Genomic DNA, 144,179 nt, shown 5'->3' with positions numbered 1-144,179 from the left:
TTAAATATATTTATTATACTGATTGTTATCCTCGTGACAGCCAGGGTTATTTTTTTTTTACCACTTTACCCTGTAAGGAAGTTAACATTTTTTAAATAAAGATATTTACTCAGAAGTCTAAAAATACTAACCTCTTGTGCTTCACTGTAGTAGCTACTCCAGTCCGGTGTTTCATGTCCTTCCATTTTTACTGTACCCAACATTATCGAGGAAGAGAAAATGGCACCATTCAAAATTTTAACCAAATCAAGGCGGAATCCTTTCCAGTTGACCGCTCTGAATAGAAGCAGTGCATGGACAGTCGGTTTGGTTTAAGAGTGAGGAAGTATTGAATCTGAAGTGAGGTAGAGTTGAGCTCGGTTACGTAGCAATGGAACAGCCCACCTTCTTTTTCATTTGTCCACAACCAGTGTCTTTATCTCCGTAAAAGAACACCTACAGCTGTGGTGGTACACCTGCAGTGACAGAGACATGTTGCGCATTACAACTCCCACGGGGGTGCCAGACTTCATAGCCATTGAAAATGAACTACTATTTGTAAACTAGATTAATTGCTTTTTATGGCGTAAAAAAAGGGGGGGGGGGGGGGGGGGGGGGGACGACGACGACCTGGTTGTCTGGACAAATCTGTTTATACCACGCTCAGTGGAAAGATATATTATGCATCGACAAAGAAATAGGGGTAAATTAAAGACCTGGTGAATGAAGACATTTAAATAGAATGCCTATAATGCAAGATTTACTCCTAAGTATGTGATGCTCTTAAGATATACAGTATGGCTGCTTTACTTTAAGATTTTCGAGACATTTATTTTTGTAAATTATGTTATGTTATTATTATGTTATTTATTGGCAGCTGGTTATTTGGCTTTTAAAACTAATAATTTATGTCCTGCACTAGCTGTTTTTGGAGAGCTCATGCAGTGAGAGTGCCAATACTAAACATTCTTAGATAATAAAACATGTGGGATAAGGCAGAAGATCTGCCATCACATTTTAACAAAAACAAAACAAAACTGAATTTGAATGTATTTTGGTTATAGATTTCCCTGCTTATTTCCTGATACGAAAACTTCCAGGTGTGTTTTTATAGCACCAGTAATACAACGTTGAAGATTGTAAAACTAAATCTACATGTTAATTGGCTGTTTCCTATTTTATAAATATATTTGTTTCTTTTTTTTCTTGTTTCCTTGTAAATCGCCTTTTATGTTTCTTGAAAATGTTTGTGTGGGCTTATAGGCCAAATTGTATATGCACAATTGCATACATAAAAATGCATTTAAACAATCGTATATACACATACACTTATGTTTGCAAGAACTGAATTTATTGTAGGTTAATTAATTTACATCCTTTAATCTTCTTAATCTTTCTAAATGGTCGGTTGACAACAGCGCCACCTGTTGAATATTATTACATGAATCTATCTATCTATCTATCTATCTATCTATCTATCTATTCTATTTTGTTGAAACTGTAAACATGCCTACCGAAGAAAATCGCACATTGTACTGTACAATTACAGTATGTTGATCTAGTGGGACATTTCAAAGTCTTGTTAGCAACCCACACTGCCACTAAACAAACTCAGTTTGCCTTGCGGACACTGATTTACATATGAAATGGCTTTTCTTCCTACTGTAAATTAGTTTATAAGGGTATAACAAGGGCGATAATCACCCCGATTGAATTAGTCCAGAATTACGTATTGTTGATTGTAAGCGGATATAACAATCGGTAATAATAATGAAAAAAAAAACACAAAAAGTTATTCCAACGAAGCTCCAAAAATAATGTTTTTGTATTTGTATATATCCTTATTCGAATATATATATGGTACAAACTGCTGCACATGTATTTATTGCTTTTATATAGCGCTTTTTATACAAAAATATTACAAAGCACTGTACAGTATACATAGCAGAAAAAAGAACAAACCACAATACATTTGTATAGAATGTCACACATACAACTGCCGCAGTCAGAACATGTAAATAACAGTATACACATAATACAAAAGCAGCAATTTTAAAGTTACATTAAAACCCACTAAGATCAGAACGCCATTTTATAAAGGTGCGTTTTTAGTCTTGACTATAACGGTCCCAACTACCCTGACAAACGAAGGCAGAGCATTCCATAATTTAGGCGATCCTACAAGAAAACAATAATAAACGAAATCTAAAGTGGGTACCAGGCTGAACCCAACACAGCTATAGACTATGCTACACATTCTGTATTCTACACCAATGTTCCCTAATTGAGTGACTGAGACTAACATAGTTTGTAGTTTGTAGGCTTTTATGGAAATATTTCATAACACATTTAATATTAATGTTTATTGTTTTCAATATGCTATTTGGACGTTGCACTCTCGGGGTGTATTTTCATCATGAGCCATTGCTTGAGTGAAGTGAGGCTTTTTTTTTTTTCTTTTTTCCGAGCACAACATAGATTACAAACATCAAAATAAACTGTGTTTAAGTTCCACTTTAAATGCATTTAAGACATTCACACATTCCAGGGTCAGCACCACAAAGTAGTCAATCTTACAACAGAATTAATTAAGAAAAGGAAAAAACATTAGCATACAACCTGCAGTAATTTTAGCATAATGTTTTCGCCCCCTCCTCCAAAGTAGACGGGTGTTTGTTATTCATCGTTTTGATGAATGATTATTCTAGCCTATGATTATTCTACAATGTTAAAGCAATCTAGCCTTTACAACAACAGTAAATGCGCTAGTACTTCTATAAATACATATATTCGCAAGATGCTTCAATGAATACATTATACATTTAGAATTAGGTGTCTGTCTGATTCCAGCCACTTATTCTAATTTGTGGAAAGTCGCCCTGGGTAACGGCGTCTGCTAAGATAATAATAATAATAATAATAATAATAATAATAATAATAATAATAATAATAATAATAATAATAACAACAACATATGACATCGAACTGGAGATCTGTGCAGTTGTTTAATTTTCGCATAAAGCCTCAGAAAGTTTTCGATTTAATCTACCGGAGGGGTAAAATTGACGCAGTTTTATTGGGATAGAGGCTTTCTTAAAGGCACCTTTTAACATTTTATTAACAGAGTCCCAAATACTTATATTTACTGCTGGCATTATTACATATTTATTTATTTTAATAAAATGACATAGCCTAATTAAAATGAGAATGCATAGACTATGCAACGGCTTAAATAGGTCAGACCTCGTCAATTAATACTCACTTTGTGTATATATCCTTATATCATCATGTGAACATTTCAATTTTTTTTTTGGCTTAAAGAAGAAACTGGTCTGGATAACGTTAACATAATAATAATAATAATAATAATAATATTATTATTATTATTATTATTATTATTATTATTATTATTATTATTATTATTATTATTAAGCACTATAACTTGATTTTAAAAGGGCAATAAGCGAATGTCATCTTAAATATCTGTTATATTCGGAGTGCCTTTCTGTGCCACACATTTTAATAAAGTGTTTAATTTTTTTCAGTTGCTGTGTTACACGGGCTGTTGATAGTGGAAGGAAACGTTTTATTATACATCCCAGACAAAGGCTATAAATACAGAGCCATTACTAGCCAGACCATTTAACAAGGACTTTGAGTTCTCTTCATTAGTCCTTTCATGCAGAACCTACAACTAGATTCATTCTAAAAGACAAAGTATCGAGGTCCGGCTGGACTAGTATTTTTACTGTGTTAAAAACGTCTGAGCTAATCACTTAGAACCAAATAAACAATTATTTGCAGCCTGGTATAACATTTCAATATCCATTCTAAAGGTTTGTTCACATATAAAGTTGAAAAATACAGTTGTCCAACTTGGAAACCAGGACTATGTTCTCCATGCAGAGCAGGAGGCATTAGTTAGTATCTTTACTGGAGATAAATACTCATTTTATTTCATATCACTAGCCATAGTATACTATAGGCTAAACATGTTATGTCCTGTTCTAAACTTTACAGCAAATATCCCAAATGCCATTTACAAGCCAATCGTTTCCAGTTCACACTGAGGACTTTACCAATTCAGACTGTTACTACAACAATTTAAATCAACATACAATTAATATTGTTATTATTTATTTTGTGCTGAAATTAATGTTCAGATGATTTTATAGCTCTCCTAGGTCACACGTAGCCTACTGTGTCGCAGAAGACAATTTGACCAACAATCCCCGTCGCCATTCATTGCTTCTTTCAGTTCCTGTCCACGTGTTTCCACATTGGTTTGATTTGTTGCTAGGAGACAAGTTGAAGCCTCTGTTTACTGTGCACAAATCCCAGGCCCTCAGAAGGCCAATATCTCCAGAGATTTGAATTTACAAAGAAGAAAAAAATAATAATAATTTTGTGACAGAAAACATGCAGACAGATGTCGGATATATATGCGTGACTACAGGTAGGTTTACATTTTATAAATGTGAAAAACAAATTAGGAATGTGAATCGTAACGCTCAAGAAACTACACAATAAGCAGAACAAACACTTTAAACTTGTTCTCGGATCATGTTGCAGCCAATGTTTGTGTTTAACATGAATAGAACGATAAATAATAAAAATAAGCTGCTACTATATTATGTAAACATTGTAACTCCTAATGTAATCCTCAGTATACTCTTGTCAACAATCAAATAGTACCAATTATGCTACAGTGTGTTCCATTATTTGCACCTAACCTAATTGCCTGAGAACGTTAACTTATTTGTCTGTAGGTATCGTTTTATGTTTTATTAATTTAATTAACGGTTAGAGCAAACTGGTTGAACCTCTCTCTCTCTTAAAGAGTAGTGAGTAGATTTTTTGATGGGACACATTAAGAGTCTTGCATAACCATTTTTATTTATTGCAAAGTTCTAGTAATTAACATTCAGTTGTTAGGAAAACTAATTTGATTTCATTTACCAATCTGTTATATATATATATATATATATATATATATATATATATATATATATATATATATATATATATATATATATATATATATACATACGCGAAAGTATCGTGTCGCTCAATGAAAAATCGAATCGCGTCTAGTGTGTGGCGGCCTTTACAGTACAGCAAATCATTTATATGGGTAAATAATGAAGTAAAACACATTAGTGAATTCAGAAAAATCCATATTTCCGTAAAATACTTAACTACAATGGCTAATTAAGGACATGTCAAGATCCTGAAATAATATTGTGATCTCGACATAAAATGTATTTCCCCCCATGTCCTCAATTAGACACCATACTTAACTGTCGGGAGTCACCATTGTTTAATATTTAAAAATTAATTGTTATTGACTCATTCAAGTTGACAAGTGTCCACATCAATAAACTACCTTAACTATTCCAAGGATGTAAAAACGGAACTACCTATTCACAACTTGGGTGTTCCATCTAAGTCAGCGTTTGAAGCACATTTTTACTCTCAAGGGCTTCCTGCGTTATAGCCAGTCCGACAGATTCAGAGAGATGCCAAGTCTTTATATGAGCACTGAATTAATGTTTTTTTTTCTTTTCTCCAGGATTAAAGATTTTTAATGGTAAATGTATTAATTGCAGTACATGTAGTCTTTTGTCAAGGTGTCTTTTTATTGTTCAATCAGTTTTGCTGAATCCCAAATCTTTATTATTGTGCCCCATCCAGTTTTACTTGCTGACTCTCTTTGCTGCCACAGGGTGGTAGCATTCATTGCAGATTTACTAAAACCTGAAGAGCTCATTATTATTATTCCCCACCATAGAAAATAGCTGTACAGGACATTATACTTTTAATACTGTACTCAGTGGAGCCACATATTTAAAAATGCATTGTTAACCATCATTCTTCCAAAAAAAAACTAATCAATACCTGTTTTCATATAACAAACTTTTTGTTATTTTGTCTTGAAGAGCTTCAAATTAAAGAATAATTACAGATGGATAGAAATCTTAAGTTACTAAGTCAACGTGAAGAATTGCAGCTAAAAAAGGAGGTTGAGTGCTTACGCAAGCAGTCTCAGAAGGATTTTCTTCATTACACGCAGCAGATCAGCAGTTCTTCCAGAAAAAGGACTTCTCCAACAGTGATGGTAGAATCTGTTCCAGTTCAGTCACCTCAGACAGACTCTCTCAAGAGAACCCGTAACCACACCAAAGCCAGTAAAAATAAGAACACATTGGTTTCTAAAAACTTTGTTGACTCTCCTGAGGTGCAAAAAGATATTTTAAATTCATCACCAACCTTTCTGCTGGGAGATCCAAAGCCAGAAAGATTTCCGAACCAAGTTAAGGACCTTAAGGCGATGATTAAAGGGGTAGCTGCATGTTATCAAGAAGATAAGGGTCATGAAAACTATAAAAAACAAAAGAAACTTTGTGAAGACGAGGGATTGTTAAATAGTGGAACATCAGAACATGCAGATAAAGCAGCCCGTAAACCTGTAATAGCACTAATAGATGGAACCACTAAAGCAGTTACAATTTCCAAACGGCCTCAACCACCTCAGAGACCAAAATATAAGCCTGTCGTTCGGACCAGAGCACGTATATTGAAATCAGCTTTCATAGAGGAAGTGGAGAAACCCATATCAATAAACAAGCCGAAAACCAGTAAAGTTAGAATACAGTCCACAAATAGCCAGAAATTACTGAAGACAGAAAGCAGCAGCAATGACAGTGAACATAGTGATGATTCTCTTTCGGAAGACTCTGAGGATAGTGCGAGTCCAGATGACTCTGGGAAAGACGAAAATAAAAGGAGGAAAAAGCAAAAAAAGTTCAAGACTGAAAGGCCGATTTCTGTAGTGCCTGATGAAGTAACAATTGTGGAACCCGGGATTCCTGGAATTAGAAAAAGCAGTGTGGGGTCCAGTCACAGTCAAAGTGTGAGGTCCACTTCACAACTGCTGGAAGAGGCTAAGAACATAGCAAGAACAGGAGCATCAATAATAAACAAGCAAAATATCCAGCACAGAAAGCCAAAAGAAGACACTGCAAAGTTACCAGTTAGGGAGAGTGGAAGGACGATTGATGAAGTTATTGCATCTCTGCAGTCTGGGAGCCACAGAGACTCACTGTCAACTTCAGACCAGATGGTCAAAGAGCTCACGGAGAGAGTGCTTGACCACAGTAGTAAATGTGAGGTAGGTGAACTAGATCAAAAGAGATATTTTCTATTAGGTCAATGTCAGCTTCTATTGCAGCTTGTATTTTCCATGTTTTAGCATAATTATTACAGGAAAGTTAGACAAAAACAAACGTAGAAGAAGTCTAATGCATCATGTGGCATTTATTACATCAGTCAACTGTCCAACACCATGACACTGACACAGTATATAAAGATTTGTGCATATGGTCCTTTACTGTATTTGTTAAAATGTCTTGTCTTTGCTTTTTATAAAGGGGAGTGAAAGTGAAGCATGGTCATTGGAAGCTCCGGGAACCCAGCACATTCCCACAGAGGGAACAGCAATATCAGCTGAACCCCAACCTTTGTCTCCAGATCAGGTAGAATCCTCTCTGAATTACAATCTGTAACAGATGACCTATAGTTTATTCTGACATCACTTTTTAAAATTAAGTTGTGCTGATCTGAAAATGCTGAAAGTTATCAAAAGGCAGAAAGGGAATATTTTGTACGCATAGATGATCATTTTTGATATTCTGTATGATGAACTGCTATTAAAAACGTGCTTGTTAATAATTGTATTATAATTATAACATTATCTCATTTATATCAGACTTCCAGGATGTTTACAGGAATACAGTCTGAACAGCAAGTCTCTGTAAAAGATGTTGAAGAAACAGAGAATGGTTCAGTTGACCTTACATCGATGATCAGGAGCAAAGATACACCATTTTCCTTAGATCTTTCCTTTCCCTGTGAACAGGATTCCTCAGAGATTGATGATTTAATCAAGATTTCACAACTTCCTAAACAGGTACAGATAACAGGGTATTGCAACAATTAAAAAAAAAAAATCTGTTTAAAACTGTCAAGAAAACTATGCTGTGTCATACTTCAGTAAGGTGACTTTGTTATTCCCAACTTAACAATAAATGTGATCACTGTCAAATAAGGTTATATTTCACCTTAATCTATTCAGCGTATATGGAACACGACTGTACTGAACGAAACATAACATAGGGTATACAAACTTTAATGACCATCACAGATAAAAGTCATATCTTTGTCTTGCAAATCATGAGCACCTGCTTTATTTATGGTTGTGATACACAGGTGACATATTCTGATATAATTCAAGTCAAAGGAGTCCCAATCACAATGAACAAAAAGCAAATTCTATCAGAGAGAAAGAAATCAGAGCAGCAAGTTTCTTTCCTGGCAACGTGGACCCCAACAAACAAGTAATTATCTTTTTTTTTTAATGTTTTTTAATGAAATGTGCAAATTACAAATATCAGTAACATTATTATTTTGTTATTGTGTGTTTAACTTTATCATTATACGGTAATATGACAAAGGGTTGCTAAGAATAATTATTTTAGTTGTAAAATGAAGGTAGCTTTAATAAAAATGTTAGTAATCCTGTAATGCAACAATTGTAGGACCTGCTTTGCATATATAAAGTCTGAAAGGGTTTGACTATGGGGGGGGGGGAAAAGGGCAGTGTTTTAAAAGTAATTTTCCTTAGGTATTGCATGTCATCACAATACTTTAACTCATGAGTGGTTTATGAATAAAATACATTGATATTCATTAACTGTTTCATGAATATCAAACTTAATTTATTCCTAAAATAATGTATAAACACCTGAAGTACCTGTGTTTGTCCATGTTAAAAGCTGGAAGCAAAAACTGTGAGTGCTTTATATTAAAGGCAATAGCATGAACACGTAGGCCTGTGGATTCTAGCAGCACTAATTACATATTTTTGTTAATGGCTCTGTAAAACTGTATTCAAATAATATAGGCTTGTAAAGAGTTGTTTGAATCTTGCTTTGTAACATGAATGGTTTTATTAGGTGCAAACTGTATTTGGATGTGAATATAAATATGTCCTGTTGTATTCACTCCATTTTATACCTTGACTATGCAATTCATTTATCATTATCTTGAGAAGCATTCTTTTGAAAAAAAGTAATATGTTTAGTTTTTACTATCTGAAATCGGGTACAATGAAATGAACTGACAAGCTTATCAACATAGAATCTATTTTCTTTACTCTGTGCTCCCCTATTGTCTGACAGTCAAGAGTCTCCAAAGCTTTTAGTCCAGGGAACTTTGTGTAGAGATCTACAAAGTTTCAATATTACTGCTAATGACTGTGCTGTCATTTATAACTTCCAACCCCTTTACTAGAATTCCATGGCTACATATGCTCCGCAACAGGTAATTACTGAGATGAACAAACTTCAGGCTCCAATTGGTCTGTCTGGTGCCAGAGATTTACCTGTTTTGACTCTTTCTCATGAATGGCTCTTTTACAGCCAGAACTGAGCTGCTTTGACACACCTCACTATTCTCTCCACCCTTTATTGAGGTTAAAAAAGCTTTTAATTATTAGCTTTTGTAGTTTTGAGGTCAGTGAAAGGTTTGCAGGATATGGAAGAGAGCCTTTATAAGGGATAGCTCACAGATTGTAAATGGATAGTACTCTCAACTGAATAGACGAGTACAGGCTCATGGTAAAAGAATGCTGCAGTTTATGAAACAAGCAAATTGGCATTTAGGTGACCCTGTGCATGCAGTTACTTATCTGCCAGAGCACTTGGTTCATTTGTGAGTTAGACGATAATAAATCATTGAGTGACACCAGAAAGTGAACATGTTAACCTCAATAAATTGTTACTGTCAGTTTATCAATAGAGCAAAAACAAATACCTCATTTTTGTTATTGTAGTCTGTGTGCAAGTGAATAGGCCACACACATAGTATTGCCTTTTTTTTTATTGAGTGATGAAATGTTAGAGCAAGAATAATGTGTGCAAATGAACCATTTTCCTTTACCTGTAACATGCCATTTTTTTAGGCAAACATTTACAATAGAACACTACATGTTACATTTAAATGCTTGACAAGAGTAATTAACAGATGCCTAAGAGCTGTGAATTAACTGCTGCATTTTAATTTCATTGACAAGGTATTAGGAGAAGTAGTCACACGAAAAAATGGTATGCATATTCCTCAAATTTGTCCCAGTGCTAGTTAAAGCGTATCTACTTATGTATCTATGTATCTTAAAAGCATGTAATATGTATTATCTTATTAATGTGGTAGATGTTGTATTTCTTATTATAAATCATATATTTTTACCTTCTCACACTACCAAAAGTACCCAATTTCTTCAAAACTTATTTTACAAAAGTATTTTTTTTATTTTTGGTTGTTAGCAAATAATAATTATTAAAAGTACAGCTGCATTTAGATGCAATGAGTATTTGAAGCTGTTGTTCTTACACAGGGTCTTTCCCACCCGTAGAAGACTGTTATACCAAAAGGGTTAACTGCAAATATTACTTTTATAATTTGGTCTATAGTTTATTTTCTGGTCAGCAAAATCTAGTGATACTACTGTTGTTGCTGTTAACAATAACTCAATAAAGTGATCAAGAATTGAACAAAACAAACAAAATAAAATGTTATAATGCCAAACAGTATATTTTGGGCATAGATAAGAGACTGTGTTTCTGATCTATGGCATAGCCTTTTAGTTACGGCTAAGGCTGTTGTATCTGATTAAGTTTTTTGAGGACCGAAGTTTGTCAGATTGCCCCTCTTTATTAACAACTTTTTTTCTCAAAAGTTTCTGTTATCAGAATTTGAAAAAAAAGTTGCACTCTTTCTGGTAGTAAGTCTATCTTGCATTAACAGATTCCTATTAAAAAAGCTGTCTTTTGAAGATGTTGTTTCTTAAAACACTTTGAGAATCTTCTCTTGAAACTAGAGCCATGGCACTAAACTGTTTCTGTAATTTCTTTAGCAAATCTCAAAAGTATAAAACAATCCATCACCTGTGTACTATTTCATCTACTCACATCCTGACCCAGGATTTACAGCGAGCATCAGGCTTATATCTCATGCCTAACATAACACCTGCTGCAGATCAGGTGATCCACCAAGTGGCAGCATTGAGTCACTATGAGGCTACTGAAAAAAACAGGTAATGCAAAGTTCTGATATTTCCAAGTGTCAGATATCAAAGTTTACATATAATAATATATTGCTCAGAAGAGCCAGTGCAATAGAAAAATTCTCAGTCATTAAAATAAATGAGAGAGAGAGAGAGAGAGAGAGAGAGAGAGCTGCATAGTTGTTGATGGCTCACCAGCATTCTGGTATCTGACCAACAGAGGTCACTAGACTTCTATGTTAGAGCAGGGTTTTCTAACAATAACAATAGAGTATACACTTGTTGATAATGGTTTTGTTTATATATCTATTTTAGAAATGTATTAGGGGGTTAGTGCTTCAATCTGCGTATATTTTGTAAAAAGTGGTTGTAAGTTATACACGTGCCATAGCCTGTGATATGAATACTGTTATTTAACTTGTTGCAGAATTCTACAAGGAGCCCCCTTTTTAGATATATATCAAAGAGAAAAAGAAGATGGTGTTAGGATTCTGCAAGCACATTCCAAAGACAGTTTGACTGAATGGCAACAGATAGCAGAGTATTATGTGGAGAGACCTAGAATGCAACTTTTGGGGAAACAGGTAAAAATAAAAAGAAATCAAACAAACAAAGCTGAAGTTGCTTCTATATTACAAACTAGGTTATATTTTTTTCATATGTTGCTTTTTAATGTAATTTGTTGTCTATGCTTATTTTGTATTATATCGGTTTCAGCTAAATTGGATGATGATTATTTTTTAAAACTTCAAAATAAAAAAAGACCTTCACTATTTTTATATCTTATAAGACATCACATTAAAATAATGTGATGTCTTATAACAATTGTAAGTCGCCCTGGATAAGGGCGTCTGCTAAGAAATAAATAAATAATAATAATAATAATAATATCTTGGTTAATAATGCATATTTTTTTTAATAGGCTGCCAAGTACATGAATGCTTCAAAAATGTTTTGGAAACCAGCGCCTCCGAAATTTACATTTGCGCCATCATTTGTGCAAGACAAAATATTTCCCAAGTACCAGGTAATATATTTGTCTAAAAGTCAGTTTTGTTTTCTTAGCAAAATCATTTGTGAATGCACATGAAAATTATCACATTTAAGAGTAACTAGCTAAAGATGCCTTTTTTAACATTATGAAGTTTGCAGTCATTCTGAGTGGTTCTAAATGGAAAGCAGCATGAAATTAAATGAAAGGTCACAGTTTTGTCTGGCATGACAAGTGGATGCAATCTGTAAGTAACTAGGACCCTCCAAGCAAGCAAAGCAGAGTGCAAAAAATGGCAAAGAAAAATTTGAGATCAACATTTTAGATCAGCAGAACTTTTTAAAGAATTGTTGGGAGCATTTGTTTTTGGATTGCAATTGAGTTATAGTTTCAAACAGTAATGTACTATTCAATTATTGCTAGATCCTTCAAGCTCAAATAAATAATGAAGTGTATTATTAAGGAAGCACATTGCTGCCAGTTGAAAAAAAAGAATGCATGTTTTTGCATGTTACTAACTCGTAAAATCATTAAACCTATCACTTATAACTTATTGAACTTATCTTGGATTTAACTTGTAAAAATGTTGTATTTTTTACTTGGCAGCAATGCATGCTTTAGAGGTAATGAAAAGCTAAGCGTTTAATAAGACATATGAAAGGAGGTACATTTGGGTATGGGAGACAAAAGACTTGGAAGATTTCTGTGGCATGGCATGTGTATGATCAGGTGATAGTTCTGCTTTATTAAAAGGGTAGTATATAATTTTACATACCATTAAAATTCTAGTTAAGATGAATCATTGCTTTAAAATTCTTTTCAGGAAACTAAGCACAGTGTGGAAGGCGAAGAACTGTACTGTGGCCTGCAAGACCTGAATGAGTCAGAATACGTTGATTTGGATGCAGAACTTAGAGATATAATGGTCTGTGTAGAACTGTGATGTTGTGCAACTGTTGTTATCTTAAACAATGCATTGAAGAAAATCGCTTGGATTTCACCATTGTTATAAATAATAAGCAGAAATAAGACATGTCTGTCTCTAGTATATATAGCGTAATTATGAAGTAATTTGACCATTTTGCACTGCTGCTGTGGAAAAAAAACAATCCTAACCAAAACAATCATCTTCAATAGGGAATTAATGCTAATACAAGTGTAGTCCTAAAATCTTGTTGCTATTGTTTGGGGCCTCCTTCTGCCAACTATCATTACTATGAACAGTAGCAGAAAGTGGCCATATGACGTTTTCACCATGTTATAGACCAAAAACAGCATTAACTGTAAAGTTACTGAAACACCACAAACTCATTACTACTGTTGCAGTCTTCTGTATATTGGTTTTTATTAACATTACGTTCCCTTAATTTGATGAGCCTTTAATCTTTTGATCTTTAGCTAAAAGTTTTATCAAGAAAACACAAATCTATGTTCGAACTAAGGTCGACAGAAGATCTTTCTCTGCAGATGTTTACAGAGGCCAATGTAAAGGTTAGTTTGATTTATTGTACATACAGTATTGTGCTTTTTCCTTAAAAAATGTGTTCTTTGTAAACATGTGTTATGGGTAGTTAACTATTGCTTTTTAATCTTGACAAACTATGGTGTATATTAGATTTAATTTATTCTTAGACCTCATATATACTTAAATGTCTGATGTCTACTTACTATAAATGGCAGTTATACTGTTACCTTTAAGTGTGTCTCATCCTGGCATGTTGCATACATTTTAATACCAAATACAATAACCATAGTTGCATGCACTGGTAGTGGGGGTTAGTAATACAATATTGGTACACAAAGGGCTTTATTTTAATTCTCTATTGTAAGTGCTGTTATATTTTGTCTGCCATTGTTTAAATACATTGAATTCATCACAATGTTTTCACCTCTTGAGAAATCTACAGTATTCTTGGTACTAAAATGTCAATTATATCTTTATGATGCAGAGCAGGAAAAAATGTTAGATATATATTGCATCAGGACTTAACTTATAATTTCATTTTTTATACTCTCTTTTGATACAGTCTTGTTTAATTAGGAAATCAATATCAGCTCCAAACCTGTCCACGGAGACCAAAACAGAATTAAAGGTTCCTGCTGATTTCAAAACCTTATCAAATGAGTTGGAACTTGCAAAGCTGCAACAGCTATCTCGATCAAAGCCTCAGGCAAAGATAGAAGTCTCCTCTTCTTCAACTAATCCCTTAATGGAAACTCCTACCGCACAATTTGCCAAACTTGAGGCTCCAGATCAAATCAATAAACACAGCCCTGTCCTGCAACCACAGATCAAGGGCAAAATGTCCAATGTTGAGGCTGCACGGAACGCTGGTATGAAATACATTATACATCCAAGAAAGAAGAAAACCACACAGGAAAAAAAAAAGCTTAGCCCCCAAAAGCTAGCTTTTGTAAACGATAAATTAAATCAACCTGCGAGGACACTTACAAGGTTCAATTTTCTCTATTCCCATATACAACAACATAAATTAGAAATGTTCTGTTTTTGTGATTTAGATGATAAAGGAAGAAATAGTATTACAAACATAGATTGCATAAAAAAGATATTGCCTGACATGTGTTGTACTGTAAACACTCAATGTCTAACCATTCCACCAGATTCTGTATTATAATAGAATATAAATTATTTTGGGGAACGTGACAGATTAAAACCAGAAAGTAAGTCATGTTAATGTATGAACTGACCCATTTTTGCAGTAGCCATCAGCAAGCCTATAAGGTCTTTTAAGGTTGTTGACAAGTTTGGTGCTTCGTTCTGTAATGTGTATTTTTCTATGTTCTGTTAAACAGATGCAAGTCTTTGCTTCGGCTGCATAGAACAATTGAACCCTCTCTAAGAGTACCTGAAAAGAGCCACCATTATCGAAGCTCAAGCCTCCCTTTGATGCTGAACTTCGAAAGGTTTACTGAAGATCATGGTGGCATCCCTGAGAATGTCCGTGTCAGAGAGTGGGTGAGAGATATTTGGAACAGTTGGTTTGATGAAGTCTTTCCCCCACCCAAAAATGTAAAAGTTTCTGCTGCTAAAACAACAAAGCTACCTTATACTGAGACAAAGAAAATAGTGGAAAAACCACAGCCAGATGAGGAAACGCCAGTGCCAGATCAAATAGATCTCTCCCTTGCTTTTGGACCATCAATTAATACTGCTGATTTGCAAAATGAAATTGACAAGATTACACAATATCTAGCTGAAGAGGGAAGTTCCAATGCCTTTAATTTCTGCAGACGAGGAGCTCTTTATAAAAAGATGGGTAATCTTAAACTGGCTTTAGAAGATCTGAACAAAGTAAGTGTTTTCAGTCAGTATATTTCTTGCTTTTGAGAAAGGCACGATATAACTCTTTTATAAAAATAAAAAAAATCATCACATTACCATTGCACCTGGTAATGTCCTACCATTTTAAAAGTATTTATGGAGTATTACAAACTTATTTGTTTCCATTTGTTTACTTTAATAAAAAGTTGTAATAGTGTGCTTTTATTACTGTTGTAACAGAGCATAAGCATTGAGCCAGGTCTACTGGATGCATATTGGCACAGGCATTGTATCTCTTTGCTGAAAGGAAATCAAAAACATGCCTTAGATGACCTGCATTTCATAATTAAACACAATAAAAACCACGCAGGTAAGCTAATCTTCTAAACAAATTGACGCACTTGATTTTGAACTCTGACGTGGAAAATAATTATTTGAAAATTGTAAGGACTGATTCTCCCCAGTCAACATTTATCTGACAATAATGTCAGAAATTGGTGGTTTTTCATTTGTTTTTTTTTTCTTTTTTTTTAACAATAATTGAGCTTGAATAAATACATTAGGTATGTATAAAGTGTGCCAAGTGATGAGCAGTACATGCATCAGAACAAAAGTAAATTGACTACTTTTCTGAAGAGATGGCTGGGTCTTTGTAGTGGCTAAATATATATAACCGAGACAAAGCTTCTATTTTCAATATACTTTTATTTTGCATACAAGTTAGATTTGCAATTGCTGTATGGAAAAACAAAATACATTTGCTATCAATTTGTTTGCCTGAAAAACCTGCATGTCTCGGTTATTTGAGAAGCATTTGTCAAGTTCTAGTTAAATGTTGCAATTCTCCTTTTTTAGATGCCTACATGTCAAAAGCAGAAATTTACAGAAGCAAAGGAGATATTACCATGTCAATAGTAAATTACACTCGGGCAATTAAGGCTAGACCTGAAGATGATGAGGCCTATTTCAGGAGGGCACAAATGTTTGAAAAGAGCAATGACACGTCATTGGCAATTGATGATTATGCTAAGGTAAGTATGTTAAAGATAATTTTGCAGACCCACATGCGGTTCCTTAATCTTGCTGTTTCATAGGGTGTAGCCTTTTATTTTTATTTTACTCTTCATGTGTACAGAAGTATTTTAATTATGCTGTTGAATTTGCAGTAAGTAATTTGTTAGAAACATTTTCATATTCTGCAACTTTTGAGGAATATTTCAATGTTGCAAAAAACTACAACCCTAGTTTTCTTTCCTTTAATGTGTATGTTACGAATCTATTTCGTAAATAACTGATTTGTATAAATACAGTACTTAATTGTTTTGTTTTAAAATCTGTATAGAAATAAAAGCCATTTTGCTCATGGCGCATGTGACCAATCGTGTGGCTTTTATTTTGTTTTTTTTAACTAAAATGTCGGTCTTGACACTAATATGTGCTTCTTCAAAGAATTAATGGCATTAAATCATTTTTTTATAGGCCAGTACTATTAATCCAAAAAGAACAGATGCTTTGATGATTCATGGCCTGCACTTCTTTAAGAATTTAAATTGGAGTGTAGCTATTCAGGACTTCACAGCAGTAATGAAACACGAACCTCTAAATGCCAAAGCTAGGTAAGATTTGTTACTCCAAAGATGCCAACAAGTCAAAAGCAGAAACAAGCATCACTGAGACTTGGTTTGCATCCTTTGTAAGACACATCCTCATATATATATATTTTAATCCTGCATTAACACAAGTTTACTCATATCTAATACACAGCCTTCCTGCAGGAATCATCCTAAAAATTGTAATGCATGTTATACTCCAGCAATGAAGCTATGCAATCTGTTAGTCCATACTATTGCATATTCATATTTATATTTAGAAATCCTTTTTCTAATCATGTATAGCTCAGTTAAGGTTGTGTCAAAATGAATGTTTTTTCCCTACAACAAGCCTCATTTTCTTAGGTTTCTCAGTATGTCCTTTAAACTGCATGACCTGTGATGAAATATATTTAAAAAAATCTAAATGAAGCAATACATAAATTATACTTTTTCAAAGTTAAAATGATTGCCCCTGAGGGAGGGCAACACTGACTGACAGGGATTATATTGTCCCCGGAGGTTAGTATTGCCTTCCCGAGGGGCAATCATTTTCTGATATATGGCGAAAGTGGCAGTCGATATTTGTTTTATGAAACCTTTCACAATTTGTGACTAAAAAAGAAACAAAACAAAAGTTAAATGAGGCAGGAGCTTTGCTGGCAACCAAGACTGGCAGGAAGCAAAGATGACAGCCAGGATGTGATTGGGAGGGAAATAAAGATTGATAATGCCGGTAGGAGCAGAAACATTTTAAATTAAAAATAGAACAAAAAAAAATTACACTTACAGAGAAGGTGTGCTTTTTTCCTTTTAATTGATGAAGGTCTGTTGTATATTTTCTTAATGAACCAGTAAAAGTAGCTGTCTCTGCACATATGAAGCAATAGAGTGCATCGGGTGTTTTCTCTGTGTGAGGGAGCCTGCCGAGAACGTTCTGGAGATTGGTTCAGTGTGATGATGTAATCACGTTCAATATTGCCAGATACATGCAATATAGACCGCTTTTTCAGGCAATATTGATTTTTATAGATGGCCATGTGACCTTCTTTTGCCAATGAAACACTTGAATAAAAATAAATTAATTAATAAAAAATATATATATTTATGTACAGGGTGATTAGAAAGTAAGTTTACCACATCAGTGATATGGTGCGCTGTGTATATTTTTACATCTTTAGGACTTACAGGGGAAGAGCATATGCTAAGCAAGGACATTACCAGCAAGCAGTAGAAGATTTATCAGCAGCAGTCCATTTGGATCCCAACAACTGGATAGCTTTTTACCACAGAGGTTGTTTACTGAGGAAAAGTCACTGTGAAATCGCTTTGCGGGACCTAAGTGTTTCAGGTATATATTTATATATATCAGAAGAATAAATGCTCTATTTCAACCTAATGTCCACAATTTTTAAAGCCTAAACATAAATGTTCAGTGTGTTGCCTAGATCATTAGCTAAATATATAGATGGTTTATTGCAGGTTTGGTTGGCAGATAACTTGTTTATAAGGTCACTTACTTTCTTAAGGTATTAGCACTTTTTTTAAAGTTTTCCAGAAAGAAACTAAATACATTTTTGATAATGTGATTCTATTGCAGTTCTCATCAATGACAGCGTTGATAACCTCAATGCCTTTTTACACCGTGGAATCCTCTATACAGAACTAAACCAGTGGATGCAAGCTATCTGTGACTTTGAGCATGTACTGAAACTTGACAGGTGCTTCAGCTTCTCCCTTATAATTTAATCTCAGTCTGAGGCTCGACTCAAGGCTTTCATTTGATAGTTAATTTGATTTTATACTTAAAAAAAAAAAGTATATTGCAGTCATTTTTAGCAATTTGTTTTTAATGGCAATGTACCCTCTCACATGATGGCTAAGGGAAAGCCATGCTAGTGTTCTAAAATACTAAGATGTATTTTTAGGACACCCTTAATATTACTTGTATCACTGTTCTCTCATTTATTTGCTTTTCATCATATTACCAGTAATACTTTTACAATACATGAGGGGAATTCATCACTTATTTATTCAAACCCTTATTCGTAGAACCTGTTGCTTACTATGAAGTGTCACTATTTGTTCTCAAGTTTTCCGAACTTTTAACCTTGTGCATTTTAATGTTATTGCAGGTGATTTTAATTGTCTCATCCTTTAAAAATTATAATGTTTTTGTTTTTAAATGCAGATATGTTGCTGTCGCTCACATGAACCTAGGGCTTATTTTTATGCTAAAAATGGAAAATCATTATGAAGCTATTCGCAGATTTACTAGCGCCATAAAGATTGACCCTACCTGCAACAGAGCATATGTTTGTCGCGCCGAAGCTTATAACAAGGTATACTATACAGTTTTTTGTGTGAAGCCTCATAAAATAGCAATTATGGCATAAATACCAGTGATTATCGACCAGTTTGTCATAATATCAAACAGGTGCATTATAACAGAAATGTCTAGAATGATGCAAGTAATATTGTTAAAATAATTGTGAAATTGATTATTAAATCTGTAGGTACATAGTGTGCAATATAAAAATAATGCAGGGACAATGTTTAGCAGTTTGTTAAATATTTCCTAACAGGTACACGATTTACAAAGGGCACTGAAAGATGTAACTCAAGCTATCCATCTACAACCTGATACTCAGCATTTATACATAATGAGGTATGACAAATTGTTCTTTTATCCCCTGCAGTGTGTATCCCATGTTGTCCATATCCCAGCATTTTTTTTCAACATATTCCCAATTGTTTTGATATTTTTTATACACACACAATAGGTAAATCAAGTAGGGAATTACATTTGTTCAACTTTTACTTGGGAGCATTCACTAGGAGAAAGATAATTTTTCTTCTAAATATTAGAGTATATCCAGTTCATGCTCCCTCCGGCAACAATGCTGGTGGTCTGATTGAAATTACTGGTGTATGGTGGGAACGCTGCTATACGGACAACACGGGACACCGAAAAGGTAATGAAATGTGTTTCTTGTAAACTTTGCAGGGTGTTCAGTAATACTTTTAAGTGCTCTCATAATCATTTATTTAAGCTGTTAAGAGATCAGGTCAGTGGTTTACTTGAGATTATTTTGTCATACTGCAGGTGAGTTAATTGCAGGTGTAAACATTGCTTTTCATATGATGCTACATGCAAATATTTCTAACCATCTATTGTTGTCTAATGTATAACAAGTGCAACCACTGTTGGAAATTAAATGAAAACCTGAAATCTAGCTTGGTGAAAGTACCTAAATGAATTATGAAGATTTTGTTTTTCATTTTCTCTCATGTTTCTAAGGCCAGAGAAACTGACAAATTTGCATGATAACTTATGGTTTATGTAATGCAGGAAGATCAAAGGTTATTTATAGTACAACTATTAGAACTTTTTCCTCTTGAGCCCTGCTCTACTGTCAAACAAACTCTAGGCAATTATGCAATAACAGATACAGAACAGATGTGAAAGTGGATCCGGGGCTTTTTTTTTCATTCCCCCTTCATATGAATGTGCAAAATTGCAATGAAATGCTATCCATAAAACCTTATAATTGATATTATGTTTTTTAAGTCTTCCCCCCAACTTAAAGGGGATGTCTCGTGTAGATGATATTTATCGGTGCTAAATTATGCTCCCATGGTTTACCATGCACATTTGCCTATCTTGCTTTGCCTCATATTTTCATTTTGTGCAAACATGTGTACAGCCCTTAATGAGTCCTTGACATTAGTAAGATCCGCTTGCTTAGCCTTCCCAGAATCCTACTTACATTTGTGAGTTCACCTCTAAAAATGTGCATAATCCAGTCTGTACCCCGAACAAATAACACAAGCCGAATTTGAGAGAGGTGTGTTAAACTAGGTGAAACAGGTCAGTCTGACTTCCATTTTACAACCCCTGCTCTTGTGAGATGTTAAAATAGCAGCTCGTCCCACAGGATATAATGGGCATTTGAAAAGCATTAGATCTCCACATAGTCGCAGCAAAAACATTTAAAAAATCCTATTTGGGGCCTGACACCTGCTGAATTCATGAAGTAACTCAATTAGAAAAACATGCTGGTTTGTTCCCAGTTTAAGCATCCACACATATTTTAAGTATGAAATAACATCTTGCATCGGAATTTGTATATGGAGACTTTGGAGTTTCCATGATACTAAGTTGTCCTTTTGTGTGAATCGTGCATCATAGCCATAATGAGTAAAGGCAAACTCACATTTTAATTAATTTTGTTCCTTTTTAACATAAAAATAATAAATACACAAATAATTTTGTTAGAATAATGTAATTATTGTATTCTTAATTGCAGAGGAGAGTACTTGTGTAAGATGAAGAAATTTGAACTTGCAAGCTTCTGTATCCATTATGCAGCTGAAATGAATAAAGGTAACATGCAGTGTCTATGCTAGAATCCTGAATTTCCAAAATAATGTCTTTACAGAAATGCAAATAATATACTATTGACGTGAAAATGTTTTCAATCATTTGTGATCCCAACAGCTCTAGGTTCTTCTCCGATCCAGCAAGCTGCTGTCCAGTCTTTTCTAGGGAACAACACAAAAGCCATCGATTGCCTTGTTTCAGCCATAAAAACCTGTTCCACACCACCTGTAATCATTCTTCTAGGAAAAACACAGATGAAAGCCAAGAAATACAAGGTATGAACCCTCAGTTCTTGCTTCTGTAGATTTACAGTCAAAGCGTTTCTGGCTTAGAGGTACAAGTATGTTCTACTACTGTTCTCCAGTAATGTTAAGTTTACTGATTTTTCATTTATAAGTCCATTTTCAGTCATTAAATGGCTAGTAAATTATTATATTGAGAATTACAGCAGAGGGCGCTCATACCTCTAACCAGCACTGTGCTTTTTATTAATGCCTTTGAATAAAACATTTGTAACAGATGAAGTGTAGGTATCCATTACTGCATAAACAAATAAAAAACGATAATAAACGTATGTGTTTAACATATATTAAATTATAGTTTTTTTATAGTAATTTGCTTATCTTTTATCAAGAACATTAATAAAATGTTGGTTTATTTAATTTGCTTCATCATTTTGGAAAAACAACAACAAATTACATTTGTTTAGAATTTAAGTACGTTTTTATTTTCAATAATACAGAACACAAAATGTAGCTTAATGTTTAACTTACAATACATTTTCAATACTGTATTATTATATTGTATTATATAGTTGTATATGAAAGCAATTAAGTCTGTTAACAAAAAATACATGTTCTAGGAAGCAGTGAAAAGCTTCAAAACAGCATTGGATCTGTTGAGTGCAAAGGAAGGCGTTATATCAACTGCACCCGAGGCTGCAGAAATCTTTCATTTAATAGGCCTTTGCTACATGAGACAAGTCAATTTATTACAGGTAGGCTTTTTGATTACTGTACATACAATATGTAACATTGTTATAGTGGTGCTTACCAAAAATGTATTTTATTACCTCTTATTAGCTTAATAATGAACTTACTGGTCTCACTGTTATTGTGCTCACAAACTTGGTTCTTGAGTTGTTGTTTTTTTAACTTTAATTCGGGATATGCAGATATTCCAAAAACAATGCCATAGGTAAACTGCTGCATCTTGGTATCTTTTGATGGAGGCCATATCGTCTGATTGCAGCTTAATCCACTGATGGATATTGAACTAAAGCATATGAAGTGATTACAGTGGTAGCCCTGGCCAGCTATAAAAATGAGGAATTATGACACGTTCTGCTCCACGATACAATTGAGGTCAATGCGATATGCAGTTTAGTTAACGTGTAACTGACTAGAAACTGTTTTGTCACCGATTACTACTGAAATACAATGTTTCACCAGTAGGTGTCACATGCTGAAGATCAGGTCACTACAGGTACCAAAGTAGGTACCAAGCTGCAACAATGTTTCATCTGTAGTGTTGGCTTTGAAATATAGGCATATTCCCAATTGAGTTTTAAAGTATAACCAAGGAACCAGAAGCACTTGTTTCTCCAACCTCTCAAGTTACATAGCCGAGTGTCAGACAAACAAGACTGGTGTTTCAACAAATCCTCCACAGGTGAAGCTAAAGGACCACAAAAGCTAATTCCAAACAGAAAACTCAATATAACAACGAAAATACACATGAGAATGCAACAGAAAATATCAAATAATAATAAAACTATTTCTTCTGTATACTTGTTTATCATTTTTATTATCAAATTCAATACAATTATTTGTTTTAAACAAATTTTAAAACTCAGTTCAAAGCAAACTGTAATCCCCACCTGAATGCTTTGAAATGGAACACATACAGCTGGTTTCACAGACCCCGATTAGCTGTAGTCTTTGACTGCCTCACCTAAATTAATATTGGGTAGCACTAATCTGGGTCAGTGAAACCGGCCATTAAAGTACTGAGCTCCAGCTTCACCTCTGGGTCAATTTCTGACTGAACCTTTTGGAGAATCCTAAAATGCTGGGGAATACATAAGAAAAATGTGTGCAAATGCACTCTACCAGCTTGGACTCTGTAGGATGTGTCTTCAACATACTGTAATTAACAACAGGTTAATTGAATTGCAGTTTATAGGTCTTTGCTACAAGGATTAACAAATATTAAACAGTTAAACAGTTGTGTATGGAAATGTTATTTTCAAGATACACCGCCATATCACTTTTTTATTAATCAGACACCATGTATGCTTCTCTTTACCAGTGCACACATGCACCCTTGTGATGACTCAAACAAGTACAAAAATGTAATTAAGATTAAAGGTTATTTTTAAGATTATTTTTTATTCCAACTGTGTAATCATGTGTAAAACCTGAAAAAAAAAAAAAAAATGATTTGCTTTTTCCTAGGCTGCAAAGCATCTCTGATCTCTGGGAATATATCCTGCATAAATGTCTTTAAATATTGCTACTTTAAAAGTGTATTGATAGATGATGATTACTTCTTTCAGGCTTTGGAAGCTTTCACAAGTGCTGTGAAGATAAATCCTGAGCATGCAGATGCATTCTACCAGCGTGGACTCTGTAAGATGCGTCTTCAACAGGCCACAAGTGTCCATGATTTCAATCGAGCACTTGCCGCCAACCCAAACCTCTTTCAAGTACTTAACATTATACTTTTGATAAGATACTGCCTTCATTTCCCTGTATGTGTGATTTTGCATGGGTTGTTTCAGTTTTTATTTAAAACTTAAATCTTTGGGCTCCCCAGTGACTCACTGCCGTGGGGAGTGCAAGCGAGATTCCGTGATCTAGCGGTGGCCTTTACTCTCCCATAGGCCAGAAAGTGAAAATCTGTTTTTATTTATTTATTTATTTATTTATGCCTCATCGCATCAAAGTGAGCCTTTCTGGGCTCGTGTTAGGCAAGACAAAGGTAAACCTCAGGCTGAACTTGGCAACATTCACGTCTTATGTTCTCCAGGAGAAAAGAGGCAGTTGGCTGTGTGACATATATTTTCATGGTACCGACATCTCTTTTGGCTAAGCTATTGAAAGCTATAGATTTCCATTGCATAGCAGGCTTTACTGTGGTCTTATAGTAGTTAGTCACACTTCAGCTTAATTAGACTTGTCAATATGGTTGTAGTAATAATTAAACTCATATTAATGCCATTTTAAATAACTTAAACTGATATGGAGTCTTATCTGTAACATGGCATACCCTTTTGAGTATTTTTTTTTTTTAAATGTATTAATGGGATAATTTTACTTGTGTCTTTCTTAAGGTATACCTAAGCCGTGCTGCTTTCTATGGTGAAAAATGTCGCTACTCAAAGGCTGTTCTTAACTGCAATGAAGCTATCAAGATTAACCCGAAGAGTGTGAGAGCATATCTTTACAGAGGTGCTTTAAAGTTCTACATGAAGGTAAGCTAAATACATAAATAACCTTATCTAGAGTAAATGTGTATTTGCCACTCACAGTATTGATATTTATGTTAATATTTGCTAAGATTATGCTGAAGATCAACTTTAACCACTGTTTTTCAACATTTTCTAATTTTCTAAATCTTATGTGGATACATATTTAACACTAATCTAATTGAAAAGGTACAATACATTCCAAAAAAGAACACCCCCTGTGTTTCATAGCTGTTTAGGTCTTTAAGGTGGTCTTTTTTAGCTGTGCAAAGTGTAGCTATATTTATATTATACAGCATAAAATAGAGTGGAAGGTAAAACACAAAAAGAGCATAGTGTATTATTCCCGGTAGGAGTGAAGTGATTTATGTTGAAAGGCTGATGTGACACAGGGAGTCAACTAGTGCCTGAGCAGAAACTGCACGATTCTTTTGACATTTGGTTATAGATGTATTGAGTCCTACTCTTTTTTTTATATATATATTGAAAAAGTGTGTGATGGTTAGTTCACATTGCCTTCCACTGTTATATAATTTATATATCGGGGTGAAAGAAAGAGATACTCCTTTTCTCCTTTTGAAAAGGAATGAGTTGAATTATTTACTTTTTTTTTTTTTTTTTTTTTTTTTAATAAATTTAGTCGTCGCCAACTTTTTACCCCGGGTTTCTCCCCAATTTAGTATGCCCAATTATTATTTGTATCCTCGGCTCACTGCTCGCAACCCCTCCGCCGACTCGGGTAACGGCGGCTGGAACACGCGTCCTCCGAAACGTGCTCCTGCCAAGCTGTCATTTTTCGCACTGCAGATCCACAGCAAAGCCACCAGACCTATAGTGCCGGAGGACAACACAGATCTGGCGGCTCCATTGCAGAACCACAGGCGCCCTATCGGCCACAGGGGTCGCTGATGCGCGGTGAGCCGTGGATTCCCCTGCCGACCTAAGCCCTCCCTACCCGGGCAGCGCTCAGCCAATTGTGCGCCGCCCCCTAGGAACTACCGGTCACGGTCGGCTGTGACATAGCCTGGATTCGAACCTGCGATCTCCAGGCTATAGGGCACATCCTGCACTCCGCGCAGAGCGCCTTTACTGGATGCGCCACTTGGGAGCCCCATGAATTATTTACTTTTGATGAAATGGTTGTTTGTTATACAGATTCCCAATTCCTGTTACCATGCCATGTGGAGAGAACCCTGAGGAAAACCTAATAGGGAGAGGTTGTCGTATGGAAATAAATAAAGAACTAGATTATGGTTAAGTTAGTTAAGAGAAAGAGTGCTTTTTAATTAACTTAAACGTTTTTATACATTTAGCATATATGCAAATCAATGTGAATGTTATTGTAAAACACAAATATTTCATTCAGCCACACTGAACTTTAAAAAGGCATATTAATTTAGTACTTATTACTGTGTACTTAACAAATGCACTTTTTAATTATGAATATTTTGTTTATGTAAATAAGTATCATTTGACGTAATCGTAATATCTTGTCACGTTTATCAACATAAAAGACGCAATCTTGACGATGCCCTGGACTTCCCTGCAGCCTGTTCGTGTTGGAATACTAATACTAATATTAGTATTTTTCTTTTATTCACAGATCAGTTACATAACTTAAGTAAATAATATATCTGCTAAAATAAACTTATAGTCTCTAACCACTGTTAGTAAGAACTGTTAGTAAGTCTCTACTGGTATCTGAGCAAGGTAGCTGCTGTGTACTTATAATTCTAAACTGACCTGTGCAGAGTGATTTAGCCTGTCTGTGAAAATGGACTTCAAATCACACAGTTAACTTATGCAGTTCACAGTGACTGCACTTTAATGGAATTATCAAACAGAAATGGACCTGCAGTTATTACTGAGAACTGTACAAACCCTGTTGTGATTATTGCTCCTGCCTGTCACTCAATACCACTCAGTTTCATTGCGATAACGGAAACAAGACATATTTCTTGCAATTTAAAATACAACCTCTTGAACTACAAAATACAGTCCAGTTTGACACAAATATCTATTTTTCAGTATAAATAGTTAAAACATTTATGTCTTGAGGGACCTGAAAATAAAATATAATTCACCTTAAAATGATTTGAGCTGCCTCTGTCGGCAGATGGAATCCTATTCAAATTTTTTTTTTTTTTTTTTTTGCAAATAATGAAGTTTTTACCTCTTTGGAAATCCATGAGCTTATTAAGTTGCAGATCATGATCCTTTTGCAAGCCACAGAGAGAAAAAGATTATTATCACATTTTGATTTGGTGCTCAAATTCTGCAATTCCTACATGTTTGTGTAATACAGGATTCAGTAAAGCCAAATAATATCTTAGCTTTACTTTTACAATTTGTTAATGTTTTTTGCCAGGTATATAAGAATGCGTTGGAAGACCTAACTACAGCTATCAACCTTGACAACATGTGCACTTTGGCGTATTACAATAGAGGAGTGTGCTATCAGCAAACAGAGCAGTATGAAAAAGCAAGTATACATTTTTTAATGCACTAAAGACATACAATCTGTTTAAGTATTCTGAAAGTTGTAAAGTTTGAAATCTTTTTTGTGCTTCATAGTTTGGACTTACGTGGTTGTTTTAAAGACCGTTTTACATTGTCAATATTCAAAAGTAGCCAATATCCTTAATTTTAGGTATTGCTGCACCCCCTAATAGACTTTATTCCATATGTTTTAAATTCATATCTAAGGTTTAACATTTGGTTGTAATGTGCTGTCTGTGGGTCTTGGCAGTTTCTCAGGAACCTTTCACATATAGTTAATTTTCACGTTAATGTGAATTAAAGCACAGTTCGGTTCATTTGCATGCATATGTGAAACATCAATAACAACTTGATTTGCACCAAAATTTGCATTAAACTAACCAAAATGAACAGTCCCATTGCAAACAATTTTGGTATGTTTGCACTGTTTTATTTACATTAATAAACCAAATGCACTTAAGTTTGATTTGCTCATGAATTGCACCAGTAAAATTAACCTGAAATGTACATATTGTACACTGCAACCAATTAAACTATAATCTCTAGAGAACTAATTTTTTCAGAACTTTTCAGAACTTATACTAACTTGGTTAGGACATTTTTCAACACAAGTTATTGCAAGTATCATAATCTGGGGATATAAGAAAATGCCCATCCACAGCCCTAATACACATGTATATTTATATCGAGAAAACCACATTATTATTATTTATTTCTTAGCAGATGCCCTTATCCAGGGCGACTTACAATTGTTACAAGATATCACATTATTTTTTTTTACACATCATTTTTACATACATTTACCCAGTTGGGTTTTTTACTGGAGCAATCTAGGTAAAGTACCTTTCTCAAGGGTACAGCAGCAGTGTCCCCCACCTGGGATTGAACCCACGACCCTCTGGTCAAGAGTCCAGAGCCCTAACCACTACTCCACACTGCTGCCCTTAAACAGAGTGAACTACCTGTCTGCTGTATGTCTTTATGGCTGTCACACTCATTTTTTAAATGCATGTATGGTGGATATAGTTCGTGATATACCTTTTCATGATACCAAAAGCTCTAATTTTGTATGTATAGAATGGAAGAGAATGTATGTTATTAACATACTTGCTAATACATGTTAGGCATGGTTTGTCAAACGATATTGACTAAATCTCAGACAGTACAAATTAAATGTATGCATATTTTTATGTACATTAAGAAAACACGAATTCACTGAGCAAAACAGAACATTACATTTACAAATATTCTATTACAGCAAAGCAGAGTTATTTATTTGAAATGGAGAAAAGTGAGTAAAATGTACTCAAAATTCACTTTGTTTTGGTTAATTAACAGTGGGGCAATATTTCATAAGCATGTATCAGTGAGTAAGAGAGAGTGTTTAAAAAATGGTCATATTTTGCTGCTTGAAAATATTTTGAAAACCTTTCATCCCTGTATTTAGGCTTTAAAAGACTATGGAATTGTACTTCTTCTTGGAAGCAGACAGGAAGTTGATCTTAAAGTGCTAATTAATCGAGGACTGCTGTATGCAAAGCTCAGTGACCATCATAATGCACTGCTGGTAAGTGAGGTCCAGTGTACAATACTCATAAAGATATTTGTAAGTTAATATAAACACATAACAATCCTTAAAGGAAATCAAACCGAAGCTGATGCCAAGTAGGAAAAGCAATTCTTTCTTTCTTTTAGAGCAACAGACCTTAAACACACAAGGTTTATATATGATTGTTTTTGGTCTTTCTAAAGTCACTTTATAGCATTTATTAGCAATTACCAGAGCACTTGTTAATTTCTCTTATTTTGTTGCCATTCATGTTTCAATTGCTAATAACCACTTAGCCAGCGAGTACTTTTCAAGCTAAAATCAAGCTAAATGGACTGTACAAAAATATTTTTTTAAATAGTCGCAAAGCCTAAAAATATTTTTGATCAACTAACACAACTGGACCTGCCTTTACCAAAATAAATATTTAGAAATACCATTGGCAGTGTACAACTAACTGCAGAAGAGTAATAATGTTATTAATGAAACAAGCTGAACAGTGTGTGCTTCAAATAGCAATAGTACATTATTTATCCAATTGCAGAAAAATTATATTTGAAACATTGGTTTCATGTTTTATCTGTGTCACTAATACAGATTTTAATACTGTAAATAAAATGAACATATTAGTAACATAAATTGTCAAAGAAAGAAATAGAATATTGTAGTCTATAAGGCAATTGCTGTAAAATGTTTACAGACGGTAAACATTTGACAAGAAACTTTTACATTTTCTTTATACAAAATTATCTTAAATGTCGCAGGATTTCAAGGCTGCCACCATGATAAACCCTAAAGACCCAGCAATCTTCAATGCCCTTGGGATCTGCCATCACAGGTATGTTGTAGCTCTAGCAATATAGGATATTTAAGGAATATATAGAAAAATGGTTTATCTGTTAATATCAAAACAGAATACATCTGGTTTTGTATTCAACTACTAGGGGCATAACCTGCTGGAAGTCAAATAGCTTTGCCCAATTGCCACATTTTATGTATTTTCTAAGAAATGTATTTCTCTAACAAAAATATATGTTCCTGTATGTTGTGTTGCCTGTTCCCTATATATAATGTAATATACAGTATATCTCAATTAAAGGCCTCCAAAATGTATTTATAATTCACCATGTGAACAAAAGCCAACGGTAGCCTCTTTTTCAAGACTTCTTCCCAGTTAGATTGTAAAATAAACATGACCTCATTAGAAATTAACAAGAAAAAACAGTGTTATTTTCAATGTTTCTGAAAGTCAGTGTTAACAGTACATACAATGAATTATGGGTCCCATCAGCTGTGATAAAGTATAAATAACAAGGTGAAAACGGAAAGGTTAAACAAGTCTTTATTACCTATTGTTGGAAAAAACAAGGAGGTGTGATTAATTAAGTTGTTTTTCACAGCCTTTGGGCATTTCGATGTACAATAATAATAAATAAATAAATAAATGAGTATCTTGTCCACTATCCTGTGCTGTGCGACTGAGACATATGCACTGTGAGCTGTCTGACAGTGAACAACAGAAGTTAGTATTAGGCTGTTTACCCTTGACAAATGTGAGTTATAGCCGGAATCCATCAAGTGTGTCTGTATTAATGAAATAAAATTGCAAAAATAAATGTTGACTTCAGGTAAAAAATAAAGTTCCGGAGCATGGCTCTGGCCCGCTCCAGCCGCCCCCACTATACACCTGGTAGCGTGTCATATACTGTAGAGCCATGTCCAAATAAGTCCCATCAGTTATTTACACTCATTTGGAGGAATCCGAGCATGCTGGCATATAAATGAGCTTGTAGTTGATCAAATGCTCAGAGATCAAAGGAAATTAATAAAGTTGCATAATTTGGTGCAGACCGACTACATGCATTGTTCTAAATTCAGTTATGTGCGAATCCATTGCATTTTAAAATACGTGGATGTTATTTATATACAATAGTTTTACAAAGTGCCAGTAACGTCTAACCCGGGTCCTTCCTTTTCCCAGCTGTAATTCATACAATGCAGTCTGTATGACAGATCGGGGGGACAATGAATGCCCAACTTTGTATACTGTATACATCATTATACATTCAGTTATTTTCTAATCCAGCACATCATTCTAAAGGTTGAAGTCTTTACACTTCAAATATATGGATATTATTTGTATACAAGAGCTTTGCAAAAGATCACTAACATCTCAGTTTGCCAAATTTGTTCACATGACTTCATAAAGAAAAGTCTAGTGCAGGTATAGTGCTATTTAAATGTTTTTTTGTTTGGTTGTGTGTATTTTTGTATCATTTTGTTGTTCTTGTGACCAATGATTGTTAATTATAAAGATGTTCTTGTTTGGCTTGTCTAAATGTTCACAGTATCACCAAAGTTATAGGTATAAGGCATAAATCACATCTCTCCAATGTTAAGACTTCTCCAAGCTGACACTGTACAGACAGTGGGAAATAATGTATTGCAGGTAATATTTTTTTTAAAAGAATCTTTTTTTCTGTCGAATTTGAAACATATACAAATTCCGAAAGACCCCACACAGAAAATGATTTGTGGTTAGTTTGAGACGCAGTAACCACCTTCGTCATCAAAATTGCTCAATGTGTAAATCAAAATCAAGCCCTAGGTATGACGTGCCTTTATACATAGCCATTATTCATGTAATAGCTGTTGGCACTAAAAGAGCTATCGGCAATTAAAGGGCATCTGTGGAGATGCTTGCAGATAGGAAGGGCACATTAATCAGTCTTTGCCCCTGTGTGACCTGCATTAAAGGTCTGTTTTCATTGACAAACAGATCTATAGAATGCAATTGTTTGGTAATAGCAACATCATAACATTTTCAAGTTAAGCTGTTTAGACATATAAATCTGTGTATTTTTTCCCTGTCAATGAAGATTTGTGAATTTGTGGAAGGGTATTTATAGAAATGCTAACCCCATCATAAAGACTCAACATTTTGTCTACAAATATAATGGTTGTGCTAAATATTTTGGTGGAGAACGGACATGATGTGTTGATTCTATCTGCTGTAAAGAACTAGGCTGGAGGTTATAGTGCTTATATGACTGATGCTTTGGATAATTAAAGTCTCAAAACACATTAACACACTCAGTTAAAAATGGCAAATGAACATCAGTCTTTTCAGTATTTGGGGTTAAACAGTTCATGAAAATTCACACTATGCATGATTGGTTTGTTAGTTGTTATTTCTGTCTCTTAATAATAAAAAATAAAAAAATGAGAACCATCTAGCAGGTGAAAGATTATAGAAAATTAAAAATGTAACTAAAATAACCATATACTTTATTTATTTATTTATTTATTTATTTATTTATTGTAACTGCAATGATTTAAATATACAGCTATGGTCAAAAGTTTTGCATCACCAAAAACCAAAATAAATAAATAAATAAATAAATATGTCGACAAATTTAGATATTTTATTTACATCATGTAATCAAATAAACTACAAAATGATATTGCAAAAGTCTACCTGAAGCCATAATAGTAGTACAGTATTTAATTTCGAAATGTCACATTTTTCAATTTGTCAGTTTTTCATTAAGTATATGGATATCTCAGCGCAACATTATTCAACAGGTTTCATTTGATTAGCAAAATTAGTTAATTCTATATGGTCATGCAACACTTTTGGCCATAGCTGTACATTGTTCATAAGTGGGGTACTATATGCTGTAAATTAATTAATTATGTTCTCTTCTAAAGACTAAGAGGTATGGTTGTATCATTACTGAGCAACTTGGCCCTCGCTGTGACTGGCAGATCGGTTTGCAGTTTCAAGCAGGGAGACAGCTTTCACAGAGAACCTGTCACTGTGAAACATAATCCTGCAGCTTTTTTTCTAGGCATTTTGTATACATAAGTCAGTGAATAAGTATTCAGCTAGTGTCCAAAATAATGTATTAGAATTAACTGATATTAAAAAATAAGTAGTTCATATGTGTACACAGTGTATTTGAGAAAATTACATTTTACACTAGAACTCTAGCTGCACTGAAACTGTAAATAGGAAGTTTTACTAAATCGTACATAGACATTTTGAAATAGTTTTTCAGGCAAATACATACCTATTACCTATACTGTTGAACCTGTAATGCAATATGTTTTCAGTCTATTAAATAGCAGTCTTTTGTATTTATTGGTTTATGCATATGCCTCTTTATGCACCTCATGACCACGGCTCATTCAAATTATAAAAGGAATCCTTTTTTTTATGTTCATATTTTTTTTATTTTTTTTTGCATTGTTGGTATTTAGACTTGGACAACTTGCCGTAGCAATTGATGCCTTTAACCAAGCAATTAAACTAAAGCCATTTTTCCTGGATGCGTATGTGGGACGTGGGAATGTATACATGGATTACGGCCACGAAGCAGCAAACAAACAAGCACAGAGAGATTTCCTTACAGCACTGCACTTAAACCCTGCATGTTCAAAAGCCAGAATCAACCTTGGTTACAACTTCCAGGTAACAGTGTGATTTTTAATGATTTGAACAGCTTCCGGTCTTTATGCTGCCACCCTTAAACTTATAATACTGGTTGTCTGCAGTCTTTCCACAGTGTTTCTTTTGTGTGTGTGTGTATTTAGTGATGTTTATTCCTGGGGGAAGAAAAAACAAAAAAACACCAGCAGGATTAATGTAAAGTCAAAGGGTAGTGATATTAAGATCTGCCGCTGTAGGGAATTAAAATCGACCCCAGAGGGGCCTTGAGGTATAGTGGGTCCCATTATTGGATTAACTACATATCCATCTTTAGGGCTGATGCTGATCTAAGCCCAGGCTTGATGAGGTCTGTTTATGTCTGAGTTTTTCAACAGGTTGAATTTAATTAGGTCTCTTCATTATTTTGAGAGCCTGATTTCCATGACCCCATAATCCAGGTGTGGACAGTCACAGTGCCAACAGTTTGATTTTTTTGTAGAACAAAAAGGATTTCATGTCATTTTCAAATCAGTCCAGATGGGAGATGAAAACGCAGTGTACCATTTCACCACATGTTGCTGCCATCCCTCAACTTAATGAGCTGTGCAGTTCAGGACCGTGATATTCTGCTGTGTCTGACCTTGCTGAGCACTAATGCAAAGCAAACTAAATATAGCAATTTAAAAATGAATCCGATTTATTGGTTGATCACTGTGCTGCATTCGCTCGGTAGCTCTGTACTGAAATTTGGCTTGATGGTTTGAAGGTGACATTTAAAAAAAACTTTTTTTTTTTTTTTTTTTTAATTGTAAAATTGCCTCTTTTTTTTGTATATATTTGAAATAATATGAAGTATAAATTAGAAAAATCACTGTATTATAGCCACTAAAAAAGTTTTGAAAAGATGTCTGCAGTATATGAAAATATGAATGTCACAAAAATGTCATTCTTTCAAGGTTTTTGGAAACTTCAAGAAAGCCTGGAATCAGTTTACAGTCGTAGCTGATATAGATCCGACATGCAGTACTGCTTATGAGGGACGATCTGTCATCAACCTTCAAATGGGCAACACATTTGCTGCATTTCAAGATGTAAATACAGCTTTGAAGGTATGTATTTAAACTTGGACTAAAATAAAATAAGAATCATGACTGACACTCTGGCCCTTATTTTTTTGTGTGATTCATAAGTAAGACTTACCTACACAATATTACAGTCATCCATACTACAGTTTAGTGACTGCAGTGTAGGATATTACAATTGCAGATCTCACATACAATGTCCACTCAAATGTAACTTTAACAGGCATGTATTTAACAACTTATCTCCACCATAAATGTAAAACGAGATCTATCAGTAACATGAAAAGTATTAATGTAGTTAGTGATTGCAAGAGAATATTTTGTTGTGTTCATGAATTGTGCTTAAACTTCCAATTCTTTGCATTTCTATATAAAGCTTAACAAAGCCTCTGATGAGCTGATTACAAACCGTGGTGTCATACATCAGTTCATGGGAGACCATTCCAATGCAATGAAGGACTACAAGAGGGCAATTACAATTAACCCTCATTATGCGTTGGCTTATTTCAATGCTGCCAACATCTACTTCTACAATAGACAGTTTGAACAGGTAAGAAATTGAATTCTTTTTTCGCACTGAATTAGCTCCCAAGCGGCAGCATTCTTCTTCATGAATGTTGTTTTTTGAGTAAATCAATCAAATACAAAACTCTCATCCACTCACTGCTCACAAAAAACTATGCAAATCCACAACTTGTTGTTTTTAAATAACTAATGCTATAAATCCTTTCCCTCAATTGTAGTAAGCTGTTTCTTTGAAAATGAAGTGAGTTTAAGTCAAGTTTAAATGTTTATTTATTAATGTATTTATTTTTTATCTTACAAACTGAAAACAACATTATTTTTAGGTCAAGTGAACTACTTTCATAGATTTATACGTGGTGAATGAAAGCGGTGAAAATATTAAATTAAATTGATCATTTGAATTCCTGTTGCAGGCCAGTGAGTACTATACTAAGGCGTTTGACCTTGATCCAAGTAACGAATCCTCTGTTCTGAATCGAGCAATTACCCGGACTTTGCTTCGAAATGTGCAAGGAGCTCTGGAGGATTTTAAAGAAGCTTTGAGTCTCAGCCCATTCTCTGCTCAAATATATTTTAATAGGGCAAACCTTTACATATCTCTAAAGCAGTACCAATTGGCTGAGAATGACCTCTCTCAAGGTAGGGATTTTTTTTTTGCTATATTGATAATTAAATGAAAAAAAAAATGTTTTAAATAGTTCACTTGATAGCCCATTTTCACAGCAAGTATGTGTGGTGGTATTTCATTTTATAACTAAGAAAATTACCATTGCTCATAAAATGTTAATATCTCAACAACATGTCAATGCCCATCCATTTGTAAACTTAAAAAAAAAAAAACTGTTAAAATTGTATATACATATAAAAAATATCTGATCCCGCAATCAAAACTTGCATGAAAACTTTAAATATAATTATTCTTCATAGTTGTACTGGATTGTTATAAAATGCCTTCAACAACCCACATGCTTTAAAAAATCCCAACATGATCATACTGATTAGATCTCATGATCTCACACATCTTTTTTGACCATGTCATTTGTGATTCAATAAGACAGGGTCACTATATAATTACATAATGACCATACTTCCTCGAGTGCAATTGATCTAAGTTGATATATGTACAGTATGACCATTTTTCAAAGTGTTTACTCCAGGGTTTTATTTGGTCCTATTTTTTTTAAGAGAAGATGTGGTATTAATTTTACTAAATTGGAAACTTTGAAATATGTTGTTGGTTCTTGTCAACTCACGAAATATGCCAGACATCGGTTTTACACAACAATGATGATCACCAGTTATTTTGTGTGGGATGAAAACATAATCAGTAAAACAATACAGTATCAGACCTACACATCAATACACAATTATAAACTAACTTCTATAACATATATACTGTCTGATTTATTTGCATCACAAAGAACTTGGAAATTCCTGTACAGGTGTTCAACATGTGATATATGATTCCCCATTACATATGAACTACCTGCAATGACATTGTTAATTTTAAATGAATCACTACAACCCCACACTTACAAACAAATGAATAAGGCAAATCTCAATTATGGTAAATTTACAAATATTGTTTATATCATTTAGGAAACAATTGAGTTTGTAAATTGGATTTTAATTCTAATGATCTGAATGAACATATTGGAAAACAATACAGATGTATGTGCATTTGATAAATACCATTACTAACATTCCAACAAATATACAAACATAAAAGTCGTTGTTTTATTGATTGTATTGCAACAGAAACGGTTTGTTTTAACTAGATTGTTATCATCTGTCTGTACTGTGATGCAAGCCCTTTGTAAAAGTGGTTATAGTCACCTTAGATATACTATTTTATAACATGCATAGATTCACCTATACAAACCAGCCAATGCATGGTGTAAATATAAGATAGTCAGGCAGTATACTTTGTTAGCCGTTACCAGTTTTCGAACAGTATTTTTCCTAAAAGCTTTTTTTTTTTTTGCTGGTTACCAGGGTTACCAGGGTTACGATGATTACACTTCTAAGAATCCTGTGAATTGGATTTCAGCAGCTCTTTGTAGCTATTGGTGAAAATGAGAATTATATTGTTGATCAAAGTGAAGGTGCACTTTGTATTTTTTCAGCCATCAGAAGATGATACAGTCCAGATATTGATTGGAACTTGTTTTTAGCAGATAATGTGTCAAGATTGTTTTTTTTTTTTAAATGTGTCATGTCTTTTATCTCGTGCACTTTGGATATGTCCACCCAGCATCCTAGATAACTTCATCTAATCATTCTCGGGTGGTTTGCTGAAACAGTTTCATGTTTATGCTTCCAGTTACACTTTGTAAGGATTGTATGGGTTACTCTTGTTTGTCTTGTTTGGTTTAATATGCACAAAAGCGGTACAAGTCAGTTGAGCTAAAAGATAGTTTTAAATAGAACTATAGAAATATAAATTAAAATAGAAGCAATTCATTAAAGAGGCAGTAAGCATTTTTGTATTAATTAAGCTGCATTCTTATTGACATTTATATTGGTATTTTCACGGCAATTAATTCTAAAGGCCTTCAATACATAACCAGGATAATATATTGTCAGATCACCTTTCCTTTTAATTTGTGAATCATGCACAGGAAAAAAAAAACTGCTTTTTTTCCTAGGCATCCTACTCTATTTGATGTTCTATACTCTATATGATTTGAAAAGTTCATACTTTTACTTTAATTACTCTCAGTGTTGAGAGCATTCACAAGACCCATTGCTATTCAAGCTTTACTTTACCTTTCACTAAGATTTTTTTTTTTTTTTTTTACTCTTTAACTGTATAATTCATATTGATGAGATTATATTGCAATTTTGGTCTAATTTTAAGTATGTTCTGAATTAATTTCTGGTAACATGCAGCAGTGTGGAGTAGTGGTTAGGGCTCTGGACTCTTGACTGGAGGGTTGTGGGTTCAATCTCAGGGGGGGGGGGGGACACTGCTGCTGTACCCTTGAGCAAGGTACTTTACCTAGATTGCTCCAGTAAAAACCCAACTGTATAAATGGGTAATTGTATGTAAAAATAATGTGTGTGATATCTTGTAAGTCGTCCTGGATAAGGGTGTCGGCTAAGAAATTGAGTATTTGTGATATATTAGGATTGGAATAATGGACTTTATTTAAATATATTGTGGTTTATAAAGAAAATATATTGCCCTAGAAAAATCTCAACCTACCTATATTCTCATACACACAAAACACCCTATAGTTAACACATAAATAGCACATTGCAAAGCCTTTCTGTGAAGTTAATTCTTTAGTTTTCTAGCACCTATTAACTCAAAGAAGCATAGCTTTAGACAAGTTAATGCATTTCAGCTAGAGGAGAGACAATAATCTCTAGTGGATGAACCATAAAGTGTATGTACAATGTATGTACAGTTTATAGGGCACAAAATCAATACAACTTTTTTTTCATCACAAATAGGTTTTTTATTTCTTAATCATTGTGTCTGACAGCATAAATATCTCCACGGACAAGGTAACTTTAATAAAATATGTTTTGCTCAAAAGGCAATGCGGACAGCTCGCTGAACCCAGGAAAAGTATAAAGAAATGCTTTTGAAGTGGGATCATGTTTTAATCACCTGAACATTGTCCGGTAAAATTTTAAAATGTTTGCAATACAGTGTCGTTGGCCTTTAGAAAATAGCTTTTAAAAAGTAGAAATGAATTGTTGTCAATGGGTAATAATGACACTTCTCTCTTCTGCACAGCACTCCTGCTTCAGCCCCATGATGCATTGGTGTATAAACTCAGAGCTGATGTACGAGGTCAGCTTGGTTTAACAGAACAAGCTATTTTGGATTACAAGCAAGCAGTAGAACTTCAGGAAGCTACTCAAATTCTATAAATCATCCCCACTGATGCACCTGTTTTCACTGTGTAGTGTAAGGATACTTAAAATATTATCGCAAAAAGTTCAGATGTTTAATAATTCAAGTATAAAACAGATTTGTAAAGAAGATGAAAAACTTAAATATGTCAATGTTTTACTGGATAACATTAAATACAAATATGACATTTTAAGGTTAGCAGTAAGTTTATAAACTCAAATTCTTGTCTGCTGTTAACAGTGTTGTTAGTAACCAAAGCTTTATCTTCCTGTTTTATAATTTTTGGGGAAATTCTTTAGGTTCTAGATGATCCTTTTAGAATGATGTTGTTTGTTCTTTAGTACTATATTTTCTATGTATAGTAACTGTTCTGAATAATTTTTATTGTTGTATTGTTGTTCGTGAGTATGGACTATTTAGATCTCTATTTGTATTAGTGCTCACACTATTAAAATGTACCTGTGCTTGTCCTGCGGGCACAAAGTGAATAAACTGAACTAAAAGAACTAGAAGGCTTTGGGTATTATTTCCCAGCTGAGGAACATTTTCAACCTGAGCATCTTAAGGTAATCATTTCTGGTTTGGTATTTTTGGATGCCATTTCTCTTATTTTAGTTCAGGGAAGAATTTTTCCTCAACATGATTACAAGTTGCAGAAGCCTTTTGTTTGCGACACCACACAACATGACATGGTGTTTTCATCTTATGAGGTTTGTCACTTGGTGATTAAGAGGCTTGGATTGGAACAATCAGAAGTGAAGCAAAAATACAATTTCGAGTAAAAGGTGTCAAATACTGTGCATTTGAAGTACATCCCTCTGATGTTATATGGGGATTTGTGCCTAGAACCTTCCTTGAGTGGAAAAACAAGGTACTTTATGTGATTCTGCCAGCTCTGAACATGGAAGTGGTGAGAGAAGACTATTGTGAGTTACTCTGTTTGTGCAACAGTGAACAGCTGTCATCTGACAGTTCATTTGTTGAAGTAAGTTTAAAGGGGTATAGGTAACAGATTGTATTTTCTTGACTGCAAAATATGCCAAAAGTGAGAACAGATATTTCTGACAAATGTAGTAATTCTCCTTTTTTTCTTTTTTTTGTTCATGTATTAGCCTAAACTATGGCAGCACTGGGTAAATGTGTCATTCAGTAGTCATTCAGTGTCTATCTAATAACACAGTCGCAGTTGATGATAATTACTTTGTATTAAACAGATAACTGTAGCCCTATCTCTCATCAGCTCAAGGGAAGACTGAGGGTAATTGAAAAACTGTCACTTATAGATATTACTGGTGACGTGAAGTCCTGGTTGGTTTTTTTTTTTCTGGAATGCAGGTTTGGGTAACAGGCAGATACATCCACAGTAGCCAACTGTATGCTTCTTACAAGCATTTCTACAATACATGCACAATAAAACTGTGATTTCCTAATATATAATTGCCTTTCCAATTGCTACTGCTGCTGTCAGTCCTTTTCCTAAACTAACTCACCCAGGGAGCTGTCAACCAGCTCCTCTTTTATACAATATGGCCAGGTAAAATTGGCAGAGTCACTTAGAACCTGGCCACATTCTGCACATGTAATTTAAGATCCTCTCCAATCAGGCCAGACTAACCAATCCAGCCACATTCTTACATCACATGGCTTGTCTGCCTGTTGGAGGAGAACCCAGACATCATGCAGTCATTTTAGTTTAAATCCCTGGTTACAATAATAATTACAAACACACACACACACACTATCTATCTATCTATATCTATACACACACACACACACACTATCTATCTATCTATCTATATATAATGTTTTTTTTATGCTGCATGTTTTAAACATTTTTTTTTATTTTTACCAAATCTCATTTGGAATCCATCTTGCATTTATTCAAATCCACGATGGAACTGCACTGATCTTGAAGGAAATTGGAATGTTTAATTTGGTGTTCAACTTTATTTTCCATACCTTGTACTTGTTATATATGGGCAGTTATTTAACCGTAGACAAGCCACATCACGGGGGCGCATGGGTTATTCAGAAGTGCATGGCGTGTCCTTTATATGTACAAAAATATCCATTGGTAAAGGGGACAATGTGTCAGTGAGCGTGCTGCTAAGGAAAATGCAGTCACATTATAATCTGATAGCTTACTGTCTACTTGTGCTGCTGGTGCACTTTACATTTTGCATTGACATCCTGTGCTTTCTTTACAAAAAACACCTTCAAAAGCAGTAATAAAGTTCTGCGTAATACTCCCTAATGACCTAACTTTGAAATCATTAAGGCTGCCTTGGGCAGGGTTTCCAGATTTTATATTAAAAAAAACTTCCCCTGAGATGAAAGAAAATAAATAAAACAAGGCAATATTTATTTTGTATATCTGCCTGTTCTAGTTCAAATGTCACATACTATGCAGTGCAATAATATACCATCTAAAAAATAAATCGAAGATAAACTACAGGTTAAAATAATACAAATCCAGAGGACTGCAATCCAATAAATTGAGACAGAAAAAATATTCAGATAAACCCTTTTCTTGATTATCAGTATATGTATTGTATATCTTTTTGAACAATTACTTAATCTTTTATTACAGTACAATTTGTAAAGCGTTGTGAGCAGTTGAAAAGATCTAAAACTATTTTATTGCATGCAAAGAATAAAGGAAATATACAATAGAACTATGCAGACATTTCTAATTAAAGTCAACTCTGTGTATACTAGCAAATCTTTATTGATCTAATTTACTATATAGTACTGAATAAACAAGTACATCGGTAAGTGTGACTTACAGGCAGATAGATGAACGGACAGATAGACATTTCCATATATCCCCAGAATCTGACACACTTAATAACATATGTATGCCTCCAAGTCAAACAAGTCAAACCAAGTCAAACAAGTTCCCTTGTGTATGCTGGTTTTAATATTGATTAAATACACCAATCTAGTACCTGGAAATGTTACTCATTTGGTATAATGGGGATACATGGAAATTATAGTGGAAATGGCAGTATACAGGTCAGACTGCATCATTAGTCCAGAATCACTGAAAACAAAAATATACAGCAGTGAAGAAATGTTACAAATTTCTAACTCTACAGAAACAGCAAGAAACTGGCAGATGAAATGATAATATTTTAATTTAAACATGTTAAATGTGCAAAAACCTTTTTCAATGAATGTTCCTACCTTAAATTAGATTCCGTACCCTTCACTGCCCCATTTATTCTTTCATTTATACAGTAGTCAAGCAATAGAACACTCATAATGGAACTTAAGTAAGATCAAAGGACACAACTGTGTACCAGATGTGTCGGCCAGAGAAATATCTGTCTGCAATAGAAAACATTTCTAATATAAATAGGCAATAGATAATATAATTCTATATGGTATTCTGCCACTATAATCTGTTATTGTGGCAGTGGTAGCTTTGCAAAAAAACTGTCAAGAAAGAGTATGTTTTTTCTTGTACGACACTCACAATCAAACTTGACCAATGGAATAACAGAATAAATACCTGTATGTGTTCTGTGCTCTTGTATGTTAGAACGGCAGAATATAAAACTGATGGAGTAGTTGTGCTGTTAGAAGAACAAAAATCCCAAAATGATGAATCTTTTCTATTTCAGTGCCTGTGTATCTGTCTATATGTCTGTACTGTACATGCTCACACTGCTTATCATTCTTCTTTGCACTGTCCTCTTTAAATGTGTTTGGTTCATCTCCAGTTCTTAATGCAATAAAGCTTGAATGACACATTATACACCATTAACTTTTATTACAGATGTTAGAGGATTGTACAGTATGTAAGTTTTCTTTAAGAAACATAATAATGATAATAGCGATAGTATAAATGTAGAGTAAATATTTTTATTTTTGTAACAAGTGAATGTTGTCAGTACAGTGTCTCAACAAGAATAATATATCTCGAGAATAGCTATAATTTCTTATGTATTTTCCACTTCATGGAGCAATAAGATTACAATTCACATGGTCACACACCTCCTGATGAACATCAGAAACATTCTGTTCTAAGAGTGTAGAAAAGAAGTTCCATTATGCATTTGAATTACAATTCAGTACCTTGGACAGCTACAGAAGCACTTGATAGCCAATGATTTATCAACCTACAGTACATTTCAAATACAAGTATATTACTTTTCAACCAGCAATTCAAATGAACAATTAAGAAAACTAAGAGGGTCCAATAAATAATATATCATATTTTAAATTCGCTTCTACAGCCATTTCAGCTCATATAATTTACACTGTTCTCACATCCAGTGTTCCTTTAAATCTGGATGGTATTGTCATGTTAGATCAAACACCTATACTTCTCTATTAATTATGGGCATGGCACATTAAAAAAACAAAGTCATTTTATAAAACAAAAGGTAAATTGAAATCTCTATAAAAAAAACTAAACATTATTCTTTACCAGCATAGTATAAAAAGTTATGGACTTCTTGAGGGTCTAATTAAAATGTCCATCTTTACCTGTCTTTACCTTTCTTAGCTTGAACTTACCAGGGGTGAGTGCTCTACATTTTGTGCAGACAACAGCAAACACTTTACCCAGGGGTTGTCCACTTGTCAGCTTTGCTTGGCGTAATCCCATGATGAGCACCTGTTTATGAGTGTGATGATGACAAGGTCAACTGCCAGGGAAACCTAAGAAAGCAAAAGTAAAACTATAACACCACTGACTCTCCATTTTTATTGCTTTTAAAGCAGTTGGAACTTCTAGGCAAATAGATTTAAGTGGCTTCATCATATATCTGTGTGATGGATACGTGATCTGAATGATAATAATGCTAAGGGGAATAATGGGGAAATTTAAAAACAAAAGTGTGTTTGTGGTAATGTTTGGCAAGTCTCCAAATCATTCTAGCAATCTAATCAAATCTGCTTGTCAAAATTAATCGTTCTTTTTGTATGAATCAATTTAACATGAAAAAACAAATTAAGCCCAGAGCATAACAATATCCACTGGCGTAATTAAGTAGAAAATATATTTACCCCAGAGATATTGGACAAATACGGCGCCCTCAACTCAACAATTTTATAATCATGACCAACCAAGCATAGTGCTGGTTATTAGGTTTAAAAATAAGTGGAGTAAAGTGGAGTGGAGTAAATATTAAAGCACTTTATTATTAAAGCACAAGGTTCATGTTTTGGTAATTCTACTATTTAAATTGTGCACAGACAATTCAAAGAAATAATCTTCAAAACATATAAAATAAAAAACTCTTTCCCCAAACATTACCATGGGTTTTATCAGTCCTGTTGCATCATTAGGGTAGATATATATACAGCACTGGTGTCATCATGCAAAATATAAACATGAATCTAAATCTTTCTTTCATGATTTAAAAAAGATTTGCTGCAGACTTGAATATTTTCTTAAAGTAGTCAAGCCTTTACACTCATTTATTTTAAATAAATCTGAGCACATACAATCAGCTGTCAAAAACAAGACTGTACAGCTATGCCCAAAAGTTTTGCATTGCCCTATAGAATTAAGTCATTTTGCTACATAAAGTCGAATAAAACCTGATGAATAATTTTAGATTAAGACATAGAATTTCATACCGCTTCATAGTTTTCCATTTATTTAATGAAAAACTGACAAAAATGTCAAAATGTGACATTTCAAAATCTAACATGAAATACTACTACTATTATGGCTTCTGGTAGACTTGTGCTATATCATTTTGTAGTTCCTTTGATTGCATGATGTTAAATAAAAGATCTCCATTATGTTCATATACGTTTTTTTTGTTGTTTTTTTTTATTATGTCTCAATCCTAAAATTCTAGGTGATGCAGGCCATATCTGTACAGTTCAATAGTATATTTACACTAAATTTACATTTGATGATTATCGGAGGTCAGGAACTCCACCAATTGGGCGCCCCTGTAAAGAACTGCTGGAAAGGTTCATCAGCATCCATAACACAATCGAGAGGAATCTAATAGTGGAACCCGTCTTTAGGTTCAGAGATCAACATAATGTTAATGCCACAGAGCCAGGATCTTTTTTGAAGCGTCTTTAAAAAATCCTTCTCTTTTTAACAAGACTGTTCCTTGATGTCAACTATCTGAGACATATGAATGCTCTGTAGAAATCATATACATATTATACTTGTTGTAACTGACCCTGGTGCCTTGTCAGCATTGGCAATACAAAGCTTGCCAACCACATTCTAACAATAAACACAATGAACTACTTCTGATCAGCATGAGGACCCCAATTTTCATTTGATTAAATGGGACCCCACGTAAAATAAGACCTTTACTGTATTAATGAAGTATGTAATATTGCCGGGGATGCTAAGAATCTGTTTTCTTAATTATTTTGAAAAAGCACCACATCATTTTCCGGTTTTAGTTAAGTTTCATCTCTATTTAAAAAAAAAAAAAAGCTTTAAATAAAGTTTAACAAGTCAAAGCGACAACACATAAAAATTTGTTAGACTACAAAACAAAATAAAAAAAATCTCATGTACAATCAATATTTATTAGAAGATTCTTTACAAAAAAATACATAGAAAGGAGACAAAAAGATAACACCTGGGATTTTCATTTAGATTCCCTCCAACCAGCAGACGTAATGAACAGTCCTCACAGTGATGAGATTCACTGGATGCCATCTGTTCTTCTACAAAGTTGAGCTGCTGCTTCAGTTAACTAAAATGTATTCTAAAAAGAAATCAAGGACTAAAGCAAGCACCTTGAAAGCTGAACATGCTTCTGTGCATAAACACCACTGATTTACATTCATTTTAAAACTAAACTGACAAGCAGAAAAAGTGCTTGCATTTCATTAAGTCCCGGCGAGTTTTAAAAGAAGAAAAGAAGAAATGACTCATATGGCAGTGGAGGGATGAGTTAAACTGTACTTTACAAAAAACATTGGCTAGCATTTGGATGATCGCCGTGTTTAATGAAGAAATGTTTAAAAAAACTTAATAAAGAGCAAAAATGTTATGCACACACACACACATATATATATATATGAAAAAACAACCTGCATACGGTAATTCGTTGATATCTTTCATTGCCAACTCCTTTCCTGGTGGATAACATTTCACCTCGATAATGATCTTAAGTTCTTACTGCATGTTTTCATGAGCACTGTGAAACATTAATGAAATGAATACTGTGAAGTAGGTATTCTGGGAACATTACAAATAATGAATATTTCTGCTAGTCTGAACTGTACTGTGGTGTCAAAGAAGTAGATTCATCTGGTGATAAATGATCCAGGAACACTGGGTGCTCCAGAATATCTTCCCTTCAACCAAAAATAAGTCAAACAGCTTCTGTTTAAATATTTCCTTAACCTAATCTGACAAATTTGAATAACTTTCAATTCCCTTTCACTTAACTTAAAACCAAACCCTAACTAAAATAAATATTCACCCTAGATACAAACCCCTTTCTAAACATTGGAATCCCAGGATGCTAATTCCTGCGCCATTCAAACTTGAGAAAGAATGAAACAGCAACCTAAAGTGTAAAAGTATGAGCCTGTAACATGTATGTGCAGATGCACCAGGAATCGTGGGTCTTCCCAAAGACTTTTTCACCTGATGAATTGACAGCCTGTGTTGTTTTTACAATGCAAAAATTGAAATAAATTATTGGGTTATGTTGGGGACTCAAATGTGCAGCTTAAATACAGTTAAGGATGTGCTAATCTAGGATCAAGGCTAAATACATTATTTGCATTCAAATAAAACCTTGAAAGCATACACAATGGAATAGCGTCCTGTAACCTTTCTGTAGATGTAGCGTAAGTGCAATGGTACAAGCATATCACTGAACACTGTGGATAAAATACAGCACATAAAGCCTCTTAGGCTGTGTGCAATTGATGTAAAATTGCATTGCTCCTTCAGCAACCAAAGAGCGAAATGGCAACTTATTCATAGACAAATGAAGGTGAAGAAAACACAACAGACTTTTCACTTAGCGATTTATAAGCATATAATGACATCAAAAGAAAATGAGCAAAAATCCAGTGAACAGCAGCTTTGTCTAATTGCATTTTATCAATGGCATGAACATATTTGCTTTAGTGACTCCAGTGCTTGCTTATTGACTGCTTTGGATTGCATTCATTGGATTTAATGGTTGTTTTAAATATTATTATTATTATTATTATTATTATTATTATTATTATTATTATTATTATTATTATTATTTATTTCTTAGCAGACGCCCTTATCCAGGGCGACTTACAATCGTAAGCAAATACATTTCAAGTATCACAGTACAAGTAATAATACAATTAAGAGCAAGATAAATACAGTCACCTATTAATAAACTAATAAAAAAAACCATCTCCCCTTGCTTTTGGGTTGTCATCTCAAATTGATTAAAGATTTACATTTGTTTAATAGCACTTGTGAAGATCTTACTGTAGTAAAATAACATTGGGTGATACATGTATTCTGCCTTTTATAGAGATATGATTATATTTGTTCATCCTTCTGTGGTTACAGAAACAGATGTAGCCTCTTTGACCCTCTTTGATAAAACACTTAGAATCAACATACAGATGTAACTCTTCTAAGAATGAATGACCTTTTTATTATTATTATTAGTTTATTTAGCAGACGCCTTTATCCAAGCGACTTACAGAGACTAGGGTGTGTGAACTATGCATCAGCTGCAGAGTCACTTACAACTACGTCTCACCCAAAAGACGGAGCACAAGGAGGTTAAGTAACTTGCTCAGGGTCACACAGTGAGTCAGTGGCTGAGGTGGGATTTGAACCCGGGAGCGCCTGGTTACAAGCCCTGTTCTTTAACCACTGGACCACACAGCCTCCTATTTGGAAGCTGTGTGGTCTAGTGGTTAAAGTCCAGGTCTTGTAACCAGAAGGTCATCATGTGACCCTGAGCAAGTCACTTGCGGATGAGATGTTAAATCAGTGTCCTATTGTAAGTGACTCTGCATATAATGCATAGTTCACAGCCTACCTCTGTAAAGTGCTTTGTGATGGTGGTCCACTTTGAAAGGTACTATATAAAAATAAAGATATTATTATTATTATTATTATTATTATTATTATTATTATTATTATTATTATTATTATTATTATTATGCAGCAGCAGCAGATCCCAAAGCAATCAAGGACACTACTACTTCTACAGCATAACATGCTTCCATGCACAACCATTCTTAGTGCTAATGATGAAGCAAGCTCTTACACCTGATGTATGTATCCCATTGAAATGCTTTTTCCAATAATTCCATTTTTTAATGATATATCCCGCAATATATTTGACATCGAAGGGCATAGTATTAAATTATACACTGTTACAACCAGTTGATTACTCTGTACATTTCTATAATAAAAATAATTTGGAACATGCTGACTTAATAATAAAACGAAACATTCTGAATAATTTCTTTTAGGCTGTTTACTCCAAACAACTTTTTAATGTAGGGGTTTATATGGGTTGTTGTTGTTTTAGAATGGTTAGTCTTCTTTCTTTTAGATTTTTTTTATGATAAAATAGCTTTGAGAATATTGACCATTGTGTTTTATGATGTAGCAGTTGTTCTTTATGCTGGCAATGGTAATTTATCACAGGGCTCTACAGAGATGATAAGATTACTGTGGAGAGCTCTGCTAGTAAAAGATACACTGAGCTCCATCACTGCACTCATTTTCCTTCACAAGCATCACAGCATACCAGATGAGGAATCAAATAGCAACATTTTGGCACTACAGTGTGTGGTATGCAAAATTCCACTTGCAATATGCTTTGTGGGCACATCCAAAAATGTATTTTAAATTCTTATTTATTAATAATGAATATTTATTGGAGAATATAGAAATGCACTAGTCTACATCTGCAATGCACTGTAGCTACAGTATGAGAGTCTGCAGGGATGGAACATATTTCTTATGAGCTTTGGACTGCTTGCAATAAATGACTATTGTCCATGGAAGAGCATCGAGCAATTTATTTGCAAATACTTTCTTTGTTAATGTTAATTATATTTCCACATTGATTTTGTTTTAATTTGCTACCCCAGGCGACAGACTCTGAAAGTAGTAAAACAAAATAGTTAAGTCATGCATACAATTATCTTTATGGTTCAACCATAAATAAAGCTCCCATTATTCCCCTGTTCAATTCACTTAACCTTTACAGAGGTGAAGCATACAGTATAGGGGTTTTACATTCAAGGCATACAGTAACGAATGTTAATAATGCCATACACTGTTTGTACCCATGCAGATTGAATTGTTGTTGATTGAATTGACATGTAGTGTGATAAAAAAAAGAGCAGCATTTTTGTATTGAATCTCCCACTCAGAGCGATTGAAAGGAGGGGATTGTAGATTACAAGAACATGATGTTCAGTTAAAAAATGTATCTGATTTTATCTTGCAGAGATATACTGTACTGCTTGATTGTGTTGGAAAACATATTGCTGTATACGTAGCAGCAATAATAAGCAATAAACTTGGCATTAGATGTTTACAGATTGCAAGTTATGCCTTTGTAAAATGTGATACGATATGATAATATATACCACTAAGGGATAACTGGCAGAATGTCCAATACAGTATTGCCTGAAATGAAGTATGATACATCATAGATCTAGATCAGTAGTTTTGGCTACATATTGTTATGTATTCACTTTCATTGCAAAGCCTTGTCTCCCTTGTGATATCTCCAAGCAATACCTTCTCTTCAATAATGCATAGTCTGTAGCTTTTAAAGATATTTTTGATAATATAGTCTTTTTTCTGTAGTCGGAGTCACTTTGTTCCTGGGGTTATTTTGTCTTGGTTGTATTTTTGACTGTTTCATTGTTCCATTGCCTGGTTTTGTTATTCTAATCCCTGTAAGTGTGTTGAATTGTTACAAGTTCTATAATAAGTAGTTTAATATGACAAAGAAGCACACTTCTAAATCTAAATCCTCCGGCACCACAAAGAAAGCTAAAGCAAGTGGTCTTGACATGATTACAGGTATTATAGAAGGCAAGCACATATACAGTAAACATATAATCAAGCACTAAACCGTGTAAAGGGTTTGTTGTCTGAAACTAAATAAGTACCCAGAAATGCAGAACCAAATAATACAATCTTTAAAATACCACCCACACTCACATTGAAAGTGTGATTGGGGGTGATTTCTAAAAGTGCAACAGCTTCTAATAGTAAACTCTGCAGCTGCTTCAAGCACAGTATATTTTTAAAATAGCATGCAGCACCAACATTGGCTAACAGCATGAATACACCAAGACCTTTTCTAAACATTTCTAAATTGCATTTGTCATTTAGAAAATAGCTAGCCAGTGTTGTTATTGTGTAGTCTGATACACAACCTTTACAGAAATCGATTAGTGATGTACTGTGTTGATGTGTAACACATATCAGTTAAGGATGGTACAAAGTATATAATTGCAGATCTAAATGGTTCTTTTGAATAGTGGTTAAGATAATCACTTAAAGGGTAAGTAATGGGGTTCTGAAAAATATAACGTTACACGTCCCCACGTGTTGCTACAACTATTTAAATAACGTACCTGTAATTTTTCTTTTCATTGTTAACATCCTGACGGTTTTTGACACATAACTTTAAAGTCTGTTTCAAAGCTATTTTCAAAATGGCTGCTCTAGTGCACTGATAGTGTAAGGGTTATTGCCCACATTGTTAAACAGGGAACATCGCAATACCGATCCATGATGTGGTACAGAACGGAAAGGCCATCGCACTTTTTTTTAATCGTTCAGTGATTTAGAGGATATGTCTCAAACCCCAGTGCACTAGAGCAGACATTTTGAAAAGCGCTTTGAAACAGACTTTAAAGTTTTAGTTCCCATTAAACTTCAAAAATTGCTATTGCTCAACAATTGAGTTGCCATCTTTTTCACTGTCAGCTTCTATCATCTATCATGACAAATTTGGCAAACCATTTAAATAATTTGGTTTAGAGTTATTATTAAATTTTTATTCACAACTTGATAACAGGAAGCCTTTATTGTCTTATTTAATAACGGTTCAGGATTCCAGAGTTTTTCTGTGTTACAATAAACTGTCAGATTATTCCCTAAAATGCAATGTGCTTCAAGCCACTGAGACAAGTATCGAAATAAAGCTGAGAGAAATTACATTTCACAAGCCAGTAAAGCATATTGTATGCAAATGTGAGTGTGGTCTGATCATTCAACTCAATCAGTATGTTTTTTTTATTTATTTTACTTTGCAGTCACAGTGCACTGCATGTATGTACTTTGTCTATTGATCTGATAATCTGTCACTGTTTAGATACTTTTGGCACCACATATAATAACACAGAACACACTTCTTCTGCTTGTATGCTAGCAATGGAAGCATCCAAATAGGAATACAACTCATCTAATGAATCTTTCTCATATAAAAACTGTGCCCTATTCCAAATCCTATTCCAAATTAGTCATCTATTGTTATTGGTATGTGAGTAATACAAACCTTAGACTCCTTGTTTCTGCGCTTCCTTCCACCAAGTGTTAGATATGTTTGCAAGGGCATGAGTCAGAATTCCTCAAAGCTCTGATATTAAAGTGTTAAACAGAAAATCTAACACCACAGCTGTAAAAGGATAGAGTGCAAAAAGAACCAATTTCCCATATACATATTTAACAGTACAATGATGAAGACTGACATTTTCAGCAGCTTTGGGGGTCGAAAGGGGGAGCTCTGCACACAATTTGGGAAGCAGAGCTGTGCTGATCCATTGAAATATCCAGTCAAAGAGAACACACAGAACACAGAACCCCAGAGAATACTAAGACTTCCGTTCTTCATCATTGAAGGCTGCAAAACTATTACCAGAACCCTTAGAGAAATCTCAGTAAAACTCATTTCTCCTCCATTGATGATCCACCAGATGTGCTCCTTTGATGTATTATCAAACTATGGATTTTTCCTCTTACGTCAGACTTAGTAGTTGGACTACAATTCCTTTAGTACAGAGAGAAAGGCATTGTTCTACATGTAGAAAAAAAATGTGTAAACCTATTCTTGTGGGGAATTTGTTAATTTCCTGTTTCTACTCCAAGAGTAAGTTACTTCCTTTGAAGTAAACATGTTTTATTGTTATTTCCAATTACATCATGACTTCAAACACAATAAGCCATTCAAGAGGCTGGACAGATAGACATGACTCAGTGTTTAATGTATAAATACGAGGCAGGTAATGTAGTCAAATTGTGCTTCAGCTATCTGGAGTTTATGAGTTCAGGTTCATGCTGCCTTTCATCTGTAAGCTAAAAGTTACAGATCATGCCTACGATATTCTGTTACCTCCAGTCTTGAAACACAGTAACCATGACATCCTGGACAGAATTATACTTTGGAACCTCACTGAATATTGAAATCCCCTCATGGCACAGATGTTTACAAGAAGAAATCACAAATTGTTCCTCCTTCTTCTAACTAGTGCACGCATACAGGAACAGTCTTCATAATAATGTAGAGAAAATCCAAATGTTACCAGATTATACTGGCATGCAATCCATCAGCTCTGTGATAAAGATGAATGGTGCAAATTCAAGGCAGTTCACGTGTTTACAATGTAGAGCATGGCAGACAACTGGGCAGACATGAAGACAAAAGCCGTGTGAAAGGGTAGCGTTGCGGCCAAGGCTGGTTACCCTCAGGAAGATTCAGAGACGGGAAAGCTGCAGTTTGAAGAGCAGTTGCGTGCGTTTATTTACAAAAACTGGAACCAAATAAACATGGGAACAAAATAAAGGTTTAAAGAAAATAAATAATTTAAACAAACACTCCTTAATATTCAGGCTGGGCAGTCACTTTCACAGAACGCTACCTCTCCTTGACCAGCTGGGCATCTGCCTTCACTGCCTACAGCTCTACAGTACAGGTACAGTCTTGGACCCTGTAGTGAGATCTTTTTCTGGTGAAATTGGGTCTGAGTTTGTTCTGATGCAAGATAACACCCATTATCATACTGGTGGGACTGTCATGAATTATCTTGAGCAGGATATAAGTTATGGACCGGCCAGCAAGAAGTCCAGATCTTAATTCCTTGGAATACATTTGGACTCTCTTGGACGTTGTGTTCAGTGCCATTGTAAATCTCCACTGGACATCAGAGAGCTTGATGTTGTACTGACTGAAGAACAGGACAGGGTCCCCCAAGACATCATCTGCCACCTAGTTAAAATCATGCCCCGTCGATGAAGAGATTGGACACCATCAGAGGAGCCCATGATCGATACATCAAACTGCATGGAAATTGATCACCAAAGACAAAGCCTGTATATGGGTCTCGTGTTCAAATGTCTGTCATTGATGTTATGCATCATAATACAATTAATTTATCTGTTACTTTTGGTATTTAATGAGCGATACCTTGAAATACTCAAATTTGATTATTGTTGTTAACTAGTATATTTGAGTAGTGTGTGTGTATATATATAGTGTGACATGTATGTTTGTGTAACCATCTCCACAAAATTATGAAATTATAAATTTCTTGTGAGTGTTGCTTTTTCATGCTTATATGTTGTTGTATTTCTCTAGAAACTAGTAATTGCTGCTTAAAATCAAAGGATATATTTCTAGTGGTTTTCTTTGAACTTTTATAAGTGGTCATGAATAACCTGTTTCCCTAGATGTCTATTTCTGCTTCAGACAGAACAGGCAACATTCTCAGCAAACCATGTTATTTTTTTCAAATTAGATTGTTTGTAACAAATAGATATTTTTATTTAACCTTTTAGGTAAAAAAAAACGTGTCCAGTTAAGTAAGCTATTTACATACCTAATGGAGGGAGTGTAAACTAATTACACTTTTCCAAAGGAATTGCCATATTTAAATAAGAACATAAGAAAGTTTACAAACGAGAGGAGGCCATTCAGCCCATCTTGCTTGTTTGGTTGTTAGTAGCTTATTGATCCCAGAATCTCATCAAGTAGCTTCTTGAAGGATCCCAGGGTGTCAGCTTCAACAACATTACTGGGGAGTTGGTTCCATGCAAATGCAAGGAGTGTCTGTGTTTGTCGATGTTCAACGATGGAAACTGTCAGGACTTGATATTAAAATAACATAAACTGATAGGCCTATGGATTCTAACAGCAAGAATTGCATACTTTTGATAATCGTAGTGTGAAAATGTATTAAAATAATATAGAAATGTTTTCACAGTAAATGATAGAACCATAAAACATACTTTTCCCAAACTTGTCTTATGTTCTCATGTTTTAGGTTGAGTATGTGTACCAAAATACATTCTAAAAGTAATAAAGGAAAACGTAATTTGTGAATATTAACTCTATCAGCATGGCTTGACTGCTTGACACTTTACATTGGAAATGAACTAATCTCCCAATATTAATAAATCTGAAAATGAATTCATATTTCAAATAAACTAAATAAGTCATATGGGAGATTCTAGAATTGCTACTTGAACTGCTACTCCCAAATAACCCATGCTTATGAAATTGCAAGACTGAAAACGGGGTTGGATATGAGTTAGCTAATGTAATATACATTATTACAGGCAATACTGATTGTGTATCCTTGACATTGAAGAAAATAACTCTTTTTGAGAGAAACTGTATGAGTTAGAATCAACCCTGTGTCCTCCTTGGTGACCTTAGAAGACCAAGTATCATATAGCCAATGTAAAGTACAATATCCGAAAGGGGTTAATCTGCAATATGAATAACCATAAAATCACAGCTTATACTGAAGTGACGGGTTCAAAAAGGTCAAACAGCAACACCACAGGAAATTATTTTGATTAAGGTTTGTCAGAACACAGATGAGCAGTGACAGTGGAGCTGGAGAGAATACATATTTTCAGCAAGTACAGACTGTGGGAATGTACATCTGGAAAGCTTCCAGATCAATCTCCCAATCTGTGCACTTAAAAACATCTACATCTAATCCATTAGTTTCCAAATGCTGTCATGCAAGCATTATAGCAAAACTCCTGTATTATTGCACCATGGCTTTAAGAAAAATAAAATAAAGGCCTATTCACATAGAAAAATATTGCCCTGTCTGCACCTGCACTGATGCAGTCTATTCTTTCTTCTTTTCCAGTGTGAATAGGTTATGCCTGCAAAAAGCATCCATACTTTGTGCCACCACTAAACCCCTTCAGGAGCAGAGGTACTGAAAAGCCTTTTTCACTGTGTGAGTTACTATGCCACCACAAATACAACATTATGGAGTGAAACAGATCCCTGCTGAGTGAAAGGTCTCTTCCTGTTTCCTATGCTTAGCTCGATGGCACAGTGCTTGATGAAAATGTGTACAACCGTATAGTGGAAATGCTACGGAAATCAGGGTAGAACATACTAAGAAACAAGTGATATCTAAGCTGAATAGTTGAAGAGCAAATATCATAATGGGCTTATTATGATATGTTGGGTTCATGTTTGCTAGCATCCATCACTCCAGCACTCCCAGCACATCACGTTCATCATCAGGTTAAGGTAATAACATTATTATTCATAACAATTAATTCTAAAAACTAGTCATGATCACTTGAGCATCTATATATCACAGAATTTAAAAACAGCAAAAACACAGTTGCATGCTGCTTTCTACAGAAGCGAATATATCTCTTAGCTCTATCCCTTTCAAATGCATGTTTCCATCTTCTAATTTGTGTCTGCATTGTCTCTGAATCACCTTTAATCTTGTGATTAAATATCTATTCTGTAAATCAGCAGAAATGCTGAACAATATTGTTGTCCTACATGACCGTCGGCTGTAGTAACATTTATTTCAATGCAGGTGCTGTAGACCATTGAAAATGCATGGTCTGGGAATAGAGATAAGCCTGCAAAATACACTGAAGCTTCAATATTGTTAAGTGTTAATGGGTAAATCAGAAGATAAAATGCTGCATCAGTGCTGGTACTGATCTTTTGTTTTTTATATGAATATGGTTTAAGATGATCGCTTTTTATCTGGACTCATGCAGAGCACGACAGAATATACTAAACTTGCACTTTCTGTGTCTTTGGCTTTTTTCACCTGAACTGCCTAACTGTTGCTATGACTTCACAAATCGTGATACAGCATTTTGATTTGCAACAGCAGTGTCTCATTCTGGCACCAGCCCATTTTGTTCTGTTGCTGATTTTGTCGTTGTTAACATTATGTGAGCACAGGGTGATTTGTTTTGTGGGTGTAGTTGTAACTGTAACTGAAAAAAAAAAATAATTCTTAATGTTTCTCGATCAATTATTTTCCCCTAACACTTAACCCAATGCCACCATCGTAACTTTCATCATTACATTAAAGGCACTTGAACTGAATAAAATGATTTACTTAAGATGTGAACTAAGAGTAAAACTGTATGGACCAGTAGTGTTCTAATTACAATTTTAAATTGGGATTTAATGGAAAACATACTTACAATATTGACAATTTTCTGTTCAGTGCGTTGCTGTAGTTAAGAAGAACTTAAAAGCATTCATCTAAGCATTCAGGACATCTATTAAAGTAATGTCTACAGGTAGGCCTAATGTGTGTGTCATTACTTATTTCAGGGCTGTGACAAGTTTAATATAAAGATTTTTTTAAAGTTTGAAAACAAAACATTTTTTAGAGAAAAGAAGATGACATTAAATGTACAGATTCATTTCTGCAAGTGTTTTTGCAGTTCCTGTTATATTGTTACAGTAAATTGTTTGATAAACTGTAATGAAAGGTGATAGCAACCCAAAAGTATTATGTAGGAATTTAAAAGTGAATTGATGATGCGTTATATGAGAGAAAAAAGGGCCACCACCAAGTCTGGCTGTGTTCCTGTTTGGCACCAAAGACAAACATGTGTCTGGTGCCAAATCGAAAAAAAGAAAAAAAAAAGGTTGGCACATATTTCTTTGCCTGTTCACACTGTACTCACAGACTATTACATTTGACCTTGATTTTCCAAGTACATGAACAGTCCACCATTTTCGATGTTCCTGTTGCTACAACTGCATTTATTTTTAAACAAACTGATCTTCCTACAAGGTCTGCTTTGAAGGTCCTGACCCACTCAAGTGAAATCAAGACCCCTAAAGTGAAAGAGAGAAAATGTAAAACTGATCAAAATAATATGAAAGAAGGGTTTTGTATGGATTGGCATGGTCAATCCTACAATACCCAACCTATAATAATAATAGAGAGAAAGAGGGAGCAAAGAGAACGAGAGATATATGGGAGCTTATAAAAGGCAGCTCAACATGCCAATCATCTAATGAACGGTCCTGTTGCCCCATCCTGATTGAATTTCACAAAGCTTCTATTAAAAGTGAGGGGAGGGTGTTCTTTGTCTGTTTTGTCTGTCAGGCCTGGAACTGTAATCAACGTAGGATATACCCCCACCAACACGGTTCAATATTTGTTAAAAACTGGACATTTAAAAAAGGGTAAACTCACTACACCAGAATCAACACTGCAAAACCTCAATATGTAATGCAAACCTTTTTTTCAATGTTTAATACAATAGTAGTCACAAAATAAAATGATGTGATGTAGAAACCAAACTGTAACTATTAGAGTAAATCTGTTTTTCTTTCTTTCTTTCTTTCTTTCTTTCTTTCTTTCTTTCTTTCTTTCTGTCTTTTATTAGTGCTTATAAGATCTGTTGCATTTCATCCTGTAGTATCTAACAATTCACTGTCCAAGTGTTCATGTCTTTTTCCCAGCTGGAATGTACCTACAGTAATAAATAAACACATTGTACAACTTGTACAAGACTGTTTAATTATTAATTACCTTAAATGTCACCAGACAGAGTTATATTAATCTGTAGAGATATGTTAACATTGGTAAAATGATGTTACTGATTACAATACGTTTTTCAATTATGAAAATCTTAGGTGTTTAGGGTGACTGGTAGGATAAACTCTTAAGAACATGGGGTCATCGTTTATGGTTTTACTGCTTTTCATACAAACACAAAGAAACACTGTTACCATTCTTTCTCTGCATCCAAGACAACAGCCAGACACTGCTGTTTGTACAATTGATTGAATTCACTTTCAATTTCAGTAAAGAGCGTTTTGAATTGTCACGTCTATCAACTTGTATCTTTTCTCCATGTTTCTATATCTTATCTATATGTAGCACGAAGACGCTGCAAATGCATAATACCCTGAGGTGAAAATGTCATAATGAGTTTTTCCATAAGTGTGCAGCCGCAGCAATGAATAGAACAGATTGAACAAGTACATTGTTGATATAACTTTCAGATAAAAGGCTATTCATAAAAAAATAAATAGAAATGGAAAAGTCAGTACAATGTGCTAATGTGCATGCAGGTGTGTCCTGCATAAAAGTACAATACATTAAAAAGATATAAACAGAATCTTGATAAAATGCGATATATCGATTACTTCATTAATCCCTTAAGGTACACAAGGAATTCACCGGTTGTTCAAAGGGTTTCTTCTTAAAATACATTCGACAGTGGCTGAGGTATCACGAGTAAACTGTCAATTTGGAAGACGAGATACAAACTCTCAGAAAATTTTAAACCCTGTTTCGTGAACCTCATTGCAAAAATTAAAAATGGTACCATTTCTATTTGCGCGACAGATATGCCCGTTGTATCTTAAGGGTTAAATTGCATAAAATGCATTTCTTATAGAGCAATTCAGATAATAATAATTATGGATTTATAAATATATCTTATTTTACAGAAATAAACATCTCACGTATGGAGTAGGAAAAAAGTCGACAGCCATATGAACGCCAGTGTATGTAATTACACAATGAACACAAAATCAGCATCTGTCTGTCGCACAATCAGAGCACGCACACATCTAAACATCTACAACCAAGCAGTCGCAGAAAAAGAAAAACCCGGACCTATTCTAACCAATCAGACGTCTCTAGTGAAAAATACCAATCTGAAAGACTAAGGGCAAAGAAAAAGTGGAAGTTCACCTTCTCTGGCGCACACTGAGGGATTTCTTGCATACCTCACGTTGCTGTACCAGGGAGTACAGCTACAGCGTCATTTTGCAGCTGTTGGCGTTCAGACTCTTATCATTCAACCAGCAAAGGAGAAACAAACCGCGAGGAGCTATCCTTGGTGCTGAACCACTCGAAACGGGGAATTCAAGGAAAGAATGCATGTTCAGGATAGCCACCACCCTTCAGTGCAAAGACGTTGAAGTGACTGGTCTGACTGACAAGAGAAAGCTCTGAGTACCTTTACTGCATTTTGCTCTTCAGATTTTTTTTTTGTGGTATTTTTTATTTTGTTTGTTTGTTTTGTTTACAAAATGCTGCCCAACAACTCCTCTAGACACCTGAATTTAGAGGACGGATTTTATTCGTTGAATACCTCTGGAAATGAGACTCACAATGACACTCACGGCAGTGCAGTACTAATCTCCTTTATCTACTCCGTCGTCTGCTTAGTAGGGCTCTGTGGTAACTCGATGGTTATTTATGTGATCCTGAGGTATGCTAAAATGAAGACGGCTACTAACATCTATATTTTAAACTTGGCTGTCGCAGACGAGCTACTTATGCTGAGTGTGCCGTTTCTGGTGACTTCTTCGTTGCTGCACCACTGGCCCTTTGGATCCTTTCTGTGCCGCCTTGTTCTTAGCGTAGATGCCATCAATATGTTTACTAGTATATACTGCCTTACCGTCCTAAGCATCGACCGTTACATTGCAGTGGTGCACCCTATCAAAGCTGCCCGATACAGGAGACCGACCATAGCAAAGATGGTGAACTTGGGGGTGTGGATGTTCTCCATAATGGTCATATTGCCCATAATAATTTTTTCTACTACAGCACCCAACTCTGACGGCTCTGTAGCATGCAACATGCAGATGCCAGACCCACAGCGTCAGTGGATGGCAGTGTTTGTGATTTATACATTTCTGATGGGGTTTCTGTTCCCTGTGATCGCAATATGCCTGTGTTATATTCTTATTATTGTTAAAATGAGAGTGGTTGCCCTCAAAGCAGGCTGGCAGCAGCGCAAGAAGTCTGAAAGAAAAATCACTCTCATGGTGATGATGGTGGTGACGGTATTTGTCATCTGCTGGATGCCGTTTTACATTGTCCAGCTGGTGAACGTCTTTGTGCAGCAGCATAATGCAACTATCAGCCAGCTTTCTGTCATTCTAGGCTATGCCAACAGCTGTGCCAATCCTATACTCTATGGATTTCTTTCGGACAATTTTAAAAGATCGTTCCAAAGAATATTGTGCCTGCGTTGGATGGACAATGCAACAGAAGAGCCAATTGATTACTATGCCACTGCTCTCAAAAGTAGAGCTTACAGTGTTGACGAATTTCAACCAGACAACCTGGAATCGGACAGCATGTATCGAAATGGTACTTGCGCATCCAGGACTACAACACTGTGATGAACGGGAAATCATTGACGAGTTTGACATTGTTTGGGAGGATTTAACATATGTTACATGAACAAATTTAACAAACTGACTGTTTTGTGTTTGTGTAGGCTATTGCTGCTTATTTTACTGTGTCTGATGTTGCTTCGATGTCATTAAATTTTGCACCAATAGAAATATTGTGGCTATTATCTTTATTCTTGCGAATTTATTAAACTCGTTCTAGTGTTTTAAAACGGGATGTTATCCCTTTTCTGGTCTGTGATATATATAATGAGAAAAAAGTATTGTAGGTGGACATTTAAGTATTTGAATGGTTAAATTGGTTAAAATGTTATAGAAGCATCAAGTGCCTGCATTATGCAAATTAACAACATTAATATATAAGTAGTAGTAATTCATGGCCGATGTGTGATTACTGCAAGCCCCGTGTGTACCTAGCAGGGTTTAGGACCCAGAGGAGTCCTGTGGCAGGCATGCATTCAGTGCCCATTCAGTATACAAAACTCAATGTTGACAGGTATGGTATTAGCAAATGTAATCAGTGCAAAACTACCTTTCAAATGTGCCGTCTAAACTTCATGTACAGCACAGTCAGCTTTCAAACAGTTTGTTCATTTAAAATGTCAACATGTGCACGCGGGTGCCTGGCAACATAGAGGATGCTACAATGTTCTTTGTACGGCGATTGCCTTTTCCCATCACCCTCCACTGTTAATATATTTGATTTATGTGGAAATGAAGGTAGCAACACACTTGGCTGCTGTTTGTTTATCACACTGCCACGTTAAATAAAACATTGTTGTGTGAATTGATGTTTAAAAAAGATTAGCTGCCGAGTGGCTCAGCAGATATTCTCTTACCATCGTGTTTACATACTTTATCAATGCACCCAAAAGGAGCTTTCCCTGGAGACGATATTTACTTAAGTCAACAGTGTAATTTCCTGCCTAGTTGAAAAAAATATATAAGAACATATTCGTCATTATAATTGAAATAAATAATTTGAAGCACACATATGAAAATCAAAATTGAATTACAAAGATAGATTGTGTGCTTCCTTGTCATCTGCTTGGACAATACATTGTATTGTTTTGGTTCTCTGGTAAATGGCAAAAGATATTAATAAGCTTTTATATTTCAGATTCCATCTTTTTTTTTTTTTTTTTGGTAGTTTGCAATAATATGCCCCAAAAAATTAACATTTCAAATCTTTGTGTTCTCAGGTTAACAGTTTCATGTGTAAAGATCCTGAGATAATTCGTCTTGTGCACGTGACATAACAACGTTTAATTGTAATGTTTTTGTAATGTCTAAAATTAAACTCAAGTTAATCAGGGTTTAGACCCCATCCTTCACAAACTATAAGGTCTGTCAACACAGTGTCTGTGTCAAAAGGTTTCTCAGGAAAGATAAGATGAAAGTCAAAGTTCACTGGTGTTGTCAGAAGTGTTGGATTTACTAATGAAGTTTTTGTTTTTAATGAGTGAAATAGTTTTAAACAAGTAAGGGAGGAAAGAGGCTAATAATGTGTTTTAGACTTATTTGCTTATTTGTTCAGAAACCTGTAACCCAGTAGCGCCCCCTATGAGCATTTCCTCTATGCATTATTGTTGTGCCAAAATCCAGCCATTTACATGGTGTAGATAAGCCACAGCATGTGTGGCTATACTCCAAGTGACTTTATGTCAGTCCTATCAATATACAGTGTGTTGGGAATGCTTTCAGTGTGAAAGTTACAACACCAAAGCATTTTCTTTTTCACTGTGGATGATTTAAAAAAATGTCCAAAGCCAAAGCTAATATCTCACATTTAGTTTCAGAATACCACAATTCAATTAGAATTAGTGTATGTTAACATTTATAACATTGCACAACATCCACACCACAAACTGTAGTATATACTACATTACCACTGTTATTTTGATTTAAGTAAATAATAGTTTTTATAATTTTTGGGAAAATGTATTGAGATCAAAAAACATATACAACAAATTACTCTTTATCATAAATCTTCAAACAGGGCATACAAACAGATGTTTTTTGCAATATAATACATTGCCATTTGTATACACATCTCCTGAAAGAAAACAAAAACTTAAAATGAAAATACACATGAATTTTCTAATACAAAAAAAAAACTTGCAGTTGTTATCATTAGACTTAAGTACACTCAACTTCTCAACTAGCAACGTAATTGTTCTCATTTTCAATAGCATTTTCATTCACATGCTGTGCTGAGTCAGTGTTTTTAGCTGATAGATCCATTGAACCATTTGATGGTTCTCTTTTCCTGGACTTCAATGTCTTAGAGCTTTTTCTGAAGCAGCACTTAAACACACCAACCACAATTACAATCAACAGAACCAAAACCACAATTCCAACCACAACGGGAATGAACACATTCGACCGGGTTTCCTTGCTTTTAAAGTCTTCATCGTGAACCAGAGTTGTGAAGCCTGAAGCTGAAGTTGGAGCTGGGTTCCTTTCATTCAAAGGCTGATGTGTGGAAGATAAGCGAGTAGAAGACTCAGTGAGGTGTTTTTCATCAGCATTTGGAGCCATGTCATTCGCTATACTGGTGATGTCAGCAAAAGGCATTCTTGTACTACCAGACCCTATTCGGATTCCTTTTTGACGGATGCATGACTTTTTGTCTTCTCCAAGAGCATACCCTTTGCTTTTATCACACTCACAAGCAAAGCTGCCAACAGTGTTGACACATTTAAACTCGCATGGGTTTTTTTTGCATTCATCAATGTCTACACATTTACCTGCATCGCTTTGAGTGTGACCTTCTTTGCACGAACACATGTATTCCAAATCTGTGTATCCGCTGGATGTCAGTTGCCACGTCTGATTCTGGCACTTCAAGAGAACAGTTTTTCCAGATTGACAAGTGACATTTGCTGAGGTCTTTGATGGTAAATACTGTAGCATCGTTAACTGATAATGTGCTGTGTAGTTCACTATTGACATACCTTTCATCTGGAGTGCCTTGCACATTTCTTTATCTTGATACTTACAAATAAAACCATCCAGCTTTTTACAGTTTTCTTCTTCCCAGCCCCATTCTTGTACCACTTTGTTTCTGTTGAGTGATACTTTAAGGGCTCCACAACGACTTCCTGTACATGTTAGTGCTGGTTCTTTAATCCATTTACTTACTTCAGTTTGATTACTGCCCCCATCTTTCCAACTAAATCCCCGAAGTTTTAACTCTTTCTGTGTACATTGTTGCTTTTCTCTCTTGAGGCCTATCCAGAATGAAACATTTCCACTGTTAGTGTTTTCTAAAAGCTGCAGGATGCTTTGGTTTTCTTGCTCAGTGGACATGGTGGTCAAAACTCCCTTATTCTCACAGAACGCTGAGTCATATGCCACACTGGTGTAATGCGCACTGTAGCAAGTAAACAGATCCGTGCATAACATGTGGTCCTTGAGAGGCTCGCAGAGAATAGCCTTCCAAAAGAAAACCAGATAAATCCAGAGATGCATTTTCAGTTGGTTATATAATATGGAGCTGTCTTTGTTTCACACAGCTTCTTCTTTACCAGGCTCTGGACAAATAATCTGTTCCTGTCCTACAGCACCCATGGCCTCTAAAGAAGACCCTCCCACGAAAACAACAGTAGGAAGTGTGTTTAGGGTTGATATGACTCAAACTTCCTTCTAGGAAGTTGGAAATGTTACAAAGGAATCACATTTCTCGCCCTGCCAAGTTAGCAAATTAAACAAGTACATATTAATCACAAACTGGAATTGCACTTACTTGCTATTTTAAATGGTAATGTATTTTAAAAGACAGTCTTTTGCAGTATTTTTAATTTATACTATACATGTTAGTTAACAGTAATACTGGTGGAACATATAGATGTGCCTACTTGCTTGCACACAGTTTTGGATGCATAGTGTAGAAGTCATGATATAATACAGTAGTGCTGGACACATAAAAATAAACAAACAATAAGAAACTGCAAGACATTTTTTATTATTATTATTATTGTTTGTTGAGCAGATTTGGTCAGTTTTTTTAATAGGAAAAACAATCAGTCTAGTTTCCTGAATACATTTCAGTTTAATCCAGTTGCAAAGTCAATTTATTTGTTACTTTTACTGGATTAAAATGTTTCCATGGTGATTCTTGTGCACTACCGTATGAAGCTGCCTACGTGGTAGTTCACACCCTGCTTTCTTAAGAGACTTATAACAATGAGACAGATGTTTCCTGAGGAAACAAGAAAATAGCAGGAAACTGTATTGAATGGAGTCTCATAGGATCCTGACCACCAGGGTAATTTGGGTGGTATGAAAGACCCCAGCGCCCAGGAAGTTGAATCATAAGAAAAGCAGCAGGTGCTTGCTTGTTAACACAGATCTTAGTAACAGATTGAAGAATGTTTGGGAGTTCTGGAATGCCGAGATAATCGTTCCTGACAAAGTGGCACAAAAAATCAGCAACAATTTGAGTGCCCAAAGGAAGAGTTCATGAAATGATTTATCAGATTAATATATCATTTCTGTCATTTCAAAATTTCTTTTTTCATGATACAGTTTTATGGCTTTAATTAAAACAATTAGCATTTGTTCGTAAACATACAGGAGAAAAACTACACTAGCAAAGAAATGTTGGTATTGTTATTATTTCTGAAAATATTGTAATTAGGAATGTGACCACCGGCTATTTTAATGAAAGTGATTTCCTTGAGTTAAGAAGAAGAAGACTTGCAGAAAACGCAGTGAGTAAAAAAAAGAAAGAAAGAAAGACAATCATTTTTAATGATTTAATTTATTATTATTATTATTATTATTATTATTATTATTATTATTATTATTATTATTATTATTATCATCCATAATAATAAACTCAATATAAAAGTAGCAATACGTATATAGCAAAATATGGTGTGTCAAACTAATTAGCCACAAATTATACACCTGGGAGTGTACTGAAATTAGATAGCTGCTTAAAAAAGAAAACGATAATACTAAGAGTGAGAGGATGAGCTATTTAAATGGTTTAATTAGTCTTATTAATTATTTAACAATGTGTCCTGGTTTTGAGCTTGGAAAATCTGGTCACCCAATTTAAAGGACTACAAACTAAGGTTTTAATATTCATTTTCATACCTCTTATTATCACTCACAATATAACCACTGATCCCTCCTTTTCTTCTGCTGAAGATACTTTCTGTTTTTTGGGGGGTTGTATTTTAAACAGGGATATGCAGATATTTCAAAGACAATAGGCTGTAGAAGTGAAAGATGCTGCTGTATCCTGGCACAGAATCACTTCATGTGCTGCAGCTCAATTTCATCGAATGGTGACATACCAAACAAGAAGTGAATGTATGTGTATATAAAACAAGCCAAGATATACAAATGCTTATAGGTGTTGTTATTTATGGTGGCCCTACAGGCAGTTGAAATGGTTATGTGTTTCTTTTTTTATTATTTCACCCTTTTTACTTTATTTTATTTAGCAGAAATACACTTTCTCCCAATTTTTTCCAATATGACATGATATACTTATTTATCAATAAATATAATGTAACCATTTCATAAATATCACATTTTGTTTAAGAAATACAGTATAACTACACTCATGATCTTGATAATATCTGGGGCCCTTCTTAAAAAATGATTTTGAATGGATGGTATTTTGATTGAAGGAGAAGTCAAGTTAAACATGAAACACATTTAATTGGTTTCTATGCTAAGCCTGGTTTCCTATTGATCTCTTGAGATTATAAACTTCAGTGTATCACTGCAACACCTTGGTAAGCTTGTGGTTCTGGGCTGCTTGTTATTGCTTGTTGCTTTGCAGTTAATAAGGCAGGTTCAAATCCTTGGCACCTCATGTCCTTAATTATAAAATCAGTCAGATGCAACAACTCAGCAGGCAGTGATAACAGACCAGAAAGGCTAAACAGGAGCATAAGTATGCCTTGCTCTGTAAAAGAAGGAAATCTAACCCACGCAAAACAGCTAGTAGTCAAGTATTATACTATACAGAACTATAGGCAGTACCAGGAGAATCATCATCAAACCACAGCATTTAATGTAGATAGAGCACGATTAATTGAGTGTATCAGAATCTTGGTTTATGTTCCTCTCTTATTCTGTATGTCACACATACATATTTACATATTTCGACTGCCTAACTAAGTTTTGATGGAACTTGCTAAGGACATTTTTTAACAAGTTGCCGAGACTATCAGAATTTGAGTGTATTGTGGAGATACCCTGTTGTTCTGTCTGTCAGGGGTGGCCAAACACCCTATGAGCTGCATACCAAAATGTCCATATGATCGAGAGCCGCTAGACACATACTGTAAAACATGAAATGTTTGCAAGAGCAAGATATTTTAAATACTAGCATAGTTTTCTTTTCTTTTTTTATTCTCTTGAACATGATAACGGAATCTTGCACTTACTCTGTGCAGCAGTTGTTATCTCTTGATAGAACATTGCAGAGCCTACACAGTTTCTGTGTCATTTTTATTGTACTGTAGATCAACAGTGTATTGAACTTTAAATGTACAATGGTGTTTTTAGTTCTGTTTATAGTGTATATATTACACACTTTAAATAAAATATATTCAGTTATTATGATGCAAAAAACTGACCTGATTTCACCAAAAACACCACATAAAAAGACACCTTTTTCTAAGGATTCTTTTTGACAAGCTCTTCCCTTGAAGATCTTAATGCTGGGTTATATATATATATATATATATATATATATATATATATATATATATATATATATATATTTGTATGACTGACTGCTGCCTTAAATACTTTTGAGAGCTTTGTGGATGACAAATGCACTGTATTTATTTTAAAAGGGATTACAGCACGTGCTCATTACGAGACATAAGATATGTAAATATAATATTAATTTTAGACCTGCAATATAACATTTAAACATACATTCTCTAGACTAGCACCAACATTAAAATTAAAAAGACGATTAATTAATGTGAATAAGGACGTTTGGCACAAGCGATATTCCATGCCATACAATATAAATCAGCTTCTTTACTGAACACCGAAAGAAGCATCTGTTGACTGCTGAGGCGTGTTTCTCCTTAAGTCTGATCAAGGAGTACATTCAGATGAATATGTGTTGTGATTTGTTTCATAATGACGTTTGTGCCTGCTCGCCTTGTACAGACAGTGTGTAAGCGATTTGTTGCAGATGAGACACAGGTTTACCACCGTTTTCAGTGAAAGCGAACTCTTCCTCCCATTCTGGTTTAAAGCCTCATACTTTTGTATATCAGTCGTGGAGGGTTTGCTCAATGCCATGGTCACGAAACGAACAAACACTTAATTCAAAATTATAAAATTGACTTTCAACTGCACATCCGGCTTTCACTCAGGTGATCGAAATACGCATGCGCCAGCGATCGAAAGCCATCAGTGACGAAATTTCTTTGCAGTGAGCATGCAGGCTCAAAGAAACAGAAGAGAGAGAACGGAAGAGAAGAAAGAATAATTAACACGAAAGAATACAGACAACACAAATAATAAACTCGTGTTTATTTTTACCTTGTCTCGCTTCGTTTTGGTTTATCTTCAGTTCATTCAAGCCTTTCGAGCCGTGGTTTGGCCACCGCTGGGTATTGTCAAACAACCTATAGTGGATGCAGGTGTTATTTTGTATTCACCGCCTTGGCAGGGGACGGCTGTTCTTCCTGTTATTATAATGCATATATAGATATTGTTAAGGGAACGGCAGGAACTGTTTCTGCGAAATGCAAAGATTTATGGACAACCAAATTATGGACAACCAGTATTTTTTGACAGCACAGTCTATGAAGAGCAAATTAATTGAAAGGCTTGAAGCTAGAGTAATTGGAAAAAATGACTACTGAAACTTTGCATATTTACAGACTGCATCATTGGTTTTAAGCAACGTGATGATGAGCTCAAACACAAAGACACACTTTATTTTCATTAATATTTGGATTATTATTTCAGAATCAATCAGCCAATTACCAAATTGCAGAAACACTGAAAAACACAAGACTGTCCTTATAGAATGGTTTGTAACAAAGGTTTGTTAAAAACAAACCACCAGGTTTGGTAAAAAAAAAAAAAAAAAAGTCCACTTTGTGAATTAGGGTACTGTAGATTCTATCTCCCTCAATCCTATCATGCTCCAAATTGTACACCTCACAAAAAAATCCCCTGTTGGAAATATCTTCCAAGTATAGTATGCTTATAATAATAAATATTTCAGAGTGAACGTCTTATTATACACTATAGACCTGAATCAAAATATTGTCCCTGGTGAATTTAATTGGAATGTTTTTGTGTAGCAATTTTTCTTTAGTTTGTCAGTGGGGAACAGCTAAATCTACCCACTGCAAACTCTTGGAGCTTATAATTGCTATTTGTGAACCACAACAAACTTAACTGTCTCAATGATGAACAAGAAATGCTTAGTTATATCAGTTTTTAAGGAACTGATATGGCATTGTAAATTACAAAGGCATTGTTTATGCTTGCTTCTTCGTCAAAATATTAATTAGGAAATGATTTTATTTCTCAAAACAATGGTAGAATAAAATTGACATTTCGGAAGGAAATAAACTCTCCAGGAAAGCAGTGTTACCCACTAGGCTTAGGAAGCTAACACTGCCCCCTGCAATAGGAGCTTATCTCTCGAGGGGTTGCCTAGCTCATAGACTTGCTTATGTCTACTCCATACCTAGGCTCTATATGGATACCTAGAGAGGCATTGGGTCAAGAATTTCCACTATTTTTATACATTGTAGAATAAACATAGCAATAATTGTATTAAATCCTCGTTTGCTGACTGAAATAAAATTGCCAGTATTATGCAGACAGGACTAAGTGGGTCTGAATTGATAAGAATTGCAATCCTAAAAACAAATACCTGTATAGAAAAAGGAGGGAACAACCACAACAATTTTCTACCTACTGTAGCTCAGTATGGCAAATCAGAAGATGATAGAAACTGACTTCAGTTGGCAGGATTGTGAACCTACACATTAGACAAAATGGACTGCATTATCAAAGCAATATTATCTTTGGACCAGCAGAATTCCAGTGTACAGCAAGCTTTAGTGCGTGTTACCTTATATTACAAAGCTCATTTGTGTCAATTGAATTCAGATGATTCATAGGAAATAATTTGTTTTCGATATTATGCAACTAAATAAATTAAACAGAACATGCTTGCCAGTTTAATGGCATTGTTTTTGTGATATTATTGAATAGAAGAGGAATACTGTTCTCTTATGACGCAGTGACCTTTCCTGCTGGCATTGGTACAGTAAATTGTATTCATCTAGATGACTGTGTAGATTATGTGGAGTATAAATTCAGGATGCAATCATAAAATAATAAGAATTTACTATAAAGGGTGACAGTGATGATAATGGTACTGCTTCTCCAATTCCTTGTGTGTCATGGTTCATATCTCAACCCCACCACTCAATCTGACCTATTTGACTCTTCTCAGAAGCCAATTATGAGAGTGCTTGTAATCTCCAACTGCAACTGTGCCTTGCCTTCTAAAAGATATGATGTGTGTTTTCATTACTTCCTGTATAATAAATTGTTGAAAAATGCGTACTTAAGTGTTGTGTTAAAGCGGTTCAAATTTAGCTGAAACTCATTCAAAATTATTTTTTTAATCCCTTTACTGAACACAATGTGACTATTGTTAAGTAAATACAATTGGTTTTCTATTAAACTGTAGAGATACATAGAACTGAAGATCGACAAATAACGTTATACTTAGTTATATGCAATTGCTATTGCAGATTTAGACAGACATATAAACATGCACTGTTCTCCAATGTATTTTGCAATAAAGAATGTCTATTTCACAAAGGCTGTTCTATAATTGTTTCATTGAAGTACTGAAACAATAGCTGTAGTATAAACAAATGCAAATAAGGTAATTATCTTCTCATTTAGTCAGAAAAAAACAACATATGAATCCACATTAACATGTATTTATACTAAAGTAATACAAAAATGACTACAAAAGATTTAGAAGTGAGTAGTTTTTCGAGCTTTACGATTATACTGTAAATCACTTTCACGAATCAGCCCCCAAATGTAGTCTCCCATCATGTTCTTGTTATACTGTCCTGTTTATATGTGCTTATTTCTGCAAAATTATTTTCCAATGCATGTTTGTATCTCATAAATCATTCAGGCGTCCCTTTGGCATTACATCTGCTTCCAAACTGTTGATTCCTAATTATACTTGCAGCACATGCTTTAGGCCTAACAAGTGCTAAGCAAATGACTTGCCATGTGACTAAAAAGGGCTCTGTTTCATATGAGAAGCACTTGTTGTGATACAGATACTCCAGAAACCTTAGCAATCATTCAACTCCACATTAAGGTTGCCCCATAGAAGCTAATCTTTATTCAAAAGCAGACTAGTGATAGAGCAGGGTGAAAACAATGCTTAATTAAGGTATGTCAAATAAATTTCAGAACTATTAAAACAAAGTAAAACTGATCAATAATAGTCTCTAATAAACGATGGGCATAATAGCATGTTTCTCACATTTCTATTCCCCCATGTTTGCTACCTAACAATTCCATGTATTTCACCTACCAGTAATACAGTATTGGTAAACAACAGCCTATTATAATTTCGCTTAGTGTGATTAGTTTAAAGTCTTTATACATGACTTTAAATGTTTAGATAGATATTTTTCCCAATCACATATTGTACACAGACTCTTGTGGTATTTCCTAAAAAAAGCTGTCTTTTGCATTGTTCCACAATTTATTATAACTTGAATGCAAATGGCATAAAACGGTACATTTTATGACAGTAGACCATCTGTTTTCTCATTCTGTTTTTACTTTTAAGAAAATCCACTTAATATAAAATCATTTTTTAAGTTTATTTCTGCCTGCAGCCTTTACAACAGCTTAATAGCAGCCAGAGAAAGAGCTGAAGCTGATGTCAATAAGGGTGGGTGTACATCAGCTATCTGCTCATTGAAAACAATAATGCTGCTACAAACCAATAATGCTGCTACAAACCTTGATGTTTTTCCATTAAATGTATTGTAAGCCATGCCTCTGGTGCATCATTATCAAAGCTATTTTTACACTTACTGGAGGTCACTCTCATTCATCCCTCCACACTTACAAGTCCGGAAACGTATTAATTTTATCTTTCTTTGTTCAGGGATAATCTAATGGAGAGCAATGGTACTTTTAAAATGGTACTTTTAAAATCGCCCAGATAAAAACAACATAATTGTATAACTTATTTACAATTAATAGCTATAAGAAAAAAAAAGTAGTTTAATGTATGATCATGCTAAATAATTACCTGTCTGATTTTTCCTGACTAATATCATGTTTTCACCAACAAAATCATATCTCATTATCCTTATTCCGCATTTTTCTCTTTTTTTGTTTTAAGAAAAGGATAGTAATGGTATATCAAATTAAAATATTTTCCTCAAAGATATGTATGAGAATAAAAATATTATTTTCATTCTTGTTACGCTGTAAAACTAAACATTATGTAAATATAAATCTTATGGAACGGATTAAAACTGTAGTTTAAGGTTTATTTAAATTGTTTAGACTTGATTTCTTGATTTTTAGACACACAAATAACACACTTCACATCAATTATTAGGTGATTGTTAAGTGTAGACAAACGATTGTTAAGTGTAAATATAAATACTAAAATGTGTTTATAATCTGTTGCATATAGTTTATGTTTACTCTTAAACACTTGATCCACACAAACTTTGCAAAGCTCTTATTTATACAGCTCATCGACAGACGAATGCACATCATCAGTGTTTCTGCCATTTAGCAAACTGGAGACTACAGTTTCCATTTCTGTGAAGCGTTTAAAATGCTCAGCACTTTCTGGTGTCAAGGTTCTTTTGAATGCTTCCACAATTCAGCCTTTTCTCTTATTTTTTTTTTTATCTTATGTAGTCATTGAGGGCCTGTTGCTGGCATTCCATTGTTTATTGGACTCTGGGAAAGGAATATATATATATATATATATATATATATATATATATATGATGTTTTGCAATTTTGTAGGTATTTGCTTTTGTTTGCCTGTCAGTAGCAAATGTATAATTGCAGTATAAAAAACATGCAAAGTGCTTTTTGCTGAACAGTTTAAAAGATGCAATATTCAGTGTCCTGAATATTATTTTTTACCAAGCTTGCAGAGCTAACATTTTATTAACTAAGCTACAGTATAGAACTTGGTACAGTATTTGAATAACAACCAACAAAAACTGAACCTGTTTCACTATGCTAGGCATTGGCAATTCTAAACCTCAGGACTGACAGGTACTGTCTGTGGCCAACCAGAAATGCAAGAATAGCTGTTTTTTTTTTTATCAAGATCAGGAAATTAATATAGCTTTTGAGTACTACTGTTAATTTAAATTCTACATTCTAAATTATAAATTCTATGCTACATGATCACATTGTCTCTCATTTGTTCAAATCGACCAGGCACTTGCCTCATTTGCCCATACACCTATGGACCAGGCTGATCATAAATTAATTGTTCATAGGTCTATGGGCACATGAAGCAAGTGAACATAAAAAGTTCATGTTCAGTTGAAGTTTCGCTCGTGTCACCCAACAAAATGTTTAGCTCACTTGTGCCAGGTGGAGACAACTATATATGTTGTCATTACCCCCAACTCAGCCCCAAATGATCACCCTCCAGAACATTATAACTATAGGGCTTGTAGTTTTCAGTTTTTATTTTCCATCTCTCTCCCTCCCTTTAAACCTTAATTAATAGTTGTTAAGCCTTAACTGAATACCAGATTGTTTAAATTAGCGACACACTACTAGAAACTAGTAAAAATTCGGCGATTTGAGCCAGAAGGAAATGCAGGTTCAAATGGAATCAGGTGAGATCAATGCGCGTCATTTGTTAACTCAATCAAGATATGAGGGTAAAAAGAAACAACTTCCTTTGGTAATTAGTGTTTGGTTAAGAAAGCGAATCGCCTCAAAATATGTTTAAAGGGACATCACGTGATCAAAAATAAAACCCGAAAACTAGAAGCCCTATAACCGTATACCAGAACTACAGAAAGTACATAATATGTGAATAATTGCAATCAAAATGCAGCAATTTTTTTTTTTTACAAAAAAGGGTAAGTATATGTTTACAATTTTCCATTAAAAGCATGCAGATTCACCAATAAAAAAGCGGGCTGCTGTCCTGTCACTAACAGAGAATTCTTAGTAATGCATAATGTTTTGCTGGTATCTCTATACCAACCCTACCATTAATAATTGGTCTAAAATTAAACTAGATTGCCAGTTAGCCTTTCTGAGCTGAAGAAGAAAGAAAGTGCTTGTCACCCCATTAAGTTTAAAGTAATTCTGCAGTAAACTCTCAACTGCTTAATGAGAAAACTTCCCACAAGAGGAACTTCTCAAAATGATCTTGAAAGTACAGACTGTTGCAGTAACATCAATCAGTGTATCTCTTTGTAGCTAGACATACATTATCTGTGTGCTGGGCTCTTGCCAGAGCTCCTCAATCTCAGCCACTGCTGTAAAATCACTCTTATCAAAAGCTAATGCTTATAATTATAATAAAAGCCTGTCTAGAATGTTTTTTGTGGAAATACACCTGGGTTATTAAGAAAAACATACAAAAGTCTGTTATGATTTGATTTAGACAAAAATACATTTGGATTATTAAGAAAAAGGCTTGCTGTAATGATTTGATGTTGATAAAATGTATACCCATCCAAAAAATAACCTTCACTAAAAAGTTCTGGGGGATTAATTTAGTTACAGGCGGTGATATCATATCTGTTGGCATTTAAGTAAATGCTGAGGATTCATTGTAATTCAAACAATGAATTGTGTATTCATTTAACAGCTGTAGAAACACAATAGGTTGAATAATTGCCTCTTTTTTGTAAACTGCTGTCAATATGCATCCTGGTTCATAGCAGTTCAGGAAAGGGTATGTAATTCAAACAACACTTCACAGAAAAAAAAACCAAAAAAAAACATAAACATCTTTTTTTAAAATACTGAAACACAATACATAATAACGACGGAAAAACTATTATTTTAGGTAACACTTTAATTTGTAAGGGTCTGTGGTTTGCAAAGTGGTTTGCAGTGTGCAGGCATAGGAGTGATGCGGTGATCAATAACAGACAGACGACGATATTCCAGGTGCAATGGTGTTTTATTTATAATCCAAAGACACTTGACAATGGTAAATAATAATGAATGGTAGTACACAAGGCTGTGTACTACACAGTTTAACCTAGGGATTCTGTCCTGAAACAATAAACACGGTATTAAATACACACACACTATACAAACATGGTCACCAGTCCAAAGTGAGTGCTGTAGTGCTCATGGTGCAAATACAATTTATCATGAAACCAGTGCAGTGTTGTCCAGGTTTTGTGCTGGCCTGTAGTGACAGCTCCGGATCGTGTTAGCCGTCTAATAACAACAAGAAGTATAATTAGACACGACAAAAACAAACAAAACACTCACAATACACAATACTGTTCTCCTTCCAGGTTAGCGTTAACCACAACAAAGGAACAGATCACCTTGCTACGTCCCCTTATATACCGTCAATCATGACCCCTTGGTTAACGATTGCAACCGCTCCTCCAATCCGTGGCTGCCACATCGTTTCCCTTCCGGGTCGATGATTTAGTGTAAAGTAGCTCCGTCCCCTTTCTAGATGGCCGACTTCCGTCTAACCCTGGGAATTAATTGTCTGGCCATCCAGTCCAGGGCACTTTGTTCCCTTTACACAGCACCCTCACAGGTCGGGAGGGAGATTTATCACCACGAATCATTGTCTCTGTCAAAGTCTGTTATAAATAATTAATAGGGCATCTACATATGTGCTATAAAATATATTATAAAGCAATTCCATGTTATGTGAACATTCTAAAAAACTGTTATGGCTTGTTTATAATCATTAACATCTGTAATAACACGATTATAAAATGTTTTATATATTAAACATGAAACTAAAATGATAATGCTCTGGATTTAGATAAACTACCTTTCCCGTTCTCTCGACTTCAGGCCAATAACATATAGGTGTTCTCTATCAGACAAATGGCATAAAAACGTACTACCATAATGACTTTGGAAGTTTGGCCCATTGGACAAACAACCACCCATTTTGAAGTTTGAAACCACCAGCTCTCCCAAAAACAATAATCTTTTTTTTTTTTGTTGTGGAAAATACGTATTTCTTTTTTTAAATCAATAATACGCATCTTGTAACCAGTAATGAATAATCTTGCGGCACTGCAATAATAATGTCAGATTGACTTAATGAAAATCAATTTCACCTAAGACAGAAACAATTTTGAGATTATACTACAACCATATACCTTTCTGGACTTGATGTTTTGATCTTACAATCAACTATGACCTTGCCCTCCTTTGAACAGAAGACGTGTGCAGAGAACAAGATTCAAGAATGTTTCTGTACTGGACTTGAAGCTTTATCACACTCAAATACAACTTGTTATTTTCCCTTTGGTGTTCAGATGCATAACAACTAGATACTGCACTTCCAGCACCGCATTGAACTGAATACGTTTATATGGACTTACACAGTTAGTTGTGTCTGCAAAGTTTTGCCATATTTTTAACAGATTTAGATCTACAGCTAGGAGATCTAGATCCAATTAATCCCACAGTTTCCCAATCCAATGTCTTTTGTTTGCCTCGTGAACATTAATTGCTTGTTGTCTGAGTCACAGAATGTATCATACTGCATATAAAGTGTATTTTAGCCCTGCCATAGATTCAGTGGTGGAAGATATTTTGTAACACACTGTTCTTGCAAATTTTATTTTAACTCTGTATAGCACAATAGAAGTATTAATAATTAACGCTGCGCTTCAGTGATGTGTGAAATGGACATCATGATTCTGAGATGTTGGCCAGAAGCTTTACAATGTAACATGCAGCAAATTAGAAATAAAGTAAAAGGCAATAATGCAGTACTTATCTCTCTGACAGGAAGACAGGCATCCAACTGGCAATAGTATTTATTTTGGCATGGAATTACATTTTCCAGCAGTCTTATCAACTGAGTCATATTGTTTTTAACTCTTAACATCTGGGTTATTAAGAAAAACATAAAAAAGACTTAGACTAAATGTATACCCAGTCAAAAAATGACCTTTCACTAAAAGTTCTGGGGAATTCATTTAGTTACAGGCTGTGACGAAAAAAAATCACAGTTGTTTAAATAAATAGAATAGCAACAGGAAAGACATTTTAATTTGAAAACCTCAAGTACAGGATTATGATATGTTTAAGCATTTGAAGTTTGAGAGTTAACTTACATATTAATATTGCATTAAACATAACGTTGTACCAACTGCCTTTGAAGTGTTTCAGAACACTGCTGAGATCATCAAAGGGAGGGCAATTTCTCTGTCACCTAGGCAAGGAAAACATATTGAAAGCACAGGCAGCCTGGAGTCACATGGGGCTTCTCTTTAAAGGAATCTCTACCAAAGAAAATCAAGATCGAGAGTGCCAAGCCATTTCTCAAATATTTTAACACGCTGCCCTACTTGCCAAGCTTTCTGTGATTGACCTGAAGTAGTGCAAGTGTAAATTAGTCTTTGGTAAAGTTGCTCAGGACTGCAAAACTATGGGATTTTTTTTCTGAATGAAGAAATACGACGAATTGTCTATTGATCATTCTTTAGGAATATTTGGAAACCTTACTTTCTTAATGCATACTGTGTATGTTCTCCTTATTCTACATAGGAATATATATGCATATATAAAACGGTATATATATATATATATAGTATACTAATTGTTCAATCTATACTTCATAACTTGATATTGTTATTTCTGACATTATCCTCTGTTTGAAACATAGATATTTAAAAACAGATTTATAAATAACAGCACTTCAGAAACAGAAGGGTTTTGAACAATTCCCCACAGTATATTGCAATGTTTCCAGTAGCACTGTTGATAACATTTGTTTGAAGTAATTGATCTCTGAGAACAAATTATGTCCGTATAACCCTGCTCCAGGGTCACAAACCCACCACGTGGGTTTGTCACTCTTCAGACAGCACCTGTAAAACTCCTCTGTTTTTCCCCTGGGACACTATCACCCTTCCTTAAATGCGCTTTATTTGCTCTTATCTGCCCCCTATTTTACTGCATTTAATAGACAGTTGCTTTGAAAATACTGTATGTATTATGTTATGTCAGTTAAACCTATTAGTATTAGGGATTTTGAAATGCAGAATTGTGAGCTAGAGAATTAAATAACTTTTAAATATACAGAATCAATGGAAATACTTACGATGCCATCATAAACCTGCATTCCACTAAATAAATCATACTGAATCAGTCCTCAGCTGTGCTTTATTTGTACCATATTAAGACAGCATACTGAAAAAAATCGGATTACGGTACATAAAAAGATGTATCAATTACATAATTTTTTTAAATCAGTTTTTAATGTACAATGTTATATCCTTTTTGTTTTACATTTTAAGATTTTCTTCACATACAATAAAAATCTTCAACAAACAAAATAAGGGTAATGTATTCTCTGCTACAACATGAAGAAAATAACAGTCTGTACCTATTTATCTGTGAAGAAATATGAACGAAGAAAGATTTCTCTTAGGAAGTCTGGAGCTTTGACTGATAGAATCTATAGCGGTCGTTGCTAATAACAACAATGTTAATATAAAACAAACGAGCACACTGACTAAATTTGCCTGTTTTTCTAGTTACATTTTATGGACACTCCAGTAATCATGAAATACTTCAATCCAGCGTGATTTTAAGATGCAGTGTTATTTGTGGTTCAGAGTCCACCAATATCATTGACACCCTTCATGGTGCTAGCCGCAGAATAGATTATGAATGTAATCACTGATACTTCCTTCTTGACCTGTTCCCAGCGTCTGGCTTGGTCTGGATCATTCTCAATATCAAATAAAGCATCCGTGAGACCAGGAAAACTTGATGAACCGTAAGCATCATGTAGACTTGGAGCAAAAATGACATGCCTGTGAAAGACAACAACAAAAAATGACATTGTGGACAGTTTAAATATAAATAAGTTAACTTATATAATAATTAACTAACTGATGAAGACACATTGTGTCGAAACGCGTTGTCGTTCTTTAATTATATATATATGTAAACAACATAATTTAAAAAAAGATGCCTTTTGTACGTCATGATAAAGACTGAGGGGTAGGTTTACTAAAGTGTTGCGCCTGTCGCAATAATCGCAGACGAGTCGCAAGTCTTGGGTGAAATGTACTACACAGGCGCAATGCTATTTGCGACTTTTTAGGGAATGCTTTGTGGCTGCAGTTTCTGCAATAGGAGGTGGGTGGGTGCAAATCAGGGTTCTCAAATATTATAATGAGATGTACGAAAGCTGCAGACAATTGTGACACTTACACATTTTTAAGATCTTTTGAAACCATGTTTTAAATAGTCGCGATTGTTGCCGGAATTCCCCAATCCGCCTTTTCTTGTGCATTGCCAGTTGTGCTCAATGCATTTTTGAGGTGCAGTCAAATGTCTATTTTTCCCTAAAATCAGGGTGTACTTACAAGCCTAGAAAACAAATTTCTATGACATATCTGGTTTCCCCAACGTGTTGGGAGCAATAGACTGGACACATATGCCGCTAACCCCTCCAGCTCATTGTGAACATCTGTATAGGATCTGTACGACTCTCGCAATGTATAATGCTAGAGATCTCGCTAAGAAGACGCAACAAATATTTAAATTAGTATATTGCGACTCTCTTCATTAACATATTTTCTCTTAGTATATATGACAAAATATTTACTTTAAGTGTAGCAACGAAAATGCAAATTGTGGTATGTTTGCGCTGCGACTGGCCCATCTTAGAAAACCTAACCCTGAGGTGTAGATGTACTAAAAACAACTTGCAAAGCATACATTTTTTGATTATTCAGACATTTGGGTGACAAGATGCATTTTTACCACTGTTTCTATTGTCTCCTGGTATGAACTGCCTGTTGGGAGGCGCTAATAGTCATTGTAGTTGACAGCTGACAGTCTATTACAAGTGAGTTAAATGCAGGGGCAAGAAGAATTAAGAGTCTCCATGGAAACAGAATAGTATGTCATCCAGGAAATTCTTTTCCACTTTTGCAATAAAAATACCTCTTTAGCACTTGAGGGAGAGCATACTTTACTGACAGAACTCACACTTGAGTGAGTGCATACTTTACTGACAGAAAAGTTGACACATAAATGTATAAAACTATAAGCCACATGTCACTATTGTTTGATAATGCTTCCACTAGCCAATGGAACATTCACAAGCATACAATCGCAGTACCTTTTCTAGACATTTGACCAATCTGTCCTAGAAAACAAATTGTTCACATAGTATTGGCACTGTCAGCTAATCCTCAGCTCAAAAGGCACCAAAGACGTTTGGGTAGCTAAAGAAATGTCAAAATCTGTTATGAAAACCATACATTTTAAATAAAAAATATATATATTTTTTATATTAGTTTATTATTTTGTTTTTGTTTTTTGTGTACCTGTCTATGAATGAAAGTCGATAATGCTTTTCTATTTACATGCTCAAGCTCTGTGTCGGAGGAACACGATATCCACAAAAGCTGCCTCTCAAGCAGCTTCTATTTACCATGTATTAAGATAGAATGTGCGTATGCATGCATGTTTACTCTTCTATGCACGCTAAGTGAAGAAAAAAGCTGAAGCTGTGACTGCTTTTGGTTCTGTTCGTTCTATCTGTGCGATACGTCATTTTAGGCAGAAATCCAAGCAGACGCCGGCAATCCTGTTGATCAAATAGACAGGAAATAAGCACGGCCCGGAACTGCTTTACCTCTATAGTCTATCTGTCAATCATATTTGTCCAGCCATTGCACGGTATATGATCTCAACATCAGTGCGCTTTTGGATATAAGTACTAATCATTAACAAAAAATTGCTTTATATTTTTAAACATTGCATTAAGTCAAGGGAAGTCAGAATGGATATCGAGACTTTGAAGACATTTTCAAAGGTGTCCTTTCTAGGAAAACACATGGATTTCATCTATGAATAACTACGTAACTAAAATCAAACCTTTTATTAACAGTTATTACTGTTTAAAGTGCATAATGCGTTTTTCGCTAAATTTGGTATTGTGCTCCTTTGTGCAATATAACAAGTACCATATAACAATACTGGTTTGTATTTTATGCATTTTAAATAATATAATGTGTTTCCAATAATGTGGCCTGACAGTAATGCCGACCCAGACATTTCACCCACCACATGTCACTGCTTTTGGTTTACCTGGACATTGAAATATTTGGGTCACTAAACTTTGCAAAAGTAATCTATGTTTGTAACACTTTTTAAAAAAATTTTTTTTTTTACAGATGTCGTTACCAAGTTTGTGTCTTTAAAGCTTTCTTTGACATTTAAGTGATCCAAGTTGTGTAGTGTGAAGCACACACACCTCAAAGCAAGGAGATACGGTACAGGTAGGTGGTTCGTTTCTGCCAGTTTATACATATTGAATTAGTACTCCAGGAAAGCCTGGCTAGAAAATAAACACACTGCAGTTCTGAGTTTGCAACTTGGCTCCCTGCAGGAAAATTGATAGACACTTCAAGCAGGATAAGTCAGAAGAGCTCAGCATGCCAAATGCTGTTTACCCCTCACGCTGCCAAGCAGCCAGCAAACAAGCACATACAAATGTAACATTTGTTGTTAAAGATACGAGAATTGATTTTTCACAGAATGTTTTTTTCTTTCATTGAGAAGATGTCTACAGAATACCAGTAACTCATATAATCAAAAGAGTTATACTGTATGAGTCATTACTAACTATATGCCACCCACTTAAATCCAATAATGAGAAGTATGTTTCTGAAAGCTAATTTAAGATTAGGTCAGTTGTTACATAATTTGCAGAATTATCATGATGCCGTCAGAACCCAAGGGCACCAATTATACAAAAATGTATTAAATGATCTAAGTTTGTCTCAGCTTATCATATTATCTAGAACAGCAATTTGGGAAGTTTAGCTCCTGGTGGAAAGTGGTTTGTCAATTATTTCATTTAGCAACTGAATTATGATATTCTTAATTTTCTTTTCGGATTTGACATTATAATCTACCGTTACGTGTTGAATACTTTAATGATGCCATACCTGTACCATGGTCTGCCGGAAATTCCCAAAGGATCAATAAAGGCCCTCTCTAGATCCATAAGCTGATCATTCAGTCTGCGGACCTCTAAAGGGCTAAAACAAGAAATAATGAGTACATTTAAAAACGTGACAGAGGAAATACATTAACAACAAGGCATAGTGGTTTAGACTAGAGGCTAGGAGAAAATGTTACATTAGCTAATGTAAATCATTTCAGATAATTAACTTCTAATTGTATGTGTCCATGCTACTTAACACACATCTTTGTGTAAGTAGCGTTCAAGTGATCCAACATTGCATATTGGGCTAGGAGACAACATTTCAGTTGTGAAGTTTAAATCTAACATTTCTTCTACGTGTTGTTCTGAAAAAAAAACTTAAAGAAGCCTGAAAAGGGCCAGCGGATTAAATGCTTTTAACAGCATATTGGAAGCAAGATGCCTATCAGCTGAGATGCAGGAGAGAGGGGCTCTGCTGTGAACTCTGCACTGGTATCACTTTTATGCTCCATATCAAGTATTCAGCTGTATCTGGTATTGACTGGACACATTTTGCCTATGCAAACATTTGCCAATAAAGTTTTTTCTTTTTTTTTAGTTACATTACATATTTTTCTATTTGTGTATACTGTAGTATAGTGAGGTTGTTGAGGATTTCACTCGTTTGCAAAGCAACTTGATCCAAATTGCTTCCTTTAGTAAAATGTTTATTAATAATTTTAAAATAAACCTAAAAACAGTAATGTTATGCTTCTATTTGTATTTTGCTTAACATTACCACTTCATAAGAACAACTGCAATACACAGATACAGTACTGTCCCTTGAAGGGATACATTTACCTAATACTATGTGAGGAAGCATATCATAGTTGAGCTCTATACTAAATCCAACAGGTTGAAGCATTGTGCACTGAAGCCTGTGCAGCACAGCCTTGTTTACATGTAAAGATCATTTTAAGACACCCCATTGTCATGTAATTTTTGTATGATACATTTCACTGGCCTGGATTTTTAGTATGACACAATGGGTTTACAGTCCATGTAGTTCTGATGTCATGTTATTTCTCATGACTTTAAGCAAACGAGAGTGGAGCTATTTGATTTAACCTCTAAGGTACCTTCATACATATTATTATTATTATTATTATTATTATTATTATTATTATTATTAATTTCTTAGCAGACGCCCTTATCCAGGGCGACTTACAATTGTTACAAGATATCACATTATACATTATTTTACATTATACAGATATCACATTATTTTTACATACAATTACCCATTTATACAGTTGGGTTTTTACTGGAGCAATCTAGGTAAAGTACCTTGCTCAAGGGTACAACAGCAGTGTCCCCCACTGGGGATTGAACCCACAACCCTCCGGTCAAGAGTCCAGAGCCCTAACCACTACTCCACACTGCATGCATTTGTCAATGCATTTGTCAATTTGTCAATGGTGTTTACAGGAGGTTTTCAGGTTTTGCATGACAAAGTGGAAAATGATGAGATTGTATCATGGAATAAAAGCCTTGTTCAGTTTACAGTGAAATCAGATGGTTTCTATAACATTTCCACTTAAGGGTTCAAAAGCACTATCCAGACTTTTGGGTGCTGAACCTTGTAACACTGCTCCACAATTGGTCTTTTCAGATGCGATTTTTGCTGGAATAGCTAGGAAGCATGATAAGCAGAAGCCACAGAGGAGCAATAAGAACACACTCAATAGAATATCAAACAGGTAAGACATTGGCTATTAGGAAAATGCAGATGACCAAAAACCGCTTTGGGGGATTGCTTTGTACAGATAACAGAAGGAAGGTTCTCCCAGTGAATTTGTACACTGACTAAAGTATAGATTTGGATTTCAATGGATAAAATGCCTCTGGCTACTGAATGCACAAACCTGTTTAACTACAGAAGTATGATAAGTATGGCTAAGAAATTCAGCCAGCTGCTTCCAGAGAAAGGCAGTTTGGCACTGGCATGGAAAATAACACAAAACAGCAGCTTTATTCTCCTCATTTTAATTAGATATATATTTTTGTTTTACAATAAGAGATAGCTGAGAAAATGTATTGGCTGGAATGAAAAACTGTGTACCTGAGTTTTTAAAATGTAACTTGAATTGACCTCATTATACAGATATATAAAGCTGCTAAACTTATCTGGTGGTGTTCCCAGCCTGTGGGTAGTGGTTCACATAAAACAAAGTCACATTTTACATTGGTAAGGTAAAAAAACTGAGGCCACAGCTTGGATGGGCATGCCCCCTCACATACTAGAGATTGGCCCATCTGCAGTGGTGGGGAATTGTTAGTTCTATACATATTTTTCTATGATTTTTTTCTGCTGCAACTATTATAATGGTTGATTCAATTAGCCATCCTATTATCTTTGGGTCTATATATACAGTGGAGGTACACTCATTTATTTATATTTAAATCTATTAATGAGCTTCTGATGTCATTTATTACATAGTTAATGTAACTAGTATATACAGTGTCCTCTATCATTGTCAATTTGTTTTAGTTTACTTTACTGTAAATAAAACAAGATCCTTCCAGCATGTCGGCCTTTAACAACCCCCTCCAATTACCAAGTCTCCTTTGGAGACAAACAAAGGACAATTGTCAATAACAATCAGATTTGTTTTCTACTGTCAGTCAATTCATTTGTAAAGAGCAGCCCTGTTCACGGTTGAAATATCTAAGGTTAAGAGGAGCAGTACTAGTAATTGATATGCCATGCGCCTAGTCATGCCCTCTGAGAATGCAGCTGCGATATGCGGCTGGCTTAATAATGTGCACAGTACAACTGGCAGACTGCTATAGTTCTTTTTCTTTTTTTAACAATAGCCCTACAGCACAATCATAGCATTAGTGCAGTAAGATGTAAGGCAGGTAACACTTTTTTTTTTTTTTTAAATCCTCTCGCCCAGAATGCTTTATATTATTAAAAGGGGTCTATGTAACATAGTCCCTGACTTTCACCTTCAAGCTTTAACTTATATCTTATAAACCAGATCAGTTTAGAAGAGCTGCCAGTGGAACATCAAAACAAAACAAAACAAAAAGGTCTGCATATAATTGTTACAGAAATGCAATATATATTTTTCTCCCTGTAAGATTTTCTATTGTTGTGCAAAGTAAGGCCAGCAAGTATTGATGAAGCATGCAGCTGAACTGCTCAGACATACAGTGAGACCCTAGACACCTCATTTTATCAAAATACTGCTGCGTTTTGGACACTGTGGGGTAGATGTACTAAAGTGTTGCACCTGTGGCAATATTTGCAAACCAGATGCAAACGAGTCGGAAGTCTAGGGTGAAATGTATTATTATTATGTATTTCTTAGCAGACGCCCTTATCCAGGGCGACTTACAAGATATCACATTATTTTTACATACAATTACCCATTTATACAGTTGGGTTTTTACTGGAGCAATCTAGGTAAAGTACCTTGCTCAAGGGTACAGCAGCAGTGTCTCCCACCAGGGATTGAACCCACGACCCTCCGGTCAAGAGTCCAGAGCCCTAACCACTACTCCACACTGCTAAACAAGTGCAATGCTATTCACGACTTTTTAGGGAATGCTTTGCAGCAGCAGTTTTTCTTTGCGGTTCAACCTTAGATGAATATGTAATTATAGGCGTTCCTGGATAAATGTGCAAAAATGGGGTGGAGATAGTGCAAATCAGGAATCTCAAATATTATAATGAGATGTACTAAAGCTGCCGACAATGCGACACTTACAATTGCATCAATTTGTTAAGCACTTTTGAAAGCACGTTTTAAACAGTAGCAATTGTTGTTGGCATTTCCCAGTCCACTTTTTCTCTTGCGTTGCTAGTTGTGCTCAATGCATTTTTGAGGTGAACACCCAAGTACCTAATTTTCACTAAAGGCAGGGTGTACTTGAAAACACATTTCAGTGGAATTTCTGCTTTCCCCAATGTGTTGGGAGCAATAGACTGCACACATGTGGCACTAACCCCTCCAGCTCATTGTGAACATCTGTATAGGAACATGATCTATTGTGTTTTGTCTAGGGTACTAAGTATGCCAAGTTAAAAATAGTGATAATTTAAAAAAAAATGCTAAAATCATTTAGTTTCAATTCACAATAATGTTTTATTCACATTGTACACCAATGTGTGCAGTGCAGCAGCATGATTTATTTTGTGTTACCGGTAGCCTACAGGCTAAAGTAAAAAGAAAGTGTGCTAGGTATTCATTTGATTTTACTACTGTACTGTATACTGTATAGATCTACTGTCCAGATTTATATTTTTACATAATGTAACATTAGAGTTATTTCAGTACAATGATTTACATTTAAAATGCATTGAGCACTATAAATGTATGTGTGTGATTTTATTGTATTGTTTTTAAACCCGACACCTCCTTATGTCAGACAAACATGTGCGGTTTAGCGAGGGGCTACTGTATGATTATGAAAAGCTTTTTGGGGGTGAAGGTGGGGACACCACTATAGAATCTTATGAGATTAAACTACCTTTCATTATTTTTTTTAGATATAACAGTATTAAAATAGGTAAAATGAAGACGGAACAGAATGCATTCTACAGATTTAACAAAAACAAGGCTATTTTGATTCTTGCACCCTTGCATGTATAGACATTATCCTTCGGGCACCCTTTGCTGCAGCAAGCAACAACTCAACTTCAGTTAATGCAATTTCTAATGCCTTGCTTTTAATTGAACTTTATTCACATTTCTCAATTCACTTTTTTCTTCTTAGCCTAAGCTGCCCAGGGGTTGCAGATGGGTCAACCGATCAAGCCTGGCCCATCCTCTTTAGAGCTCCATAGGCACTGCCCCCGCACATGCTACATACACCCCCTAAACTGGAGGTGAGTATGGCTAGTTCCTATTGCTACCGCTGCACAATGAAGGTACAACTAAAACATTTTCAGTTTCATTTTTTTTTTCTGAAAATGTGAAACACTCTCAAGTAGGTAATTACCTGGCTTATTTCAACCTGTTCAAGTGCAGTAAGGTGCTGGAAATGGAAAATCTAATGATTTCACCAGAGCACATTTTCTAAGAAAAAGTAACAGTATGGGTTCACAGGAAACGGCATCAATTACTTATTTGCAATTAGACATTGATTTCATACACATAACTAAGAATTTCTTAACAATCACATATAACTAGATCAATAAAACTAGAACAAATCTATGTGATGTTATTGATTCATTAAAACTGAGGGTACTTTTAGGACAAAAATCTATTCATCATTAGCCAGGAAGAATATCAGAAACAACAAGACATGAAACCGCAACAAATCAAAACCTTTATAACATAGAACAATCGAGAAATTAAATAAGAATAATTGGTTACTTGATAATGCCAACTTTTGAAATAACACTAATACGTTTTGTGTTACTGTAAGGAATACAAAGGGTGAGCTATTTAATATACAAAGTTGTGTTTCCATAAGAGTTACTTCTAAATGTTACTAGATAAAGTCTGGAATGACTTGCTGCTTCTTGTAGAAGTTTGGATAATATGTAAAGTAAACCATCTCTGGTCTTTTTAATTATAGTGAGAAGTCCTGCTGTTCAACTTCTGACAAATCTCAACTTTGATATTCACTTTTATATTGAGTTGTGAGTTTATTCTGCTCACTGTTAAGTTTCCACACACTGCTGCTGGGAACTAGACTTGTTCCTGGCCACATGTTACATTTCTTCATTAATATGCTTCCTCTTGCTCGCAGGTTTGATGATTTCTTGATTAGAGCCTCTGTGTCAGGTGGTGGTTCAAATTACTGGCTCTGGATCTGGGATCCCATTGTGTGCAGTTTAAACACTGAAGTCTTTCTTGTCCATTGCACATTTACACTAGGAATGTGTTATGAGGAAGTTATCTCGAAACTATATAATCCTGAATCCTTTTTTTTTTTCTGATGCACCTAATAAAGTTACCAAACTACCAACTCTGAAATTTAATGTAGGACAGTTTAAGAAGTCTTAAGTTGTTTCATATGTGTTACCATTGTAATGATGAAGGTTTATTTTTGTTGTGCAAATGACAGAAACCTTGCAGTGCATTCCAGTGTTGTACAATGGATTCTATAACCCCAAAGAAAAAAATATGTTTTGCCACAGAAAAATCATGGAGGTTGTTACACTGAAAAGAGGGTGCAGTACTCCTCTGAACCTTTCAGGCTTGTTAAAACGTACCCTTATAGATAAATATATTTTCTAGGAAATATTTTGCCTCTTGTGTTGTAAGATATAGTAAACTTAGGACTCTCCAATGATACATTTTTATCAGTAATGATATCCATTTTCAGTATTTGACTTTACATCACGGCTGAGTAAATCTAGCATCTATGGTAAGCTTTAATATACTAACAAAAGAAAAAATAAGTAAGATACTGTTGGTATGGTAAATGCAAAGATAAGCCAAGTGTAATAAATGCCAAATCATATGGGGACAGTGGACAGTGTTTCCATAGTGCTGTAATGAAAAGGCATGACATATGTAGTTTACTGTGGTCAGAAATGTACTTCACATTCCATTGTAACCACTGTCTCATATTTTTCTAAATTATATTTAATGGCACATTTTATGTCCACTGAACTGGAAAGTCTTCCTTAAATCTGATGGCATTTTTACACAGTTTAATAAGTGGAAAACCCAGGATTTTATTCCTTCAAGGTTTTGAGATAGCACCCAAGTATCCCCAGGTCAACAGGAGGTTAATTTACTAAATGAAAAGATTGTGTGGGTGAATTATTTAATACTCTTCATTCTTGGCCTGTGTGCAGTGCTCTATGTGGTCATCATCAATCCATTACTGCACTCACTATTAGACAAAGCTCTCGTCATCCATTAGCTGATTAACCTCATCCTACATTTGGAAAGTGGCTAAACAGATGAGTGGCAGTAATGATAGACAATCTTAGCAGCCATGTTTCTCAGCTAATAACGTTTTTGTCTTTGGCAATTTACAGATGAGGCCTTAAAGTGACTGCATCAGTGTTTCTGGTTTCTATGTGTGAGTTATTTATCTCTGTAGACTCCCTGATATCTAATTTAGCTAGTTGCATTATTTTTTTTTAGAGCTATTGTAGTTCACAGATGAATACAATATATTGCTTGTAGTTGCCAATCAAACGGGAGCTGTATCTTCAAATTAAATTAAATATCTTGAGACATATTACCAGATAAGCTCTTGCCACTCCTGCACTGCTATCATTTTAGGCAGAATCAAATTGAGGTCTTCATAAATCAAGCAAAATACTGGTTCTCTTTAAATGTGATAATATAGTGAGGACTGGGAATGCAAGTGTATAGAATATTAAGTCACAAAGCTTTCATTTTAATAACATAAAATTTGTCATTTACAAAAAAAAAAAAAAAAAAAAAAGAAACAGAGTTATGCCGGTATACACAAATATAGGTAACAGTTTTATGCATACAGTATAATACACTTCCTGTATTATTTGCGCCAGATAAGAAGGGGAGGAGAATTGTCTTAGCAATGGCTCATGGTGATGCTAGATATCTAGACAGTTTACTCTATATAGAAAACACACAGTCTACAGGATTAATAAAGGTATATTAAAACTGACTAGGTGCTTCACATTCTGCAGGACTCTTTTTTAGCACGGTGGTATTTTTGAAACTTTAGCTAATTGTTCAGGACTAAGTTATTATTCATAAGGGAATATTAAATCTAAAATGGTTCTGCATTCCACTGATTTAATTAGCCAGCAGATTTATTCAGCACTTAATTAGTACAGCCTGCTTGTGTTTCCTTGAAAATGACACACTGCTAAACATACAGTTCAGACACAAACAAAGCTTCATTTCCTTCCTGACAAAATCTATTGAATCTACAAATTGCAGCTGTCCATTATGTGCCCTCTTTTCCTTGTATTTTATAAACAAAGTCATTTGAGGATTGTTCCTTCTTTAGAGAAATGGTGCAAAAGCATACTAAATTCTCTTTAAGCTCTTTCAAGATCTGCAGACGTATAAAAGTATTGCAGTTTTTTTGTTTTCTGCCTCATAACACAAGCAGGTTGTAGTAACATCCTTCAATTTCATTAATACAGACAGCATATACAGCTTTACAGTGTGGGTCATCTCTCTCACAGTAGATCGTCCAAGATAATGAGAGGCCTATCATACAACTTCTGCCATGAATCAAGACCTCCAACAATGAATAAGCCAAACCAAAAATGAATGGTCCTAATTAGCTGACGTTCCTTCCTTGGGCGAGAGAGAACTTGAGAATATAAATTAACCACCAGCTAGAACTAGATTTAAGGAGTTACTTTGCTCTTCAGTGTTTGACAAAAGACAACCTTATATAATGCTCAATACATGGTAACATGTAACTGCTATATAAAACAGTATTTCAATAACTGGGGGGGGGGGGGGGGGGGGGCACGTAAAAAAAAATAGGACATTGTAGTCTAACATAGCAGTTCATATTCTGAATAATAATCAACATAAAACATATGTTGTTTCATTTAGTTAATTGTAGAAGCAAAAGTATATATTTTTTAAAGTACAGTAAGGCATTATCACTCATCTGTCTTTCCTGTAGACTTGATTGATTTGTATATCCATTTGTTGAGATTGTTATCAAGGTTGTTCTTCACAAATCTTCAAGTGAAGGATAGGGAAGATATTTAGAGAAAACTGAAAAAGTGAGCACTGCGTGAGATCGGAAAAATTCATATGAATTATTCATTTGAATTATTTATTAAAGCAGTGATGACCGGTTTGATCATGTCATTGAGATCTAGGAACTGTCAAAGCAGGAGCTCAAGTGAAGATACTTATATAACAACAGTGCGGGTGAGATGCACCCAGGATTTAAACCTGCAAATACCTGATCTTATGACTAAACCTGCACTCCACAGAGTAGTCCTTTTACAAGGTAAGCCACTGGGGGTAACCTACCCAAAGCTGCTTCTTGTTAAAAAAAAAAAAAGGTCAACTAAAATCACTGTCTCAAAAAATGTGCTTGTAGTATACAGGTACACTAGACACCTCCTGGTTATATGCAGCATGTCAGTACTTTGGCACCACTATGACCAACAAACTAATATTTCCCAGTCACTCAAAAACACAGTTTTATTCAACGAAAAAAAGGTATTTGAAAGTAAAAATCATATTAGAATATCAATCTAAATCTAAAATGTTTTGCTTCAGGGGAAATAAAATTAGGAAACCACAATCATGATTCATTTAAAAGCAATTCATTAGGGATTGAAAATGAACAATTAAGCATAGATGGGACTGTAGTAATTGGAAAAAGTTGTTTAGATACGGAGAATGGCGTGTATGACATTCAGATTTATTATAATTGAGACTGGTTTGCCCAATAATGTGACTCCATTATCTGTTCAATTGAGCATAAAGGCCACTGGGTAGTTATTAAAAAATACATTTAAAAGTTATTATAAAGACATCGAAAGCTAAAAGTGCATCACTATTGTCAAACATTTACTATCCAGTTCCAAGTAATTATACGTTCATTCCTCACCTCTGTCCATCTACTAAGCAAAGGTTCAATAGAACCCATCTGATACTGTTTCTTGTCAGCCTTTTATTATTTTATTTTATATTAGGTGAATAGATATGAGTCCTTGCTGGAAGGAAAACCCTCCAAAAATCAGTGTTCTGGATCTGGGGTCTTACTGCAAGACAAGAGTTTTCTGATTAACAATGAGACATTATGCTGCCACCCATGATTATCTCTGACCTGTGAGGGGACAATGACAATTACACTAAGGAAGAGAGGAACAAGAACTGCCGTAATTGCTTTTTCATTTCCGCTCTTTGTGGCATTATTTAAATGGATGGAGGAGAAAAAGAAAAAATGTATTCTGCAAAAAAAAAAAGGTTGAAATGTTACAAACATATCGACTAGATGTTAATTCTCTGTCAGCAACAAAAGGAAGTAAAATCATTGGAAGGACTTGTATCTAAGATGGTATCAAAGGTACAATGATATAAATACCAGAAAGAACTAGAATATACAAGATACAAGAAAACACATTAAAGGCGATGTGAATGAGTAATACTCATGAAAAGGTAGAATGTATATGGGAATGAGATAAAAAGGGAAGCAGAAAGACACAGATAAAGTGCAACATTGCAGCTGGTTTATATTCCTGAACATACCGTTATTTCATAAGCAAATAGCATGCAGGTGTTCCTCAGAATCCTCTCTGTTCAGACACCATTTCTCTCATCCAAAGCAGAATTGATTTAACAGAGCCTAAGCAATAAGTGGCATCAAGTTTAATCAGATTATTTGTTGATTTACTGAGTGATGTACTTCTGCATTCTCAACACATTGTAAGAAATGGAAAGGAAAATTGTGATACAAACCCAAGTAGGTTTAAAAGACTGTCACACACACTGAATATTTTAACATTTGTTTTAAGTGCTGAAGGCAATTTACACTCCATTTATAACTGTTGCCACCTTTTTAAAGTCAAGAACATTTCAACAACAAAACCAGCTGCACCGTGATTACTGTGTCTCAGTCAGCTTTTCTCCCCCAGATAACTTCAATTTCATTAAGTGGGCTATTTACCGTGCCACATTTTAAACTTTGAAGATGCCTTTTGCTGGAAGTACTGAACATACTTAGTTGACAAGTAGAGTTCTATGAGGAAAGAATTTTGCGTTCCTACAATTAGAACTCCTTTTGTGGAATATAACCAAACTGATATGCTAGATATATAGCATGGAAATATAAAGAAATGAGGAATTTAATAAAAATGTAGTGATTATATGGTTGTGGGACACTGTAGCTTTAAAACTTGCATATGAATGCTGTATCTTATTATGAGACAGACAATTAACCTAGTCCTGTTACATTGATTATTGTATGGAAATACTTCCAATAAATGTATTCAAGTCAGGGATGTAGTTATTTTAAGTCAACCATTTTACAAAAGGGGAGCTGCAGGCTGGCTCATACAGAAATATTTCTCAAATGAATGTAACTCTCCATCCATACTTGAGCTAAATAAATGCATTCTCTTGTGATTTCTGTTTACTAGTCTGTCACAAACGTTTGTTCGTTTGTATCATTTTGTTTTTCTTATACTGATTTATTTGTTCTTGTTTTTATCATTTTCTGTTATATAAGATTCTAATAAGGATGTAAACAGTAAGCATTTTCATATCAGTTCAAACAATGTCATTTAGGGGCACCATAAAAATGCTCTGAAGGGGGCTCTAGAGTGGCGCATCCGGTAAAGGCACTCCGCGTGGAGTGCAGGATGCGCCCTATAGCCTGGAGGTCCCCAGTTCAAGTCCAGGCTATTCCACAGCCGACCGTGGATGGGAGTTCTCAGGGGGGAGGCACACAATTGGCTGAGTGCCACCAGTGTGGGGAGGGCTTAGGTCAGCTGCAGCTCTGAGGTGGCCGCATGGCGGGCCTGCAGTGAAAAGAAACAGACAGCTACAGCACACATTTTGGCAGTGAGCCGGGGAGAAAATGAGAAAAAGTAATTGCCGATTCCAAATAAATAAATAAATAAATGCTCCAACAAAAACAACAGTATATAGACATATGTGACAGGATGGCTTGGTGGGTGACGTCAGACCAGACCAGGAAATATACATGGCACAAGTGCTGTGGGGTGAGATGCAAATGCGCTTGTTTTTATTAAACATAATAAACTTGAAATAATAAACAAAACAGCATGAGGGCCAAACAAACAAACATACACAAAACAAGTACCGTGCTGGTTCAACTCCAGTATGTGTAGCAATTGGCTTTTAGATACGTTCCTCTGTCTCTCGTCTCCCTTCTCTAAAAAATCTCACCCATCAGCAAAAACTTCTAGTATATATATAGTGATCAAGGGATTACCTAGTTGTCAATCACCTCATTCATCCCTCGACCACATTCCGCACAGGTTTTCTAATACAGGTGGTTGACAGCCAATTTGTCAATAAATTAATAGCTGCCGACCATGAATTCTCACGGGACGTGTTTGGCAGAGATGAGAAGCAAATATTGTCCCTGTCAACTACATTTAATTATAATAATAACAACACATAAACTACTTTAAATAACTGCAATCATAACACAAATACATTACATAACAATAATAATCATAAAACAATACAAATAAACATAGGGCGGGCGTACCCCATCACAGCATGTTTCAGCATTTATTCACTTTTCTATTATGTCAAAATATCCTTGGATAAACAAAACCAATATCCATTTAAAAATCAACAAAAAAGCCTGCTTTTGTAATGTCATTACCTTGATGCACTTGAGCAAGCACAAACAGAAAGTGTTGTTTCTGGATAGGGCTATAAATAAACAAAGTAAAGGATCCTCATAAGTGTGTTCAAATGTAAAGAGAAAATGGAAATTATAATTGATTATTAAACAAAATACTGCATGTTTTGTTAAATAATTAGTTATTAAACACTTAATAGATATAACGACTCATGTATTTGTATGAAATCATGTTTCAGAATTCAGTCTGAGAACGTTGTAATATTGAATTTCAAGCTCTTTCCAAAGATGTTTAAAAAAAATAAATAAATACAAATTTGAAGCTAATTATTCATTTTCCACTATAGAGACCAACACTGACTGCAGACTAATAAGAACACCTGCTGATAGAGTCACAGTTCAAGCAGCTGCAAGCTCCACCCCCCATAGCTACCGCCTGTCAATGAAGGATCTCGATTGAACAGCATGCACTGACTTCACTTGTACGTGACATCTTGACTTAGTGACTTATTTTCCATTCATCAAGGAAGATTACCTGCAAAGGCACAGCAGGAATTACCCAGAAAACTCCACATTCTTACAGGAAATTGTATTCACTTGCAAGTATTTTAACTGACGAAAGCAGTTTAAAAAGTAACATGTATCACCCAAATGTTTTCAGGAAATTAAATGACCTTAATTTAATTAAAACTACAAATGTTGAAAAAACTTATTGTTACACATGGACGGTATTGTGGGGAACCAGATCATAACCATATCCTTTTTACCTACAAAACACATTTCATGTGAAAAAAATACTGTAGTGGAAATGAAGGCAGAGTCCCGACGGTTCCCCTACCCTCCTATAGCGAAGCTCATCTTGGAGCTTAACCTCCATTACAGGAGGCAGCATGACAACCATTCCCTCAGTACCCCAGTCCCGGCAGTGTTCGGATGTTATCATACGGAGGCGAGGCAAGGCTTCCCCTATCAGGCTAGCAACCAATTGCAGAGCTTTCTCTGGCTCAGGCCACTCCTCCAGCCATGCAACCAGCTCAAACTGCACGACAAAAGCTTGCCGATTGGCCATACCATCGTACTGCAACAGAGTGATGTGGGCTTTGTTGTTGCTAATGGGTTTCCTGTCCGTCTTGGTTCCTGTTCCGCCTCCACTGCTCTTTACTTCAGTCCAATTCGCCATTTTGACTCCGGTGTTGCTCTCCTTGGGCATCGCAGCTCCGCATCCATTTTGACGAGGTCACTCCTCCCTAGGTCTCCTGGCTTGTCCCATCATTGGCGTGTCCATCGCTACTCTGTGCTAACTGTCTCTGTCTGCTTGCTTTCTGTGGCACCCGGCTCTCACTGCAGCCATCTCTCTCTTGCTCTCTGCATCTAATTGCCGCAACCATTTCTTGGAGACGGCTCCATTCTGATCTCCCAACCCATCCTGGCGGCGGTGTCATCTCTGCTTCTGCTTGGCTCCTCGCTTTCATTTCCTGCAGTGTCGGATCCTTAATCCCACTTCTGAAACACCAATGTAGCGTTGCGTGGAAATCAAGGCAGACTCACACCGGGTTTTCAGGTTCTCAAATGCAGGGATTTACTAAGCTGGGACTTAACAGTTAAAGCATGCCTTTTTACCAGCCAGTGGTACAACTATAGTTGAGTAGCATAGTGCTACTCAGACTGTGACAAATAATAAAAGAAGACAGTCCAAAGCACACTGGATTTGCCGTGTGCTACAGCCAACTAATGCCTTGTTTCCACTGGAGGACAGGCCCATAAAATTGAGTGTTTCCACTGACGGCTCAATCTGCTGCGGCCGGACGCTTCCAGTTTTTCTGGCTCACTTTGGTATCTGCTACCAGACGCGGCCAACCCGCCCACAAAGGAAACAGGTCATTTTCAGCAGTGGAGGTGTTAGCTTGAATGAATTTGTAGACCGACAAGAAATAGAGACACACATCAGCTGTGTCGGAAGATAGAATGTCAGGTGGCATGTGGGATCACGAAGAAATGAAGGTTTTATTAACAGCATGGAGTGATGTCGACATACAAAAACAGCTAATGGGTGCGGTAAGAAATATCCGAGCACTTGAAAAAATAGTCAGGGTTCTTGCCGAGGATGGATTTCACACAACACTGGTGCAGTGCTGTGAGAAGAAAAAAAAAATCGGACTGAGTACAAAAAAATCAGACAGTAACAACCAGAGTGGGAACAGCCGAAAAACCTTCCTGTTTTTTGAACAAATGGAGAGTGTTTTTGGCTGTCGTCCTGTGAATGATCTGCAGGGTCTTTTGTACCACTGCTCCATGGAGGCCGTCAGTGTGGAAGATGAACAAGATCCGGTCTGTTGAGCAACAGCTAAGGTTACATATCATTCATAAATTATAATTTACTGTAAAGCCTAGTACACCAGAGCAATATGTATTATTTAAAATACTCCTAACATTGTTTTTTTTTAATAAAACAATACCTAATTTGTCTCACACATGCCATTTATTGTAGTGTGAGTAATCATTTGCTGGAGAAGTTACTGCTGAAATAACTAATTAAACAAAGTAAAGAATAATAATAAAAAATACACACGATTTCATTGCCATTTCGAAGCTATACATTTAAAAAACAAACCATTATGTAAAATAACTGCACACTGCACCACAGCAGAAAGAACAGATGCACGCAAATGTTATTTTTTAAAGGTATGTAAAAACAAACATTTTTGTTTATACGCTGTGAAGCTTACCGATTTACAGGATTAAAACTCGAACCTGATGTTGTGAAACCCACAATAAATAAATCAATATTTAGATTAATTTTCCTTTTTTTCCTACGTATATACAGACTTCTATAGAATATATAAAATATATATAGAATATATAGTATAGAAGAACTTCCGACAATGGCCAGGTTTGCAAAAAGGTCAGGAACGGGTGCCGTGCCGGCAGTGGAAACAAGGTAAGCGTGCAGGCCCTGGTTTCTTGGTTCTCTTTACTCCCGCTTCTCTCTGGCTCTCCTTGGTTGTTTCTCTCCAATCTTTCTCTCAATCCTTCAACTCTCTCTTTTGTCTCAGCACCAGTTCTCTTTAATCTCTGCAGCCCCATCTATCTTTTGTCTCTGCAGCCCGTTCATCTCAGCAGCCACTTGCCACTGTCCTCACTTCTACTTATCCCCCCATCCAGGCCATGCCCCCGGTGCAGCAGCTACAAATTCCAAGCATGCACGGCTTCTCATTCTCAATCCCTTGATTGTTGCAAACATCTTATCCCCGGATTTGGGACAACAATGTTGCAACCAGGACCCACTCATGCGGAAAGCCGAGCTTCTGATTGGTGGCGATTCTCCTGTCTCTGACATCCCTGAACACCTGCTGTATTTGAACCCGGACTCTGGATCACAGAAACTTCCCGAACGCGGTTACAGGAGACCCAGGGTTGTTACAATACTATAATGAAAAGCTGAATCACCATGGAAACTGTAGGGATTGGTGACTCAAACCCATACTATTTGGACTCAGTTATCACAGGGATTGATCCAGATTATCTATTATCTTGAGAATTATTGTCACTGATGGTACAATTTACAGTATAGGATTTCACAGTATGCATTACTGTAAGCAAACTCCTACTGTTCGCTAATCTTTTAATATCTATTTTTTTCATGAGAATATTCTAATCTGTTAAATGCTGACACTGTATGCACACAACACTTTTCATCATGTGGGAAATTCTCCTATTTACAAAAGAATTATCAGAATTATTCGTCAGATGGTTTTTATCTTGACCAAAGCTCCGGGATTAACAACATACTTAACATGTCACCATGGAAACCAAACTTGTTCTCACTGGTTCCAGCTACTTAATGAAAATGCCCTGAGGTTTGAATTCTCTCTTTTTTTCACAAGTAAACACTTGATTAATCGTTTGTTGCGACTAAGCAGTCGTTTATAACCTGACGCCACACTCTGTGGCTATATTAAAACTCTAAAAGGGATATCATACTGTACTTCTCAATCAGCAACTGTTCTGCAGAGAACTAATTGGAATTCATGTTAAATAATAATTAGTTTTATCTGCAGCAGGATAGCAATGAAGGGATCTGACCTTTTGAAATGGAATATTTGACATTTAGATCAGAGAAAACTAAACACCTTCATACAGTACAATAAAGTGGGAGGTGCATGCTGCTTTGCAATTTAGAGCTTTATCAACTTCTTTTTGTAAGTTCCATCGTTATTACACTGTAACTACACAACTACATCTGTAATTACAATGAATGTCAGCGTTAACTATACACTGTATCTACAATTACACACCTCAGAGCCATCCTCAATATTCATTAAAGCTGCAGTATTCCAGTCATGTTCACATTCTAGACTAACGTATGGATTCTTAACAACCATCTCCCATAGCTATGACCTTCAACAGAAACTAGACCCTGCTGGATTACTAGTTACAGTGCATTACATTCCCTAAACAAGCTCTGTCACTGTTCATTATCTGCAGTAGCATGAGATTAACAATGCTCAGGTATGAAACAAAATGTTAATAAAAGGGATCTTGTTCTTCACACAGGTGCTTTATTTATTTATTTATTTATTTATTTTTTTCACGCAGGTGATTTTTTCATTTTTTTTTATTTATTGCATGTGGTTCCAGTATGCATAGAGCGCATTGCCAGACAAAACATGAATTACATGAATTACATAAATAGGGTCTTCTTTTCAATTGCTCTTCTTTTCAAGAGCTCCTTTTGGGTGTGCTGATTTTCAGGAAGGTTTAAATAAGGCATGATTAAAACACTGGTATTAGTTCTGTACAGTGCAAAACATGGTTTATTAAAATTAAAGAAATCTTTAAGAAAAATCTGCCTCTTTGTATTGCTAACTCCCTATTACTACTGTATATACAGTATAATGGTAAATATTGTATAATAATAATAATAATAATAATAATAATAATAATAATAATAATAATGTTTTACTAAAAGCTACATAGTCAAGCAAAATGGGATACCTATTTAAGGACATATACTTAGATTACCTCTGATTAGTTTTTAATAGTTACATGCACATTTCAAGTCCCTTTTCCAATAGGGAACAGTATGTCTGGCTATACAAGAGAGTTAAGAGATTGGTTTAAATGGTCTCCATTTTGCCATTTACTGTAATTTCAGGGACTTCCGCAAGTGAAAGATGTAGTTAAACGAAAATGCACAAAAGCAAGGTTTTATCATCTTTACAATGCAGGGATATGCATGTGTGAAGTACAGACCACGCAACTGTAAGACTACTCTTGCGACAGAAGGCAGTCTGCTGGAGCCTTTCATTAGGAAAGAATTTGCCTAGCAGGAGACATTTTCACAGCTCCTTGTCCTAGATTTTAAAATAATTGAAACAAGCTTCAAAATGTGTTATACCAGAAAACAAAGAGGATAAAAAGAATGTAATGAATACTGTATTGTACAAGCTATTTCATCCTTAAAAACCATACAGCGTTGTGAAGTGCAGCTTTCCTGTTCTTCACATTCATTGAAATGCATTAGCATTCCAAAAGCCCACCGTGAAACATAATAGAATAATTCGTGCAAAGCGGCAGTCCACAAATTTTATTTATTTAATGAATTAATGAATTAGTCCTAATATCAGTATTCTGTGCCAGAACACAGACTCTGTAGATTGCATATAGTACTTTGTGTCAGACATATCTGGGAACAAAATAGTTATTTGTACATGCTGTATAGTTAGTCTTCTTGTAACCTCCTGTAACCTTCCACATTTTAAATTAAAGTCTCAACACTTTGAGTTTCAGCATCAGTCAAATCACGTCCTTTGATTGAAGACCAGATATCATTTTCTACCTATTTTACTCCACCCTTTTCCCAGGGATTAAAGATGACTGAGTCCACATTGAATTATTATGTGCTTTTTGAAGGAATGAACCACAGCCTGGTCTCTCCAGACTATCTGGACTTCAACTAAAGAGAACAAAGTGTGTTTCTTTTAATCTCCAGTGAAGCAGTTTAAAATCCGCAAGGCAACATTTTATGTTAAGTATAATTTGCCACATAAAATGTACATTTCTCTTTTTCACTAGTTGTGTTTTAACTGCTTAGTTTATTTGTGTATCAAGATACATGGCCTGTAGCCCATACTTTTACAAAATTGGTCACACTTTAGCTAAAAGATTAATTTACAGTATAAAACATCTATAATATGTTATTAAACATGTTGACAATTATTACTATGTAATACAGATTTTTCTACAATTTTAATGGAAAATTACTAGATTAAACTTCATGTTTTGTTATACAGTAATTATATTATTTACACTGTACTGCTTGCCTGTTATTAACTGTCTAGTAGTTTTTATTTCTTCTTTTATATCATATTTATAGATCCTTAAATAAAAAGAAAAATACAATCATCTTTCTATGGTAATTCATGGCAATCCATTGTCTTCCAATGACTTCAGTCAGATAAGGACACCAAGGAACATAATTGGTGCAAATGATATGAATTGGCACTGACAAATATGAAACATCCTCCAGTAGTCCCTTCCTGATCTGTCATTATTACTAGTAAGTTATACTCTCCCAGCACACATTTTTTTGTAATGTTTTTCTCCAAAAGCCAACTGATTTAACTTTTTTAAAAGCAACCATAAGAAATATCAGGGCCATTACAACAAAGCAAGGTACCTATATATCTCTATTATATATCTATTAGTAGAAAATAGGGTTAAAATCAACAAGATTTACAGCTTACTTCATTACGCATTTTACTGTCAGGATTATCTTTATACACTAAGATATGGGTTTTCCCAGCCGGTTCAGAGCTTTTTTTGTTGTGAATGTACTTATGTACAATGTATGTTTGTATGGCTGTGTGTGGGGGTGTTGTGGAGGTGGTGGGCTTATTGTGCCACAAAACAATCTTCACTTACTTGGTCAGCTCAACAGTTTCAGTTCTTCCATGTAGATTTCTGGCAGCCTCTTTAAATTCTTGTATTGCTTTTACCACTCCATCTGTGAGAGACCAGACACAGCATCACATTTACATCAATACTAATTGTCACAGGGACAGCTCTAGTATAACACACATAAAACAGTCTGATGTACCAAAGCACCTCGTTCTTGACGACTGTTGCTAATAGTTTCCACTGGTTTAACTGAATTGAGCAGACTGCCTGAATAAAGAGAGACTCTGTCAGAGAAATATCCCTTCACGTCAGCTCCAGCAGTATTACAAGGCTCTCGGCTGACAGCAGCTCTAGATGCGTTCTGGTTACATATAACAAAAAAACATAAACATGAATCAATAGACCCCATTTTTAAAGAAAGCAGTGCAGTTATTATTCATGTACTGTACTTACTGATGAATTACAGTGGCAAGTTTTTTCTTTTTTTTTTTCAAGCATCACTTAGAATACTGATCTGTATACACTTTAGTCTAGAGATCTCTTGTCAGTGGTTATATTCATGTAACTATATATATTACTAACATTCTTATAATATGTTAGTACTATACTTCTAATAAATCTATAACTGTTACTAACAGAATTAATAACATATTTTAGATTACATAACAACATATAATTGGATCCATGAATTAAAGTGTTACCTGTAACTGTGGATAAAATCTAGAAGTTGGGTTCTTTATACGCCTTGTATACTATCCCAGAAAACACACTGCAGTGTATATAACATGCAGACATTCTTCAAAAATGTATTAATGAGTGCAAGTTATATTTCTAGAAATGTCAGCAGCAGTGGTCAATAAAAATATATACTGCAGCAAGAACAAACAAGGAATGTATGAATAATTGCTGATGCCACTGTATACAGTAGTTTAAATCTAGGGAAATGGTAACATGGTATGTTGTCAGCCAGAATAGCTTAATATGGCTTATTCTGCAGCATGTGGATACATAATATTGTGCTGCGATTGCCATGTCAACCTCCTTATTAGTATTCTCTAAGCTCAGCTGTACTCGGCACTACAGTGTCTCTGGCTGTAATAGCCTTACATCATTAGAAATACTCTTATGCTTAGCTTTTCAATTATCTATCAGATTTCATTATATGAAAAGCACTAGGTTCAATAACCTTCAAAAGACACCTTACATTTAATAAAATATAACACTGTCTGTTGATTCGAATCAGAAATATAAAGTCACAAAAGGTCTTGAATGTATCAGACCATTCCCTTGTATTTCTCAGTCATGAAATTCAATTTTATTGGAACCTACAGCGTGTATTTGTGTCACCTTAGTTACCCACACATTATTTACTATAAGATATGGCCTAACTTAACAAGCTAATTTTGCAAACTAACATTTGTATTTCTATCACTATTTAAACAAACAATTTACCAGACAATGACAATGACCACGTCGTCTTGGGTGAAAGCTAACTGGGTCCAGTCTGGACATAATCACTGTGAGATCCATATGCTCTTTGTATTGTCCTTTCAACACAATATACACTACCTGCCCACCTTATTAGGACCTGTGCCTACTGGATTTGGTAACCAATTTCCATGATCTCAACCTTGAGATTCATGATCTAGACTCTACAAGGTGTTGGATCAATCCATCAAGTATTCAGAAGTTATAAGGCTCACAAGTATGTGCTCTGTGCATGCAGCTTGCAAGCATGATATACAAAGTGTTTAGTTTTTATCTCAAATTGTTGTAATACATCTTCAATTTGACCTCACTTACTTTTATTAGAATTTGACCCCATAATACATCGCTTTCATCACAGTGTTTATAAAGCTACAAACATATACGTGTAATAGTAAAACGGTACCAAAACAACAAGGAAAAAGAAAGACAGACAGCATATTAAGAAACTACAGAGCTAGCAGCAGGTACCAGTGGATCAAACGCATTATATAATAAATGGACATCTGATATCTCCAAAGGTGTCTGAACAGATAAACCCTATGTACAGATGGCTGCCAACCCTCTGTACTGACCTCGGGAAACATAACAAAATCCTAAAGTTCTTCCTAATTAAGTTGAGAGATATTTATATCACTGCTGGTAATCCTTTCTCACGATGGGGAGGCAGTGATAGCCAGCAGGCAATGCTGTATGTGGGCAGAAGGAGGACATTTTTTGTTTAAAGAAAAAATCCAACACAATCCACGAAAACCACACAAACACAGGGTGTTTTACTGTACTACCAACAATGAGTCAGTATACAGGGATATAAATAATGCTCCCATTGCATAACAATAACACACACCTGAGCTTGTTACCTATATACTGGGGCTAATCAAATTCATAGTATTATTATTATTATTTATTTCTTTTTCAACACAAGTTATTGCAAGTATCATAATCTGGGGATATAAGAAAATGCCCATCCACATGTATATTTATATCGAGAAAACCACATTATTATTATTTATTTCTTAGCAGACGCCATTATCCAGGGCGACTTACAATTGTTACAAGATATCACATTATACATTATTTCACATTATACAGATATCACATTATTTTACATACAATTACCCATTTTTACAGTTGGGTTTTTACTGGAGCAATCTAGGTAAAGTACCTTGCTCAAGGGTACAACAGCAGTGTCCCCCACTGGGGATTGAACCCACAACCCTCCGGTCAAGAGTCCAGAGCCCTAACCACTACTCCACACTGCTGCCCAATAAGAGTCTTATTTCCATCCCTCATATAGTTCTATTTAACCCATTTCTTATTTTTTAATTTGATGTTGGCAGTAGCAGCACACTATGATGACTGTTATCAACCAGGCAACCAAGATTGCTGAGAGAACACAGTTAAAGTAGCCCACAAAAAGAGCTGGTATGTATGTCAATACTTCTCATTATTTACTGCCTGTATTACTGGCAGTGTAATTGTTCGCATTACTAAGCACATCCACAGAAGGTTCGAGACAAATAAACTGAATTGCAGTTGTTCAGCACATCAGCACATATGTGTCTATCTTAATATAACCATAATACTACTGCAGACATAACAAGAGCAGTGATTCTTTGCTGTATAATAAACAGCAGATTTTATAGCATTTGTCTTTGTTGCTGCAGAAGCAACAGGAAATAGAAAATACTTATTGTTATATTTTTCTCAAGAAAAATGTGAAGCGTGTATTCACATAGACTAAAGAAATAAAGAAAGAATAAAACTTTTTTCTAGAACAAAAAAAAAAGTCCCATGATTAAATTTGAAAATTGCACATCCTCATCCATATTCAACCCTATACTAAAACAGAATAACAAATGCAAAATATTTTAAGATGGGGGTAAACTTTAAATCAATTTTGAAATGGTATAAAAGGTAGAATACATTATAAAATCCAATCATTTTCATGCCCACGTATAATTCAAGTTATTTGATTCAAATTCTTGTTGTGTTTCCGTTTTTCATTACATTCATATATCAATATTTTCTCTACTATAGACAATTACAATATACTTCTAGTTAGTTCCCCACAAGGCACTATCTATTCCACATTTATGGTATTAATGGAATATGTTGTTGCATATTTAAGAGTAATGTAAGAAATGACTGTCTTACCCATGTTTATACCATGCTTCTCAAACAGTGGCCCATAGTGGGTTTGAATATCCTTCACCATTCTTTCCAGTTTGTTGGCATACTGTGTGCAGTCCAAGTCCAAAATGACCTTTTCAGCCAGAGTCATTGTCATCACTCCCAAAAGGCGAGCCACAGCCTGATGGTATTTAAAGCCTCTGTCCATAAGACGGGAAACCAGGTCAAACGTCTCATAGGCTGAATGGTACATTGGATAGTCGCTGAGCTTGTATGTCTGTCAAGAACAAAGTCTTGTTAAAATGAGTATTACATTTGACACTCAATCATTCACTAGTAAAAGTATTTAAGCTTGGTAAGCTCCATTTAGAAATTAAAAGATGACATCTGAAAAGTAAGCAAATACTTTTTGTAATCAAAACAGAAGAAATAATGAATGAACTGACTACATAAATACTGGAGGAAGCTACAGTATTTCCTGGAGATAAAATCTTGAATTATTTATTGTACTGAACTACAGGGGAAAAGCCACGGGTGGGCCACAGCCCACCCAGTTAGCACACAGGCCCACCCAAATCTGTGGCTATGTGAGTGCCACGTTTAAGTACCGATAAATGTATATATATATATATACATATATATATTTTTTTTTTTTAATTGTGCACCCCAACAGTGGGAGGTCAAGTTTAGGACAATAAGCTACAGAGAACATGTTGCAGGCTTTAGCTAATCAAATCCAAGTAGTCATTAGGCCAGTTTACATGTGTGATTTGTTTCACGTGAATGGAAAATGCGTGTGAAACTTGGCAGGGAAAGTTTGTGAAAATGTAGTATCAGTAGTATCTGCCACCTCGCTTTCAATAGCCCAAACGCCTGTTCAATGACCACTCCGAATTGGCACAGTTTAATATTAATAAAGGTCTAACCCCCGCAAATGTCTCGAGAAAAGTCAAACACTCATGTAGCGTGACCTATTGTGATGCAATGTTTGGGTGGGATCTTCCTCTCACACAATGAATCATATGTAAGCTGCGTTTGATTGACAGCTTGTGAGGCAGTTGGCAAGGATTTATTTAAAATGTGCCATTTTTTAAGTAAACTTTCAGACTAATTAGCAGTAGTGTGGCAGTCAACATAATAAAAAAAATAAGTATTTAATTGAAAAGACAACGGACAGATAATGAAGCCACAAACTCACATATTATCCTCTTCCTCCAAATCTCATATTCATTTACATCTACTTCAGCAGTGGAAATGACAACTTGTGAAAATAAATGTCGGAAGAGAAAATTACCAAATGGACTGGATGATTCGTTTGTTACTTCTTCTTTAGGAAAGTCAAACAGGGAGCACTCTAATGAAGATGTGAGAGCAATGTGGACTCATATTTTACTAGATAGTCAACACATATCTTATGGCCTCATGAAAGCCGCATCAGCATGCTTGCCAACATCGGACATATTCGGCAATAGAGAAAGTCTACTCTACTGGCATGTACTTTGTACAACGTTAATATGGATGCAGCTGAATTGTCCGTCTTCATTCAACAAATAAAGAGCAAATCGACTGTGGGTCCAGATCACAAAAATAAGTAATACCAAGATTGTGAAAGAGAATCAGCACTATTTGACTGAAGTAATAAAGTCAGCTCTCTAGGTACTGTATGACTATCACATCAGTCCACTATTTCCTTTGTAGCATTACAGTATAACTCCTTACACAACTTTACAAAAGGCCCCTGGCTCATTATTTATGCGTACTAAAATGTTCACCCAAGGAGATTTATGTAACAGCATATCAAAAGAAAATAGCTTTTTCTTGATGATTAATTTGCCGCTCTTTAGAGAATAACATATAAGGTATCTCCTTGATGTGAAGAAAATCTCCACTTTCCCTGTCATTAACGTGCATGAATTTTGTATCATCATAAAAACTAATCCCAGAAGTCTATGAAAAGAAGAACATTTAGAGATCGCTATCTCAATCCGTCCATGTGAAGATTAAATATCCTAGTTGTTCTATAACTTTCAGGCAACTTGTTATGGTAGCTTTTGAAGCACATTCTTCACCCTGGTTCTGCAGCAATGCTTTGATGATTGGCCTCAAGAAAAAAATATATTGATACCACTGAAATACCAGTGTATTACCCTGAAGAACCTCAAGCATCACTATCAACCACAGCATTACCAGCAATAGCAACACAATGGGTCTGGAACACATATCGCACAGTGGTTCTGATACAGTTGCAAATTCGCACTGTATCTTTGAATCACAATGGAATACCAGTATTCATCGACTCATAACATTGTGACACCATTGACAAGTCAAAATACTGTATGAAAATGTTTGCACACAGTGATATCAGTATTCAGGTGGCATTATCACATTATCATCATGCCATTGAGATTTACTAACAACACCTAAAATCATTCCTCTACGAGTTGGAAACTAGTTCCCCACTGAGAAAGTTTGCTGGCTTGCATGACTGGACAGATATAGGTTTAAATGCTTCCGCCTTGGTTTATGTACACTGTTTATATTTAAACATGTCAAGCAACAATTATGTAGATGTTTTACAAAATGGACAGACTACAGTATACAAAGAACTGTTGGGCAAGGCCCTGCTTCAATCATAGTCTGAAAAAAAATTGGAACTAAATTGGAAATACACTTATCTATGGTGCTCTGAAAATGGTGGTAATGATGTGTCCAAGATATATTATTCTTTTTGTTGCTTTTGATGGCAATAATTGATTATCTGTGCTCTGTCCTCTGTTAGCCAGCAACTCTCAATGAGTAACATTCATCAATGTATTGAAAGAGAATAGTCTTAAATTATTTATAACTTTAGATTTTTCAGTTGTCTCTAGACAGGACTAAACTGTATCATTTTTTTTTTCTCAGCTCTAAAGTGGTTTGAAATTAATGGAATTCCAAACCACAGGTTAAAGGCTTGTTCTTGAGTTTTCACACAATGGACATGTTTCCATCCACTTTTCTTTCGCTTTAACAGTAGTGAACATTGAAAAATGTACAGTAAGTCTGTTGAAAATGGCATAAACATACATAACATTTGCAAATACAGGTTTGCTTAAATACCCACATGTAGTGGAGACATAAGAACAAGGGAATGCTGATTGTGTTGGTATTAGCAGTTTAATGTTTAAACATTGTTAAAACGAAATACATATTGACTTTATAATCAGATGGACACTTCACAAGTACATATAAATACATCTGCTTGAAGCAATGATGTCATCTTGTAAATAAATATACACAGCTACATTACAGAAGGCGATACTATGGCAAATTATATAAAACCTATAAATATGACATTTTTTGTTTGTTGGTTTTTTTAATACAATAAACACATTTTGACCCTGTGATGTCATTTTTAAGGTGTTATTCCTGATTTGTGGAGTATAATAAGCATATATTCTATTCAGTAGTTTACAGTTTATGATTTTTGTATTATTCTTTTAATGAACCTAGTAATGAAGAAAGGTGATGCTGCCCAGTTAGGCATGGAGCCAGCAGGTTCACCAGTCGTCACACATTGTGTGGTGGATTTCTGAAGTTAAGACTACTAATCTGTGGATTGAATACCACCCTGGATATCAATTTAGTACAAAACACTTAACTTTTATTTTGTGTGTGTTCTTCTGTGAATCATAACAGCTTTCTATTTTGCTTATTTCTCAAGGTGAAAAAAAGCCCAGTTAATTAAAAACCACATACTGTCAAGCAGCTGTTGATGACAGATGTCTCATTTTAATGATTAACTCAATTCTTAAAAAATCCTAAAAGGGGCAGACAAATACCATGTGGTGTGAGAGATATGAAATATTTTACCCTCCTAGAGCAGATGTTTTATCTACAGGGCATGGGAAAATTTAGGCAGTTGTGGTGGAATTTTCTGCATACAACCGAGCAGACACCGGTCCTGTACTGAAAAACAATAGAGCAGAGACAAGTTGGAGCAACTTCACACTTTATTAGTCTGCAGACTGGAGCATTCAACAGAGTAACACAGACTCTGCAAGCAACCGCAAAGAAAGCTCAAAAAACACTTAGTCAAACAGTTCCTTATATAATCAGTTTTTGCACAGAGTTCATGACTTGTGGTAATTCTTATCTTCCTTATTCAGCTCAAACCAACCTTGTGGTTTTCTTGTTACTGTTGTCTACCGACCTCTCTGATTGGTTGATTTTTCTAGTTGCTAGGGAGAGAGTGTCTGTGAGGTCCCACAAAGTTGATTCCCCTAATATGAGAATACTAACTAAGTGACTGGGGAAAAAAGAGGAATTATCGCTGTCTCAAAATATTATCTTTTGAGACAGTGTCCTTTTCTCATGTCGCTGACTCATGCACTTCTAGGAAAACAGGGCTGCTGACCCTTGGCGATATTCCAGTGTGTTAGTTCAACATTTGTAAATTTAATACTTTGTTAACATCAAACTTCATATAATATCATTATTCAGGTTATACAAGTCACAGAAATCATCAAAACACATTGAATTAAAACTCTTAGTATGATTAGTCTAAATTACTACAATTAATCTGAATTTTTCTAACACACAGTCAAAAATATAAGTTATTAATTTGGAACTATATTTATAACATCATTTTAAAACCAATTTAAATAGTTACTGTAAAAGCTGCACTATGTTATTCAATCTTAGGCCTTGGTGTTGACTCAAACACATTTTTTTAAATACATCTATACAGTATCTTACAAAGAATTATATTTAACACACAAATATTCAACCTCACATTCATCCCTGTTATATGATTATTTTCGTTGCCAAATCCCAGGGTTTACTGTGTTTACTGCTGATGAACCTTTCTAAGGCAAAGCAAAAAGTCATTTCAGACCCGATCACAGTGTTGTTACAGTTAAGTCTACTGCCATTACAGAACATGCACTAAAATCTATTCCTGTCCTAGCTCTTTTAATACATGAGAAACCTATTTCACAAGTACAGAGTATGGTCTTTGAATCTGAGAAAAACTGAGCAAGCAATTAAAATCCGAAGGATTTAAAATAACATACTTTATGAATATACCCCAGAAGTTCTAAATTGATTCTATTCTTTAAAATCTCAATAATATGAAGCGTAAAGAAAAGGCTTCCTGCAAGGAAGGTTACCACAAATTCAATGAAGCCAGACAACAGGGTTTAAAGCTAAACAAAATCCTGAGTTCAAGGCAAGTTCTAAAAACAGTCTAAAAACAGCCCAATCATCAGGGAGCAGTGAAAACAAGACATCATTAAGTGGATAAGAAAGTTTTCAGTGTCAAGTGTTTCAAATGTCAAACAGTGTATGATAGATTGGTCTTACCATAGCTAAGGTTTATAGATTAAATCAATATTCTGAAGAACAATGGTCATAAAATAGGAAGTGCCTGAAGTGAATTTGGTTTTTAATGAGGAATTGAACCTTAGAGCCCTTTCTTCTGTTTTAAAACAGGGATGGTCCAAACGCAAACATATTAAAAATGTTTGCATTTATCATATCAGCAAATTACTGATAAAATGTCACATTATGTGCTAAGTGCAAAGTTAGCTAGGTATTGTCCATTTTTAGTCTACTAAACCACTTCATACCCTTTGTAACCAAAACCTACATATTACTATTAAATTAAAACCATTTTTGGTTAAATATTTTTCAACAGTTTCCCCTACTGGTTCATTCGATGAAGCTGAAATCCCTGAAAATACCAATCATGTCAAGAGAAACCTGACTTCTAAATGATCTGTTTGGTAAAAGCCAGTCACTGTAATCATCATTTTATTCATCAGGAACACCATTTTGTAGCAGCAAGTTTAGGATCATCAACAACATTGTTATACTATATAAAAAAAAAACATGCAATGGCAAACATGCTTTTGCTATTAAGACTGTTTTTGGTAAATGGATGTTTCTTCAGTTATGAAGCTTTCTTATACACATAATGTTAGGAAAATAGCACTTTGGAAATTGTTTTTAAAGAGCAAATTCCATTTCACAGAATTGCTATAAAAATGGCTATAAAGCTACATATGGATGATTCATTTTTTAGAAATATGAACTACTGAAAAACTACTGCGACATAAGGGTTTTGTGATGGGTACACAGATTCCATGTCTTATCTGCAGAGTGTTTTAAATCAATACTGTATGTGAAAGGCAATTGATGTGTTAAAAAAGAGAAATAAATTGGAATGTTGCAGGTCTGCATCCAGTAATACAAGTACACCTCTCGTACTGCAACATCTTTATTGAATACGTAGTGCGTAGTGCTTTGAGTAGACAAGAGAAAATAACCAACAATTACATTTTGAATAGCTGGAAATTCGCAGAAAGATGGTTACTACAGTAATAAAGATAAAACAGAGGCACTTTACTGGATTGTACTGTACCTTTCTCTTACCAATTAAATTTACCAGATTTACTTTATTTAGATTTACTAGAGGCCTACCCCTGTAGATTTAAAAATCATTCTTTTGTACTTTGTGCTGTGCTTTCTTCGATAAGCCTAGAGGTGGAGGAGGTGGAAGTGGAGGTGGAGGAGATGGAGGAGGAGGTGGAGGAGGAGGTGGAGAAGGATCATGGTGTGTAGACCAGGATATCTACAACTTTAGGGTAGGAATTGATTTAGGGGATTTTAATCAACCAAGTTTATTTAATTTGTGTAATGAGAAGGTTCCTAGAGCGGGACCACCCTTTTAGTGGGAGCAGCGCTCTGCCAGCTTTTGTTTTATAGCTGTTTTTGCATTTCTGTGATTATGTACGCTGTGTTTGTGTATGTTTTCCTGCACTAGGGATACCATTGCTGGAACCCTAGTGGCGGCCAACATCCACTGCATCTGCCTGTGCGATCTTTAATAAAACCTGGACGTGCAGCATTTCAACGTCATACCCTGTGTCTCTCGTCTCTCAGGTACTAGTATACCCACACAGAAACAGAACACCCCTGACACACCCACTGACATTTTTACCTAATTTTCTAACCTTTTTAAGTCCTGCATTTCCCCTCTCATGCCTATGTGATGAACAGTACCTAGAAAGAATTGACCTTGTCACACCTATACATGGCAAATATGTGCAATAACCAGCATGCCAGTTGATTAATTCCACTAATTGTCCCATTAAGTAATGTTTTACGCATTATCATTAGTGGTGCAAACACCAAAACCTGGAATATAAATATGAGAACTGGACTAATTTTAACATTTATGACATTGAGAAACATTTGTCATGGAAGTTGTCAGGTTTGTATGTCTGAGTTTTAGTTTGGACTACTGTAAACAGTGGACAAGAACCTGGGATCAGATGTCATGAACTTCCTCATCCTTAACCTTACAATACCCTGTAACCTTTTAGATAAACAGGAAGAGGGTATGGGCTCTACTGTAATCCCTGTTAGAGATTATTAATGACTTCATTTTAAATAATAAATACAAAGCTATTTATTCTTGTTGATCTACCATAGTTACCAGATAGCGGTTTATTTATTTTTAATTTTTTTGGTAACAAGTCAAAGGGCAAAGGCAAATCTTCTGAAAAATAGAATCAATGAAACAGTAGGAAAGTAGCGTATTTTAGAGTAAGGAAGTTCTGCTTTAAGTTAACAGCAAAAAAGCGAGGAATGAAGGAATAATTTTGTAGATCACACAGCAGGTGTTTAACAACATTCCAATTAACAGTTAATACAACTTTTATTTACTGACTTCCTACACTCAAGTTTTGTTAGTTGATAGTTAGTTAGTTTCCACCTAATAAATGTATTCTTAAATATGCCAAACAAATTTTAAAAATAATTGTCCAACAAAAAAAAAATAATAGTTTATTCACTCAAACCAAGACTGTGTAATAATATAACAACTGTATGACATGAAACTGATTGTTTAAATTGTAATAATAATAATAATAATAATAATAATAATAATAATAATAATAATAATAATAATAATAATACAAAAATAGACAACATAAGAATAGATCAAATTAAATACACATATTGGTTATTTATCTAAATAAATAACACATTTTAAAGATGTTTCTTTTATCCATGTGATTGCATGAACATATGTTCCTCCACAACATGACTGCATGAAAGCTGTAAAATATAGAAGATGTAAGATAGCATACCTTGCTGTAGGTGTAGCTCATGTCTATGCATGGAATACCTCCTATTTGTAGAAATGCGGTATAGTCACTTGCAGATCCCAGTTCACCAATACTAAAAAGACATAATTAGTATTGCATTAACTACAGATGAATTAAACTAAAACAAACTATTAGTTTGTTTGTTTTTTCTGGATAATGTTATACAGACACGTAAAGGTTATGAAACCATCAGAGATGGAGTTTATTGTCATCAAATCCCTCAATAGCGTAGCCTCTTCAGTCAGAAAACAAACAACACTAGAGACTATTTTAAACTGAATCATCACGACACTCTGAATGCTTTTGCCATTAATAAGCTTCTCATTAAGGAAGATGTTTGCTAAAACTGCAGCTGCATCTTGATGAGCACTGTAAGAAACTGTCTTTATTACCTGTGGTTCAAAAAATTAGACTTTGATGGGCTATCAAAGAAACAGATCAACAAAAATACATCATTAGGAACCATTTGGATAGATTGTATTATACCTGCTATACAGCTCAAGTCTTAAAATAACATACTTTATCAGGTACATTTATTTGAGATGAGTTTAAGGTCTTCAGGTATTTCATTATTTATTTGTAGATGCCACACATATCACTGAGTGGTTGTGGGTGGGGCATGGAAAAGTAGGTAGGCTGCCAGGTCCACGCAGGCAAAACTCTATCATCCTTGAGCAAAAACAAAAAAAAACCACATTTCTGTACTCCTCTATTAGCTTAATGATGATCTCAAATCTAAATATAGCCTGACGTGACGGTATGGCTGGTTTCCTCAATTTTGGTTGTAAAAACTTAAGTCTCCATATAGAGTCTGTGGATTCACTTAAACAATAATACCCTTGCTTTTGAACCAGAATCTGCAGTAAACAGTAGTACAACAAAGACTTGCTTACAATTATACCTGGGCTCTATAGCTTTAAATAATGAGACTGAAAGAAAACAAGTATTGTTGTTATTGCACTGACTAATTTAATCTGTTGAGATCCTCTAGACAGAGGAACTGACGCACACTGTCTGCCACCAGTGGAGGTGAAAGCAGATAATGTCAGTTTTATGATTCATTTTCAGCGATGGCTTTTTCCTCATTAGACTTTGTTGAGTACATCTGTGAATTTGTATTCTGTGTGCGAAGCAAGACTGTGATGTCAAGCAAAACTGATCCCACTAGAATCTTAAGCAAAACTCCAGAATGTGATTTCATTCCTAGCAATTCTTTTCATCTAATCATACGTCATGAAATTTCAGTCCTCCTAGAGCTGACCCAGAAAAAAAATAACATTTGATTTTCTCAATGGTAATTCACAATTAAGAGTTGGTAAGAAGTCTCTCATTGCAGGTTAGGTCTGAAATGCATTCGATCCAGGTTCAGAAGCCCAAACCCCGGTGGTTCAAAATCACATCTAAAACTGAATCAACCAGAAATTTGCAAGACTAAATTCAGTCAGGTTTTTTTTTTTTTTTTGTAATTCCTTCACTGAGTCACGCAGTTACCTTGTTGCCAGTACTATGAAAACAAGATTGTAGGTGAAATTGGTATGTATATATTGAAGTTTTCAATCATAATTGAAATTAGTGCATACAAGTCACTCGGCAGTAGCGGTGAGAAACATTACCTACAAGATCCTATTGGCTTCTTTGATCATGGTAACATCACCAACAAGATCCCCAATACCTACATTCATAGGACTGTAACAAATGTCCATTCCAAGTTTCATCAGATTTAAGTAACAAAACTGTAATAAACTATTGTTTATGGCTCCGATTCTATTAATACTTTTTAATAGCATGTCATACTGTATGTATGTATGTTTTCTTATAAAATATTACAATTGGGGTACTAATTATTATTATTTTTATAAATATATATATATATATATATATATATATATATATATATATATATATATATATATATATATATATATATTAGCTCAAAGAGCCAGCTGCCCAACGTTTCGATATGTTGTACATATCTTTCTCAAGGGAGCCTCATATATATATATATATATATATATATATTTTTTTTTTTTTTTGTTGCATTTGGCTTTTCTTAAAGTCAAAATCCAGGATAGGAGTGAAATATTTTTGAAATCTTTAGACACAAAACTCCTGTTTCTTAAGAAAATCCACAGCAGGCAATTGGTTACCATCTCAATGGAGGTGCAGAGATGCTTAGTTTTTTTTAATTGAGTCGTAATGCTGTCAATAAGGGAGAAGGGCCAGCAGGGTCAGCACATATTCAACTTGACAAATCTGCATGTTATTTACATTTCTGTAAGGTATGCATGACTATAATTATTTGTTGCAACAAGATCCTATAATTTGAATGAAAAAAACAGCAACATTTGCAGCAATTCATAATTGTCAAAGTCAATTTACTGTCACAATACCAAAATAATTACAATTTTGAATGCAGTTAATGAGAACCGAACTACTGAATACATACTGAGGGAGAGTTGGGTCATAATCAGATGGGTCATTTGCCAACCATGTATCAAACACTGTCTTCCTACCATTAGCAATTTCATCTGGATTCGGATTTTCAACCTGGAATACATTAACATAACAGACAATATGAAACCATTGAAATGCAGGGAATAGCTGTATTCACTGCAGAGCCTTTTAAATCTAAAAATAAACCTTTGTCATGTTAAAAACAGACAAGTAAGAACAAATGGATCAACCATGCAATACAAAAAAGGACAAGTTACAAATAATGGTAATCCACATCAGGGTTGTGGTCACTTCCTGTTTTTCAATTCCATTTCCAATTCCTTTTTAAAATCATTTTCCAATTCCCATTCCCTTTTAATCAACTCCAACACATAATTTCTCTAAAATATCAATTCCAATTCCTTCAAAGGAATTGAAATTTACCCCAGCCTTGATCCCTATTATTATATATTTCTTAGCAGACACCCTTATCGAGGGCAACTTATAATTGTTACAAGATATCACATTATTTTTACATACAATTACCCTTTTATACAGTTGGGTTTTTACTGGAGTAATCTAGGTAAAATACCTTGCTCAAAGGTACAGCAGCAATGTCCCCCACCTGGGACTGAACCCACAACTCTCTGGTCAAGAGTCCAGAGCCCTAACCACTACTCCACACTGCTGCCCTGTGGTTGTGCTGAAGAATATATTTCTAACAGTTGAAATGGTCTGCTTATGCACCTGGTTATGAAAATAAAGAGCTCATTACCTTCTTTGCAGACTCGTGTAATAACTTGTATAGGTTGGGTGTTCCACTTGCCATTAAAGTCGTGTTTCCTAATAAAACACAATGTCAATTTTCTACTCGGGGATAAAAGCTTGGTCAATCTAATCAAAAAATGCAATGCTACTATTTTCTGTAGGTATACAGTAAATAAATTCTGTTTTACCTTCCACAGCAATGTCAACATTTAAGTACGCCACAGCTCTTGTTCCAAGAATTTTAACAAGTTCCTGTGAAAAGTTACAGACAGCCACATGTATGAGATAAATGGCTAAATGGTGCCTAAAGGTGTGAAAATAAACTATACCCCCCCCTCCCCCCATCCCTTCAGGTGAGTATTGCTTCCCTTTTGTTGTAATGGGATTTTAACTTGTTGCATAGCATCACCTGGTGGCCAAAGATTAGTACAGCAATACATTTAGTGGTGTCGTAGGTAATCGCTACTGACATTTTAGCAATAAACTTAGATCATGCACAGTGCAATTGCTTCTTACTTTATAACCAAGCTAATACTATAAAGTGCAATTGAAATTCTTAACAGATCCCTGACCTCAACCCACTCAGTGGATCCTATAAGCCCATGTTCTTCAGCCCCCCAGCTGCAGAATACAATGGATCTCCGTGGTCTCCAGCCTAAAACAAAACAAACAATGGCAAGTCAGTGTTAAAGCTAAATATTATTTGATATAGAAAAAAAAAAGTTTTTAAAAGAGCTCTCTAACATGTTACAAACTTAAAAGTTTAATTTCAGGAGTCAAACCTATATTTTGGTTGGAAGGGAAGCAAATCTAACCCCATTGTGTTTTTTTTATTAAATAAAGTTTGTGCTGGAGTCATAATCTTGAAGAGAATGGGATTTACTTCAGACTAGTATAAGTATACAGTATACAGTGAATCTGGCATTACTCCTAAAGTGTCTGTGTTGATATGCAGGGGTGGAACCATCTATATTTCAACTGCCAGACTTTGAAACTGATGTGAAATGACTTTTACACAACAGCACCAGGTTGGATTACCACATAATGCGGTACACTTTTGCTTCTTTAATAAACTAAATTATTTGCAGTAGAATTGGAATAAATGACTTTGGGAGGAATCCAGCTTTATTTGCACAATCCATGGATCTAATTTCATGCAATATAGCTTTGAGTTTCTACCCATCATTTATTATATATATATATATATATATATATATATATATATATATATATATATATATATATATATATATACTGTATATATATATATATATATATATATATATATATATATATATATATATATATATATACAGTATATATCAAAAGTACTGTGATGACATTTGAAAAAATATGATGTAATTCTAGATGTAAAACCCACAAAATCATAAACTTCCTTTAATACATGTAGTCATTTTAATGAACTACACAATCATATCACATGTAAGAACAGCAGCCTAGAAACATAGTATGACTGTACATGACAATAAAATATGTTTGAATACAAATTATATATATATATATATGAATCAAATTCATTCCGATTTTATCTTGCCACCCATTTAAAAATGATATGAGGGTGTGACATCACTGTTTAGTAATTCACAATATAACTTATTTTTCTTCTTCTCTGTATTTGAAAAACAGGGTCTGGTGTAAATTTGCATAAATGAATCTTTCCATTTATAGCTTGTGATAATACCCAAAGGTTCACTGCAGATTGTAGTCTGCCTAAGTACTTTAAAAAGTCAAGCTTATTGTGCATTATCTGATCAACAACTGGCTGGGTTAGGCCTAATGTGTTTTTTTTTCCCTCCAATGTTTTGTTTGAAAATAGCTTTATTTGAAAAGTATGACAAATCTTTTAATATTATGCTCAGTCATTTCTTTTGTATGTGTTGCTAATGGGCTATAAAGATGATAAAAAGGAGATGTCATTACTTGGATTTCTACTTCAGAGATTCTAAATTCCTTTTTAATATGGTTGTTAAGATACAGCAGGATGCAGTGGTTAGAGTTTCACCTTGAGGTCCATCAGCACAAGAGACCACAGAGCCATTACCATGCTACCTAATCCATTAGAATTCTGTCTTTTTAAATATCTTGCTTTTAAGACTTTTTGCTTTTAACTCATTAAGTACCAAATATTTATGTAATTTGATACATTCTAAATCAATATTTCTTCACAGAAAAAAATATATAATTCTTTGTTTTGGCTGCTCAACACTGTGGGTAGGAAAACACCAAGAAATGTATCATTTTTAATCTTCATTTTCTTATTTTATATTGAGGCATCCTAAAAGCATATGAAGGGCTATATTTGCAGAAATAAGTTACATTTCGAGTTCTGTGGTTAACAAAAGTAGAGTTAGTTATCATAAAACTATAGTAAAGAGAACATTTAAATAACAGGTAGATGCCAGTTAAAATGACAAAGTAGCCTGTCCTCAAATGGGTTAAACAGAAAAAAAAGTCTTCTGTGCTCTCAAACTATGTATTATTAGAAACTTGAATGCACCACAAGAGAGGGCATTATTCCTTTAGTGTACGCTACACCACCCTCTCTTGCTGGTCCTTTACAATTTAATGCTGTTTCTAACGATGCAAAGAAAATAATTCCTCTTTTTCATTTACATTTCTGCATGCATTTCTCAAAAGAAAACCATAGAGTAGCCTGCTAAAGAAGATACTGTAAGCATGGGAAACTCTGAAATTGTCAAACCTACAGACAGACAGACGGACAGACAGACAGACATACAATGGCATCCACTTACCCCCTTGGCAGGGAATTTCATCCCCAGTGGGGATGATAACATCCCTTAAGTACTTGTCACTAGTTGGTTATCAGATTCGACATAGCATACTGTGCATCTTGTGTTTGCAGGAGCAGTAACTGCTCTTTTAATTACTGTACCATCTTTCAGCAGTTCCCCAAAAGCTCTACTGAGTTCCATCATAGCTGCAGAGGCACTGGAGGGGTCAACAGCTCCGAACACCCAGGCGTCTCGATGGTTTCCAAGGACAACATATCGATCTGCAGTTAAAAGTATATTCCAGCCATTAGGATAGTAAAACTCAACCTTGGAATCCTCTATAGATTACGTTCAGGGTACATATTAGAGGTTTCAATGAGAGAGAAAAGGACAGGCCGGACTCCAACCGAGAGAGCCTTCCCTATGGAGTTGAGGCTAACCCTAATGGCCTCCGGGCCCATGAAAAGGCAGTCCTTTGACTTCTCTGAGAGTTGTTATAGGCTCGGCCTCGCGACTGGGTCCCAGTTAGTGACCAGGTTCGACCCTCAGAGGACGGAATGCCTCATACGAAGCCTTGACATAAGGAAGAAAAGAGAATCTGAAAGAACACTAAGAGTAAGAGGATCACGTCCCAGAAGGGTAAAGAAGGAAGTAAGCAGAGCCTTCTTTCTTGAGGCAAGATAAAGCGCATGAGCTGCGAAAGAATAGTGTGGCCGGTGGTCCCCTCTGACCACATGAAGAAACTGCAGAGTTACTGGAACTCCAAATCGGGGAAGTGAGACTCACTATCCCCCCAAAAGATGGATCACCGGCTTGCCGCAGAACCCGCATTGTGAAGACAAACCAAGTCTGTGTGCCAGTGTATAACATAAAAGCAAGAAGAGACAAACAATGACAAACAAAGACAATGACAAACAAAATAACTAAAAATGGATGGTTAGTGGAACAAGCTATGTGTCGGCCATCTGCTTGGCAGAGAGGAAAAAAACTTCTATTAGGGTAAACCTCTGGTGGTCCTGGTGGAGAGGGTGCCCCCACTCTGGGCATATTATCTATAGACTGGTGAGCTGCAGTGATATTGGATGGCAGTGATCGGATGTAGGAGTTGACTGCTGAAGTGGACCATCGCCCTAAGGTCTTGATCAGGTGATGGCTGATTTGGGCTCTGGCTGCTAAAGAGGCTGCGCCAATCCTGAAGGAGTGTGTCGTGTAGAATAGGGGAGAAATACCTGCTCTTGTGACGAGAGCGGAGAGGTGGGAAGAGAGCCAGATGGGAAGAGAACCAGTGTCTGGTAATGATGCTTTTGGAGCAATTATAGGAAGTCTGGAAGAAGATGCAGGGGCATTCTCGGTGATTCCTCGGAGTGTCAGACATACTGCCTGGATGACTGCATTATTGTAGATGCTGGAAGATGGTGAGTTTGGATGATGAAATTGTGGGAAACTGATATCCAAACAATTGAAGATGAGCTGCTGGAACTTCATTTGTTGGTTGTTCCAGTGTTGCAGCAAGGTATACCACATTCTGATGTCTAGAGAGATGAGATGCCGACCATCCGATGTGTTAGTTAATACAGGATCGATCAGCGGTCTCGAATTGACTTCCTGTCTAGTTTGAGATATTTTGAAATGGGCTGGAAGTCCATTCAAAACATAGAGCATTTTCACAGGAAGTCAATTTGAGATATCTCAAATTCAATTTGAGATATCTCAAACAGGATAGGAAGTCAATTTGAGATATCTTGAATTGAATTTGAGATATCTGGAAATCGAGTTAGTTTGAGATATCTGCAATTCAATTTAAGATATCTTGAAATACATTTTGAGATATCTCTAAATGATAATTTGGTTTGCCATACAGCGTATGCAAAAAAGCAAAATGCAAGAGAAAGAGCTGAGCTGTTACTGGGTTTAAATAGGGAGTCAATGGTGATAGACAGGGGAAATTAGTCAATAATGATAGGCAGGTGAAATTATGAAGGAGTGAAGCCCTGGCTCGCACCCCCTGAATTCCACTAAAGTTTACATGTAAACGGCCGTTTAACTCCATCTCCCTTTTAGAAAGTGTAGGCTTTACTGATGGAGGATCACTGGTAGTATTTCAACAGGTGGTAAAACACATGGGTGTAGACAAAATATATATCCCACAATATAATATATAATATATAATATATATTAAAAAGCAGAAAAGAAAAGAAACAAATATGAATTATATTCCTTGTATATTGACATCCAAATTCACTCTCAAAGTTTTTATTTCAGGTTTTTTTCATCTTTGTATGTTAAAATACAGTTTGATAATCATGAAACTGTTATAGACACTGTTTCTATAACAACAATCTAAAACTATGCTAAAAAAAACTTCAGATAACTAAGTAGTCATTATTAACTGATGAAGTGGTTCATTAAACTATTAATAGGACCCAATAATATATAAAGATGATGCCATTTAAAATTACATGGAATATTATATTCAGTACATTCAAATAAGAACTTAAAATACTTATGATATTTCTAGAAAAGAAATGACCTGGTTCATGTTCTCCTCGAATATATCCAATCACATTGTGCGTCATTCTTCTCTCGTTGTATGTGCGAACATGTAGCTTCAGTTTACTGAAAAAAAAGAACATTGCAAATTAGATTTCCCTTGTCACATGTAAGCACTGTACAATACAAAAGGACATGCATTTTGCAGGCTTATGGATGCCCCAATGCCTAACCAGAAACCACCGATAATCTTATGTGTGATTACCTTACTGTCAATATTAGGTAATCATTATGAAGCCTGAATATTACATTATTGTATTGCCTTCTGGTCCGCATTGGAGAAATCATTTACTGTGTGTGAAAAATAGTTATTTTAAACATTTTGAATATGAAGCCTAATACAGTGCTTTAAATATACAAAAAATACCAAATTGTATCAAATTAGTACTGTATCCAGCACTTTTTTTTCTGGTGTCACCAATTCTGGCAGTAAATTAAGGAAGTGTTCAACATTACAAATGAAAACAGCTGTACAATCCAATTTCCATTTCAATCATACAATACAGCGTTGTATCACATTTGAAGACAGTATATGAGTGGTTGGTCAGAGCCAGGAATTTAAAAGTCTCATGCCCACTGGCAAATAGTCATAATTCTTCTTATTTAAAAATACCCACAACTGACCTTAAGCAAGAGTATCACAGAATTCAGTTGTATAGCACCAATGCAATTCTTATATCATCTATTACTGATACAGGGCAGCCATATAAGATCAAAGGAAAGAACAATTTGATTGAAAATGATTTTTGAATGCTGTAACCAAGTCTGTATCTCAAATGGTTTCAGAGATATGAGATGTTAAATGATTAACTAAAACATTACAGCTGGTTTCAGGGTCTGTGAAACCAACTGATAATGGTGTTAATAATAGAAATCATACACATAGCTTTGATACACGCTTTACTTTTATTGTTTTATATGAATTAATACCCTCCCTTGACTAAAATGTTGCTATTCAATACACTTTCATTTTTTTAATACTTTTATTGTTTAAAATAAAATTGTAGTTACATAAAATATTAGACATGGCTGACAGTGCAAAACAAGATGAAAGGATTTGCCATTTCAGAATGACAGAGTATCGCACTATCTTGCTGACAATGAGAAATCTGCCTAGACTGCAGAATAGGTCTTGTCAGCTGAGGTAAGCTATTGACATCACTTGTTCATGGAGGCCAGTATGGAACAACTATGCTGAATTGCTCCCTTTTATTTGTCAAAGGATCTGTATAAATATTCATGTTCTTTACAAATCCTTTCTTTACAAAGCACATTTAATCAAGGGTTTCAGTGGAGCACAGTGTAAGAGTGGCAAAACCAAGCTTAGTGGAGAGCAATAATAACAAAGCATGTTTCATCAACATGTTGCCTCTGAGAAAGCAACAGTAAGACATGACCTATACCCCTTATATGACAAGATTAAGTAAGGACATTCTTAAATTAAATTGCTGCAGTAAAAGGTGCCTTCCCCTATAGAAAGCAACAGCTTTTACAGTTTCATTACAATAAGGAGCTGTCAGAAGCTCTCTTTTTTTGTATTGCCTGCTTAGCAACTGATTCTGGAAATTGTACCCAGGCTCAGATTATACTGTATAAATGAAGTGCTCTTAAAAACAGCTCTGACTTGACCATGCCCCCAAAGGGACTTTGCTCCTTAAACTGAATGAGTTAATCTTCTGCACTAATACAGCCTCTTGTGTAATAGAAAGAAAGTCAAGCAGACACACATTTTAAGTAACCGAGAGAGTATCTGTCTCCTCCACCTGCAAGACAGCAGTTAATCATCCTTCAGTGTGTCAGGCTTTAGTATATTTCTAGCAGGGGAGACATCCACCAAGGTGTGAAGATGAAGGTTAATGATTATACTGTGTACTCAAATTATAATTTTGGGGGTGATTATTTAAACTACTACCTAGATCAGTTTGATTTAAAAAACAAAACAAAACAGTTTGCTTGTTTTGTTTCAAGCCTGCTTCATTTTAAAGTTTTATGTGCCATAAGTGGTTAGTTTTTCAAATGGAGGGGGCGCATCAACAGAAAAAACAAATACAGCACTGCTTTATGACTTGCATTATTTCAATATGCAATGAATAAATTCAATAACCTTTTCCAGAAAACTTTGCATGTAATGTTATAAATGTTTTTAATTTAACATTTTCTGGAATGTTAACACAAGACCATTTTTGGACATCCATTCTTAATTATATAGTATTAAATAGGACCATAGAACAAGGTAAATGACATGCCTGCAATAAAATGCATAAAGCTGCGCTGTGTTTTTCTAATCAATCTGCCCCACAGCTAAGAAATATTCAGTTTCACTTTCAGAACCTGGGCCCCATTGTTTTTGGAGCCACAGCAACAAAGGCAGACAATTCTGAAAAAACTGATGCTTAAAAACACCATACAAATGCAATTTACTGTGTCATTTGCTCTTCAGATATCCTTACAGTTGCAAAATAAATGGATGAGTAAAACAAAAAACCAAACCAGTGCAGCCATAACATTTGTTATTGCTGTATTATCATATGGTATCAGAAGCAGCATTGACATAAATGAGTGTTCCCAGTATCACCATTCACCCAACAACTCATTAGTCACTCAAGAGATCCTTCATTATCCCTCTGCTGAAGTTTTATTGTTCACAGCCAACTAACAAAAGGAGCTGCTGTCTGCACCAATTGAAAGGCATACAAGCCAGAATGCCTGGAAACCAGAATATAACAGGCACAAAGAAACAAAACTGTGTTAATGTCTGATGCACTGCCGTTCTGTATTCTGACCCCTGTCAGTGAGACTAATCTGGTGATTTTGCATAGTGGTTAAGGTACCCTCTTGTGGTGTGCAACATTGGCAGTTATTCCCTGTTACTGCTGTGCAAAAGTCTTAGACATGTTGCATTTTTCTACTCTGATGCATTATGGGCATCAACAATTTACTCAAAGCCTCCACTAGTGTTTTCTACTGTTATAACAACCTTGACTTGCATAAAGAAGGAAAAACATTGAGTGAAATAGCTCGCATTACTTGATTTCCAAGGTGCGGTATCCGAAGCATAATCAACAAGTACAGAGAAACATCAGCTGTAATTGACAAACCCAAGACTGGAAGACCCAAAGCACCTTTGACCACTGTTCCATAGTCCCATTTCTGTGTTATTGTGCATATTTTAGCCTTTTAGTCTTGTTCCCCTTTCTTAACAGAGGTATTCTTACTGCAACACATCCTTTAAGTCCTGATTTCAAGAATGACCTTCATACTGTTGATTTGATGGACAACGACAACTGTGCCTTCTGCCAGTTCTGTTGTCAATTCAACGCTTGTCTTCTTTCTATTCCTTAAGGATATTATCTTCAAGTATTGCTCATCCTTGTTTGACTGCTTTTTGGGTCTTCCAGTCCTGAGTTTGTCAATTACAAATGATGATATGTGAACAGTATAATTATAGCAGAGATATGGGAGTTGGTGTTATTCCCATTGCCACTGAATATGTTAAAAACTGCTAACATACATCAAAGACAAGAAATGGTTCCCATTCATTTGTTAAACCCATAGATGTGTCTGGCATACAGTAACCCAGGTGCTGGTTTGTGTGATATATGCATAGAAACATTAAAACAATTTCAATTCATATTATTCTTGCTTGATTCTGGAAAAATAATATCAGATTAGATTGGTAGTTTAAAAGCCTGGCCTTCATAAATTATATCTGGAATACGTCCATTGGCGCACCACAGTATCTAAATGTCAAGCTTTTTCACAGTTACCTACCTGTCTGTGTATATATATAGATAACTGACAATGGATTATTTTAACACTGTATAGTTATCCAGCATCCAGCAACCAGATAACCATTAAACTTATTGCATCGTTCACTGATTAGAGCCTTTTCTCCTTTAAACTGCTAGGTTTAATTATAAAGACAATTCTCCAGGGCAAAGAACAATCATGTATCTGACTTTTACTTGTATCTGATTTTTGGAATTGCTTCAAGCTGTTTATTTATTTATTTTTTTTAAAGTAATAAAATCCAAAGAAGCAGCTACATATTTTGCGTTTAGCTTAGCAATACTATTCTTATTTATATTGCGAGACAAGACCCAAAGCAATATGATCGTCATCACCAGGATTATTATAGTTTAAAATTAGTCTGGTCTACAACTGTATTAACAAATAAAAATGTTGTAAGATTTTGTCTTTTTTTTTGATGTACCAATAACACAGCGACTCACTTGGTGCCTGTGGGAGAACCAGCTCAGAAAAATAAGTTCTCCAAGGTAGTGAGAGAAAGATTAAGAAGTGTGAGGGTCTGGAACCAACTCCCCTGTAATGTTTTTGAAGCTGATGCCGTGGGATCCTTCAAGAAGCTGCTTGATGAGATTCTGGGATCAATAAGCTACTAACAACCAAATGAGCAAGATGGGCCTAATGGCCTCCTCTCATTTGTAAACTTTCTTATGTTCTTATGTTCTAATGTGGAAACACATTAAAGAAAAGTCCCCAAGAGAAAAGCCAGCTTCTTTAACATTAATCCTAATATACCCCACTAGTCATGTTGGAATGAGCAATCATCTGTCAGTGTATAGATATTTGCATTCCAGTACTTCTTTAGAAGCAAATTTATTTGAACAGTAATTATCTGATCCTACCTACAGCACTAGCAAAGGCTGTTTTTGTACTTATTCAACATTTTTGTCTTATGTACACCTTTACATACTTTGTTCAGTAACTAAAGAAATAAATAAGGCAAATAAATGACAAATGCAGTATTTAATCTGTTAAATTGCTTAAAGTCATTCAAATACAGCAGAAAAGATGTGTTGATGCTAATTGGATCATGCACTCTTCTCTTCTGATGATTAATTTAAAAAATGAATGACCACTCTTTATTCCATATGTCTACAGTGTATGCTTCCATATCTGTTCTTTAATCACATTCTGAATGCATGAACATTTAATTCATTAACACAGACTCATTCCATTATGCTTGCTTCCTAATTAGATTTCAGTGCTACAAAATCAGAATATAAAATAAACTGACCTTCAAGACTATATGGAAGTCTTGTCTCTATCTATGATTCGGCAGGTCAAGGCAATGCATTTTCAGAATTTTTAAAGAGCTGCAGTAAGTCAAGTGTTTTCTCTTACATCTGTTGCTTTCATTCAATCTTACTTATGGCGTGGAGAATGTGTTTGGACTCAGTTAATCCTTTTTTTAAAAAAACTATTGCATTACATGAAATTCCTTTTTTTAGCAAAAGAGTTCTTGTGCATGTCTTGTCAATCTATCTTTCTAAATGGTCTTATTCTGTATGATGTATTCAAAGTGTCTTATCTTTTTGTATTCTATACTGTATGACATTAAAGTAGAAATCATTTCATTTAAAAGATTTTCTTCCCATGTGGTATATATGGTGCATATCTAAAAACAGCAGGTTTCATCTGTGGGGTGAAATGGCCTTAATGTGTCAACATCACGTTGTTACCACCTGCAATGACACGGCCTTGCATTTTAAACAATGCTGCACAGCAGCTAATGAAATCAATGATGCCCTTTAAATGTTATTTATGCATACTAGGAAACATTTTGAGAAGAAAACTGGGGAGCTGTGTAGAGGTACAGTATGGTCCTCAGCACAGGGAGAGAGCTTCAGCTTCAACCAAGTGTCTTATCTGGGTATGGATCTTACTCATTTAAAAGTGATTGAAATCTATTTTGACATTGCTGGTGGCTGTATACACAATAAAATCAACAATTATTTCAGCACTATTGTTGTATATCTTGTGTACAGTGATAGATGCATACAAGACATCCCGTTTAATTTTATCTGCACAGATTCCCCTAGACCTTATTTTTGCTCCTACACTTTTTTTACCTTGGTAAATTTGCACAGTCATTTAGCAGTGTTCCCATGGTTTGCCATGCTTCTTAATATGCTTTACTATACTGTACATCTCAGGACCTTACAATGCGTACCTATGCTTTAGCATGCTTTATTACACTTTGCTATGGTTTTGCTATAGTACACTTTTATAAGGGTAAATATCAGTTATCTGTTGGTTTTTCTGACAACCACCCTCTTCTGTTTTTGCATACTGTACCTTGAGCATGACCTTATCAGCAAAACTGTAATTCTTGACCAAATGCAGAGAGTCAGTACTGAAGTACAGTCACACCATACATATAGCTATTTATTTTCTTTTATTGATCTGTTTAAAATCCAATGTGACCGTTAGTGCTGACTGATCTTTTATGTTAATCATATAGACATCTGATGAATCAATTGGTTATTTAATGGTTTGAAAGTGAAATTTAATTAGATTGACATTTTGCCCATTCATGTGGGATCAGTAAAGTCTACATGCACCCAGTCCTGTACATGATGGCTACATGCACCTGTTGATACACAGCCCTGCCTGCCTGAGATGATTATCGGACACAATTAACCTTTTCAAGCAGCTTCGTCTTAGCTTGTTTTAATAATGTTATTTATTTTAATGAGAGCTGCTAATAACATATATTATAGGGAAGCATTCCAGAATTGACAGAATAATTTATATACAATGGAGATTACTTCTAAAAAGCATTACTAGAAAATAAATCATATATGCTGGTAAATAGTTCTTAATGGAATATCTGAGTTGTTTAATAAGTTTTTTTTTTTCCTCTTCACAGTAAAAGTGCAAATTACATGCAGGAACCAGAGAAGCTTTAAAAAAAGAAAACTCCAAGTTTAATCTTTCTAGCATTAGCCACTTTCTGCCAAAATGATAGACAACCACTAGTCTCTGAGCCCAAAGCATCTGGGATTTAATCTGTGTCACAATTACTCTCATCCATCTCTTCCAATCCATCTCATAATTAGCTGCCTTCCTTTTTTTTATCAGTTTTTAAAGGTCAGATTTTTCAAAGGCTAAAGTCGTGCTGCTTAAAGAATCTGCCATTATATCATTACCACTATTCTCTGAATAATGTGACAATAAAAGCATTCCTACTAAATCAACTGTACAAAGCAAAACAAAAGCAGCCTTCAACATTATATAAAAGTAAAAGAATCCATTCGACTTCTATAATCTAACCTTGTAATATAGCGTTCTATATAAAACCATCCCTATTATCAGCAATTGAAGAACAAGCTGCCACACGAGTGCAAAGCAGGTGCAGCACCTTCAGCCAAGTTGACCCATAATGAAGATGATGTAATATCCTGGACTGCAGCCTGCCTTTTAAACAATGCATACAGCTTCTGTAGAAGTTGGTGCTAACCAAAATTGACACGTAAATCTGAAACATCACTAAGTTGTTTTTAAAGTTCCCAGGAATGACGGATAAACATCACAAGCGTCTAATATTTATGAAAGGTATTGTAATAGCCTATAACAATGTGATGCTGCTTCTTAAACGTAGGCCTATTTACATGTAGGGCCTGTAAAATTTGTCAGTAGTAGTTTTTTTTTTTTTCTTATTTGTATGTGAGAGCCTATGCAGTTATGTCTAAATCCTTTAGTTTCAGAGACTTTTCCATTTGAATTTGAATGCTCACAGAAAAAAGTAAATATTTATTTTAATATCTGCATTGTTTTGGGGGGATTAACTTTTTTTTTTTTAAGCTACCAATAAATTCACCAGGAAACTACTGTGAGTTGCCATGGAGACATCTGCTGATTTCTTTCTGCATCACCATACAGTCCTGAGTACTTCCATCTTTTTTTCAAATGTAGCCAACCTGAAAAGCATTATCATGTGCCCTGGAATTATACTTATCTGCCACAGCCAGACTGCTAATAACATCTTTTGTAATGTACTAGTGAATGAGTTTGCAGCATATTTTCCAAGTGAGACCAAGCGGAAAGTTGCAATAGCATGTTTGTGTGTTTTATGTGCACATATATTTTTCAAAGCTTGGAGAAGAACTCTGATTGACTTGATTGATAAACCTCATGTGGTGCTGAAAATACTGTGCCCAGGGAGAGCCCATATTCATCCCCAGCAAGTTTACTATTGAGAGACTGAAGAAAGCAGACAGGCACTAAATGAATTTTGTAAAGCATTTTAAATCCTGGAAACTTCTGAGCCCCTTACAGCAAACTAAGAATGAAGTGCAAGATGCAAGTAAAACTACTAAGTACTTCCACAATTAACTCCTGCCCAATGTATGTGAATCCTCAGCAGGTCATTGCTGGATTAATGATTTTGGTTCTTGGTCAATGGCCAAAACAGAGGCTATTTTGACCTATTTGCCATTCACAGATTTACTTTAAACGCAATAGGAACCAAGTTCATTGTTTGATTCTACAAAATGTTATCCAAATCGGGTCATTGGTTCTACCCCTATTGTGAGAACGTCAAACAGAGAATCGTTTTGATGTTCTGTGACCTTGACCTGGAGGTCAAAAGTCAAAGGTTTCACACAATCCTTGTATATGCTTTAGTCTACCTGCATAACAATGACCTCTTTAACCTACTTAGTTTGTGAGTGATGGAGTGTGAAAGACAGATGGACGGAAAGTATAATTTTAGTATCTTCTCCCTGCTTTGCGGGCTGCAGATAATTATTGCAAACAGCATTTAGTCAGTAAAAAACAAAACAAAAACAGAATTCGATTTTAAGCTAACAGACCCTACCACTACTACCAAATGTACTGTGGATTGAAATAAAATATTTCATGATAAAGCACCACAGGATTATCGGTATGCATTGGTTCATAACATTGTGTTACCACTGTTACTTTATGTTAAAGTGCTAACATTGACCCCTGAGTAAAGACAATATTGCACTGCCACCGATGTGCCACTAATGAAGATCATTATTAATATGGACATGAATGTTTAAAATGCCAGTGTGAAATACTGCAAAGGGTCTTAGCTGAATAAATGTTAGGTCATCACCTGTTGCTATAAGGAGGAATAAATCCTGGACCAAGTCGATATGTCACATTCAGACCCCCTTGCCATGTGCTGTTTGCTTCTGGTCCAGATATTTTTCTAAAATAGAAAAAAGAAAGGTTTGTATAATATTTCTATGATATCGTCTTGAAAATCTTTATGTATGCCACATTTAAATGTAAATTACCTGAGGTATTTAATAGCATCATCATATCCTATTGGAGTAACTGGGATCGCAGATACACTAAAAGAGTCACTCTCTTTTTGGTAAAACGCAGACTCTGTGGAGAATTAAAAAAAAAAAACACAACCAAGTCAAATGTAATTTGAAATAAACAATAGTCATATGATTTAAAGTGCTAAAAGCAACATGGTTTGATGAACAAAAGCACCATTGTTCTTCAAATGATTTGTGTATTTGCTATATTAAATAAACAGGGTGGTAAGTCAGTACTGATATTCGTATAAATGTTAGAAAACACACAAGAATGACATGGAAATATGTAGCCCAGTATCTCTGCTTTCAGTCTGAAATGAGCTTGAATACCTAAAGGACTCTGTGGGACATTCTGGAGAATAGACTCCATTGAGGAATGGTCATTAAAGTTCACACATTTAAACTTGGTGACTGATGCAATTCTGTAACCATTTGAGTAGCAATTAAGACTTGCTTTAACCACCTGGCATCATCTTAGACTTGGCTGCATGTCTATAGAAATCAGCAACATGTTGTTTTCTAAATAAAATCTTGTCACTAACTGGAAAGATCCATTCATTATAATGTATATAATAACCTTGTATAGATTTCAATACATTACATTTGGGAATAATCATGTTATAAGACTACCTATTTTTTATCTATGTGTGTATATCTATATATATATATTAGGAGCAATGACCTGCATGCCTTATGTTTAGCCTACCCACACTGTCTGAATCATGCAAGATTATGTTGAAACCATGTAACTGCCTTTCACTTCATTCACAATCTCATTGTCACACTATTTAGGTAGTATGTTTAGATATATAGATATTGTTAGTTTTTCAAACAGGGAGTATGAAGAACAAATGGACAACCAGACAAATGGATGGTATGTACTAATATATAAAAATCCTTTGTGAATGCAGTCCTATGTTTGGACAACTTAAAAAACTTACAGTTAGTATAGATACAATTTGGATTTTTTGACACTTGTTACCTATTGATACAACAGAATTCATTTAAGCTTTATTTTCAAAAGGCTTGAAATACCCAGAAATGCATTACAGCAATTACTAATAATTCACTGTTCTTTTCATTCTGCTTTCTGGGGGAATTGCTAGAGAAACAGACAAAATAACATAATTGCCAATATCTAGGCCATGCTAATTATATAATTTGCAACAAAGACATCAGAAAAAACAACCTTTCAGTACATACTGTACTGTAATTAGATAAATGGGCCTCATTGCCAACAAGTGCCCCAAAACTGTTGTGTGTCGTACAGTATTTAAATATGTATAGCCATATTTAAATACACTAAAATATGTTGGACTTGCATTAGAAATATGTAACTAATGGTAATATCCTATGTTTGTAAGTCCTGCTTTGCACAAGATTATGAACTCAAATAAAAAGTGTGTTTGTTGTAACAGTAGTATTTAAGTTTTAGATTGGTTTTTTTTAAAATTTTTTGGTGCAAAGTAAAATGTCATATTGAGACACACTGCACTTTATAATCTAATAGTAAATCATGAAAAAAATTGACCTCTGACAGTATTGTAAGTCGATAGCAATTGTTTTTAATCTATCCTACAAGCACTGCAAAACCATGTAGCGCAGGTAGAACTGAGCAAATCAGATGAATCAGTGCACAGTATATACCTAGCTGTTGTAAAACCCACTCATTCTTTTCAAACTCTTCCGGCTTTGACCTCACCACCATTTTCTATTCGCAACACATCCATTTTCATTTCCTGTTCTCTTACCAGCCACAGAGCAGGTTTGTCTCTACAAGCATACAGAGTGACATAATAGCCCCAGAACCCCACTGGAGTGAAAGGACCTTTCTTCAGTGATTACTTGCAGTAGCTGCAATAATCCAATACCACAAATCAATTCAGATATACATAAACACGGCAAGATCAATTCTGCAAAAATATATTGAATAGCAAATCATTAAAGTGACAAAATAAAATAACAGAATTGTAAACATGGGTGAATGTTAATATAGAAATACAAATAAGTATTGTGCCGTCTCTAAGCCGAAATGTCATTATGCCCTCTTAGCCATTCTGTATAGAATCTAATCAGAACAAAATGAAGCATGTAACACTGTTAGTGAAGCTCTTATACAGAATATAACAATATAACAAAGACACAGCCATAAAAACATTATATAATGAATATGTCCACTTTAAAAGAATTCATTACAGCAGGCATCTACATGCACACTAGCTAGTCCAGCCAGTACAGTATCAGTCTAACATTGTGGTTAATCAGACTTGAATAACAGTGTACATTATACTATATTTATTATGAAAACGAATATAAACTTCTGGATTGAAATACATATTGAGTCTATTTATTTAAATTTTGCCCTCCAGAACACACCACCAGCTTTAAATGAAGGTTCTGGGTTGCAGCACCTTGTGATTAAAGGCTAACATTTGTATTTACTTTTATGGTCAATGAGAAAAATATTTACAGCTGTTGATGAGAAGTACAGTAGAGAATTGCATATTGATTTTGAGGATGACTGCAGTCAAAGTTCACTGTGTACATTCTTTTCACCCAGGGGTTCCACAAAAAAAAAAAAAAAAAAAAAAAACTTTTACACTCTCACACCTCCCCAATTGAATCCATCTGTCCTTGTGGACCAGAACCCCTACCCACAAGTTTGGTAATCTATAATAATAATTACCGACTGCAAGCCAATAAGGAACATTCTACAAACACAATAACCATTACTATTATATTGGTAATGTTAAATGGACATGTAAAAGATCAATGCCAAACACAAACACTAGACATCTTCATTTGCTGTACATAGTTGAATAGATCATTAATAAATATAAGAGTAGACAGGTTTATTGATAGATGAACTGATGTATACATAAATTGATGGATGGAGTACAGTATGTATTGACTTGCCTGTTATGTGTTTCGATGTGATACAACATACCCTCATTGGACACCAATGCAATGAATATAATTCATACATTTTGATATTTTTTCTTAATACAAGCATTTATTTTTTGTTGTACTGTTTTTCCTTTTTGAAGGCTTAAAACTCTGCTTTCTCATATATACAAATCAGAACTGTGTCTTGCACCCTACAAGTCTTGAGCAATTTATTGGTTAAATTTAAAACTCTGCATCAAAGGCTTTCCACTTATTTCCCAAAAAGCAACCTTCAATTTATATTATTAATCTTGTCACAGTATGTCATTTACACTTTCCTGTGCTTTTCTGTCAGATTTAATTTTGTAAAGCACTGTGTAATGGGTAACCATAAAAATAAATACACACAGCCATCTGATCAGCCAACATTTGAAATGTTGTAATAATAAAGAATATATTATATACCAGATATGACAAAGTCCCCAATCTTGTCATAACCACTGTCATTTTTGACCAAAATCCATTTGAACTAGACTGGATCTGATTTTATTGATACACAATACATTTGGCAGTAGCAAACACAAATGTCTTATTGATGATTTCCACTAATCAGGGGAAGACAAGTATGTAATCAAAAAGGCTGCTGGTCTGGACTGGTTGATTTGGCTGCTCTTTAGATCATGCTTCATTGCAAGAATGTACCTAAATAGCAGCCAATTTGACCAACCAAACATGTAAAATCCCCCCACGCTGGTCTATTCTCTGTAAATGGTGACCCCTTAGAAAGCTTTTCACACACACATACTCCACTGTTCAGCAGTTGTAACTCTGTGTTTGTTCTAGTATGTGAAATTAACACATTTTTTCCCAGGATAATTAAACAAGTTGAAGGAGTAGCGTGTCTGAATAATTGACACACCCCTACGGTGTTCTGGATTACAGTAATTGAAAGCAATATTATGATTCACAACACACAGTGAAACATAAGTTGCTGTATTTTGTTGTCCACTTATCGTAGGTACTGTAATGAATTACCTATGCTTGGGATGTGACACAAACCTCGGCCACCAGGTGCTCCATTGTGAACCCTCTACCACAGCTCCAAGAGAGGAGCAGTAGGGCACACCACATCACGTCACGCACATAACATCAGGAACCATCACAGTATCAAATCAGAATTTCATTTTTTAATATCACAAGCTACAAATGTGGTCCAATACTCTGTGGGTGACTCATATTTTCTATTTGAGCTCCTGTAACTGTAATTGAGCAGCTGACATTTACAACAGCCAAACAAACTGCCTGAGTGGCTGACTATATTAGTTGAAATTCATTCTTTGGGTTTATAATGTATATTGGGAGTCATGAGCCATGCTGATGACATTAATGTTGCCATAACAGAATGAAAAACCGAATTACACAAACATGAATGGACAGTAATAGCCCTTCCTGTCATCAGAGGTTAAGAATATTTTATTTGGGTTTATATAGAAAATTCATTGAATATTTGGATCAAATTATTTTATATTGTTTTTGTCATAATGTTGTTGCTGTACTCACCCTGCCTTTGTTTTGTTTTTTCAATTATGTTGATCTTTCCACCATGATGGATTGCATGGAATCCAGAATCCATGCAATCATCCAAGCAGAATCATACAACCAATCATTAGCCTCACCTGATGTCTGTAATTGTTTAACAGTTTACCTGCTGGAGGAGATCCAGAATCCCATCGAAGGAAACTCATTGTTTCAATCAGTTACCCATGTTTAGCGTAACTCCTCTCAACAAAAGACAGGCTTCAGGATACAAGCATCTCCACTATTGAGCTCTGATATTGCAGATTTACCTACACAAGTAAAAGCAGACCCTTTTTGGGTTCATTCAAAGGTCAGCACCTTGGACAGCACAGAGTGCAGTACTGTGGTGCACCCCAGGCAGGCAGGATGTTCAAGCCCACAGGGAAAACACATTAGCTATAAATCTTGTTGTGAAATGAGAAGGCAATTCTGCTGTTGATGCTGTTAGTAGGAATTAATTCCCCAGTATGGTCCTGTGGCCTAGGGACAACTATTTATAGCTGTAGGTTAATAGCCAAGAAGGTGTCTGCAAGCTGCTAGCACCAGAGAATATTACAAAGTTTAAACGCTAATACTAAAGTACAAACATTTCAGAAATAAGACTTTTTACTACAGAATACAAGTGTAAAGTCATTGTACTGTAGTGTACATTTTAATACCGGACCCTGTCACAATGTATTATACTTTCCAAGTTTACTTTATTAAGTGTGCTGGTAATACCTTTAGGAGAATGACGTTTACTTTATTATTTGCAGGGTCTGGAATAACAATTAGTGCAATCAGCCACCTGGTTCAGCTTCAAACTGCAACAGCAGCACAGCTATTTCTGAAAGTAATGTGCCGGAAAGATGCAGCATCTGGTATTACACAGCATGAAAAGAGGGAATGCCTTGGAGATTCATGGTGTGTGTTGTTTTAGAGAAATTAGGAAAACCTGAAATCACATGGCTTGCATGAAAGACGTATCTAAGAGAGGCAAACTAAATGAAACTCCAGTGGAGCAGCTTCATTTTGAGAGCTCAGTCTGTTTCTGTGTCGCAAATGCAGGAGAAGAGATGAACAATTTTGCTTTGTTGTTATTGCTTTGTTTTATATTTGAACCCCATGCTATAACGGACGGTGTGAATGATCTTCTACTGCATGTAAATGACTCAGAACTCCTTTGCATCTTCTCCATCTCATAGCCCTTCATTCCTGTGCTGAGTTGCTTTTTTCAGAAACAATCACACTGACAAAAACAATATTTGGTGCTCTGCCCTGATAGTGCTGGGATGTGTTTGTACAACAAGGAGCAAAAAATGGTTAATCAACCTCATGGTTTTGTGCCTTACCTAACAAATAGGTCAGCTATCCACCTATTAGGTTTCTGTTGTTTAAATGAATAATATGTCAAGGCCAACAACTTCAATAACATGTCATCTAATTGTTCATCATGTTTTACAGTAATTACCACAACGTATGTTCATTGTTCTTATCAACATGAGCACTGATTAAAGTTAACAATTACCTCAGCTGATCAATACTGAATCTAATATTGTATTGAAACTAGAAAATGTCTGTTCCATTTGACACATTTCAGCTGTAATTATCTACACATCATTCTAAAACAACCTGATTCTGACAGTTATTCCTGTTTAACACGTACAACAAACACTGAGCAGTAAAGTTGGATTGTTTAAACATAGTGTTACGATACCACATTAGTTAAATTTACACATCTAGGCAGTAATCATGGCATAGGTTCCCTTTTTGAAAAATAAAGTGCCGACATTGACTGTTCAAGGGATGCTACTGGTAGCCATAGAGATAGTATCTGAGTCACTTACCAGACATAACTGAAAACTTTCATAAGGAGCTCATGAAAGGTTTTAATGGCACAATTTCCAAGGACATACAGAAGAAATCAATACAACTCAAGACTTGAGCAACAGCACTCTAATACTGGAACTACTCAGAATACTTACAAAGCTAATGAAAAGTATAACAAAAAAAAAGGTAAAATGTCATTTAAAGCTGCTTGTTATTTAAGCATGTGTTCTTGAAAGAAGGAAGTACCAACATCTACAGAGTATAACACACACCATTTTGTACATTTATGTTAGTTTTATGTGGGTTGCGCATTATATACAAGGTGCACTGTATATTCTGGTTATAGTCTATAGTATACTATAGTATATAAGATGCAGCAGTTTTATAACCCAAAGGCAGCTCAGTTATACACATATTCAAAAGATGGAGGCACCTAAAACCTGTCTAAGTGCTTGAATGAAGTGAACAGTTTTCCATTGGCTATATTCAACCAATCCCAATTAAGCACATAACAGGGCTTACTCCTTCCTTTCCTAAGCACCGAAGTGCACAATTTGTTGGTGGGTGTTCCCAGTGTTGTTTTTTATGTCTTTCTTTGGACAGGCAGGTACCATGTTTATCTTCTGGACAACTAATTTAAAGGAACAGACCTCATTTTGGTTTCTATCCATTTTAAACTATAAACAAAAAAAGAGCATGCAGACTATATTTATATATTTTTCACAGCCCTTTCAAAGTAGTTGCCGTGGGATACTGATTGCTTTAATGCTAGATAAAACACCTTTAACAGTTTACTGCCATAATGCACCACAATCTTGGGGACACAGAAATAAACAACACACCTTTATTGGACAGTGGAGCTCCCTGCCAACTAAAAAACTAGTGGCCTGTGTGTAGATATTAATATGAAAAAATAGCCACTTTATTCACCTATTGATGGGTAATATGGTGTCAAAGGATCCCCGTCTCTGGGAAGGACAGTCCCACGCTGAACTCCTGTACCAGGCAACCACCAGTCATCAGGGTACACCCTCACCTCACTGTCAACTGCATAGTCTGCAGGGTCAGAGTACAGTACCATCCCAACACAGCCAAACTCTGCTGCATGTTTTACCTGCAAATAATATGATATGGAATCATGGCTAACCCTGCTGTTTAGATCATTCAAATAAATGCTTCAGAACATGGTCCGGGTGAGTTCACAAATGCACCCAAAACAATGAGAGCGAAGCTCAAGGTTTTTTATTTTATTTTTATGAATCCCCTTAAGTGCTTAAGTGCATGTTGTAAACAAATAAAGCGTTTTCATGTACTGTACCTTGTCCGCTCTGTAAATTTTCCCATAGCGAGCAATTGCAATTGTTCCATTCAGATCAATTGAAAGATTCCTCTTCATGTATGTGAAGTCTTCAATGGTCCCATAGTTTACATAAACAGGATCCCCCTACACAATTAAAAAAAAGATATAAAAATAATTGCATATTTAAATGTACTGGAATTCATCTTTGACATTATTTTTGACATTATTTTTTGTAGCACAAATCTAATTGTTTCTAAATGCTGCATATCAATAAAACATATATATATATATATATATATATATATATATATATATATATATATATATATATATATATATATATTATTGAGACATGGCATGAATCCCAGAATAACACATGCTTGTCTTTCTTAAATAAAGTAGTTGTTGCTGTTCACCGAACCAATTAAATGCACAGTGATGTTTCAGATTAGAATGGTAATTGCAATTTAAGTCAATCGTGAGGCACCAGTGCACCACTTACTGAAAGAGACACCCAGTGATATTACAAAACAAGAAAAAAAACACCCTATCATAATATATTGTAAATAGCAGAAATTATTTTAGTAACACTATAAAACCTCTTCAGTGTAACACCATACTAGTTTTGTATTTAATGTTGTAAATGTCCCTTAAAAATGTATACTCCAAAATAATTATATGCATAGTATCTTCTAGAAGTTAAGTATCTTCTAGAAGCTTGAGTTACATTTTGGTCACACCAGGTGGTTTACATAGGCTGCTCCAACTTAGAACTGCTCAGCACACAGCTGCCCTTCTGCTAATGGGCCAGCTGAACAGTATCGGTTGTTAAACTAATAGAAAAATAATAATCTCTCACTACTGGGACTACTGTCCCCCCAAACACTCCCACATTAGAAAACTAGCCAACCAGTGTTCTTCCAATTACCTATTGGTAATAATGGGGTGCACTAAACCACCACCTGCACAACACCTGATTAAATCATCTCTGACAACCAATAAACAGTTTCCTTGATCTCGTCTGCAATAGATATCTTTCTATCTAAAATAGGCAATTACAGATTTTCTGCAAAGGAAATTTAAGATAAAAGGATGCTAAAGCGTCTGACCCTTACACTAACACAAGAGAATCTTACCATGACAGTGCCAGGAAGAGAGTAAGCATTAAAAGGGTTTACAACAGTGGGGTCCTCCTCCTGGTCTGGGTTGAGAATTTTCTCCACCTTGGCCGACATGTCAGCTTCAGTGCCATTCTCAAGCTGAACAGCTACGTAATTTGGGTCACTGGCATTTGGATAGGAGAGTAGTACAGAGTAGGGGTAGATCCGAGCACTATCAAGGTGACTTTTCCACTCATTAAAAATATAATTAACCAGCTCTTCTTCTTCTCGAGGGCTGCCAGCGATATGAGCTTTTTGTGTGAAGTACCTGCGCAAAAAGATTGCACATCGTGAATATGCCAAGCCTCAAACCTGAACACCTTCATTTGTCTATTCAAATTCATGGAAATATGAGAATAAGAATAAGAGACACTAATGACATTATGGCACATATTTAACTTGGCCCCTTCTTTACAGGCAAATAGCTACAAAAAATATGCACTACGTTGTCAAAAACATTCTTTGAAGCCAATATCATCACCGAATAAAAAAAGTGTAGAGGATTGATGGGGGAAAAGCAGGGAAGCGAGGATATAGGAAGTGGGTGGGACATGTTTGTTGGAAGTAATAGTTATAGATTAAAGAGGAAACATACAGATGCATGACAAACAGCATCAAATACAAACACATTGATTCACCTACTCAACTTGAAATGTGCATACAGATCTCAAGTAGAATCCAAGGACAAACACATGAGCGTCATGTACATAATTACGGTATGTATTTATGAGGATTGATTCAAACAACTCCCTGTTCCCATTATAAATACAAAGTAGCTTTTGGTCATTGATCTTCGAGAGTTCTGAAGAGTAACCTTTCAAATATGTAGCGGTAGGTATGAAGTCTTTACCCCATCAGCATGCATACTCATATTGTTCAGCAAATGTTTGTTTCTCAGAATACATCTCACAATGATGTGTCCAGTATTTTATTAGGTTAAAGAAAACTGTAAAACTTCTACATCACAGCCCTAGAGCCACAGACTGACAGCATGTCTGAACATTTTCAGGGTTCATAGCAGGCAGGTGTTCACAAACCAAAAGTGGCTCCAACAAAAGCTGACACAAATGTCAATCACTATTATTATTATTATTATTATTATTATTTGTTTATTTAGCAGATGCCTTTATCCAAGGCGACTTACAGAGACTAGGGTGTGTGAACTATGCATCAGCTGCAGAGTCACTTACAACTACATCTCACCCGAAAGACAGAGCACAAGGAGGTTAAGTGACATGCTCAGGGTCACACGATGAGTCAATGGCTGAGGTGGGATTTGAACCAGGGACCTCTTGGTTATAAGCCCATTTCTTTAACCACTGGAACACACAGGCAGGGCTGGAGCCTATTGCCAGAACAGATTACCAAGAGTGTGCTAAAGGTTGCCCATAATGTACTGTACCTGCTCTGTTCATGAATGCATTTAATCTGTGTTTGTGTGTAGATACCAGGCACAGTTAGTACCTTTAGATTATTGCCATTGCCAGTAGAAAATACGTGAGAACAAGCTGGATACCTACTTCAAGTTTTTCTCAATGTTGTCTGCACGGATTTCCTTCATGAGTCTTTCTGTGAAGCTGCTGTCTCCATCAATACTCATTTCCCTGAGCCAGCTGGGGAGGTCAGGAGGAATACCAAACTTTCCAATTAAGATTCCTAGGACTAGAAACACTACAGTACACACAACAGCTACCAGTTTCCAAGACATCATTTTCCAAGACACCATTTTCAGAAGCTCCCTGGGTTTCTATAAAAAGCTCACTACCAGCAGATGACAGAGCGGTTAAGTTTTCAAACTGTTGCCAGTGCTGTGCTTACATTTGCATAAATAGACTTTGAAAGTGTAATCCACTGAACTAAATGGCAAACTAAAGTAAATCATCTATATACGGCAGTAATGCTGAGCAAAAGTCGTAAAGTAATACAATTCAAAATGATTATGTAAAATTGGTTATTCATTAACCAATTTTAGTAAATAATCTACACAACACTGCTGTAACAAACCCTTGTGCGATATGACTTAAAGCGCCCAATAACAAAATACAAGAGAACACTCATAACATTGTATTTGCTCAGAATTCTCCTAACAGCGCATCTGATCATAAAACAAGACAAAATCATAGTGATTTGCATTGCCAGAAACACCAGTCTTCTGTAGTGCACAGAACCAGACACCTGTATTTTGATTTGAGAAGAATTGGTTGGGAACATGTTCTTTGCATGAATACAGTAGATTGCTGGAAGCAAAATGCTTAAATGCTTGAAACCTCAGTATGTCGCTACATGCCTGGAATGTTAACATTAATATAATATTAGCAACACTGTATATATGCAGCTGTACACCACAGCAAGTGACAAGAATGTGAAAAGGACTGGCCGAGATACAGCACTCACATTATTACGCTTCATCAAAAGCAACAGGTGCATTTGAAAGCTTTCATTGTACATGTTAAATGATTCAGCTTAGCAGTGTACCTGTATTGCAGGAGCTAAATGAAACTGTAAAATAGAAAATGATTGAAAAATATTCCTTTAACTGTTCATGACACATTTTATACCAGATAGGCTCCTTTTAACACCCCACAAGTTTCCGTCAATAGGAACTGTGAAAAAAATGCTAATAGCATGATAAAAAAAGGATGAAACTGGAGATGGTCTATGAGAAGAACTGAGGTTTTGACAAGAGCAAATCTGATATATTTAATAATAACTACAGGGTTCATTTTGTGTAAGAGGAGGTAACCATCTTAAGAGTGGACTGGATAACCCTGCTTGTATTAAAATACTTTGATATTTCCTTTTTATTTTATTATTAAAAAAATACACAGCAAATGACCTATAAACAACCAATAAAACAAACTATAATGAAATAATAGAAAAAAAGGGAAATAACCAAACATATTCACAAAAGCACCCAAAGTAAAGCTCATAAAGCACTTTGAGTTACATAGTATCAGCCACCTGTTATTGTCACAGGACGTGGTTTATTAATCTGTAAGGTAAGACTGAAGGGAGGACTGGTGTGAATTAGGTTCTGATATACAATAAAAAGTAATCTCTGATTCTGATCTGTATTTTTAAACAATTTAACATTTTAACATTGCCATATACATGTAATAAGGAAAGTCATTTACAGTTTACTTTATTTATGTAAAATAGAGGTCGCCTGATAAAACACAATTAGCAAAAAAACGACATAACACATTTGTATTTATATCTATTCTTTCAAAGAGTTCTGTCTCCTCAACTCTAAGGAGAAGAGACAGCAATCCAATGTAATGAGTGTCTGGATGTCAATTGTAGTTCCTAGTATACTGCAGAGAACAATTGTTTAACATTTCACTCACATGTACTGGCACTTTTTTTTAACACTGCCTTGCCCTTATCCATCTCTCAGGAAAGAACACACATCCAAGCCTGACCAATAGTGTTAGAAATCCATCGTATAACCCTCTGAAGTATATGTTCAACCACTGCTCCATTGATCCAGTAGCCTCTTGAGACTAAATAACATCAGCCCTTTATAGTAAAAATATGGCAAGATAGAAAGGTAAACTGAGTTCAAACATTAATGCATATGGGTAGGACTGGCAATTCTGAAAAATAAATATAATACAAAGATGACCCAGATATAAACCAGAAAACATACACAAATACAGCAAGCATACCTTTGCTCTACTATATGTGAACTATTTCAACAGACTATGGGTATATAGAGGTCAAACCACCAGTGTCTTGACCTAGTTAAATATTAATCTGAATGTTTCTGGAAGACCCTCACACTTTCACTCTCTGAATCGGTTACCCTATTGCTAATTAACCTATTAACCTAATGAAGGCATGATCCAAAACATCTATTTAACTGGATACATTCATAAACCATAATTCTCAAGAACTGGCACACCGTAGTCACTTGTAAAATGCCCTGTTGGGAGAAGAATTTCTATTGGAACTAAATCATTTATGTAAAATACATTTCTGTATTCATGCCTTGAGAACGTATTCAGAATACGTTCAAAGCGTAACACTCTCTATGGCAGCAAGCTCTAAAATACCACAGCAATTAAGCACATCTTCTATGCTGGTAATTTGAGGACACCACAGATGAGGTGTTGTGGTTGTAACAAAAGAAGACACCACTTCTGTCAGCAAGTAGATAAGAATCAATGCTTAAGATCTTTAAAAAAAAAAAGTCAGTAGTGGCCAACAACTATTACAATGACTGTTCCTGACATTAGTAATCTGGAGATAAAGTGAGCGAACAGACAGCACATCTCTTATTTAGAAAAGAGACAAATCTGATAGCCGCTGTTTGATCTGAACCGCTGAGCCCTGAAAATGAAAGCTATTGTCAGGTCAGCTGAGTGAACACTCATTTGAAAGCTCCACTTTTTGATAGCATGAGATGGGTGTATAGCACTTTGTTAAACAATTTTTTTGTGGTAGCTGCTTCAGTGAATGTATGAAAGGTTGTGTTATTATTGTTGCTATTTATTTATTTATTTAGTTATTTTTATTGACACATTAGCAATCTCCAAAGCAACAGCAAATTTAAATTTAAATCTAAATGGAATAATTCACAAGGTTAAGAACTGGAGAATATTGAGACAGTTGTCTGTGTTGACATATCTTATGGTGTAAGAATATTAGATGCTTATTGTATTCTGTGTGGATGATTCAAGAAAATGTACATAAGTAAGACTGAAACTTTCTGCTCCCTGAAAACGTCAAACATGCACTATTGTCTGCCACAATAGCTTGATGGTGTTATTGTCCATTCATCTGCTATAATTCTTCCCAGTGCTCAGAAAATGTGTTGTATTTTTAATACTTATTTTTTTACCAGTGAACCCAATTATCTATCACAACAGTATTATTAAAATATGACATGAGTGGGAGACTAGATGAAGCAACAGATGGGTACATTTTATATGAAACAGGCACAATGAGAAGTCCATGAGCAGTGAAGGATAAGCGTTGAGTAAATTCAAAACACCTTTTGTTTCCCCAGAACATTTGCACTGCTATTGACAAGTCGTGTAATGAAAACTGAATTTCCAGCCAACCATATTTGTTTTGCTGTCCTGAACAGAGCAAGCACATGCATCGACATCAAGCATAGCACCTATTAGTTTGCACATCCATAACATGTTCTCCTATCAAGCAAATTGCCTTCTCCTTACTCAATGTATTACAAGGTACATGTCATTGAATAGGCTTATAGTGACAGTAAATCTCATGGTCAAACAGCAGGTGAAAACTGTATCACTGCTCATATCATTCTTTTCCAATGGTTTAATAAGCAAAACAGAATTTGAATTGAAAGTGGTGGCCTATATTTCTTACAGTGGATTTTGTCTCATCAATAATCAGGTTAAATTATTTATACATGTGGTACATATGCCAGGGTAACAAAAACGGTAGTAAAGCCAAGTAAAATCATACAGAGAGCATGATAAAACACAGGCTAGCAGGGTTGCAGCACATGCCAAGAGAAGGATATTTTCCTTAATACT

General features: G+C 35.1%; 5 protein-coding genes across 7 annotated transcripts in view; 2 read left to right on the top strand and 3 right to left on the bottom strand.

The window, feature by feature from the left end:
- foxa1 (forkhead box A1) overlaps positions 1–481 on the bottom strand; it is a 3,706-nt gene extending 3,225 nt beyond the window's left edge. The window contains exon 1 of the mRNA XM_058987689.1: positions 132–481. Coding sequence (XP_058843672.1) covers positions 132–203 — 72 coding nt within the window. The 5' untranslated portion in view covers positions 204–481. The remainder of the gene's footprint in view (positions 1–131) is intronic.
- A 3,712-nt stretch (positions 482–4,193) lies between these two features.
- On the top strand, positions 4,194–39,260 carry ttc6 (tetratricopeptide repeat domain 6). Its single transcript, XM_058987687.1, has 32 exons — positions 4,194–4,435; positions 5,919–7,150; positions 7,410–7,514; positions 7,748–7,948; positions 8,248–8,375; positions 10,952–11,131; positions 11,529–11,685; positions 12,024–12,128; positions 12,916–13,017; positions 13,491–13,583; positions 14,120–14,547; positions 14,907–15,405; positions 15,616–15,745; positions 16,231–16,406; positions 16,855–16,991; positions 18,146–18,315; positions 18,565–18,685; positions 19,156–19,306; positions 19,550–19,632; positions 21,275–21,351; positions 21,466–21,623; positions 22,211–22,345; positions 23,906–24,055; positions 24,683–24,823; positions 27,186–27,299; positions 28,764–28,883; positions 29,630–29,703; positions 33,129–33,339; positions 34,254–34,406; positions 34,756–34,929; positions 35,318–35,543; positions 38,653–39,260. Exons 2-32 carry the CDS (start codon positions 5,945–5,947, stop codon positions 38,787–38,789), a joined length of 6,042 nt encoding a protein of 2,013 aa, XP_058843670.1. The 5' UTR covers positions 4,194–4,435; positions 5,919–5,944; the 3' UTR covers positions 38,790–39,260.
- Positions 39,261–58,506: 19,246 nt separating this feature from the next.
- Positions 58,507–60,837, top strand: LOC117422203 (somatostatin receptor type 1-like). The gene has a single exon (XM_034036921.3). The coding sequence runs from the start codon at positions 59,055–59,057 to the stop codon at positions 60,156–60,158; it is 1,104 nt and encodes a 367-aa protein (XP_033892812.3). The 5' UTR covers positions 58,507–59,054; the 3' UTR covers positions 60,159–60,837.
- A 1,295-nt stretch (positions 60,838–62,132) lies between these two features.
- clec14a (C-type lectin domain containing 14A) lies at positions 62,133–63,738 on the bottom strand. The gene has a single exon (XM_034036880.3). It carries the CDS (start codon positions 63,642–63,644, stop codon positions 62,328–62,330), a length of 1,317 nt encoding a protein of 438 aa, XP_033892771.1. The 5' UTR covers positions 63,645–63,738; the 3' UTR covers positions 62,133–62,327.
- A 13,567-nt stretch (positions 63,739–77,305) lies between these two features.
- Positions 77,306–140,506, bottom strand: LOC117422025 (glutamate carboxypeptidase 2-like). Of its 3 annotated transcripts, XM_058987684.1 has the most exons (17): positions 140,184–140,505; positions 138,640–138,931; positions 137,522–137,647; positions 137,134–137,317; positions 129,901–129,994; positions 129,717–129,812; positions 120,807–120,892; positions 118,438–118,557; positions 116,096–116,178; positions 115,712–115,775; positions 115,531–115,598; positions 114,769–114,869; positions 112,305–112,395; positions 104,194–104,446; positions 100,576–100,657; positions 81,386–81,478; positions 77,306–78,229 (listed from the first exon to the last, which is right to left on the bottom strand). In XM_058987684.1, exons 1-17 carry the CDS (start codon positions 140,387–140,389, stop codon positions 78,025–78,027), a joined length of 2,244 nt encoding a protein of 747 aa, XP_058843667.1. In that variant the 5' UTR covers positions 140,390–140,505; the 3' UTR covers positions 77,306–78,024. The 3 variants fall into 3 exon arrangements, with proteins under 3 accessions (XP_058843667.1, XP_058843668.1, XP_058843669.1); XM_058987685.1 differs by lacking the exon at positions 118,438–118,557 and having other exon boundaries at positions 140,184–140,506; XM_058987686.1 differs by lacking the exon at positions 138,640–138,931 and having other exon boundaries at positions 77,309–78,229; positions 140,184–140,266.
- Positions 140,507–144,179: the final 3,673 nt, after the last annotated feature.

The sequence above is a fragment of the Acipenser ruthenus genome, chromosome 15, assembly GCF_902713425.1.
Source record: "Acipenser ruthenus chromosome 15, fAciRut3.2 maternal haplotype, whole genome shotgun sequence".
In the NCBI taxonomy this organism is placed as follows: domain Eukaryota; kingdom Metazoa; phylum Chordata; class Actinopteri; order Acipenseriformes; family Acipenseridae; genus Acipenser; species Acipenser ruthenus.
Note: the sequence above shows the minus strand (reverse complement) of the source record. Positions and strands in the feature narration are given on the sequence as shown.

What these genes read in the sequence shown, in the direction of transcription:
- ttc6 (XM_058987687.1), top strand. Translation starts at nt 5,945, where the DNA reads ATGGATAGAAATCTTAAGTTACTAAGTCAACGTGAAGAATTGCAGCTA. An exon ending in CCTGCGAGGACACTTACAAG is followed by an intron (nt 14,548 to 14,906) that starts GTTCAATTTTCT and finishes TCTGTTAAACAG; the next exon opens with ATGCAAGTCTTTGCTTCGGC. An exon ending in CAATTGATGATTATGCTAAG is followed by an intron (nt 16,407 to 16,854) that starts GTAAGTATGTTA and finishes ATTTTTTTATAG; the next exon opens with GCCAGTACTATTAATCCAAA.
- LOC117422203 (XM_034036921.3), top strand. Translation starts at nt 59,055, where the DNA reads ATGCTGCCCAACAACTCCTCTAGACACCTGAATTTAGAGGACGGATTT.
- clec14a (XM_034036880.3), bottom strand. Translation starts at nt 63,644, where the DNA reads ATGCATCTCTGGATTTATCTGGTTTTCTTTTGGAAGGCTATTCTCTGC.
- LOC117422025 (XM_058987684.1), bottom strand. Translation starts at nt 140,389, where the DNA reads ATGGTGTCTTGGAAAATGATGTCTTGGAAACTGGTAGCTGTTGTGTGT. An exon ending in TCGAGGAGAACATGAACCAG is followed by an intron (nt 118,558 to 120,806) that starts GTCATTTCTTTT and finishes TTTTAACTGCAG; the next exon opens with ATCGATATGTTGTCCTTGGA. An exon ending in TGAGCTACACCTACAGCAAG is followed by an intron (nt 104,447 to 112,304) that starts GTATGCTATCTT and finishes TGTTCTTGACAG; the next exon opens with ACATACAAGCTCAGCGACTA.